The sequence below is a fragment of the Scardinius erythrophthalmus genome (assembly GCF_964197995.2).
Source record: "Scardinius erythrophthalmus genome assembly, chromosome: 17".
Classification (NCBI taxonomy): domain Eukaryota; kingdom Metazoa; phylum Chordata; class Actinopteri; order Cypriniformes; family Leuciscidae; genus Scardinius; species Scardinius erythrophthalmus.
The window spans coordinates 13690497-13834675 of NC_138237.1; the positions used below are offsets into that span (position 1 = coordinate 13690497).

General features: G+C 38.3%; 3 protein-coding genes across 8 annotated transcripts; 2 read left to right on the forward strand and 1 right to left on the reverse strand.

The window, feature by feature from the left end:
- Positions 1-1381: 1381 nt before the first annotated feature.
- On the reverse strand, positions 1382-90605 carry sfswap (splicing factor SWAP). 6 transcript variants are annotated; one of them, XM_081391602.1, is made up of 19 exons: positions 90267-90591; positions 89015-89156; positions 88370-88533; positions 83034-83165; positions 80657-80736; positions 78655-78880; positions 78159-78262; positions 74854-75004; positions 66493-66766; positions 66235-66408; positions 66013-66106; positions 45368-45452; positions 44184-44420; positions 38157-38341; positions 16736-17043; positions 11879-12025; positions 8675-8839; positions 6814-6886; positions 1382-2051 (listed from the first exon to the last, which is right to left on the reverse strand). In XM_081391602.1, the coding sequence occupies exons 3-19, from the start codon at positions 88404-88406 to the stop codon at positions 1986-1988; spliced, it is 2538 nt and encodes an 845-aa protein (XP_081247728.1). In that variant the 5' UTR covers positions 88407-88533; positions 89015-89156; positions 90267-90591; the 3' UTR covers positions 1382-1985. The 6 variants fall into 6 exon arrangements, with proteins under 6 accessions (XP_081247728.1, XP_081247727.1, XP_081247724.1 ...); XM_081391601.1 differs by having other exon boundaries at positions 1387-2051; positions 89015-90605; XM_081391598.1 differs by lacking the exon at positions 89015-89156 and having other exon boundaries at positions 1387-2051; positions 90267-90602.
- A 15486-nt stretch (positions 90606-106091) lies between these two features.
- LOC308706052 (macrophage mannose receptor 1-like) lies at positions 106092-117372 on the forward strand (the record flags this gene model as incomplete). Its single annotated transcript, XM_081391438.1, has 10 exons — positions 106092-106137; positions 106243-106269; positions 106508-106894; positions 106997-107344; positions 107420-107794; positions 107865-108242; positions 110306-110677; positions 110766-111110; positions 116268-116633; positions 116945-117372. Exons 2-10 carry the CDS (start codon positions 106245-106247, stop codon positions 117370-117372), a joined length of 3024 nt encoding a protein of 1007 aa, XP_081247564.1. The 5' UTR covers positions 106092-106137; positions 106243-106244.
- Positions 117373-119718: 2346 nt separating this feature from the next.
- LOC308706053 (C-type mannose receptor 2-like) lies at positions 119719-130364 on the forward strand (the record flags this gene model as incomplete). The annotated part of the gene is made up of 11 exons (XM_081391439.1): positions 119719-119758; positions 121696-121998; positions 122177-122518; positions 122591-122965; positions 123047-123424; positions 123790-124080; positions 124253-124597; positions 125202-125567; positions 125906-126289; positions 126641-126717; positions 130041-130364. 11 exons carry the CDS (start codon positions 119719-119721, stop codon positions 130362-130364), a joined length of 3225 nt encoding a protein of 1074 aa, XP_081247565.1.
- Positions 130365-144179: the final 13815 nt, after the last annotated feature.

Below are 144179 nucleotides of genomic sequence, written 5' to 3' on the forward strand. Positions count from 1 at the left end.
AGGATCGTGTAACAATGCTTAAAAAAGTAACAAATGAGCAAAACCTCTTAATTTTTTTTTACAAACATCTGACTGGTAGTGAGTGATTGTTTTGCATATATACCCAGACAACTGTGTAATGAGAAGACTAATGCAGGGTCTATTATTAAGTGTAGTTCAAAGCTGCCCTTTTCAAAAGCACATGGCATTACAATTATTATGATTTGTGCAATTATGGAACATTAAGCATCAATTTACTAAAGGGAACATTCTATTATATAAATGCAAATAAAAAAGACAGTGGCCATTTGCACTAAGTGCAAATAGCAATAGATGCCAAGTGCAAATAGCAACTAGATTCAATTCACACAGTGAAAGTAGCATATTTTCTTAACGATATATGAAGAGTTCAGATGCAAAAGCCTCTAAGTGCCATCTGAAATTTTCTTCTAGAATGATCATTTTTATCAAGCTCGTATATTTAAGTTCAGCAATTTCACTTAATTGGCAATGAAAATTACCTATTAATTGTCATTTAAGTGATACTTGATAAAAATGATTATTCTAGAAGAAAATTTCAGATGGCCCTGAACTCTTCATATGCCATTTACACTAGGTGAAAATGGCAGCATTTTTCTTAACAATATGCCATTTACACTAGTCACAAGTGAAAATAGCGATAGATTCTATTTACACTAAAAATAGCAGTATTTTTAGTAGTTTGATGCTATTTATAATAGTGGCAGATAATATTTGCAACTCAGTATTGTAAATAGCCACTCCGTATAAAAAATGACGAGTAAATTAAGTGCCCTGATTAGACTCTGCAGGACAGAGTGAACAATGAAAACCCAGATGATCAATAAAATGCACTCCAGATGGACATTTCACATTTATTCTTTGGCACAAAACACTTCCTCTGTGCCCATTTCCCCAAGAAAACGCCACTTCAATCTCAGACTCAACATGATCTGAACATGGGAAAGCATTGAGTTCTCCATGTCGAGAGAGTTTGGGAGTGAGCGTAAATATGGGTTTGGATGGGACTGATCTGCTCCAGGGATCTCTTACCAGTGCAATTTGCTCTCTTGCAGGACCAAATGAGACTCGTCGCATCACCTCTGCGGGCTGAACTGCCATGAGATTAAAGGCTCACTTAAAATAGACCATGATTCCCACCATTTGCTCATGCTCTCTCATTCCTGGGGGGGTGCCACTCATACGTATACGGACCCTTCAGCAGAACATGGGGTCTAATTATCATGCGGAGTGCATGTTGGGATGCAGTACATGCGCCGACGGTCGAAAGGCCAAAGCTCTCAGGTGCAGGAAATGAAAAACAGACGGAGCAGGACGCGAACATGACGAGATGTCGCTCGAGGAAAGTAAAGCAACCACACTCGCGTTGGATAATTCATACTTTATTGAGGGTTTTACAAAGTAGCTTCAAAATTAGGCCCGTACAAACTTAGAAATGAAAACCCGAAGGCCACATATTAAAAAAAAAAAAAACAAACAGAAGCAAGAAAGCCGACGACTTCATATCGGAAGGAGCTCAGACAGAGAGAGGAAAAAAGGAGATAGGTGAGAAAATAAACAGTATTATCCTTCACAGAAGGATATAACTATGTCCCTCTGCAAGACACAATATTACAAAGGAAAAAGCTCAGTCATCAGAACGTAATTTAAATTTGTTTTTAGTTGCATCCAAGGAAATACTTCTTTCTTGTTGTTGCCTTACAGCTAAAACACACACCGAGGCTCCACCATCTGCTGCTGGTATTGTGTCTTTCTACACCTGCATCTTCAAAATAAAGAAGATCTCCATGCCTAATGCTTATCTGGAGGCGAAATAAAAACATCTAACTAAAGCAAGGTCCAAACCAGGCATACATAAAGGGATAAAAGCGCCCAGCATTGTGCAGCTTATCAGGCGAACAGCAGTCCAGTAGTCGCCCTGCCGTGCGAGATGTAGACTGATCCTGCCTGGATGTTGTGGAATTCTCTCAGGAGGAGTTCGGCTGAAGGCCTTTGGAGGCAGCAAGCATTGCTCGCACTTTCGCCATGAGGTCCTACAAGAAACAAGAAATTGAGAAAACGTTCACTATTCGCAAGGGAGAGTTTGCGAGAGAAACTAATCATAGCATAAACACAAGACAAGAAAACAGAAACATGAATTCCTAAGCTTGCAGACAACTTTGCGCAATTTGAAATTCAGATTGGCTTTTGGCTTTGTATGTATGAGAATCCTACGTGCTAAATATGGATACGGATGTCTAGTGGCGTTCTATAGAGAAGAAGGCCATTGGCAAACTGGATTCCTGCTCTTCAAATGCCTCTCTTCATTCAACGTGGCTCAGGTTACGTTACCCAAGGCTTTTTGCATGCTGAGAGTCCATAGGGAGAATGTGACACCAGAGATGTGCCGTGGCTTGGCACTTGAATAAACATTTGCTTAATAAATATGCACATTAACTAGTGTCAGTGATTTCATACGAATGGAATTAACATCAAAGAAAAAACACTAAAAGGAATAATAGAAGTTAAGCTCAATAATGTTGGTTACCACAAAAATATCCCTCGTTTGAAAATGGAAGTGAATGGGGCCAATTTCTAGACGGTTTAAATGCAGTAATGCAAGTGAGGCTTATAATTTTTATAAAAGCACTTACTGTACATTAATTCTTCTATTAGAACCTGTATTGAGCTGTCAAGTAGTTCTTACTTTTTACGGTTGTTTTAGGGTTTTAGGTGACATGACAAAGAAATTGTAAAATGAAATATAGAATAGGTTAATAAGCAAATTATTCACACTGAAATAATGTTTTTTTGTGTGTGTGTTAAAGAAAAGGGTCAAATGGGAATAATTTTTGTGGTAATCAACATCATGCCAAAAATGCCCAGAGATTGAGCTCACCTGTACTGAACCCGAAATATTCCTATAAAATGTAACATTACGCGTAAGAACATCAGTTAATAAGATACAGTTTTCTGGCAATTACGCCTTTCTCTGCCAGCATACATTTACTTCAAGGTTCTTTACTTCAGCATAACTTGCCATTATATATCAAATCAGTCAAATGATCTTTCCAAACACATGGCTGAATTGCACGGTTGTCATAGGAGCAAGGTTTGCTCATTGACGTTTGCAGAATTAAAGACACCGCTGCCTTCCACCCCCTCATCCAGTCGAAGGAAAGTTATTAACCCTGAATTTCCAATAAAGCCCCTGTAGAATTAATCATTAAACAAACAAGTGGTCAAGAAAAGCACAAACACCACAGGCAAGGACCAATGTGCCTCTGGAGAGAAGGGTTTGCTTTTGTCCTTCACAGGGTAAAATCATTATGAAAGTCATTTTGGGGGAGTGAAAACAGATTTACATGGATCGCATTAAATAGTGTACAGAGGCTGACGACTGTGATCAAAACGGACAAAATCAAGGTCTGGGTTGGAGATGTGCACCACACAGCAGGATTGTGTGAATAGAATTTAAAATGCCTTTTCAATTGCCAGTTCAATTATTGAATACGAAATAAGTTATCAAACAGGATATAGAAGTACGATTAAAATGTCAATTTAAGGAAGTACAAATAAAAACTTAAAATCTTGAAAAGAAATTAATATAAATGTTTTTTTTTATTTTGCTAGAAAAGCAAAGTCTGTCAGGATACACGTTCTATAGACATCTATCTATCTATCTATCTATCTATCTATCTATCTATCTATCTATCTATCTATCTATCTATCTATCTATCTATCTATCTATCTATCTATCTATCTATCTATCTATCTATCTATCTATCTATCTATCTATCTATCTATCTATCTATCTATCTATCTATCTAGGCTAATTTCATTCAAATTCCAACTCATGATTATAAAGGGAGGCAAATCTTAATTTTGCTTAATGCTGGTCTAGATAGGCATGCAAGCAGCAATTTCACCACAAAATGTGTATTGTTATAATATCGAATTGCATGACAACAAAACACATAAACCAGTACTCGAACGCATGTACATGCAAAAAAAAAAAAAAAAAGGAGGAACCAGTAAAAATATGTCTCTCTTGATCATAGTGTGTTGATCCAGTACATTAGAGTGACAGGACTAAGCTGGGATAAAAGGCTCTCTGAGCTTCCAGCTGACCCGAGCAGATTACTGCAATGAAAGAAGGATAACTTCAGTATGATTAGAGCTCATTATGAGACCACAGCTGGCTGAAGTGTGAGGATATCTGAGAATATGGAACTCAACTCTCGCACAATGGAAATATTTGCATTGTTGCTTTCTGACTTAAAACGACCAAACAAGAGCTAGTTGTAATTGTGACTGAGAACTGCTTTTTGCAGTTGGTTTCTCTGTAGCTATTTGGGTCCAGACCTCAAAGCAATTTGAGAGATAACCCACATTCGTACCTGCATTTTCAGAGTCCAGAGAATCGCCCCACTTCGAGTTCAAAGAGGTGGCAGTTCAATCACAGGCCCAGGCCATTTAAAAGCAATTTTGAAATCTCACACTCAATATCACTCTGAACTCACTCCAATTTTTTTCTTCTTTTTTTAAAAACAATGGTCTGTCTGAGCCAATACCCTTGTGGGCAGCACTCTGACATATAATGCAACTGTTCCTCCGGTTGACCTGAGTTCGACTCCTGGCTTGAGGTCTCCATGCCGTCCTGTCTGATCTGCATACTGTCCTATTCAGTAAAGGCATGAAAAGACTTCAACATTCTGACTCAGTCAGTTAGTACAAGATGTCTTTTCCCCCCCAGAGTCACAGTGTTTTATCTTACGCACAACAACAGTAATGCACTCAATAACCTGCCAGGGTGCATTTTGCAAACCATAAACGCCTCCAGATCAAACCATCAGTCACCTGCCACCCTTAACATGCCACCCATGCTAATCAGTGGAAAATAAGAAAATAATGTTAAGGATGGAGGAGGACAGCACAGAGCACAAGAAAAGAAAAAGAGACTATTCTGTTCCTTAGGGAGAACCATAAACCAGCCTCCCTTGTTGTTCGGCTGACAGGCACACAGAGGGTTCGTAAAAAACCCAGGGGAGTGGTGCTAAGATCGAGAACGCGCTTCCCCAGCCTTTAATGTTACAGCTTTTCATTTGCCGGTTGTAAAAATCCCCACCATTCTCCAGCGGGGCGTCTCATGAGAGCACTTCTTCCTCTATCAATAGTCAGGATGTGCATGTCAGAGCTGGAACATTCTCCTCTGGAGGATCCGATCATAGATTCGTGAGGTAGGGCTGCAGGCAAAGGATCAAACTGAGTTGAGCTGAAACCTGCTTCCCTACCACAGGATCTACGGGTGGTCTGTGCGACCCGGAGCTTTCATTGCCTGGGCTAGAGGGGGCAACTGGGGACGGAGGGACTTCCTCACGCAACTGAAATGTAAGCATGCACAGGCCTGCAGAAGTTCCTGCCGGTAGTTATTTGTCAAGGTGAACCATGCTTCTATTGATTCGAGCAGCAGTTGCTGGTTTTAATAAGAGCCGACTCGTTTTTGCAAGAAGTTGCCCCCTGGAAGTCCTGCCCCAGTTCTGAGGTGTCAGAATTGATTTCGTATGCCGGGAGAAAAGGGAAGTGAATCAGGTTTCCAAAAGATCTGAAACCATGTCAAGACCGTAGACTTTTTTAGAACAGAGAGGGCTAAAATAAAAAGACTATGCAGCTGACTTCTTTTAGTTGAGGATCAGATGGTTGCGAGTGAAATGCAGTGCACATTGTTTATCTTTTTATGCATTTCTCACATCCTTTTCTCTTTGACACAACTGACTTTCTTTACATACAGTAGCCACCTTTTGTCTGCTCTGTATAACAATAAGCAAAGAGAAGGAAAGAGAGCGCACTCTGCGTTTCATCCTTACTGCACAAGGCCAGAGATCATAACAGAGCTGCAGATTGACGGCTGCATTGAATCAAAATGCGATAGCGACAAGCTCCCTTTCTCTACACATACTCGCACCTACATACCCACGCCTGGTGACAGGGTCATGCAACCAAATCAACGTATTTCTCAGTTTCAGCACGTAAGGCTCAGCAAACACAGACCACTGAGAGCGTCGGGCTCTAAATTACATATATTAAAGCCTTAGTAAGCGTCTAAGGGTTTCATCAGCTCTGCTACACAATTTCAGTCTGTTTTCCCCTTAGGCGCTGAATTATACTGAGAGAGGTAGCGAAACTTTTTTTTTTTAGTTTATTACAGTGTTTGCAAGCCAACACTGTATTGATATTCCTCAAGCATTCTGGTCAGAGGTTTATTCTAAATCCACAACCCTACAAATTAATTCAGCCCGAAACTTGCTTAACGTACAAATTGCAATCAAGCTTTTAGTCAAAAAATCAGTCCGAGAGGGCGTTCACATGAATGTGTTCTTTCAATAAAACCCAAGATGCTGCGGAATGGAAAAAGAATCTAGGGTGTTGAGACACATTCTTAAAAATAACTTTTTTATTTTAACTTTCAGTGTGGTGAGATGCTGAAAAAGTGCTCAGCAAGATAAGACACAATGGTCAATCTTGACCATCCAGAAAAAACAAAAAAACGTCCATGTTATTTGGTCAAAAAGTAGTCCTGATAAATCTCCTATATCCTATATTATAAAAAGGAAAGAATCTTATATAAATTAAAAAAATTCCGTCTTAACAAATATCTCTGTGATGGTATTTCTAATATTGATGTATGCAATTGTGAGTGAATTGAAGTGGCATATCGTGTAATTAATTAAATTACATATTTTAATCAATTAAAAGCCCTAGTTTACACAAAAGTGTTGTTGTTATATGAAAATTTATAATTTCTTAATGACATACCTGAGTGATTTTGGTTTGCACTGAAGAGACAATAGTGGAGGACACTTGCTTGTCTTTCTCCTGAGAGCCATCCCTGTTTAACAAACAAAAGTAAAGCTTTATTTATATAGCACCTTTTAAAAAGTGTTTACAAAGTGTTTCACAGAAGAGTAATACATGTGTGCATTCACAGAAAAGAAAATAATAGAATTCATTGGGGCCGAAATGACTACAGGGCTGACTCATACATTTTTAGCCGTGTTTTTAATACAACCAACAAGTCAATATTGGATGTTCGTGGCATATTTATTCAACAATGCATCAGCATTCAGAATTCTTTTGTAAGTGTTTAAAGGGTTAGTTCACCCAAAAATCAAAGTTCTGTCAGTAATTACTCACCCTCATGTTGTTCCAACCCCGTAAGACTTTCGTTCATCTTCGGAACACAAATTAAGATATTTTTGATGAAATCTGAGAGCTGGATCACTCCTTCATAGGCTGTTAGGTAATCGATATCTGCCATCCGACAAGATGAATACTTGAAAACACAAGAATACTTTTTGTGCGCAAAAACAAAAATAACGACTTTACTCAACTATTAATTGTTTTTCTGTGTGGGCCTCTGAGTGAGTTCACGTAGTGTAACAGCGCAGCGCTTCTGGGTTGTACGTCAGAACATAGGCTCACTATTGGCCAGAATCACACGCATGACCAGCGTCGGCCAATAGTGAGCCAGCGTTCTGACGAACAACCCAGAAGCGCTGCGCTGTTACACTACGTGAACTCACTCAGAGGCCCACACAGAAGAAAATTAATAGTTGAATAAAGTCGCTTGATAAACTTAAGGTTAAGCCACTGTAGTCACGAATGAATCTCTTTACTAACTTTTCTGGGATGGCAGATATCGATTACCTAGCAGCCTATGAAAGAGTGAACCAGCTCTCAGATTTCATCAAAAACATCTTAATTTGTGCTCCGAAGATGAACAAAAGTCTTACAGGGTTGGAACAACATGAGGGTGAGTAATTACTGACAGAATTTTCATTTTTGGGTGAACTAACCCTTTAATAGACCTCTTTGGTAACCCAGGAAAAACGCTACAACAAAAGTAAAAAAGAAAGAGACAGTGAGACGGTGACAAAGACAGAAAGACAGAGATCTGCCAATTGGCCAGGATTGTGAAAAACACCGCAATACAGTATTCATGATGACTGGTGAGTATGTAACCACCACAGACATATCAGGCTGAAACTGAGCGACCAGAAGAAGGTCATGAAATATTTACCCAACGCCGGAAGAGACACAACAACTGCACAAATGAAACAAAGTTTAGAGAGAGAGACGCACAGAGGGAGGTAAAAGAAGAAGCAGCAAAAAACAACTGAAGGCCGAGGGAGTTTAAAGCAACTTTTTTGATGAAACTTGAGAAGTTGTGAGGAAAGTCAGTCCCTGTATCCAATAACCCTGTGCAGTGTGTTCTCCACAGTTTTTGAATCAAAACCTATCCATAATGTAGAAAATCTATGGCGTTCCTCGCGCAATTCATACAGATTATGCTGTCAAACCATTTAATTAAAATGTCATAATGCCTGATTTTGAGTGTCTGAGACTTTCATGCTTCGTTCAACAATTACTCAAGTTGTCAAGTCACACCTAAAACCATAATATCTTTCAAATCAAAAAGCTAGAGTGCAGACCGTCTTTGTGTCTCACACACAGTGCTCCTGGCAAAGCTTAAATTAATATTGCAACAAAGTGGGAAAAAATATGGTTGAAATCTATGATTCTGACTGAAGCAGACTGAGCTTCAGAGAGTGGGTGACTCTCTTGCGAGGTTCATGTTGACTGATTATTAACTAAAGGAACTGATTGTGCCCTTTACCTGGACCTCCCCAAGCTGGAGGCGGGGCTTGTGGCAGGGGAGGGGCTTGCAGAGACTCTGGCCACGGTTCCGCTTCTGTCAGGGGATGCCGAGGGCGAAACGGAGGAACCCTTAAAACGGTGTGATGACTTTGAACTCTTCCTCTTCTTCTTTTCATGAGGCGATCTGTAAACGAGATATATTGAAGTAATAGATCAACCCAAAACGTGCACATTCAAATTTGTTGAATTATGTTTGGTTACACCTCTGTGTATGAAACGTATTATATAAATAAACTTGCCTTGCTTTGCCTTGCCTTTCTAACACAAAGTTATGGCTTCAGAAGATTTGGAATATTGCACACAAGATATATGGACTACTTTTATGCTGCTTTTTTTCTTTTCATGCTCCACAGAGGACAGAAAGTCATATGGGTTTAAAACAACAATAAATAAATAAAACAAAATAGTGTCACTTTTCATGAGCTATTCCTTTAAGTTCATATGATAGAACTTTTTTCTTGCAGCTCTGGGGACGGTGCAGTGAAGTGAGAGTCACTGTGTGACAGGAGGTAACACTGTGGCACAATGTGGAGTCTTAAAACATCCACATGTCCCTTTACAGAGACCCCTGCTGATTCACCACTGAATCAGCGAGGGGACTCAAATAGGCCATCCGCACATACTCTCTCTCCAGAGAGAAAAGACCAAATCAAGGGGCCTTTATCTCCAAGGCTGTCCTTTATGAATATTTTATTTGAATACATTGGGTATGTCCTTTAGGGGGAAAAATACATTTCTAAAGGAGCACTAGACTTTAGTTAATGGACATAGTGACCTCTAATTATATGTGGCAATGTACCAAAATGACAAGATCTGTTTGGAGAGTGGACACAAGGTTAAAAATGCACCCCTGCAGACGTGCCAAGAATTCCACAATACTGTATTGTGACTAATTGAATCAATACAGGAAAACGGATCTAAGTTAATCTAAAATAAACGAAAACACATAATACCTCTCTCACTTACTGTATCTGAATGGCAAGGTTAAGATCACCTATTAGTTTATTGTACAAGGGAGCAGTATGGAGTACAACAGTGACTTCTAGAAGTATTTTTCTGCTTTATTTTTCTCCAAAACGTTTGAAAATAATTAAGATATAAATAAAGCCATTCAGCTCTGACTCTGAGATGTTGATGAAATATTTTATAAATATTAATTTCATGCAATTTTAATCTAATTCTACGTTTTGAATTAATTGCAGGGAATGACCACATCATACTTATTTTTAACGTTGTGATAATGCAATAATGATACGAAATGAGCCTCAGTAAACCCTGGAAAACACAATCTAAGCCATAAATAAAAATCATAAAAAAAAACAAAGGTACAATACTGTGAACTTAACATCTTTATGAAGGAACAAACTACTCATTTCATAAACAGTGGCAAATGCTAATCATAATTGATGGTGTTATATATATTCTATTATTTGAATCGAATCATTGTACTTTATGTGTGTATATTTACAGTACAATAATCAGATATATTAAATGCATAGGATTAGGATTTTTCTAGCTTGTGAATCTCTCTTCAAAATCATGGGTAGTCCAGTTCTTTACAAGGAACTAGGCTAGAAATACCTTTCTTTTCTGCAGTTAAAATCTCAGTCACTAGTGCTTAACCTCAGAGCTTGTGGCTGGTCTGTCTTGAAAGGTTTACATATTTTGCTAACAATATACGATTCTACAAAGAAAATAAATTATATTACACTTCCGTACCCCAACTGTTATGTTATATTTCCAAGACAACAGCAGCTGCTGCTGGGCCAAAGGCAGGCACTCAGAGACTCAAATGTCCTCTGCTTGCATGTACAGTAAAGTGAGGTTTAACATCCAAGATGCTTCTATCATCACTCTAACAAAACCAAACCTCACTGAAACCCTGCAAGTGATCTAACCATCTATCTCTTATCCTCAATTCCTCTCTCGGTTCAAAAAGGGTCAAGATGCTGAGCTTTTTTATCCCTTTGAAGGGAACGTTTAAAAAGCTTGTCCACGCTTCCTGCATCCTCCACGGCAGCAGAATATGGAGAAACGTCTCAGCTAAGCCATAAAAGTACTGGAGAGAGTGGGCCGCCCAGATAAAGACCAGTGACACAAAAGCCAGTTGAGATCTGAGAAGTCGTCACGACCACCTCTTTCTGCGGTGCTTTAGCGCCTTATAGATGTCGGTAAGAAAATAATGGTGATGTAGAGGAAATGAGAGAGAGGGAAGGGTGATGATAACAGTGTCATGGAGTGTAGTCTCACAGGACTCTTCAATAGAAGGATTACAGCGAATGAAAAAGATCATGCTTGGTGCAGACTGTGGGGAAACACCAGGAAAGCACTTTTTACCAACTGTGAACAGCGGCGCGCATGCTGACAATCAGACAAACTTCTCCTTGTGATGATATACAGCTAGAGCGTTTAAAAGGAGGCCGTATCACAGCTGCCGTTAATACAAACACATGTTATTCCTGCTGTCATTAGATTTTGTATTCACAGCATGTGCCAGTGTAAACAGAGTAAATATTTAGTATCAAAATAATAATAAAACACAGAAAAATTATTTCACACCTGGAGTTGGTGGGATTTTGTAATGTTTTTCAAAGAAGTATCTTATGCTCACCAAGGCTGCATTTATTTGATCAAAAAATACAGTAAAAACAGGAACATTGTGAAATATTACCGTTTTCTATTTTAATATATTTTAAAATGTTATTTATTCCTGTGATGGCAAAGCTGAATTTTTAGCATCATTACTTCAATCTTCAGTGTCATTGTATATCATATATCATGCTGATATGCTGCTCAAGAAACTTTTCTTATTATGTTTATGTTGAAAACGGTTGTGCTGATTAATATTGTCACCATACAATATTTTCAGCATTCTCTGATGAATAGAAAGCACAAAAGAACATTTATTTGAACAGAAATCTTTTGTAACAAATGTAAAAGTCTTTACTGTCACTTTTGATCAATTGAATGCATCTTTGCTGAATAAAAGTAAAATTTTCTTAAAATAAGTAAAAATTATCTTACTGACCCCCAAACTTCTACATAAAAAAACAATATTTGCTTAAATGTCTATAAAATACATTTAAACAAATGCATTACTAAAATGGCAGAGCAGGTAAAAATAAATAAATAAAAAAAAAAACATCTGATGTGCCAGACTCACCTTGATCTAGAGCGCTTTCTGCCAAGCGTTGGGTTGCTGCCAAGGCGGTAGGTGCTTGGACCGTAGCTCTCCTTCTCCCTCTCGTCACGCTTTCTCTCCGAAGAGCGAGCTCGTCGGTCTCTGCGGCCGGGGGAACGAGACTGAGACCTGAGAGAGGAGGAGAGATTAGAAGGAAAAAAAGAGAAGGCAAAGAAAAAACATTGTCAAGTTAGAACTGATTTCTGCTCAAGAAATCATCCCACACATCAGACTCATCGATGCTGTTAAGTTAAGTGACAGATGATGACGGTTCTCTGCTCTCCATTATCTCTTCAAAACCTTTTTGAGAGATGAAGAGAGTTCTAAAAAACAAGTAGTTGAGCTCTTAAAAATAAGTGTGTGAAATAGGTGTGGTGATAAATCACACTTTTATCTTTGACAGTCATAGACTAACAGTAGACATACACAGAAGCAATCACTGTAAACACTGCAAGACACTTAAGAAATGCTGTGGACCACGAAAATGTGGGCAAATATCCAGTGCAAGCCATCTGAGACACATCTCAAATGGCAAATTTTAAATGCCAAAGGTGACGGTAGTTACAATTTACAGCTTACAATGAAGACGCAAGTGGCACATTTATAGTAGATTTCACTGACAGCAAGTAGTGCATTAAGGCATTAAAGAAAATGGACGAGGTTTGAGACGATGAGCAGTACAATGCTTTTCTATACTCTACAAGATGTCAGAGGACAGCACTGAGTCATGTCATTTACAGGACATTCGCTCAGAAGGATCGAAGAAGAAAAGTAGCGTTTGCAAAGTTTAGAACAAGAACCAAATCAAACATGATAATAATATGCTGCTTTGTTTACGGTTCATGGAACAGTGTGTTGTTTTGTATCGCTCGTCTTCGACTACTGACAATACATCACAACTGCACATTGCAATCTAGTGGATTCTTCGATCTCAATTCAAAATCTTCTATATAAATAAAAAAGTGATTAAAAAAAGTTGCATATTAAAAACGCTAATTTAATCACATCATACTTTTAACGTTCAATAACAGTACAAAATGAGCCTCACTGAACCTTGGAAAATTCAATCTAATGTTGACGAACACATTTCTGTAACAAAATGGATAGGCCGTTATTAGCAGGTGTGCGTGGGTTGAAATGTAATCATAAATGTATAGACCCACGCAGAAGGATAATGCGAATTAAAATAAATACCTTGTACTGTATGCGCGCACACACACACACACACACACACACACACACACACACACACACACACACACACACACACACACACACACACACACACACACACACACACACACACACACACACACACACACACACACACACACACACACACACACACACACACACACACACACACACACACTTGAAACTAAGAACATACTGAAAAGTAGAAAAGCAATGAATCCGGAACAGAGAGAAAAAATATATTATATACAGACAGGAAGAAGAAAAACAGACATTAAATCTAATTCTTAATAATCTGCTGCAGGGGTGTCAAAGATATTATTTGATTTAGAGGAAAAAATTCCCGCCCTATAATACATTTGCATCTATTTATTATAATTGTGACCAGGATGAATTTAATTGTTCTATTCTTTTTCCGCTACACTGGACAGATATACTCATTAAGGATAAATGTTAACCTGGTCTCTGGTGTTGATGTGCCGTCTGGAAACAAGAAATGTCAGGTGTCAGGAGGAAGGAAATAAAAATGAGTGAGTAGCTTAAACACTGACACCATTATTATTAGCGCTATCAAAAATTAGAGGCACAACACTGGCCATGTTTGATGTCTGAAAACAGGAGATTTATAATTACTTCTGGCCCTAGTATTACAAATGAAATGTCCATGTTCAGTGTCAGAGTCACTGACTGAGATATGGGCTTCTAATTAATACAAGCACAGACACAACAGGCTCAGGTTTGTGTTAATGTTTGTTTTAAACCACTACAAGTATAAAGCTATCCAAATAAGTGGTTTTCTGATTTCTTTGTAGTGTTATAATTATTGATGAAATAAAGGCTAGATACTTCACTAAATAAGGTAAACCGATGCAAAATTGCTGTAGTCACTATTAAAAAGATAAAATGGTGATTAAAACAGCCATTTTACTGTAATCTTACTAGGAAATTTTGACATTTATGTACAGTACACAAACAATCTAGTTAATGTTACTTTACTTTAATGTTTCTATTTCAATCTTACTGACCCCAAATCTTTGAATGGTAGTGCAAATCCAATATTAAAAAAAAAAAATGAACACACACACACACACACACACACACACACACACACACACACACACACACACACACACACACACACACACACACACACACACACACACACACACACACACACACACACACACACTAGTGCATCCCTAATATGTAATAGAAATACAATTTAAACCAATTACAATTAATTACAATTAAGAATGTAAATATTACAATGATGCCATCACTGTCGATTAATTCTACAAATGCAAGTCAAAGGGTGATTTTCACAATCTATAGAACACATTTTGATTTGAGTCTGTACATTAAGTGCTTTGGCCTGAACTGACTGAAGAAATTATTACTTAAAGTGAATCAGAAGAAAATCAGATCTAGACCTAAAAACATTCTAAAAAAAACCTGCTACAAAGCATTTGAAAACTTGACATGCACTTTAGCTTTTTACCTCAATATTCTCATGCCTACATGACAAATAGTTTATTAAATTCCTCTCAAGCTAAAAATAAGCTCAAAAAGAATGGCAATTACTGGCGAAGAGTACAAAAGGTGACGGCTGAACACATTCAATAGTCATTTTCTTTGCTGAAGTGGCGATGCTCACAGACACAGACACACTTGACCAGGACTCAGTCCAAACACGAGCTGACCGGCTGTAAAACAAACACTTATGGTCTAAAGCCCCTCCAACACTTGACAGCAATCAGGGAACAAGGTCAAAACCACAAGGTCACGTGTCTGGCTTGAGAAACGTACGCATCCAGGCCTGCTAATGACATGGTTGTGGAGGGAGATGACAGACAGGGTGAGTGTGGACCAAGGTGTAGTGCCACTAGACGCTTTCATTATCTCAGGTCATCTGAGGATTAATGGGAAAGGGCGACACTGGAAAGCCATGATGGAGCCATACCCGATGAGAAATTAACATGGATGTGGGACGATCTGGATTATAAGTAGATGGGATTGTCATCTTAATGCAGACGCTGCAGTCTGCGCAACAGTGCGAAGCCTATGAAGTAAGCGGATGAACTGCAGTTCAATAACAGAGGAATAAGAAAACCATCAGGGATAGAAAGATTTCTCATACAGCTCTTAGCTGGAGAACATGGCTTAGGCCAAGGCGATATCTACAGAGAACCACAGGGGCTCAGCCAAACTAGATTAGTAGTCTAAGAAGAGCTTCTGCCCAAAACCATCTCAATCTCTCACTTGCACAGACACAAGATTTATTCTAAAAAAAATAAAAATAAAATTATATTGAGAGAGAGAGAGAGAGAGAGAGAGAGAGAGAGAGAGAGAGAGAGAGAGAGAGAGAGAGAGAGAGAGAGAGAGATGGAGAGAGAGAGAGAGAGAGAGAGAGGGAGAGAGGGAGGTAGGCCATTCCTTATCTGGTATTAGAGGAAGTGGTTTTACTCCTTCCAATTATTTCAACTAGGCGGTTGATCTGAGTTATAGCAACACTTTTTAACCTTGTTTGGCAAGTTTGAATGGAAATATAACCAAGGAAAAGAGCCAGAAAACTTTTTACAGCGTCTAAGTGATTTAAATCCTGGGGCCGAAATGATTTAATCTCCAGAAATTAAATTATGGCATGTCAGGACGGTCGTGATGAGGGGATTGTAATTACTTGAACTTCAGCATTGGATAATGACAAATCAGTCTTGATTTCCATCAAAGAGGACAAAAAATGAGGGAGGCTGAACAAAATTTTAGAGGTGGGCTACAAAACTTTTGACAAGCCACTCTCCCCATATGTTTTTATTATTTACAGATGCAGGAAAAAGTATGTGAACCCTTGGCTTTACCTTTGATTTCTACATATACTGGTCATTTGTTTTTAGACAAAATCCCTCCTAAATTCTTCCTGAATTCCTATCTGAAAATCTGATCTGCAATTACAGGAATCGTTTGGTGAACACAGAGACCCTAAATGTAGTGATAGTTCACCCAAAAATGAAAATTATGTACATTTAGTCAAACAATATTTACTCATCCTCATATTATTCCAAACCAGTATGACTTTATCTTCTGATGAACATAAAAGAAGATATATTGAGAAATGTCTCAGTGTTTTTCTCTGTGGCCATAAAATGGAAGTCAATGGTAATCAAAACAGCTTGGTTGGTAAGTTTTATTCAAAAAAAAAAAAAGAGTCAAGTTTGGAACAACATGAGGGTGAATAAATGATACCAGAATTAAACATTTTGGTACGTTCAATAAAAATGTCTCATGGTTTGTGTTTTATTTGTTTAAGCAGACTGTGTTTGTCTATAGTTGTGACAAGATCAGATCACATTTAAGGGCCAATTTATGCAGAAACCCACAGTAAACACCAGGGTTCACATACCTTTTCCTGTATTTCTAAGTTTAATAAGTGAAATTTTCAATAATTCATTCCAACTTTTAAGCCCTAAAACCACATTTTACATTTAACTTAAAAGGCCAATTAGATTAACACATTTTTGGATGGATAAAAAGGCAGTTTAAAAACATAATTACATTTCAGTAAATGTGGCCAAAGGCATTGCAATTAGCAAGCACTTTTTAACAGTTTAAATCGTTCCTGGAAACATGTTACAACTCTAGAGCGTATACCTGGATCTCCTGAAGGAGCGGTAGGCACTGGGCAAAGAGTGCTTGGTTTTGGATTTGGATCTGGAGCGTGAACGGGACCTGGACCGAGACCTTCTCTTGTGTTTCTTCTTCCTCTTGTCCCGTTCTCGATCCCTATCCCGGTCCCTTTCGGGCCCACGAGAGGAAGACGAGGCAGAAGAGGTGGTCACATGTGGAGCAGGGGTGTTAGCGCTCCTCGATAGTGCGTTTTCCAGGGGCTGATAGTCAAAGCCTGGTATACGAGAAGCATGTTGAGGGATACCGCTCATGGGAAGGGTCGACACCAATGCCTGTAGAGACACAACAAAGGAAGAGGGATTAGACAAACGAGACCTGAAGCGCAACCGAGACAGGCACATGAAAGAAAACTGACATTTTAATGAGCAAAATCCAATCAGACTGCTTTCTATGAACAAAAATATGGCACATATGAGATGAAAGGTGGTCCCACTGGCTTTCTAAATTTGCGCATCTGCCCCAATCAATAGAGCCACAACTGGCTTTGAGTGGTCTCGGGGACCATATCCAATTTAGAAAGGTTTTCGCCATCAGTGTATGTCTCCATGTGAAAGGAAGCAGTGTTAGTATGTATGTGGACGGCTCCCTAGAGCAGTGCCTGAGTCTAATAGCTACTCTTCACTCCTTCCACCCCAGAAATAGCACTAATTAAAAATACTGGGTGTTTTGCAGTATATTAAGGGCCTGAAAGAAACATAATTGGCCATTCTCTTCAATCATAATAACTTTAATATGTGTCTGTCTGGTTAAATGTGATCTCTTCTGCTGTTGGATTCACATCAGAAATGGAATTTCATCAATCAATGTTGAAGCTCAAGCCTTCGAAACCACATCTGCGGGTCTCGGTTCATCACACGCAAGGAAATAAAAAGTCTATTTTATCACAAGGCAGAAAAGACGAGAGACGACAGCATGTGCTGTGCTCAGTCAAGTCAGGCTCAAAATTTAAAGGGCTACAGGTCATAAAAAACAGCTCTGGAGCACTGAACCAGGACGCAATATCATCCTAAAGTATTTTTAAATGTGCCCCAATTAATCTCGAAATAGTGTTCTTCTCTTTCTATCTTGGATGGGAAGGTCTCTTATGTAAAAGATAGCGCTGCTCAGGGCAAAAGGGTGTTGAAGTAGGTGGTGTAGATGGGAGATTACAAAGTGTATTCAATTTGATAACTCTCTAGCTGGAGTTACATAATGGGACGCAGGGTTGGGTTTGATTTTAAGGGTTGACATTTGGCTAGATAATGCCCAAAGCGAGTGCCTGGTTTCTCATGTCTGGTTTCAAGAGATAGGGACAATATGCCCTCTGAAATATCATGCTTGCTAGAGTCCACGTAATCAGACGTGTATATTTTTACATTTAATGAAGAAAATTTGGTTGCTAGAGCATTGCTATGCAGTTGCTAGGGCAAAGGAGGAAAGCCTCAAGTCTCTATGATATTGGTTATTGGCTTGGGTGCCACCTCCAATGTTCGACTATTTTATTGTCTAACATGTTTCTTATTTCTTAGAAAAATAATAGCACAACATGCCATATGATGTGAGCACAAACTTCATAAGACAAGTTGCATAGGACCACTTAAGAAGTTTAACAATTAGGGAGGGTCAGGGGTTTGTTGAAATCCATAGCTCAAGGTATGAGCGATAGTGATGCCTTCCTTATTAAGTACCACTAATACACACTCAGGAAGAGGAGCAGAGAATGCCAGGTCAGCAAAGTTAGAGAGCTTAGTCATTGCACATGTTAATAAGGGGAAAGTGCTCATCTAAATCCCTACAGTACGAAAACCAGCTGCTGTTCAGCTATTGGAACTCAATTAGTCCAAGTGAAAGTGAGAGAGCAAAAAAGATTGAGTGGCAAAGGCAAACAGCAAGGTCTATCACTTTCATTTCTTTCTTAAATGTTTTTATTTAGGTGCTTCACACACAAACATGGTACAAAATCACAAACCCATATATACATATTCTCTATATATGTACATACGTATATGTATGTATAAGACATTCTATCAGAGGACATAATAGAAGCTTCTCAGGGGTTGTGACAAGTAAATGGAATGAGGTGGTACCTAGAAAAACAGAAGAACAAATTTACAGTCATTAAAACCCTGTGCTAAAATCATCTGCTCTGACTGCAGTGAGAAGTGCGCAGCATATTTAATCCATCTGTTCCTCATACTTGCCTAGAAAAACAAACGCAAGTGGGGTAAATTGCCGCTATTCAGTTCACATTCTTTAAAGACACTGCCAGAAACCGAAGTTTTGACCACAGTAGTTTTTCTTTAGCGCTTTTAAAACCATTTCTACTGGATCACAAGTGTTCAGACTGACAGCTGGGAGAAAAGTCATAGAGGAAGTGCCTCGTGTGGTAGTGTGCAATTACAGCCAGCAGCCATTTTTTTGAATATATGTTTCACAGTAAGCATACACTCCAGGTCACAAAAGGCAGGTAAGCATCATCAGAGGAGAGTCAGTAGATCTATCTTCCTAAACTTTTGACATGATCACCTCAATCATACAGATTTTCCCCAAAGACAATATGCACAAGGCATATTTGGCATGTGTTATGAGAGCCATTTAAATGAATGAGCAGTGGCACAACACTCTGGATAGTCAACCTCTCTCTCTCCTTCTCTCCTATAGCCAGCAAAAGTTCAGACACCCTTTTTCATTCAAATAATGACACCTAGAATGAGTCTCTTTGATCTTCGCCAGTTTACTTCGCTCTCCCGGGACTCCTCGGATACTGAGGCACAGCGACTCTGGCAAAGACGTCGAGCTGACACTCGGTACTACGCTAATTAGCTTGGGCTTCCTGGAATGAACCATTATTTATGATTCGCTTTAGCTGCTCTAAACGAAAGGCTATTGTTATTCTAATTTTCTAAGGAGCAGCTGGTGATTTTGGAGTTTAGGACAATTGCTCCAAAGGCACTTCAGGGAAAGGGGAGAAGAGTTTATTTACGATTTCTCTCTGCACACAATATGTCACATCTAATGGGAGTCTAAAAAGCTATTATCTTCGTAATTACGAAAGAATGGTCTTCATATTTAATTCCAGAATTTTCTTTGCCACCAAGGAAAAAGATTTTCCTCAAAAACACAAATTCAGCATTTTGATATGCATGAACTCTAAACGATGGTAGTAAATGTTTGAAGCATTTTAAACATTGTTTATAACCTGCAACTCCACTAAAAGGATTGTTGTGGTGGTCTTAGGGACCATGAGAAAGCTTTAATCTCAACATTCGTTTAGAGCATTAGGACACTTTCCTCTCACGGGATCTCTGATTGAGGTCAGCTAATGATGAAAGGATTTTAAAGATTCTGAAAGCCGCCGTGCACACGGTTGAGTACCTGCCAAATCGCTTGACATCCACTGGACAGTGAAAATGCAAAACAAAGTAAATGCTGCTGGGAGAATGATTTGATGATTTGTAGATTTATGAGAGTTGGAAGGGGAGAGAAGTAGTAAGCAATTGAAAGAAAGCGGTAAAGCTATTGGATCATGTTGGATGGCAAATGAGGGATTATAGGAAAAAAAATGACTGAGAGGCCAGTTCAGAGTAAATTCCCTTAGTCCGTGCAAACAATGCAAGCTGGTCCCAATTTTGGATTCAATCATCTGAGTGATGCAGCATCCTGTCTTTAATAACAGAGATGCATGGACAAGTATGTGAACCCTTTGGATTTAACTGGATTTTTGAAGTCATAATAATAGGCAAACACAGTCTGCTTAAACAAATAACACACAAATAAACAAACAAAGGAACATTTTTGTGAACACAGTTCACATTGCAGGGAGAAAAACCTATGTGAACACCTACAGAAGGCTAATGACTTCACAGGAGTCAGCTAACCTTGAGTTCAATTAATATGTCAATATCGGAGGTCAGTCGCCCTGTCCTTAAAAGGGAATTTGGGGTTTTCTAATCACTAAAAGCACTGCCTTATGTGAACCATACCACAGCCAAAAGAATGCTGCGAACATCTAAGATTGAGAACTGTTGACCTAAATAAATCTGAAAGGGGTCTCTAAAAGCCTTGTTGTTGACCAGTCTTGGGTAAGACAAATTTTCTTTCAAAAATAACACTAGCAAATTTGCAAAACAGCACCTGGATGTTCCACCGCTTGCTGTGCAAAATATTCAGTGAATAGATAAAACTCAAGTTGAGTTAGTAAAAAAAAAAAAAACCACTGTGGGGAGAAAAAAGGCACAGCACAGCAGTGGAGGGGCCATCATGGATTTGGGCTGCTTTTATGCATCAGGGTCTGAACAGCTTGCTATCATCAATGGAAAAATTAATTCCCAAGTTTATCAGGACATATTGTAAGAGAATGTAAGGTCATCTGACCGCCAACTGAAGCCCAAAGCACAGGAGTAAAACAGAAAGCCTTCAACAGAAGATTATTGACCACAACCTGATTGAGATGCTTGAATGTGTCCTTCAAGAGAGCGTTTTATACAAGACATTAAAAGAATACTGCTGAACTGAAAATTAGTAAAAAGCTATTGAAATATTGCTCGACATTTGTGCACATTTCATCATCAATTGCAAGATGTTGCTTTCAAACGAGGATCAACATGTTATTAAATCTAATGGTTTGAATACCTTTTCCACCCTGTGCTGTAAACAGTGTGCTCAATAAAGACACAAAAATATATATCATCGCTTGTGAGTTATATGTAAGAGAATGTGTTTGTCTATTGAATATAATTCCTATTTATGCAGATATCCAGATAAATGTGAAAGGCGCACATACTGTATTACCACCAGTAACTGTATGACATGAAGTCTTCATCCTAAATAATAATAAGGTTTTAAAAGTGAGTGATAACAAGTTACTAATTCCCACCGAATATGGATATACTGAACATCTGCGCTTTAAATGGAAATGGCTGCATTTCAACAAGTTTCAACAAATGGCTGAATTCAGTCCTGTCTTCTGATCAATACTGGTGGATGAGCAGTGAATGACGGATGTGTTCACATTAATCAAGTAAACAATGAATAATCTAAAAACTGGCTAGTCATTATGAATGTCAATCTATGAATGTTTCAGTGCTGGTGGAGCTCTTATCTTCAGAGGGTTAGAAATACCGCTTTTAAGTCCAAATAATTGGCTTGTTTTTCTGCAGTATGCCAATATGATGAATGGACATCTGTCAGAAGCTGCCTGCCTGGTAGAAGAATACAAGAATGGCAACACAAGGGGTTCTTTGTGAACCCTATGACATTGCTGAAAAGCTAATTTGTAAAACTCCACCTGGTGACTTGTTGCAATTACATGAAATTATATGGACGAAAACTAAATTATCAGCCATTTTAAAACGAACCAAACTAACACAAAAAATTGTTTTTAAAGGGATGGTTATTACAATAATGAAAATTCTGTCCTCATTTATTCCTTCATGTCGTTCCAAACCTGTACGACTGTCTTCTGTGTAACACAAAAAAAGATGTTTGAATAAGTGTTTTTGTCCATACAATTAAAATCAATGAGGTCCAAAGAGGGGTGAAATTAGTAATTACATTTTTATGATAACTATATACCACAATATACCTATTTTTGCTGGAAATAAGATCGTTACGATGACAAAATTCTACATTGAAATTTCACAATTCTCAATACCAATTTTGATACAACAGCAAACACTAATACTAGCCTAAGTAAAATGTTCTCAAGCTTATTAAAGGCAAATAAACAGTAAGTAATAAAATATGAACAAATAAACTAATTACAAGCAAAAGGACAAATAATTACAATAGAACAAAGACAAAAATGAAATAAAGAGTGCTTTCAATTTTTCAGGTAGATCTGTCTAACTGAAGAAATACCACAGAAACCTAATGAATGGATCCAATATATTTATCAGATTTCCCAACTGTTCAGGTGAAACATAACTGACTGTGCTGTTTATGTGAATACTTGCAAAGATAAACATTTTAAAATTACTTTGTGTGTATTTTACAGTCTAAAGGCCGGCCGGATATACCTCAGGCTAAATTGAAGAACAAACTGATGTGAAGTCATTTCGAACAAAATCAGGCCAAAACGAACTTCGTTTGCAGTTAGTTTTGGCAGTTCAAAACAGCTTTCCGGAAAAGTTAGCTATGGCTGGTAAACACCTTTGTACAACCATAGATCCGTGGCGATTCTGTAATAGGTAGGTGTGCTCCACGTGAAAGAGGTTCTGCCTTCTTTCACGTGGAAATCTTTTCTGGTTCATTTGGCCTGTTCAGTCCGTCGAGGTCAGATGTGGTCCAAAGAATAAATAAAGTCCTACAGGCTTGGAACGATATGAGGGAGAAAATTAAGACAATTTTCATTTTTGAAAGAAACACTCCTCTTCTGCCATTGGTCAGAACAAACAGATAGCCCGCCCCAAAAATCACACCATTGGTTGACTCCTTGTTGCCGTGTTGGGCTGGTTGGGATTCTCAAACAAACAAAGCTATGTTTTGAAAGCACCACAAGCACGCAGTCTATAAATGGCTTATTGATTTCTCTGCCTATAAAGCTGGGATAGGAGGGAAAACTGAAAACAACTAATTGAGCAACAGCCTACAAATTTTCTGATTGTCAACCAAGCTAAGAGTTTACACCAACAGCTTCAGAAATCTTTATATCAGCCATGATACACACTACACGCTTCAGTAACACACCTTCAATCCTAGCATTCTCGTTTTGCACGGACAAAAGAGAGGTGCGACAGCACTGAGTCTCACCTCTGCACCCCTGCTTTTGTCACTAATCAGAAGAGAGTTTCCTCTTGAGTACCGACTGTCTTGTTAAAGCAGTACCTGTCGGAAACACCTCTCTCATGAGAGCGTTTTGTTTTTTTAAAGAACAGCTCAGATACAAAGAGACCAATCAATTAAATGGTAAATCTCACATCAGAGGAAGAGAAGCGCCACAGCCCTGGGGCAGAAGTGTGTGCAACTGGGAGTGTGAACATGCTCAAATACACAGACGCACACTAAGGGCACATCAAACGGGTCCTGACAGCTTCACATCCAGGTTAAAAACTTTCACACAAGAAAGAGAGTGCAAATGTGACGTTAGGGAGGACCTTAGTCTTAGTGTCAGTGTAAAATATATTAAGATGATCAGTTATCTTAAATTGTAATATTATTTCACAATATTACTGCTTTAACTGTGTTTATGATCAAATATATGCAGCCTTGGTGAACATAAGATACTTCTATTAAAACATATATATATAAAAAAATTACCAACCTCAAACTTTTGCACGACAGTGTAATTTATTAGATTAGAGTCAAATACAAAAAAATAGATATTTTAATAACAAATACTAAATATTAGTTAATATTAATGATGCAATATTTATATACAAGAGAACCCATAAAGGTATTTCAAATGCAAGAAAACCTGTAAGGTTGCATTATGCACATGAATTAAAGGAAAAATAGTATGTTTTTTTTCCTCCAAAAATTTACATTAACCTAGATTACTAAATGCTGTAAAATTTTGTTTTCTATATCTCACCACGGACACCAAGTTGACTTCTGTTTTCTATATTTCACCACGGGCACCAAGTTAAAAACCCTCACGCCAAGCACACAACCTGCTCTTCAAAGGGAAAAGGCAGCAATGCTGAAAATAAAACCAATTGGAATCTTAAAATAAAGACAAGAAACACATAATAAGGGAGGTGGGAACTGGCCTGGTTTCTATTTCAGCCGTTGTGAGATCTGCAGTGGCTTCTGGGCATTGTTCTTTCTTAAACAGTGACAGTTTTCGGTTGACTCAAACGGCACGCACAGAACGAAAAGCGAATACACTAAATCAAAAGTGAAGGTCAACAAGGTGGTCACCTAGTCACATCTGATGTTCTTCTCCTTCAAAAAGAACGGAAAGATACGCCATCCTGTAAGCGCCTCTATTCCAGTGTGTTCTATTTAATAATGAAAGGTCAATAATAAGAAACAGGATTAAAGTAAAAGCCACAGCAATAAAGCAGTCAACCTAAGACTGATGACACAAGGGTCGCTGGAGATTTGGCAGTCCACCATGAACAATTTACGGTGCGTTCGACAAAGAAAGACGGCAGAACGACCAGCTGGCACAAAGATTTTCTGCAAGCTGGAACATTTCCTAATTAATCCGAATACACTCAAGGTGAAAAATATGGCTTTAATGATTACATGCCACCTGTTTATTTATTCACCCAGAATAATTCTCGAAATCATACTGAGTGAAAACCTGAGACACATCTAAATTTTCCTGTCCAGTGAGCCAGGAGGTGGAAATTTTAAGACTGCATAGTAAATATATAGTTTTCCAGATAAACAAATACAAAAGCATTGACACATGCAAACACAAACGCAGCCATGCTGATATTGCTATTGAGTCTTAAGAGCTCAGTGTTAAAATGCCAGCACACCAGGGACTGACGCAACCTCTCTTTGACATCATCTGCACATGCACAATTTGAGCCCTTCAATGAACTATACCAGAATGGGAGAAAGAGAAAAAGTGAGTAGAAACGCTATAAAAATTAGCATTTACTCATCGTCAATCCAAAAGCCGCATGATTTCCTTTCTTCAGTGGAGAGGTATTTAGCAGAATGCCTGAGCTACTCTTTCCCATACACTGGAAGTGGATGGGGACCAAAGGTGCAGAAAAAATAACACAAAAGTATCATAAAAGTAGTCCATGGGACTCTTCTGCTATATTCTGAGTCTTTTGAAGACATTGTATAAACAACAGATAGAAATTTACTTTGTTACGTCTCATTAAAAATCTTATATTGAAAAGCAGCAATGGTCACCATTCACTTTCATTCTATAGAAACAGAACCTTGTGTTCCATTTTTTAAATATGTAAAAAAAAAAAATAATCTAACCTTTTTCCACTATAAAAAGCCTTTTGTGCAATGGAAAGGTTCCATGAATGTAAAAAGTTCTTTATGGAATCATTAAATGGAGTGTATAACTCCTTTTTTGAGTCAAACAAGTTTAAAAAGGGGATGTAAATGATGAAAGGCTTTTCAGTTATGGGTAAACTATCCCTTTAAAAAGAAGTTTCTCGCTTTTGAATGACATTTGGGATTTGTGACAAACGGTCCACTGGTAAAAAACAAGGTCTCTGCCGAGGTAAAAATTCTTCTTTTTGCTGAGAGCTAATCCGTAGCCAATTTACTCCATTTAGGTCAGGATAAAAGTTATAGTGGGCTCTTTAATCTTTGCCATGGATTTATGTATAAACTAATTAGAGCGAGCACAGGCACAGTTGCAGAGAGCCTCAACAGTTTCAGATCGCCTCAGTTCCTCTGGGTCTATCGATTCCATCCCCTTTTTAATTCTGTCTTGTGACTATGAGCAGGGAAAAGGATGGCTCCAGTAAATTATTTGCCTTAACTGAAAAAAGGCTCTCCATTTCATAGTAGGTTTTTACGTCCGCCACGGTCTGTTTTTATTAGTCGCCGGTCTATATTACATTTTGACTTCTCAAAAAAGTCACGCAATAAAAAAAACCAAAAAAGTGTTAAGTTATAATTTTTTTTTTAAGAATGCTGCAGTATAATTAGAGTTATTCTTATTTTTGTAAATCATTTTATTTAATTTCCAACTCAAACCAACATGGCTTCACAAGATCGTCACAGGCAATAGACCCATTTCACATCTCCAGGGTTCTCAGAAGCGGGAGTCGTCATACTTGGGTAAACATCTATAGTGCTGAATGGAAACTACAACAAATATAATTTTTGTGTTACCATTTGCTCCAATAGCAAAATAAAAATCCATAGCGTTTATTTGACTTTCCAAAAAAGTAAAAAATAGAACGATTGATTACAGTGGTCAGAAGAGAGAAAGATGTCACACCCTTAAAAAACTCACACACAGAAGCGTTAACTAGTTTTCTGAAATGTAATCCCAAAATGATACAGTATAACTAGGGCTGTTAATGTATGCAATTTTCTTTTTTTTTCAGTTTAATGCATTAAACAGTTTAATCAAATGCAGCATCCATTTTTTTTCCCCATCATCTTTTAACAAGCGTTACATATATGATCACGCTCTTATTCATGCAAATGCTTTTAAACCATTCAAGCATGACAAGACACAAAAGAGAACCAAGTGCAGTACAGAAGCACTGTCTGTGAATCTCCTGTCTGTGTGTGTGTGCACACACATATATTATACAAACACAAACTTTTATGTTAGATGCGATTAATCGATTTGACAGTACATATATATATATATATATATATATATATATATATATATATATATATATATATATATATATATATATATATATATATATATATATATATATATATATATATATATAACTTGCTAGATTTACAATTTAAACGCATAATCACATTCTGTGAAAAGGGTCCATTGGCCATCCACTAAGCCACGGGTCCAATAGCAATCAAATAAAATTTTTGCAATGTGCTGCTGTTGCTGCTGGTCAAGCAAATGTTTGTGCTTTGTTTCTGTTTGATATAATTGTAAATATATCTAATAAATACTGATATTGTGGCCTATAACTCCTCCCCGAACTCCCCGCTGCTCTGTATCTTGCTCTCTCATTGGCTGTCGGTCATCGCCGATGTAGTTTTCAGTCAGAACACTTTCACACAGCAGGATTTTGAATCGCCGACAGGTCCAGATATTTAGCATGCCAAATATCTCACGGGCGTCGGCGACTCGTCGGTGATTCTCTCAGATCACGTCTTTGCTCATTCACCCTGCGTGATTGTCACTCGCGTGAACGAGCACCGATTTGCCTGTGATTTCGGGCATTTGTCGGCAATTTCTCAAAACCTGTCGGCGAGCCAAAATCGGGGCTAAAATCGTGCAGTCTGAACTCAGCATTATAGCAACTGCCCACTTCAGAAGAAAACCAGAGAGCCACAGTGAAGGTTAGTTAGTTCTAGTCAGGATTATGGTCTTTTTAGTCCATCAATCAATGCTAAACTAACACATGGCTGTGGGTGTTAAGTGGGGGATTACACTGCGGACGAACTATTTGTTTAAAGGAAAAGAGCACAGAGGCGTGAGGTTGCACACGGACACTACATAGAGCAACTACAGGATTAGCTGTCCTGATACCCCTCTCATAGTGACAGACAGATCCATAAGCACAAATCTCTGTCTTGTTCTAGATTGGATGCTTTTTTTGCCAGTAAACATGCCAATGTCTGACACTGGAACAGTGGTCAGAGGACGCTTACTCCAAACCATATGTTTCCTTCCTGAAGATGTACTGCTATTGGCAGAACATTCAATGGCAGTGAAGCATAGAAAAGCACTGCACTGATTTAGCAGTTTTTCCAAAGTGCTAATTTGGAGTATTTTGTTCTTGTCTGAAGGGAAAACCCCAAATGGACTGTTTTTTGGACTACTATACACAGAAACTGTTGCAACAGGATTACAAAAATAATGGCAGAACATCCAATGGTTTACACTTGTCACATAGCAAGTGGGACAAAAGTTGCCAAGTTCTGTACCATTCAGATGAAGTAAAAATATTTAAAAAATTAAAAATAAAATCTAGAATTTTAAAAATGGCTGAACACTACCAGAGGGTTAAATTAGCAAGATTTAAAATAATGAATGAGGAATGAAGTGAATAAAATACAATAACTAAAAAATAAATAATAATAAAAAACTATTTTAACGGATTCTTTTGATGTACATGACGTGACATGCTCTCTTTGTTTTGATTTTCAAACCCTCTGGCTAGAACTCTCAGAAACTTTTTCTGCTTTTCTTGTTGCACAGAAGGTGCGTTTCTGTAAAACTGCAAATAGCAGCTGAGCAATGCAGACACAGGTGCTCCTCTTTGTCTAGTGTTTTTCTTTTTTCCAGTCCTCTTCTGAGGGCTGCCATGTTCTTTCTACGACGCTTCCTAAAGACGCAAGCTGACTCACAGGTTCGGTCTTTCGTCTTATTTTATATCTTGAACACAGAATTGCTAAGGTTGATATCATAATTCTTTCATGAAGGCAGTGCTTAAAGGCAGCCTCCAGACTCAACATGGGTCTCAAAATCTAGTTGTCTGTTTCTAAAAACATGTTTAGTGGACTAACGACACTTGAGACTTTATTCCTTGAGAACTGCATATCATCAGTCACAACATGGAATTCACTATATAGCAAATTGTAAACAAGCAAACAAGCGAGCGTCAGTGCAGAACCAAACTTTTTTGACAGTTTCAAGCATGTAGGCTTGTGTCGTTGTTGTCACCTAGCCTAGAATTGCTTATATAATTTTTTTAGGCATGTAAAAAACAAAAAAATATAGCTGCGAGCAGCAACTGCAGGCCCAAGCCGGTGGCACCGCCACCCTGGTGCCTTTAGTTACACTAAAGCCACCAGGGTGGCGGTGTCACCGGCTTGGGCCCTCCATCGCTATATATATATATTATATATATATATTTTGTTACACATATATACATATATATATATATATATATATATATATATATATATATATATATACACACACACACACACACACACACACACATATATATATGGTGTGCGTCCACGGTGAGGAACGGGCATAGAAGAGCGGACGTTTTTTAGTTCATTCCTACTTCCATTGGAATTCATTGAAAACGCTTGCTCTGCACCATTATCCATGTCAGTGCGGTCAAAAGCATTTTGAAAGTGACACACTTCCTGCTGCCACTTGGTGGCGCTATACAATAGTTACATACAAGTGATCGGCCTCTTACCACGAATACACTGCTGAAGTTTCATCAAGATCAGTTAATGTATGCAGAAGTTATATTACTTCGTGTTTCTCTTTTCTCGTCATAAATTCGTTTCCTCGCCACGGCCAAACCGTTCGAGATATCAAAAATCCGTCCGCAATGTAGCATCCTCAATGTCTTGACTTCATGCTGACCGAGTTTGGAGGCGATTGGATGAATTCTCTAGGATGAGTACATCAAATTCCACAGCATGCGTTTTTCAAACAACCCATAATAGCCGACTTCCTGTTGGGCGGAGCTAATAACTTAGAGTGCGGAAGTTGTTCGGCCCGATGAGATCTATATGTGTACCGAGTTTCATATTAATTCATGCAAGCGTGTTTGATATATGGACCAAGTTTTCAGACCGTGTCCAAGGGGGCGCTGTTGAGCCCCCCTGCCACGCCCGGGTACCAGCTTCAGCCCGGCTCTGGTGACCGTGGGTTCTGACCTGTGTGAAAAGTTTCAAGAGTTTTTGAGCACGTTAAGGGCCCCAAAAGCCCCTGAAATCTTGAAAAACAAAGATTAAATGGAATAGACAAATCCCCCCCCCCCACAGACACACAGAGAGAGAGAGAAAATTCTCCAGAAAATCCACATTCAAACCAAAATATCTGACTTCCTGTAGGTCTGAGGTTATGACTGTAAATTAGAAAGTTGTCCGGCTTGATGAGAACAATACACCTACCAAGTTTTGTGATTCTAGGAAAAACTAAGCCCCCATTTCTGACTAAAGGTGGCGCTACTGAGCCATTCCACCACGCCCGTTTCTGAAACTTTGCACATGTCTACTGGATAATAAATGTGATGTGTCTGTCGAGTTTCATGCATTTTCAAGCATGTGAAGAGTCTCAAAAGCATCCAAAAAGAATATTATAGTTTGATGCGTTGCCACAGCAACAGTATCTAAGATATCAATAATCCTTTCACAGGTCTACATCTGCCGTGTGTCTACATTTTACACATAAAGTTTGAAGCAAATCGGGTAAAAATAAGAGTGATTTCAAAGCATTTTGAAAGTGACACACTTCCTGTTGCCAGTTGGTGGTGCTATAACTTTGACTCACAAATGTCACATCCATGTGATCAGCCTCTTACAACGAACACACTGCTGAAGTTGAAGTTATAACACACTTCCTGTGTCCCATTATTCGCCATAAATTAGTTTCCTCGCCTCGGCCAAACCGTTCGAGATATCAAAAATCTGTTCGCAAGAATTCATCCTCAATGTCTTGACTTCATTCACACCGAGTTTGGTGGCAATCGGATGAATTACCTAGGAGGAGTATTTCACATTCCATTGTATGCGTTTTCCAAACAACGTATAATAACCGACTTCCTGTTGGGCTTTTGTAAAACTTAGAGCACGAAAGTTGTTCGGCCCGATGAGATCTATATGTGTACTGAGTTTCATATTATTACATGCAAGCGTGTTTGATATATGGACAAAGATTTCGGACCCCATTCGAGGGGGCGCTCTCGAAACCCCCTGCCACGCCCGGGTACCAGCTTCAGTCCGGCCCTGATGTGTGTGCCTGATGGGTGTATATATATATATATATATATATATAGGCTACACCACTATTTTATAATATTTCTAATCATGCTTGTCTAGACAACATTCTATGTCTGAATTCTGTGGTTAAAGAATAGCATTTTGGATAGGGGCTAACCTAAAATGGTAAAAGAAAAGAAACGACAACAAATGTTCCTGAATATTGAATTTTCCATTTTCGAAAAGTAGTCTGTCATTTTCATTCAGCTGTACAGAAGCTAAAACATTATCAATCACTTCACTCGAGCAAATGCAAACGCAAACAACACAGCAGACTATTTGTCAAAACCGACGCCATCAGGAGAAAACAGTTTCAAATCACAGCGTGTCTGAAGCCTTGAATAAAATCGCACAATGATCATGAACAAACATGAATATTGACATTCATCACAACATCATGGTGGTCACAGCAAAAAAAAAAAAAAAAAAAATGCATGTTGAGCTTTAGGCGCTCACGAACTAAATGCATGTTTGAATGTCCTAAACTTGTTCCCTCTCACTCTCCCATCCTAATTCAATAAATGTCTTTGGCTGCTTTGATTCCAATCATTAAGAGAAGTAAATAAGAGAACAATTGCATAAAATGCTGAAACTGGACAACCGTATCCCTGTATCAGCTTTTATCGATTCAGATACACATATTTTCACTAATTCCAACCAAAGCTTTGGACAGACTGAGAAACAGTTGCATATAAACTGCGCTTAGGCAGTTGTTCTTTGTCCATTATTTATGCTCAACTAACTAACTAATCAATTTTAGTTTCCATTTTGTATTATACTTATTTACTTTCTGATGAAGCTTATTCAATTATTAATAAACTATTATTCAAAAACCAATATTAACAGGAGTGTATGTGTGAGAAAGAACAATTAAAAGTCTTGGAACGTGACTTCCTTGATTAGTTAAAAGGTAATAAAAATAAAAGTAGTCATTTATTATTATTAATTATTATTTAAAAGAATCATTAAAAATATAATAATAATAATCATCTTTATTATTTTATCTAGCTAACTAATTTTAATTAATATTAGTTTCCATTATGCATGATACTTGCTTATTTTCTGATTTACATACATACACATTTTTTTCCAGTTCAATATCCTGTCTCATATATTAGTAATGAGGGGGGAAATGAATGTTAAATTAAAAAATAATAATAAAATAAAAATAAAAATGGGAAATAAACTGGATAAAATGATAATAAAAATATATACAAATTATACAAATAAAGAATACAAAAATGATATAAAATAAAACAGAATGAGCTGAATAATTGAAAAAAAGAAATAAAACCACTGCAGAAATATTTAAGAAGTTGCTGATGGAAGCAGAGAGACTCTGCTAGGCTTCACTGTGGTGTGCCACCTGGATGCACAGATGACTGTCCACATTTCCCGTTTCAACTTGGCATTTTCTGAGAGAGACCTGCCAAACAGCATTTAGTGCGATGAAAGGTTGTAGCTAAACATCAAACAATTAGCAGGGTCTTATTTCCACTATAAAGCGCTCCTGCCAGTCACACTAAATCTAACCTCCTAACCCCTGCGACAGCAGTGCAGATCAAGGCTATTTTATTTTCTCTGTTTTCTGTGATCTTGTGGCACGACCGTGTTCGCCAGCAAACAAGAGATGAACTGCTACAAATACGAGCTCTGCCAGAAGCACTCTACACTGTCTCCAGAAGAAACAGAAAACTCTTATTGATCAAACAGGGCTGTAGTCACGGCCAGCTGGGATGAAACGAGACGGCTGTTGGTTCAACAACGCAAAAATGTATGCCCACCCTAGCCCCTGTAGAGTTCTGTGTAAACGCAGCTATTTGCAGTTATTAAAAGAATATACAGACATTGTAGCACGTCCTTGGTTTAGTGAAAGCAAGGGAACATGACCTGATGCATGCTGAATTGGCTAGATTTGATTTTTGTTGCCATAGCAATCAGTAAATCACCGAAGGCTGTATATCTGGATGGTGAGAGCTGCAAGCACAGAGGGAGCTCTGTGCAGTCTCTCAGTTGTGCTGTTTTCTCATCTAAGAAACCTGCGGAAAGATCCAGAAAGGAATTACAAAACTTGTTTCTATTTTGCATAACATACCTATTTTCAAAATTGATTAGTCAATGGAACGTCTGAGCAACTAGTTAACTAATCAGTCTCAAGGAAACATTATAATTACACTGGTTCCAGTTCACGTTCACGCTGTGATGTTTCATAAAAATAAAAACCCTATTTTCAACAGTGACATGAAATATTGAAAATGAAACAAAATTGGCAAAAAGTTTTTAGATTTTTTACTTTGAGCAATGCAGTAATAAATGCATTATTAATGTCTTAAATGAATTTAATTTAATTAATACATTTAATAAAAAAAAAAGTTGTTGGAGCCTCCATATTATTGAATTGACAGTCCAACTGAATATAAAATAATTTGAATAGTTTTTCCAAACAAAGGCTAATTTAAAACAAGCATTTTAAATTTTCAACCCAGTGCCAAAGAATTTTCCCTTTCTGCCAAGACTCTTCACTTCGGTGCATCACTACTTATCACTAAAAAGGTAAAGGAAGAAAAGATCGATGCTGGCAACTGGCTCCATCAGAGATCACAGCTGGTATTAAGCTTAAATCGACTGAAATCATTATCACTCCTGAATCACCGGGAAAAAAAAATGGAAAAAGATAACGGTGAGGCAATGCTGAGGATGATACAGCAGTCATGAGCGATGACCAATCGCACAGATTTGCATTGAAGACGCAGCAAAAATCCTTGGAGGCATTAAGTCAGTTCAACAGTCTAGTCAGCAGATAAAGGGAGAACACATCCATATTTACAGGCAGGCAAATACGCCTGCATAAACATAAATCAGGCCTTTAGGACAATAACAATACAATAATAAACACAACACAGCTCTTGGACTTCAGGCATTTAGACAGGAACAACATCACACCCTGTCCGAACCAAGAACAATGCAAAGTTTCCAGCAACAAGCAATTTGTCTTTTCACACTAAATGCTAAACTACTGCACATGACGTGACACAGCCACAACCAATCAGAAGATATTTGATGTTTAATGTACAGTTGTGAGGAGCAGGAGTTTGGACCAATGAGATTTCACAGTGATAAATGGCTACCAGAAAAAAAAGAAAAGAAAAAAAAGGAAGATCAGGACAGGATTTGTCCACCAATTTGTGACAGGATTTGTTCACACTTTTTTAAAAGCTGATTTTCTGGACCAAATGTTCAAACAGCAAACAACAAAAATCACAGAACAGAAAAAAATATATTAAATTATTCAGAGATAAATAGAATATATATATTTTTTGTTTATATTGTTTCTTGTTTGGACTGCAAAAAAAACTAAATAGATTCACAGATTTAGGACAAAGATTCAGGCAAAATATGCTGTGGACAGCTGGTTAGGACAAAAAAAAGATATAGACGCAAGAGAAAGTTTTTAGCACGTCACTTTCTTGCATTGTGCCTGAGTAGCCAGACTGTCTGTGTTTCTTTCCTGAGGGTGAATGACAGAACTGCTGTAAGCTATTCGAAGGTGCATCTAAAATCAGGCCTTGGGTAAAGCAAAGTAATAAGTTGGAAACTAAATAAGAAGTCTCGCTCAAGTAATTGGGTGTCCAAGAAGAAGAAGAAGGGACATTCATAATGAATTAGATGTAGGGAACGTACGAGCAGTGTTGTGTATATGTGAGCGAGAGACTCAGGTAAAAGCCCAGAGGAAGCAGTCCTGCATCCACCAGCTGCTTCTTCTGATTTCACGCTTCATTGGCCTCATTAATGTGGAGCTGAACCGCACGCCTGTGGAGACAATCGGCGAGATTAGTCTTTACCACATTCCTACTCTCTCACTTTTCCTAACAGTGTCTCTCCACAATGCCTTTCTCGTTCTCTCTCCGTGGACACAACAGTACAAACTTTCTGGAGGAGAAACTGTGTTTGCAGCCTGCGGAGAAGATCAGGGGAAATATGAGCTGCACACAGGCAGCGTCGGCCATTACAGCGAGAGTTGGAGGAAGATCATGGTTACGAACTCAAAAACACCTGCTGAAAAAACACTCTAAGCAGACAGCGTACACAATATTCAGAGAAACACAGCCACAGCGTCAAGTCCCAAATAATTGTGTCCTTAAAGGAATATGTCATGCAAAAATGTTAAAGTTGTCAATTATGTCTCAACAAACCTATATGGCTTTCTTTCTTCTGCTGAACATAAAAATATATATTTTAAAAAACGTTCATGCTGCTCAAACTACAAATAGAGACTAGGTAGCTATCAAGATGCAAAAAAGCATCATAACGTAAGTATCATAACATTGGGCTGTGCGACTCATGCGTTTGTAATAGGTCATTATTCGTCCCAGAATGTTTTATGGTGATGTTATGGTGCTTTAGGAGCTGTATCAAGCTTTAAAATATCTTCTTTTATGTTCAACAGAAGAAAGGAAGTCATATGAGTTGAGTACATGATGACAATTTTCTATTTTGTGTGAACTTTACCTATTTAGTATTTTATATTATAAAATGAAATGTGTTCTGGTGTACACTGCCGATTAAAAAATTGGACACTAAGATAACTTTGTTTTTTTGGTAAAAACGGTAATATTAAATATTTGTACAATTTAAACTATTTTCTATTTTAATACATTTTAAAATGTAATTTCATTCCTGTGATGGCAAAGCTGAATTTTCAGCATCATTACTCCAGTCTTCAGTGTCACATGATCTTTAGAAATCATTATAATATGCTGATTCGGAGCTCAATTAACAAGTCTCATTTATACATGTTGAAATGTGGAAACCGTGATACCTTTTTCAGAGTTCTTTGATGAACAGAAAGTTAAAAAGAACAGCATTTATTCGTAATATAAACATAATAAATTATTTTTGATCAATTTAATGCATCCTTGCTGAATACAAGTATTAATTTCTTTCCAAAAAGATCTTACTGAGCCTACATTTTTGAAAAGCAGGTTACATAATTGGTGAAGTAAAGAAGACATTTTGATAATTTTAGTCAAAACTTCGATGGAAAATGACATTCAGGAATCATCAGGGCTGACATGAGATAAACGCATACAAACAGACGTTTTTCCTGGGAGACACCGGCTTTGTCTGCACAACTAATGAGGAACTCCTACTCCTTCCTCAAATCCATAAAAATACAGCTGGGACAGAATTAACAACATATATACATTCTAATTTAATCTCATTTGTTCTGTCAACACGCAAAGTTACATTTGACCCCCAGAGAATGCTGAAAAACTGGTTGTCAGGAAACATTGTGCAGTTATGAGCATTTCTTCAAGACAAGATTGATGGATCAATAAACTATGTTGCTTTTCTTTACAGGGGGACTTGACTAAACAAACCGTGAGGAAACCAAAGCAGCGTTATTGAGCAGAAGTCCTGATGTGATGCTGACTGATGAAATAAAAACACTCAGATCTTCAACCGTGATAGCACGGTGCATGATTCTGAAGCGCAGAGCAAGAACATCGACATTTTTGTCTGGGCAAGCATGTCAAGCAATGCAATGAAAGCGAAAACGATGAGTGGTCAGCTCTTTTCAAGCGTAAGCACTATAGTTAGCAAGAAATTCGTTCTTTATGGTAAAACAGCAGTTGTTTTACCATGAACAGCAGAAGTCAAAGATCAATGCCAACCTGGTGGATGTAGAATGTTCTACACATTAGGAATACGCAGGACTAAACCATACTGCTGCGGCTAGTCAACATGGGAAAGACTAGTCATTTACATTTGTTTTTATTTCTGCACATTCATGTTTTGCTTTATATTTTTAACAAATGCGAAAATACTGGCTAAAGTTTTGTGTAGGCAATATATAAAACTGGAATATATCAATTAAGCTGGCTTATTCGCTTGTTATACTACCAGTTATGAGGGATAATACCATTTTATACAATTTTAAAACATGAATGAAACTCAACCGGTTCCATGTCAATATCCTAACAAATAGGATACCCTTAAAGGGTTAGTTCACCCAAAAATATATATATATTTTTTTTTTTTACATCTGTTCGTCATATAAATTAAATCCATTCCTCATATAAGTCTCTTAAGTCTCTTGAGAATATTTGGACTAAACCACTCGAGTCATATGGATTTGTTTTAAAATCTCTTTATGAACTTTTTGAAGCGAAAAGTGGTAGTTGCGTAGAGTGTCAATGGAAGGACAGAAATATCTCAGATTTCTTTTAAAATCTCTTCATTTGTGTTTCGAAGATGAACAAAAGTCTTACGGATTTGACCATTCTTTCATTTTTAGGTGAACTAACCCTTTAAAAAATATATAGTTGTTGGTACACATTAAGCTTTTCTTTCGTGATTTTGCCACCTGTCATGTGTACAGATTATTTTTATGCAGGAGAAGTGCATTCAAATACGGACGTACAAGAGGTAACAAACAACAATACCTTGACTTGCTAACTTAATTTGGTTAACTTTTATTTGAGGAATTCTGTTTATGATATTGAGTTTGCAATAAATATGCCTACACTGGCTAACAGTGATTAAATGAATGCAAGCACAGGTGCATGTACAACCTATTTTTCAGTGCCATTCAGTATGGGATTTGACTGTTTGATTCATAGATTAAGTAGTCTATTTTTAAAAGGATTGCTTATACAGACTGTGTGTTCTGGGGGTTTGTTAGACTAGTCTGTTACAACAGGTCCGTTTAAATGTTAATGAAATTAGTCTCAACTACATACTTCCAATTCAGTGCATATTGCTCTGAAAAAAGATAACTAGTTTTATTCGCATCAAAAAAATATTATTTAGCATCACCAAGTCAACCTAAATACATTCATTTATACCAATAAAACACATTTTTATGGGTTCAATCAGGTAAAATAGCTCTTCAAAGTAACAATTGTAGGTGACCACAGTGTAGTGCTGGAATTCAGAGGCTGTCTAGGTATATGTGGAGGTAGATGGGCAATGCTGGAAAACACACACACACATGCTGGAAAACACACACACACACACACACACACACACACACACACACGCACACGCACACGCACACACACACGCACACGCACACGCACACACAAACCTCAGACGCAGCAGCAGTTTCCTCGGTACCCTTGAGTTCAGCCTCCGGCCCTCGCAGGGTCTGCAGGAAGAGGGCGGCTTTCCTCTTGCGCTCAGCCTGAAGCTGCCGCTCTTTTGACTCTTTGGAGGCCTGGGCCAGTTTCTCTCTCGCTGCTGCTGCTAACCGGTCCTCCAGCTTCTGTTTGGCTGGAAGAGAAAAGGGAAGAGAGGTCAGACACAAACAAACATTTGTCTTGATACACACCATATGCTCTAAAAACTAAAAGCATGTGCGAGTGAGCTTGCATGCAAAGGTGCAGTGAGTACGCAAACGCAAAGTATTTCTAGATCAGGTCACTCGTGACTTACATGGTTTTGTAAGCCCGCGTGCCTCATAAAATCTGCATAGAGCTTAAAAAGCTACAAGATAACGATGCGTCACATTTTAATGTTTCGCATTTAACTCGATAAAAATAACATTCACTCTCTGCTTAGGTGTTAAAGGCTTCCTGGCTACTGATTGTATAATAGTCGACAGTGTCTCAATTTATCTAGTTCAAGTAGGCAGTGTACTCATGTATAATTTTTCTAGTTTTGTTCATGGGAACAGCGATAACAAAAGAAAAAGAGGAGAAAAAAAACAAGTCATTATATTATACAAGAACAAGTAGAGGGCCCTGTCAGCATTCGCACTAAAAATAGGTCCCCTGCCACGAACAATCACAAACAACTCCGGAACAAACACAACTGGAGAGAGAACAGAGGCATCTCCATTACGTCATTTTGAGAAAATAATACTAAGTGTTGCAGCGAGAGACAGAGTTAGAAACGGAATTTGTGAGAGATGTTCCTTAATCAGTGAAGCTCAAAATCACAAGTTATTCGCACCGCCCTGAAACGATCTTGCAGCCTTGACGTCCTGTTATGATTTAACCTAGTCTTCTATTAATGCACGGCACTGTGCCATCTCCTTAATGAGGGAGCTTAGAGACAAACCACAATGAAATGATGAGCAGAGACTATTAAACAATTTCAGATGTGTTCTGGAAAAAAAAAAAGAAAGAATTGTACATATTAATTGTACAATATTACAATATAAGTCTTTAGCTGATTTAGTGAGAACCAGATCAGACCAATTTATGAACTAATCATTTAAATCGATTTTGCTATCTGAACCACCAAATTCATTGAAAAGATCTGATATGGCACGTTCACAAATTGGACACTGACACTTCTATCATGAGATCTAGAGCAGATCTCCATAATTCAGTGAAAAATACATTTCAACCTGTAAATATATATATATATATATAATTATTATTATTATTTTTAATATTATATTTTTAATTTGTTCTGAATAATATATAAAGTTCTATAGTTGTATATAGTTGGAAAAGATAATACATGATTTAAAAAAACTATTGACTAAGACTAAAACAAAAATAAAGAAATAATAGAAATAATAACAAAACTGTCAAAAGCACATAACAAAATTACTCAAACTTAAACTAAATGATAATAATAATAACAAAAAAAGATAGAATGTAAATAAAATACACTCACCTAAAGGATTATTAGGAACACCTGTTCAATTTCTCATTAATGCAATTATCTAATCAACCTATCACATGGCAGTTGCTTCAATGCATTTAGGGGTGTGGTCCTGGTCAAGACAATCTCTTGAGCTCCAAACTGAATGTCAGAATGGGAAAGAAAGGTGATTTAAGCAATTTTGAGCGTGGCATGGTTGTTGGTGCCAGACGGGCCGGTCTGAGTATTTCACAATCTGCTCAGTTACTGGGATTTTCACGCACAACCATTTCTAGGGTTTACAAAGAATGGTGTGAAAAGGGAAAAACATCCAGTATGCGGCAGTCCTGTGGGCGAAAATGCGGGCGAAAATGCCTTGTTGATGCTAGAGGTCAGAGGAGAATGGGCCGACTGATTCAAGCTGATAGAAGAGCAACTTTGACTGAAATAACCACTCGTTACAACCGAGGTATGCAGCAAAGCATTTGTGAAGCCACAACACGCACAACCTTGAGGCGGATGGGCTACAACAGCAGAAGACCCCACCGAGTACCACTCATCTCCACTACAAATAGGAAAAAGAGGCTACAATTTGCACGAACTCACCAAAATTGGACAGTTAAAGACTGGAAAAATGTTGCCTGGTCTGATGAGTCTCGATTTCTGTTGAGACATTCAGATGGTAGAGTCAGAATTTGGCGTAAACAGAATGAGAACATGGATCCATCATGCCTTGTTACCACTGTGCAGGCTGGTGGTGGTGGTGTAATGGTGTGGGGGATGTTTTCTTGGCACACTTTAGGCCTCTTAGTGCCAATTGGGCATCGTTTAAATACCACGGCCTACCTGAGCATTGTTTCTGACCATGTCCATCCCTTTATGACCACCATGTACCCATCCTCTGATGGCTACTTCCAGCAGGATAATGCACCATGTCACAAAGCTCGAATCATTTCAAATTGGTTTCTTGAACATGACAATGAGTTCACTGTACTAAAATGGCCCCCACAGTCACCAGATCTCAACCCAATAGAGCATCTTTGGGATGTGGTGGAACGGGAGCTTCGTGCCCTGGATGTGCATCCCACAAATCTCCATCAACTGCAAGATGCTATCCTATCAATATGGGCCAACATTTCTAAAGAATGCTTTCAGCACCTTGTTGAATCAATGCCACGTAGAATTAAGGCAGTTCTGAAGACGAAAGGGGGTCAAACACAGTATTAGTATGGTGTTCCTAATAATCCTTCAGGTGAGTGTAAATCCCTTTTTGTGTTCCACTTGAGAAAGAAATTGGTGAGTAAATACTGACTCTTTTCCTTCAGAGGTGATCTATTCCACAAGGTATCACTTAAATTGTACAGAAATGTACCGAATTAAAAATGATGAGCCATTTTGGCACATTTTGTACGTATAGTTTTTGTAACAGTAGTTCTTATAACAAGATTTGCATTTGAAGTTGCAAACAAATCATCCCATGTAGTTTATTTGTTTTTATATAACTAATCATTCTATCGTTTCTGAGCGCTTGTGCTCGTCCCTAGATAAAAGACTGCAATAACTTTACATGTGTGACAAGCACTTTCAATGCAACCCCAGCACTTAACACCTGCAATTTTCTTGCGGCATTTCTCAAAGCAACGACTGAAGTAATTGTCTGCTTTTTCCTGCAAATGTCCTTCTCTCGCATATTTTATCATCTACACACTTCAGAAGTCAATGAGCAATTGAGGCTGCGAATAACACTGACAAAATCCAATAAGGCTACCTTTTGAAACTACAATTTGTAACATAAACAGGTAAGCTTCTGAGGGAAACACAAGGGGTGTAAATACTTTGCCTCTCAGCTTTCACAACACACAACCGCAAAAGAGACAGCAGAGAGTCGACCCAATAAAACTCTCACTCATGATCACACAAACTCACTCCATTCAGTAAATAAACTAAAGGTAATAGACGGACACATGAAAACAGACTGAGTGCGTGCTGAATTGTGCATCTGTGATTCTTTAACAGCTCATCAATACAGATTATGTTCCTCCAGTCCGGATGGGTCGATAGTCATGCAACCTAAGCTAGTTTGCCACTGAGCGAGGCCTTCTTTGCTGCAGTGCCATTTATTTCACTTCCCCCGCGCAGTAAACTTCCTCTGGGCATCTGGTCTTATTACTGTAATTACCCCTGCGTTCCAGGAGCATTACTACTCAGCGTTTGGACGGAGAGTCTGCCATGTGCTGTCCGGTGTCATTGATAAGGTTTAAACAAATTAATTTTTAATGAGGAACAAGAAAACCAATGCAAAGCCTACATGTTAGAACAAAATGTGTATCTCTTGTTAAAGGAATAGTTCAAACTAAAATGAACCTCTATCATCATTTACTCACCTTCATTGTCGTTCCAAACTCATTTGACTTGCTGTCTTCCATAGAACATAAAATATTGAACAATATACTGTCTCGACCCTTTTCCATTTAATAAGAGTAAATTAGTACTGGGGCTGTAGACCTCAAACTTGTTTGAATGGATATGGATGGCAAATGGCATGATTGTCTATGAATTCTAACTTAAATTTGAGTCCCAAATTATATCATAATATATCAAATCAGATGTGTTTATTGGCAGCAATAAATGCAGCTTTGGTGAGCATAAGAGACTTGACTGCAAACACAAGGTGTATTCTGTTTTTAGCCTAAAACACATTTTCAATCTCTCATGCACACCTGCATGTCTCATTTCCTGTGAAGACACTGTCGGTATCTTTGATTGAGAGGTGTCCTGCTTGTTTTACATGTGTGAAACTCTCCCTCTTAATTATGGGAGACAGTAACTGCCGCTGGTGGGCATGGTCCATATGGACAGATCTATTACATTACAGCCCTGGCCTTCGCCGAAATAACTGAATGCGCTGCCAGTCATGGTGATGTGACAGCGATCAGATCATCTCACTATGTAAAGTCTCTGAGGGTCAAAAGAACAAAGAAGTCAGAGAAGTGGAGCGAAATCTGGTAACTCTTGGCTGAATGCGATCATGATAAACTACTGTTTGTTTCGCAATATTTTATTATCTTGTTACAGTAAAATATGTTTGGCTTCTAAGCTTCTGGCCATTGAGAAATTACATTCGAGCTGCAACAATTACAGTGAAGGAAATCAGCAGAGTTATTTTTGTAATACTCCACAAACTGACTCATCTCTTCTGTTTGAACAATTTTTATGAACATTATAAAAGAACAGCCTTGAAAAAGCAAACAAGGGCTTATTTCAATTAGGAATTACTTATGAAACTTCTGAACTTCAGACTTTCAAGCTCGAAAATGGCAAAAAGAGCACAATTGAAATAATTAAAATAATTTATTTATAATATTAAAATATTATCCTCCTTTTTTTTCTTTACTTACTTGTTCCTTCCTGCCTGCCTGCCTTTATTTCTTGTCTTCCTTTCCTCCTGCCATGTTCTAAATCTACATTTTCCCTCTTCCTTTCCTTAATTTCTTCCTATCTCTTCCTTCTTCATTCTTAGTTATTTCTTCCTTCCTTTTTCCTTATTTCCCTCTTCTAGTATGTTTCTTCTTCCTTCACTTTATCTTTGCTTCCCTCTTACAATCCTTCATGCTTTCTTCCTTGATACTTTCTTCTTTCCCTCTTCCTGTTCCTCATTTTCTCTTTCTTTTTCCTGTTCTTTGTTTCCTACTCCTTCCTGTCCTTCATTCATTCTTCCTTCCAACATTATTTCCCTCTTCCTGTTCTTCATTCTTTCTTCCTTCCTACCTTCCTTAAATCTTCCAGTTTCTTGATCCTAACAACCCTTTTCCCATCCTTGATTTGTCCATCCTTTTCAATTTCCTGTCTTACCTTTTTTCTTTCATTCCTATCTTCCTTCCAACATTCCTTCCCTCTTCCCGTTTTATATTCTATCTTCCTTCCAACATTCCTTCCCTCATCCCGTTTTACGTTCTGTCTTCCTTCCAACATTCCTTCCCTCTTCCCTTTTTACGCTCTATCTTTTCTGTCTTCCTTCCAACATTCCTTCCCTCTTCCCGTTTTACGCTCTATCTTTTCTGTCTTCCTTCCAACATTCCTTCCCTCTTCCCGTTTTACGCTCTCTTTTCTGTCTTCCTTCCAACATTCCTTCCCTCTTCCCGTTTTACGCTCTCTTTTCTGTCTTCCTTCCAAAATTCCTTCCCTCTTCCCGTTTTACGCTCTCTTTTCTGTCTTCCTTCCAAAATTCCTTCCCTCTTCCCGTTTTATCTTCCTTCCTTCCTTCCTTCCTTCCTTCCTTCCTTCCTTCCTTCCTTCCTTCCTTCCTTCCTTCCTTCCTTCCTTCCTTCCTTCCTTCCTTCCTTCCTTCCTTCCTTCCTTCCTTCCTTCCTTCCTTCCTTCCTTCCTTCCTTCCTTCCTTCCTTCCTTCCTTCCTTCCTTTCAGAGTTCCACTGAGTTTGGATCAACATGTGTGTGTAAATGCTGACAGAAAGTTAATTTTTGGATGAACTAAAATTTAAAGTAAAAAATCTTGATTTACCTTGTTTGGCCTCTTGCTCTTCCAAGGACAGTCCAGGTTTCTTCTCCTCAGCCAATGGAGGCTGAGGCGGCTCTCTGGCTGCCTCAACCAATCCTATGGCCAACTCTACTCCCTCTTGCACCTCCCCCTTCATCCCATCCTCATCAGAGTCGTCGTCCAGCCGCACACGATTCTTCTCCAGAGGTAAAAGGTCGTTTTCTTTTGACTTTATGGCAAAGCAGATAGGTGCAAAAGACGCTGGGCAGTGGGTGATAATAGACACGTTTTATTCAGTAAATGTCTTTAACCTTCCTCACTTAGCACAAGTCTACTGCACAATTACTGTAATTACGGTCAAACACATGACATGATCATTAAGTCCAATAGCTCCTCTAAATGAACATCAGTGGAGACAGAGGGGTCAGTATTTTTTAATGCTAAGTGAAATAACCTGAGCTAGGGCTGCACGAATAATCGCAATTTACATGCAATCGCATGTTTTGAAATCGCAAAGCCTGCGATTGTTTTTTATGCGCAGCTTGTCATTGATGTACGGCTCTGTAAGCGCTGTTCCATCTGAAAGTACTGCGAGTTTGAGTCACTTATAATGTGCATTTGAAAAAACAACACACGTCAAACATCTTTCCAACCATGAGAAGCATTTATGAACCTCTTGTCCAACAAAAGACAAAATTTAATAACATGCTTTTACATCAGAATCACTTCATAAATGACAGTTGAGCATCCTTCTGTGAAATGATGTGGCTTCTTACACAGTACAAGGCAGTCGTGTGTTTATTAGTCATGTTTAATCAATCAAAGCGTTTCAATCTTCTGTCTTCTACAGCGATGATGCCTGATAGGGATTTCCTGGAATAATGTGCTTTATCGAACTTTAGCGGTGGGGCATATTTGACGTGTCTGCGTGAGAGCGCCCTCTGGCTTTCAGATGGAGAAGCATTTACTACCGATCAACCGTGCTGCACTGACAAACTGCGCATAAAATAATCGCAGCCTTTGCCAAATTGCGTGCGGTTTCATTGCGATTAATCGTGCAGCCCTAGCCTGAGTAATTAAAAGATGGAGAGACATGGGACGGTGTTGTAACATAGCTGCATGAGGACATTCTGAAATGTCAATGTGGATGACAAGGATGTTCTGAGGTCAGGTCTCGAGCTCGATCATGGAACGCAGAGCTGCCTTACCTTTAAGGAGCTTGCCATCATTCTGCTGCTTGTCAGAAGAGCAGTCCGCTGTGCTGTCCCCTCCACTGTTGTAAAGCAAGGAACCCTGTGAAGCCGGGACAACAGGAACAGAGACAGAGACAGAGAAGAGAGACACAAAGTTACTTTACTTTGCAGACACAGCTCAAGGATGAAAATCCTGAGCTCTCAATTTTTAGATAAAGGCTCTTTCAAAAGCGTGACAGCATTTTAAAGGACTTTCTTTGTACAGAACATGTGGTAATTCTGAGCCAGTAACTCCTTAAATGTACTGTTTCACAGGTGAAGATGGGGATGAACAGGGGGAAACAGAAAGAGTTCAGGCTACAGAAAGATTTGGAAGTCTTTCCCTTCCTTGCTTTTGTTTTGTCTTTCCTTCCTTACCCTTTCACATTCTTTGCTGCCTTGCTTCCAGACAATTTACATTCATTCCTGCCTTCCTTTGATATTTTACAGTCTTTCCTGCTTTGTCATTTTACACTTCTTTCTACCTGCCATCCTTCATTCCATTTTACCCTTCTTTCTTCCTGCAATCTTTCCTTCCTTCCTTTTATTTTGCCTTTCTTCTTCCTGCCATCCTTATTTCCATTTTAACCTTCCTTTCTTCTTTCCTACCATCCTTCCTTTCATTTTACCAGTATTTCTTACTGCCATCCTTCCATCAACTTTACCCTTCTTTCTTCCTGCCATTCTTTCTCCCATTTTAACCTTCATTCTTCCTGTCATTCATCCATTCATCCATCCATCCATCCATCCATCCATCCATCCATCCATCCATCCATCCATCCATCCATCCATCCATCCATCCATCCATCCATCCATCCATCCATCCATCCATCCATCCATCCATCCATCCATCCATCCACCCACCCATCCATCCATCCATCCATCCATCCAATAAGAGAAAAAAATCTTTCTTCACTTCCAGTTCAACATGCAGAAACAAATACAAGTATGCCTTGTTTGGAAACAATAATTATTTTTGCAACTATGATGTATGCCTCAGAAATTTCATTACGTCACCTTTAAACAATGAAGAGAAGAAAGAAGAGCATTTCCCACTTGCTATATGGATTTTTGCCTGAGCTCTATTAGGATGAGATTCAGGGTTTGAGAATCACTCTGGAAGCAACGCTGATGGACGAGTATAATCTCAGCAACGTTCTACAGCAGAGGGAAAGTACGACAAGCTCCTTCACGGTCGTGTGCCGTGAGAGCAATGCAAGCATGATGCTCTCGTTTATCAACCATCTGCCAGCAGACTGCATGCTCAAAATGTCTAATTCCACCTCAATACACATGGAAGTCTGGACTCCACACTGTTTTATGGTGAAAAACTCCACACTTTAATGAGGTACAGTGTTCCCACACTAATGAGTTGTTGTTTTCCTCTTACTGACCCAAATCTTTGTTTTATTCTTTGAGTCAGCGCAAGAGTAAAAAATTAATATTCTACACTGTTGAATATTCTACCGAATATTCAACATAAATAATATTCTAATGAATATTCTACCACTGTACGGTAATAGGTATTGACACAAATAATAAAGAGAATCACACATGCTGTGATAATCCCATGTAATCTCGCTGCCGGGTTTTTTATGTAACAAGAAAAAAAAAAAAAAACGTGAGAGGACAAAAGAGAGAGATTCTAAAAGTTTAGTGTCCCTAATGGAAGTTTTCAATATTTTACAGCTCTATTAAGAAGTGTCTGTAGATCCTCACTGTAGCCCTGGGTAAGATGAAGGGTCAGGGGGACATTAAACCCAGTTAAGAATCTATCACCCACAGATGAAAGACACAATGAAGGAATTAAAGTGGGAGATTGGATCTGTGACCAGACACTCGATAAAAAAGTGAAGAGAGACACTGTGTGGGAAAGAGAGACACTGTGTGGGGAGAGAGAATGTTTCAGAGTAGCCTGTACTCCAACTTAGTGCTGAGAAACAAGAACCAGTTTCAAGAACCTTATTCAGATACATTTAAGAAAAAAAAAATAAAAAATCGCCATTACACAAAATAATCACACATTTATTTTTAATGAATTAAACCAGATGAGCCTCAATTCTCACTGCTTTCTAATTAATAATAAAATTAAAACAAATGAGCCTCAAACCTCACTGCTTACTGCTTAATAATAATTTTAATAAATAATAATATATAATTTATTAATAATAATAATAATAATAATAATAACAATTATTATAAAAAACAGCAATGTATATAAAAATAACAACAACAACAACAATTAATACATGTATACAAAATAGAGGGGGCTATTATATGGTTCAATATATTCAGTATTAATTATGTCATGGTTTTTCAAAAGTCGAAAAAAGATTTGTTAGTGGAGCCGTTTAGGAGCCAGAAACGTTAAGCAGAATTGGAAGCAAAATCATTAAATTCCTTAAAATTCCCATCACTACTCCTACCTAGAGGAAAAAAAACTGATCTGAATTACAAGCACTCTCTTGAGCTGTGTATTTGTTTCCGCCTGTTTGCTCGGCTCGAAAAACGTGAACTTCAGTGTGCTGTGGTTTCCAGAGAATCCTTCGGTAGAGACCTCTGTTGTCAACTTATATCACCAAATTAATATCAAATGAACATTAATAACAAATCAAGAGCTGTTGTATAGACTCCCCCTCAGAGCAACATTTCCTAGATTTTCTTAAACACGTTCTCCCCTGCAGAGATGGTGCCATACTGAATGTCTTCATTCTCTCATATAAAGGCAATAATCCCTTAATCCTGTTTATGGGTAAAGTCAGCAGAAGAAATGCATGCTGATGGACCATGGCATGTGGAAGTAGCTCTACAAAAGCAAACCACGGATGAGCAATGTGCCTACAGAAGAGTTAGAATGCTGTAATTCAGAGTAAAATGACAGGTGTCTCTCCTGAAGGATTACAAAGAGATTCTGATGCTATAGGAAACATAACTGCCATCATCTCTAAGAAAATATGATATACGCATAATTAAATACACTCTAAAGTTGATCTTGTTAAATCAGAGTATTCACTAACAAAATTTCTCTCTTCACACAATGTACCAAATCTCAGAATATTTTCAGATTTCTGAGTTCACATTTCCGCCCCAATCCCCTGACATCACATTGTATTAATTGGTTCCGAACAGCGGTGCGGTTGCGCCATCAACACAGTTCCACCATGAATACTAGCGACAGCTGTTTAGCTCGGTTGCTAAGTAACAACTTGGGAGGAGAAGGAATAAAAACAGGAATATATTGTTCACTTGACTTTTTTTTTTTGAGACACATGTTTTTGTCTATTTGGTACAGGACTGAAACCTACATACGCTATGTTGAATAAACAAGTAATAAAAACTCAGTGAGTGTTTTAGCGCAATTTTTTGACGTCATGGGATCACAACACTAAGAGATAGTAAATCTTTTCCTGGATTTTTTTTGTGCGTTCCCGAGATTAGACCTTCCTTAACATAATGCCGAAAACCCGAAGTCTCTAGGTGGTCTGGTTGAGGAGTAGATAGAAGTGCAAGATTGGTGCGCACAGACAGAACAGAAATCATGAGTTAACAATCGCAATTTTGTCCGGTGGAAAATTGCGCAAAAAATCTGAAGGATGACATGCAATTTGATTGTTTAACTTTCTCAATAAAGTTGTTAAACAATAGAAAAGGATAACCTTTTTTTTTACATCGTGATAAGTGAACAAACAAAACTAAGAAGACTTAGTTGCAAGAAGGTGTAGTTTTTTTTTTAAAAACAAATCCCTTTTGTTAACCTTTCAAAGAACATTTTAAAGAAAATATGACACTTTAAAAAACCGGGGATAAAGCTGTAAATGACTTATTAACAACAAGCAAATATAACAAAAGATAAAAACACACCAAAATGCTGTTTAACACCTTTCTTTGTAACATTAGGTATGCCGCTATTAAAACTGCAAGAAAACAATGTTAATAAATGTTTAAGCAACAGTTCTTATTTGAAGATGCTCCGATATTTCAACTGACTGCATTACATTTCAATTCATATCTTAAGCTGAAAAATGAGAACAAACATGATAGAATTATGTGTTAAAACATAAAAGTTATGCCAATTTACATGTTGTAAGAAAATGTGCCTTTGCAAAAGCAAATGGTTGTCTTGCCTACATGCTTATTGCATTTGTCTTGCATCCAAGATGCAAAGAATACAAGTTGCCCACCTAAGGCATTTTCTTCAGAGACGAGCATCACTTGGGTAAATTAAACCAGAATGTTTTCTAAGATGCATCTTCAAGACTTTCTCAGTGCGGTTTCTCACATCCTAACTTAGAAAGTAACTTTCATGCAAATCAAACTGAACTTTGACATCAAACAGACAGAAAACTCCAACGTAAAAATGTCTTACTGCAAGTACAATGTTTTCTGAGCAGTGGCAAAACTGCTTTCGTAACAACTTGTAAAGATTCACTAAAAGTTCAGGTGGCAGAGAATGCAGAAAGTGAAAACAAAAACAGAGTTTTTAGACAACAAAAGTAGGTTTCTTATCTGAAAAGTCAAAAGTAGAACCAAAGTGCTCTCCAGATAGAGGAAGACAACAAAATCAAGAGACAGAGGAGAACATCAACAGTAATATCCTGCTTTAAAGAAACTGGTGACTCTTTTAGAGATGCTGCCCCTGTTCCTTTAGTTAATCAGTCTAAATGAGCTGCTGCAGGTCTTGTGTTGTGAACAGTTTGATTATTTCCACTAATAAAGCCATCAATGCAGTGGCCTGAGGACGGCTGGGTTATCTGACGAATCCACTGCCGACATGACACAGCAGGGCACTACTACAACACTGGATAAAAAAAAGGGCACAAAACAAATTGGAATAAAAAGAGACAGCAGGGTGAGTTGAGGGAGGAGAGGTGCAATCCAGGTTCATTTCCGCAGAGGAAAACACAATGGAAGGAAGCAAACAAAGAAAGCAGGGTGACTGGTGTTTCACCTCTTCAAAGGTGAGCTGAAGTACTGCAGACTGAGCAAAGAAAAACAGGCGCAACTCAAGAACAATGCCTTCCGAGCTGCAAGCACAGAGCTAATTGAGGTATAAAAATGCGTGTTGATATGTTAAGGATGACAATTAAAAGGATGGCTAGTAGCTGAAGAGAGAGAGAGATAAGGGAGAGAATGAGAAAGAGAAAGATATCTCTCAATTTGTATGTTAAAACAAACTAAAAACATGTATACATGCATTTCCAATGGAGCTGTATGGGCTAGACTTAAGGCAAAAATGTTAAGCTCATATTTTTGCTAAAACCCTTCTAGTCAAAATCTGCTAAGGGGTAATTAATGGAACAACAGTGTTAAAAAAGTGATTTTTCACTATTATTTACAACAAGATCAGCATTTTCATGGGTTTAAATAAAAGATTTTTGTTCTAAGAGACAATAAAAACAACTTTGTGCATCCAAACCACTTAAAAAATAACTTGATTTTCAAACATCAATGAATGTGACATTTTGACAAGCCAAACATGTCATTCTCTGAGTAATATGCATTTTATTTAAGCCACGAAATAAACTTCCGTAAAATGAGTATAATTAACTACACAAAAAGCATTTAGAACATCTCCAGCCCATTTTATAATTACCCAAAAATCAAACAGTTCACCCCTTATGTTCGTTATTACGCATTTCAAAACATTAGGCTGGCGGTCGGTTGAAATATCAGAACTAAAAACATCTACATAACACACTCCTTGGCATCAATCACTTCACTGAATACAAGCTGGCTAAGAAATAAATAACTATTACCTTACGGTCCATCTGTTTTTAAATCCACATCATTTTAATATCACGACATCGATGTCTGACAAAAAATAATGTGCACAAAACATGGTAGTATTTATGAGAAGCAGAGCTAAAAGAGAATAACAATCCAATTGAAAAACTTTACCGGGTTTGTGAACATCGTTCAAAGCGTTTTGACAAACTTTTTTTTTTTTTTTCAACAAACTACGCATTCTGATTCTGACATTCCTGATTTTAATATTTTCAATAATTTTCTATTCTTTACTGATCTTTCTTTTTCATCATTTTGGCAATAGATGAACTGTTAAATGAGTGATCTTGAGATGAGTCCCTGTAGTCTTCCAATTTGAATCTGGTGAAATATATATTATAAACTTGACAGGTGATTTTTTTATAAAAAGTTTGATTAAGATTAAGGCAATTTTCAAAGTTTGATAAAGTGACTACAGTTGTATGAGGATGGTCAAAACAAAGCTGAAAGACTGGATATGCACAGCTAAGATTAGCACTTCCATTGCTCTCATGTTAACACATCATATTTAAAGTATTGTGGACAAACTAGAAACAACAGGCATTTTTAGCAATGTCTTGCCTCATAAAAATAACTACAAATGAAAATATAAGAAAAACTGTAACTTTACAATAAGGTTCAATTTGTTAACATTAGTGAATTCATTATGTACAAAGAAACTAACAGGAAACTACTTTTATAGCATTTGTCAACCAATGTTAATATCAATGTAAAGCACAAGTTGTATAAATTAAAATTCGACAAAGTTTTTTGAATAAAAATGATTAACAATGAACAATACTGTGTTTATGAATTAACATTAACCTAGATTAATAAATGCTGTAAAAAAAGTATTTTAAGCATTTACATAAGTATAAAGTTTTTAAAAAGCTAGTTGTTCATTGTGACCCATTTATCGTTTTTACAAACTGAGAGATAACTTTCTTTTGAAATAATGGAATGTTCATACTGTAAGACTGTTATCACCAAGACTTTGATTAAATACACAGGATAATTTTCTTTACAACTAAAAGAGACATAATAAACGAGGTTACTGCATACAAAATGCTAGGATTGGTGGAGAGACTAATTACAGATATAATCTATAATTGATGAAGCAGACAGTCAAAGATTCAGCTCATAGGCTTAAAAAAGAGGTATGGGTTTTTAAATATGCCTGCTTAATCACCACAAAAGTGAACAGGAAGGAGCTGCTGTTTGTTCTTACACCGTCGCTAATGGCCAGCCAGATGCAGTAATTACAGACTGTGCTTTTAAAGTAGGTATGAGAGAGAATACGGGAGTATTAGGGTTTGAAAAAAAGCAGATACCCAGGCACCTCGGTTGGTCCTTAAGTGAACTTATGCGAGAGCCACAGCCAGGAGTGGAGGTGAAGAGATCACGTTGTATGTGAGAAAGTTGTGAGGAGTGACAATAAATTAATGTGAAAAGTCTGACAATGTCCATCCAACAATGCATTTTAACACATATTTGAGCTTCTGTGGTGTACGTCAGAACGTAGGCTCACTATTGGCCGGCGCTGGTCATGTGTGTGATGCGTGTGACGTACAACACAGAAGCACTGCGCTGTTACACTACGTGAACTCATTCAAGAGGCCCACATAGAAGAAAATGAATAGTTGAATAAAGTCGTTATTTCTGGGTTTTTTTGCGCACAAAAAGTATTCTCGTCGCTTGATAAACTAATGGTTGAGCCACTGTAGTGACTTGGACTAGGGCTGTCACTTTACGTTCGAAAATCGATTGCACAAATCGATCGGACCAACCAACACAAGTTTCGAAAACGAAAATAGGGAATCGATTTTAACGGTCTTTTCTCGGAACGCGTCCAGCTCGTCACGATACGCCCGCAGCGAACGCGCATCACACAGCAACTCTGACAAACACACATTATACTTCTGCGTAATGTTTCTATTTTTATTACAAAAAATGTGATTTCTGCCGGTATTCAGACAGTCACATGCATACAGATACAGATTCAGGCTACGGTCAACAATCGTAGGCAACATTTGTTTGACTTTCTAACCGTAAACACAGGCATGTTGAAGACTGCAGTAGTTTTCATTGATGTTATGGCAGTCCACTCTGCTTATTGTTTTTCGAGAATGTTTATTGCTTATTGCTTTTCGCCCTCTTTACGTTCGTCCTAATGCCTGTTAGTTGTCCGTGGATTTGCCCATATTTGGCGTTTAAAATGTAAACGTCTTTAGACATGGAAAATCGATTTTACAATCGATTCAATAAACACGTCTCAAAAATCGAACAGGATTTTTTCACAAAAGTGACAGCCCTAACTTGGACTATTTTAAACATTGTCTTTTCTAACTTTTCTGGGCCGGCAAGTTTCAATAACATAGAAGCCTATGGAGGAGTGAGACAGCTCTCAGATTTCATCAAAAATATCTTAATTTGTGTTCCGAAGAATAACGATAGTCTTACGGGGTATTACTGACAGACTTTTCATTTTTGGGTTAACTAACCCTTTAAATTATAATATTTCACAAAGATTGCTGTTTTTTTTAGTTTAGTTTTTTACATTTTTGATAAAATAAATGCCGCCTGGGTGAACTTAAACTCAAACTTTTTAAAAAGTACTGTACATATACAAAAACATGCCAAATAACCAATTAAACCTGACAACTATGGTATTAATTTAATTATTTAGCTCAAATAATTCAATATATGAGTATAATCTAGCTAATCCACTAGCATTCTTAAGCAAATAGACCAGCATATGCCTTTACCAATAAGTAAATTGGCTCTTTTACATTAAAGGAATACCTTCCTTTTTATAAAAAAGAAAAAGAAGGACATCCTTCTACGAGTGGTCAGTCTCCTCCTCCTCCTCATACTGTCTGTAGTCTATATTCAAGAGCCTGTGGATTTTATTCACTTCTTCAAGTATTTTAAGTCACCAAAAACCAAAGGGAAGCAGTAGCCTTGGATGTACATAAAAAGAGAGAGGGACACAGGATCAAAAATGATTTAGCTGTGGAAAAAGTGCCCTAGAGGGGTCTGTAAAATGGCATGCTGCTAAAAATGTGCAGACAGCCTTTAAGCGTTGCTGTCATAGCTGAGATACTGGTGCTCAGAGGCACTTCTCAAAGTCACTGACATGAGTAGCACATATCCGTCTGCCAAAATAAAACATGAAGAGATTATTACAGCCACCTTCTTTTAACCTCCTCCAGGTCTTAGTAACACCCCTAATCATCGAAATATATTCTTTTGATTAAACAACAAACAAGTCTAATTCAAAAAGATTTTTATATTAATGCAATTTTCAGCATGATATATTTGGTAGATATTTTGAAATGCGTACGCAAGACATGCAAATGTATTTCCCTTACTATGGCCCTCAAAAGCCACAACAAAGATAATTCCTGTCTTTCACTTTTCATGTTTTTAAAGCAGTCTGCTGGATATGAAAGGGAATGCCGAAACCATGCCAGAGGGTAGAAAAACTAAACACTTCTAAAAACGAGAGCTTTAATTTACTAAGTCTAGGAAAAAACATGAAATATTGGTAGAGGCAAGAGCTGGGAGAAAGAGAGCAGAGTGGAAAAATAAAAATGTTTGTATAATTTATTTAAAAAAATATCTCGGATTTCATGTTAAGAGTAGTGCCGGTTAAACCTCAACAGGGTGATCAGGATCCCAAAGCAAAGTGGAGCGGTCTAGTAAGACCTTGAAGTTTATTTTGTGATAATGGCAGTTCATTATTCTTGTTCATGACTACAATGATATTATAAATAAATAATATAAAAACCAAATTAATAAATAAAAAGAACATGAAATATAGATCTGCACTTCGGATTCTAACTGGGTAACTTTGGAATACTCATAAACTACTTTCAACATACTTCAATTTGGGACACACTAATTCTAATTTCAAATACTATTTAGGACAGATAGTATGTGAATTTGGGTGCAGCAATTCAAACTGTGCAGAGCAGGTGGGTTGGGAACCTCTGCTCTAGAGAGCAGTGTAATGAGAAAAAGATATGCTCTGTTGCAGAAGAAACCTCTGTGTAGTTCAGAAATCCTTCTAATGTACAAAAATAGTTACTCAGAGTAGAGGGTGGAAATGTAGTATTGTGGAGAAAAAGAAGAACATTTTGATCAAATTTTTAATAACATGTTTGTGGGGAAAAGGAAAATAAAATGAATGTATATAGTTGTTTATGGCATAGATATGCACTTTTATGACAAATAAAATATCAAACCAGTCCTTGCTATTGCATGCATCAAACAAAGAGTGTGTGGGGGGGGATGGGGGGCTTCAAATTAAAGCTCAGTTACACAGAGGTCTGGAACGGCAGGGAAATGTTTCCACTTCTCATTAAAAGCAGCAAAAAGACCGACCATTTCATTTAAACATGAGAGTGTGCCAAAACCTCAGAGCTGGAACCGCTGGCGGTGCAGCATTATGTCTTATGGAGAAACTCAAAGGCAGCAGCACAAAAACATTTTTGATGATTTATGAAGTTGAGGGACCAGCCAAAAGCCTTGATTATAACACAGGGAAATATTAACAAGGACCTCCCCAAAGCAAGCAAAAATTTAAATCCCACTAAGGTTCCTAGAATGCCACACAAGAACAAAATTTAGTTGATTTCATTCAAATTAACTTAAGAGGAGAAACTTGAGTAGTTGTATGGTTAAACTGAAAAATCTAATAATTAGACCATTAAAGGTGAAGTAAGTAACTTTTTTATCTTAACCGAACAGCTTCAGAGTCATTGGAATGGTTATATGACTGTTTTCGGGTTAAAGCAACTTTGGGCCGGCGGGCCGCATCAGGAAGTATCGCGTGATATCAGGTCTCGCGATGTAACAAACTGCTTTACGGTACTGCACACATATACTATCTGAACATTTATATGCTAGCCTTCTGTGTATTATACATACCTCAGTGGACATGACTCCGTGCGTTCGCCGGGTTCTTTGAAAACAAATGCACATGACCAGCGGGAGAAGATGGGACGAGCCAACGAGTTTTGACGACAGTGTTGTCAAATATCTATTCCGAAGCTGTAGGGGAAGCTCTATAGAGAAACCCGCGAGCAAAAGGCGAGAAAACAGCGAAGAAATCGGCAAAGCTGCATAATGCAGCTTTAATAAAACCAGAAAAACAACAACTTTATGCTTTCAATGATCTGGAACTCACCAGACACAGTTTACTGCCATACTAGACTTGTTTTAATGGAACTGACATGTAAATCTTGTATGAGAAAGGTCTGATGAGGAGAAATAAAAAAAGGACAATGGACCCTGAGACAACCATTACCATGTTTTAAAAGACCTTATTAAACAAGAATACATGTTCTTCAAAGAGAACACTTCAAGAATTGTGATGATGGCTAAAGCAGACGGTTTTAAATACGAGACTGGGTCGCAATTACAAGAATCGGGACTTTCATAACCTGCCAGCTTTAAGGTCAAACTTCTTACCTGACCTTAAAAATAATTCAAAGCCCCTGAACCATCCAGGAAAATACATTATCCTCTAAAAGTCAATCCACAGCAGACTCTGAGAGTCTCCAGACACAATTCTGCCATGTAAAAGCTTTATACAGCACAAGTTCCCTCATATATATAAAAAAGAAATACGAAGAGGGAAAAACACGTGAAATGTGGTTACATATAGCTGACTTAGAACATCAGACTTTGCTGAGATGGAGAAATCTGAACCAAATGTCATTTGCTTTGAAGAAGATCCCAGAAGATCAAGTTTAAATGCTGGCTGAGACCGACGAATTTACAGGGCTGCTGAACTTTGCGAATCACGCCAAATGCCCTCTGTGGATCCTGAATTAGTGACAAAAAAGGAACATAAAATTGGATAACTTTTATTCACCCATAAGAAGAAAAAAGGCTTCCTGGCAGTTGGTAGGACATGGGTTTTAATGAGGGATTAGTTAGTGAAATATGACTGTCCAAATAAACTACTAACGTGTAGTGTGACGCTCAAAGCAACTGGTTGTGGGATGGCGTCCTTGAGGTATGCATGCAAAAATGTTACAAGAATAAATTGATTTTCACAGGCTTGGGGGTTCCTCTGTCCTTCCTCTGAACCTCCGAATTTCTATCCTGACCGTGCAAATAAAAATCCTCCAAACTGACTTGAATTAAAGAGCAGTTAAGTGTGCATGAATGCAGATGCACTGTAAACTCACGCCATCTTACAATGCTTAGACGTGGTTCAGTTTTTCTATAAGTTTTCTTCTAATGACATGATAAAACGCACAATTTAAGATATTAAACTACTCAAGAATAAAAAACAATTCAGTGTGCAAAATTTTTCTTGACAACAGCCTCGATTTGAGAAAATTTACTGTCCATAAAACTTACCGGGGCATGAAACTGTATTTTGCTGCCATTACATTACATAAATAAATATATCAAATCAAGAGAAAGAAAAGTGTAGTTCTCAGAAGATCTCTAGCATTATTTGTTTGCTTATGCCACTTGAGTTAATACTTAGTTGATCATTTTAAGAGTGATTTAAAGGGATAGTTCAACCAAAAAAGAAAATTTTCATCATTTACTCACCCATATGTTGTTAAAAACTTATATAAAACTTTTTTTGTGAATGACATGAGAGATTTTGAAAAATGTTTGGGTCCAAACAACATTGAGCCACATTTACTTTGATTGCATGGACAAAAAAAGAAGACATTTTTTCAAAATATTCTGTATTCCACAGAAGAAAGTAGGTCATACTGCTTTGGAACGACATGAGAGTGATTAAATGATGACAAAACTTTCATTTTTGAGTGAACTATCCATTTAAGCATCCAAAAGAATCCAAATACTTCTTGGGGCCACTGTATATAACTTGATCTACCCAGTTAATTTGGGGAATGCATGGTGAATTTTATGCACCCAAAGCAAAGCCAAAGCTTTAAGAGTTTGGGAAGCGTTCAGCACATGCGGCAGCTGGAATGATTGCCACCCAGCTGGAAGTACAATTAAGAGTGGAAGACATTCAAAATGAATAAACAAAAAAATTGCACAGCTTACAATACAAAAAGTAAGGAAAAAGTGAGGAAATTAGCTAAAGCCGTAGCCTAGCTCTGTCTCTGGAGACGATATTACAGGCAGGGCAAGCAAATAACAACAGATCCTGCTGTGAACACGGCACTGATGAGTTGATTGTGACAGTGGAACATTTCATCTAATTTTCTCACCAAAACACTTTCTTCCTCTGTTTGTCTTCAATGTTATAAGCTCCAATTTTCTTTCATTTCTTATTACTCCCTAACTCTATATTTGAGAGTTGTAGGCTGTAGATCTAACATTTCTTCTGACACAGTGATGAAAACAAAGCTTATTTTGGGCATAAATAACCTTTAGCATACATGGAAACTTTCCATTGCATAAAAGTTTCTTTGTAGTGAAAAAAACCTCTGATTATTATTCACACCATTATTCACAAGAAAAAATTACTCTTTTAAGAACTGTTCACAAAAAGAATCTTCATATTTAAGAGTGTACCAGCTATGCTAACTCTACAGGAAACAATTCAAGACAATATTCAAAAAATTTTTTTGAAACTACAGTATATGTAAAACAGCCCCTACGGCTAAACATTCCTGACCATAGACAATAGGGCTGAACGATACATCGTTTTAGCATCAATATCGCGATGTGTGAATCTGCGATAGTCACATCGCAGAATGCAATGTAAAATATAGGGATCAGAGTTGATATGTGATCCATACGGACAAGGCACCAGCTTTGAAACGCAAATGATTCTCGGATTAATTGCAAGGTTTAACCATCATAGAGTGAAAGTCTATCATTTGCCTGTGTTTAGGTCCAGTCAGTTTAAACATTCAAGCGATTTTAAACCATTTAAGTGCAAGAAAACGCGAAAGAGAACTCAATTCAGAACTCGCGTGCTGTTTTCTGTGCGCACACAGAGCCGTGCAGACAGAACGCGAACACCAAATTCCGTTCTTTTACCATCTATTTGTGCTTGAATGGACACACACATGCAAAGCTATGTCAAAATCTCGGCGAGTATCCTCATAATAAACACAGTCGCTTCTGGCTTATGTAAATGTATTATATTGGATCTGTACTTTGGCTCTTAAAATCACTTCTGTAGCTTAAATTTAATTTAAATGTAATCTATACAGTGAAGACTATGCAGTCCTATTTTACATTTGACTATCTTTATATTATTATTAACTTATATTATTAAATTAATTATTAACATATTATTTTATCATTTCTATAATTAAATACTGTTAGAATTACCTGAAAAACATAGACATAAACACAAACTGAAGCACTGTTTATTTCATTTGTATTTATCTATGCTTGTAATTTGTTACTCTCCTACAAAATCAACCCAATCATACTAGAATGATTAATTCTTTCCAAATAGATCTATCCATATGGTGAAACTGTTTTCATATCACAATAAATATTGGAGAAAAACAAAATATCTAAATGTCTAAATGTGCAGCCCTATAGGCAACCAATAATGCAGCCTTATGGGCAACCAATAAAACTGGTTTGAAGACTGGTTAGAACAAGGGCTGTCAATCAATTTAAAAAAAAATGTAATTAATTACATACACCTGATTAATTAATCATATTAAATCAGGCTTTAATTGCACCAACGGTGGAAAAAATAAAATAATCACAATTTAAGTATGGATCAGGGGGTTTGATTAATAGTGCATTTTTAAAAACGTGTTACTTAATAATTAATCATATTAAATTAACACATTCCATTTAAATCCCAAGCAAGAATGAAAAGTACAACCTCTACCGATGAGAGAATTGACCAAACTAGAAGATCTACCCTCAAAAACACACAGTCCAAATTAGCAGAGATGACTATGACATGGAAGCTAAATAAGGATTTGATTTCATCTGAGCTCCCGTAGTCTCTGCTTAGCCTTGGATGAAAGCAGTGCATCACACACAGAGCCTGATCCTCACATTTCTGACCAAAACAAATACCGACAGAGACACACAGCCAAAGCTCGCAGCCGACGGTCTCATTAAGGGAAGGAGGATCTTCGGTCATGATCACACACTGTGGAAAATCAGCAGCTACAGACTCAACTCAATGTGTGTAAACTTAAGAGTGACATATGAAAACAAATCAACACTTAATATGAATTTGTTAAAACCATCAGAAAAAAAAACACCTTAAACTATGCAAATTACATTCCACATTGTGATTGAACAGACAGTAAAAGTTTGCTAATATACAGTATATGCAAGTACGTCTTACATTCCATCCATTTTTCTATTCCATTGTGTCGTGCTTCATCTAGCCGTTTCTAAACAAATAACCTTTTTATGTATGTACGCCCAATGAATTCAAGGTATAGCGAATATTAATTAGATCATGCAGAAGTTGCTTGGCAACCTTCCATGGGAGTCCAGTCAAGTAACTTAATAAATATTCATGAACGATACCTTTACAATAAAAGGATTCCTTAATTCGCACATACTTAGAGGTGTAGTAAGCGTATTTTAAGAAACACTGTTGATATCTGAAATCAAACAAACACACCCCTCCCTTCATTGCTCCACCCCCAAAATGCAAGGGCACGCATTGCAAGAGTGGATATCTCTTTATCATAGCTAAAGTGAAGCAAAATAAGGCTTTGCGAAAAATAAAACGAAGATGATAAATGACAAGAAAGAACAAAAAATTAACATACAGTACACAAGAGTATATACAAGCAAGAGTTCAATGTTTGTAACCAGCAGCACACCAGCTCCAGACGTTGTTATAATTACATTATAACAACAAAAGCGACCTCAGTGCCCGTTTTCAGGCTTTCCCGCTTACATTGCTGGAAAGCTTTTCTAATTTGAATGTGGGTCCTAAAGCTCTTGCCTGGTCATAACTAGGGCTGCAAAATTCTGGGAATTTTCAAAGATGGAAACTTTCCATGGGAATTAATGGGAATTTAAGGGAATTAACAGGAATTTATGGGAATAAACGGGAATAAACTGGGAATTTTCAAAGTTGAAGGTTGGCACTTATAGGGAACTTAAATATAGTTGAGGAAAGTATATTTTAGCATAATCTTAACTAAAACCAACAGATGCCATGAATATCCATGCCATTCCTCAATCACATGCACATAGCACACTGCTTACTGCATGGCTATTGAGACCACACCCCCTACTGGCACTGTGCATGCCTCCATCACATGTACAGCATGTACAGAAGCCCAAAGCACAAGACTATTGAAGGCACACATTTGAGCCTGTGGACTAAACAAAGTGAAGTAAGTTTTGATGATATTATGGGGAACTATATTTATTAAATGTTTAAATTGCAAATATCACATACAAATGTATTCATCTAGTAGATAGCAAGCTGATAAGTTAGATACTAAATAAGCTAGCATAGCTTTATTAACCACATAAGTAGAGCTGGGCGGAATGACGGTATATATCGTTACCGCGGAAGAAAATGTCAACCGTAACAGATTTTTTTTTATTCTGTGTATATACCGCAACATATAAATAAGTTAGTGTGGTTAACTCACGTACAGCGTGCGTGAGACTGAGACACTGATATTTGTCAAAGAAACATGAAGAAAGACCAAGAGGATCCACAAAAGGAATTACGTTTTCAAAATTAATTTAAAAATTATAATTAAAAATTAATGATATTTTCGGGGGGGAAGATGCAGAAGTCAACTAGAGCAGTGCAGCACACTGAAAGTTTAGAGAGACGCACATGCTCGCAACGGGGCTTACTTGACAACAAGTTCATATATCAATATTCTAACAAATAGAAATAACCTTAAATAATGCATCTATCTGTCTCTTATGTGTACAGTTACTTTCAGAGTGGACGTGCAAGCGGTTGCCGTGGTAATGAATATTTCCAAAATTCCCCAGCTTAACTTCCCATGGAAATTTACCGGAAACTTTCCAGAAATTTACCGGAAATGTTCCGCCCCTTTGCAACCCTAGTCATAACCCTTCTATTTCCAGTGATATTCCTCTGACCTCTTTTGTAATGTCTCTCAACCATCTCTCTTTATACAGTCTTGCTCACTGTCTCTCCTCCTCCATCACGAATGTATACGCCCCCTACTGCTGATTGGCTACAAGTGTGTTGTGCTGCTCTGTCCAATCCACTTTCAACAGCGTTTCTTAAGGGGGTCGCACACCGAACGCGCAGCTCAGCGCCACGTTTTTTAAATTCGAACACATTATTCTCTATGAGAGTACACACCGGCGGCGCCCAGCAACGGCTCAGGACCGTGTTAAAAATCCTGCCGCGCCACAGAGCGCCATTTAAATAGTTTTATATTAAATTTACATTTATGTGTCTCAAATCGTAGTTAATGTATATATGGACTTAACCCTGTGCTGCAATATACATTTAGTTTTATATTTATTTACAGAAATCAGAAAATTGCTGATGTTATCGGATTTTCAGGTGACAGTTGTCCTAGACGTGGCGCGGTGAGGGGCTGAGCTGCATGTCCGGTGTGTAACCCCCTTTAGAATCACTTACTGCATCTTTATGGCTTCCTTTAACCCAGAAATGTAGTCCTTTTGGACAAACATTCAGATGAACACATTAACATTATGGTCTTTAAAACCATTTGACTGTGCTCCTTACATTTACATTTATGCATTTGGCAGACTGTTTTATCTAAAGCAACTAACAGTGCATTCAAAGTTTTCATTTCATTACTTCCATGCTTTCCCTGGGAATCAAAACCTCAGTCATGCTCTACTGTTTGAGCTACCGATCACAAGTGCTTCTGAACCAAACTGTAAACAGATCCCTATTACTACAACTGAAAACAGACTATTATTGTTAAGGAGATATATTGGGAATTTAGATCACTTCAATGTTCAACAGCACAAGTGCAATATCAATGTAAAGCAGAGAATGGGAAAATTGGCCTTAGATTCACTTACGGAGACCAGAAGTAAATAATCGCTTAAAGCATGCATGCGTTCCATTCAAAACCATGAAGAATCCCGCCTCATTTCTACAATAAACATTACGCCAGTCTATCACTTGCTTTCAAAATTTGTATTAGCCAGTGTCATGCGTTGGAGAATTACAGAGAGGCCACTCTGAGCACTTACAGGCAGATGTATCCATAAAAGCCCTCTTATTCTAATTCAATTCACTGGAACGTTCTTTATATTCAATAATGCGCAGCTGCAGTTAAGTCTATCTTGCCTCTCGATGCATTAAGAATGACCAGTGAGTTAATTATCAGTAATGACAGGGAAAACAACAAGTAGTCTTGGCATAATGGATTTAAAGCATCGCACACACCATTAGAGGCAAAATACACATGAAAACAAATAATAAAGAAAAGAAAATTTGGCCAAAAAATTAATAATCAAGGACGGAATTACGAGCCCTTATTATTTCTGTCCTTCTTGACATCTTTTTCAAATCACCATGACTAATTGACTGGTAAACATATCAAGATGGATTTACCTGAAGACACTCAGCTGAAGTGTGTAATTTCTGCGGCAAATGGATTTGCAAAAATAATTTGGCAAAAAAATATATATATATATATATATAAAAAAAAAAAAATCAAAAAAATAGTTCTGGCCCAAAATAATACCACTGATTGAGTGTATAGTTTAGTTCTCTGCACATGAAACAGGGATAAGAGAGATTATTTTAAGATTGAACATTTTAGTTTTAATGATAAATCAATGAGTGCTTCAATATTAATAATTTAACTGATTAAGATTCATGTTTTATTGGATAATGATTGGATAAAACATGAATTATGAGGAAAATTCTAATAAATTCCCAGGTATTTTTTTATTTAAATTCTAGTTAAAAATGGACAACTTATCATTGTTTTTAATGATAACTGACTGCATTTTTGAACATTAAGTCCAATTAAACAGATAAAGGGATAGGAGAGACTATATTAATATTGAAATAACTACACACTTCAGCTAATGAATGCATTATTAATTCAATGTTTAACTGATTAAGCTTATTAAGTTTTATTAGCTTTAAACAATTATTGACGTAATTAAATAATTAATATAATTAATATTAGTATAATTAAATTAAATGTTCATACTAAAATACTTTCTGAATACATTATGCAATATTTGGAAAATATAAAGTATTTTGATTTAAATTCTAGTTAAAAATGGACAACTAATCATTAAATTTAAAGTGCCACATTATGCTTTTTCAAATATTACCTTTCATGCAGTGTGTAATATAACTGTTTGTGAAGGTAAAATGTCTGCAAAGTTTTACAGATCAAAGCACATGACAAAAAAAGTTATTGTCTCCTTAAAAAAGAATCAATGCTGAACTGCTGAAATGAGTCATCAGCAATTCCAGTCTTACTTCCTCTTACATACCTTTGAAACAATGTAACAAATGTGCATAATGCCAGCTTATGGTCTACATTGGTCTTTGCGAATGATGTCTACTTTGACCCACCCTCAAACACTGTTGCTGTAGCTGAGGCCTGGAAGAGTTTGGTTCGTGTTGTCAAGAAGACGCTGTGAATCTAATTTGCATGCACTTCAAAAGGCTGAGCTCTAGAATTGACACCGAAAAACTGACACCATCGTTTGTATCACTCTGTATCAAGAGATGAGAAAACCTCAGAAGCAGAAATTTTGTTTCCAACATGCGCTAGACCAATCACAAAAGACAGGGCCGTCTAACCAATCAGAGCAGAGTAGGCTTGCGGTAAGTTGTGGTTTAGAGCGAACAAACCGTTTTCAGACTCTTTGAGAAATGAGGTGATGTTGCAAAGTATATTATGAAAAAACTTAAGTGCTTTTTTTTTTTACTTGAAATTGGATGCATGTAAATCTATTGTAGGAGACTCCAAAACAAAATTAGGATCCTTTAAAGTAGCATTATAGGGGCAATTTAAAAGATAATTGCCTGAATATTCTAGAAAATCAAGTCAAATTAAACCGATTCAGCTAAAAGAATGTTCTTCAACAAATTATTAGCAACCTCTAATATATCTGCTCTGAAAAACAGCTGCTCAATCTCCTTCCACAGTATGCCAGTGTTAAACTAGAGCAAGGATCAAAGTAAACTGTTTCTGTATTGACTGCATGAAACCCTCTATTGTTTACTAATTGCCCTTATATTACACCCTTTACACTGTCCTGAACTGCCTTATTGAATTACCATTAAACTGAATTGTATTATAGTATTGTATTGCAGTGTTTCTACATTACTAAAGAGGACCATAAGGTGCTAATCTGCCTACTGCACTGACTAATAATTCATCTGCATTAAGATGGGGTTTTTCTTGCATCTATATTACAATTGTTTTATCCTACCGGTACACAAGAAACCATCACTCACAAAAGTTACTGTCTTGAACAGTTGATAAAACACTACATTTCACTCAAAATGCATGTACTGCATTTTTTGCATACTGATGTTTCTTAATATTTCTACTGATGCAAGTCAGCAAATGTCAAATCAAGGCCCTCTCCTTGAAAATGTGAGAAATTAATGAACAGAAATATACAGGGGTGAATAAGCAATGCATAATCCACAGAAATGGCCATGGAGAAGAGCCACCAAGTATTAAAAACCTTGAAGGTTATGAAACATGATTATTTAAGTTGGTAAACATCAATTTCTGAAACCAAATGAGTAGTTATTGAGATGCTAAATATGTCATATTGTGCTATAAACACAGTTTGCTAGTAGGAGCTGTTGCTGTAATAAATGTACCTGCATCTGCTACACAAATACATTTAAATGTAATTAGAAATGAATTTAAAAGAGAGAAAAACTAGCGTGCGAGAAAAGAAAAGGAAAGAGAAATTAAAAAGAAAGATTAAACTACCTCCTGCACACTCAGGCCTTCTTTCTGCATGAAGTAGTGCTTTTTAAACTCGTAATAGGAGTTGTACTGGTGCCAGGACTGCAGGAAGTCAAACCTTTAGGGTGAAGAAGACACACACAGAGAGTGGTTTATAGTTATTACATATTACAGTAATTTAATTGGAGCAGTGAGACCGTCGTATCTGTAGGGATGACTGTAACAAGCAGGAGCATAACTGCTTACCGTGGGTCATTCTTGGCACGCACACTGGTCTCAAATTTCACCCCGTTTCTGGCCACATATTCGGCTAGTTTGTCAATGACAGGTTGGATGTCAGGAGGCGGAGGGATGATGGCTGCAACAGGGGCGGCAGCGGCCACCACCGTCGGGGCGACTGTGGTTTGAGAGGGCCGAGAACTGATGGATGAAAATAAAAATAAAGACACATATAGGATTTTTTAAATACTTCAATATCTACAGAAAGCAAAAACAGACGCTTACCTGGAAACTGGAGGGACGGCAGGAGTAGATTGGGAGAGTGGAGCAGACGCAGGAGCTGACACCGTGACAGGACCTGCAGCAGGGGCTGATGGGATTACAGCTACAGGATCCAACAAAGGTGTGGTGCCAGGGGGAGGAGGAGGACAAGATGCAGGAGGAGCTGACATCATGGCAGGGGGCAGCGAGGTGTAATAGGCGCTGGCGTCAATCCCAGGTGGCGGTGGTGCAAGGCAATATGTACCATCAGGCAACATACAGTAGCCATAGTACATGGCTGTAACATTAGCTGTGTGAAATGCAGAAACACACACACACACACACACACACACACACACACACACACACACACACACACACACACACACACACACACACACACACACACACACACACACACACACACACACACACACACACACACACACACACACACACACACACACACACACACACAGAATTCTTAAATATGATGCACGTAAAATAAGTGTCCCTAAACCTTTGAACGGTAACACACAGTCACAGTAGTTCCACAATTTTTATAAATCATTATTATATCTCTGCCTCATTTTCTCTGCCCCATTTGCAATGTAAAGACGGAGCTTCATTTTGGTGATATTTGTCGAGCCCTGCATTAAACATTAGTCATTAATAGTATTTCTGCTTTGGTTATACGGCAAGGGAAGTACACAGAGGGAACTGCTGATGCAAATTAAGTATTAAAATAATCTACGTTTAGATCACTGTCCGCATAATTAAATTTCTTTTTCAAGCAGAAGATAAAAAGCGAGCGGAAGAGAAAAAAAATCGCATTCGTTTGTTCTGCTCTACCACAAATAATTAGGATCAGACTGTCCTCATGTTGAGATGGCAAGCATGTAAAGACATACAGTTCTTGAAAAACACTTAATAAAGCCTAATTACAGTCAAGCGCTGCTCCTTTCCTTCAGTCAACTGTTACTGTGGCAAAAAAAGAACCATTAAACAAAGCAGTTTAATAAGAATGCAATGCAAACAGAGCCGCGAGTTCAAGCTCCGTTAACAACACAACCAAATCTGTGCTATTAGGCAAATACAGAAAATATCTGTGTGCACATTTTTTAGAGGCTTAAAGCTTTAGTTCACCCAAGAATAAAAATCTGTCATTATTTACTTACCCTCATACAGGTTTAGAACAACATGAGTGCAAGTAAATGAAAAATTGCATTTTTGAGTGAACTATAAGCACAGAGATGGAGGTGTTTAGACTTCATAAAGGTAAAAACATGAACCTGCAGCACTCTGACAATGATACAATTCTAAAAAATAAAAGACATTTTAAAGATAAAGGAATTAAAGCAACACCATCTCATGAGTACTCCTGAAGTCAGGGCTGTTCAGGACCTAGAAGAGACCTGCTCATTTGGACGAGTTTAGCATTCTGTCTGACTGCAGCCACACATCAAAGTGAGCTGAAAGAGGAAGGGGTGAGGGAGGAGAGGGGCGCTTGGAATCTGGACACAACTACATTTACTTCATGACTGACTGTGAATGTTTGAACGTGCATGGGAGTGTGGGGAGAAAGGAGCAAGAGAAACTGAGCACAAGAGTCAAACAGAAAATAGCAGAAAGACCAAGGGAAAGAAAAAAGAAAGAGCAGCAGACGAGATTCTTGAAGAAGAGACGAGAACGAAGGAGAGAGCGAGAGATGTGTGTGGCAAGTGTATCTCCAACATTTTATTTGAGATGTGACTCATAAAATTTAATGAAACAACTTTAAGATCAATATTACAAAACGATACTATAAAACATATTTCATCTCCATTTATATGCTAGACTGTAGTAAGTGGGATGATGCAAAGTCAGCCAGTCATTATTGCAAAATATACCCCTTGAGCAGCACACAGTACGGTAAAAAATGAACTACATATATCATATATATGTTGTCGCTGTCGGGCGGAAACCTGGTATATCCAGATTTCATCATTTTTATTATTATAAATCCTTACTATTGGTTACCCTTTACGTAGGCTAACTAAACTTGTGACTAAATCTTGAATCTCCAGTGGATCCTCAAACTGTCAGTAAAACAGTTTACGTGTGTTCACAAGAGAACCATGACGCATACATGTTGTTGACGTGAGCAGATGTTGTTGGAGATGTTGGAGATTAAAATTTTGTAAATAAAGAGGTAAATTATGTTTTTGTTTTTTCGCAAACAAAGCACTCGTGCTGCTTCATAAAATTGAGTTTAAATCATTGGAGTCACATGGATTAGCGTACTTTAATGATCTCTGGGCTTTCTCGGGCTTGAAAGTGGTAGTTGCGTAGGCTGTCAATGGAGGGATAAAAAATCTCAGATTTCATCAAAAAGATCTTTATTTGTTTTCCGAAGTTGAACAAAAGTCTTATGGGTTTGGAAAGATATGAGGGTGAGTAAATGATGACAGAATTTTCTAACCATTTAATTAGCCTGTGCGTAGCACTTCATCTTTAATAACATGAGATTTTGTCAAAATGACTGAGTGCCCACATAGCTACAGTGAACTTCATAACTCGTAAGTTGATGAAAATGTAACACAATGCATTTAATACCTCAGATGCGGCCGTTCTAATGATGGACAATACACGTAGGTCCTAAATTCTCTGAAATTCACAGGTCAAAATCCTCGTAACTTGATTTGAGCTTGCAAAAAATTATATTTTACTATAATATTTCCAGAAATACACAAGCATATATAAACATTTAAATTATTAAAACAAAAAAAACATGTTTATTGCAATTTGTGTTTGGAACTGGAAGTCACGCATTGATCAAATTTTGGCATTTAAATCAAATAATCATACAAAGACGATTATATAATAATTTTAACAGGCCTATTTCCATCAGAGTATAATAATAATAATAATAATTTGTTACATTTATATAGCGCTTTTCTGGGTACTCAAAGCGCTTAACATGGAAGGGGGAATCTCCTCAACCACCACCAATGTGCAGCATCCACCTGGATGATGCGACGGCAGCCATATTACACCAGAAAGCCCACCACACATCAGCTTACTGGTGTAGAGGAGACAGTGAGGAAGCCAATCAGTATATAGGGATGATTAGGAGGCCATGATGGACAGAGGCCAAGGGGCAAATTTGGCCAGGATGTCGGGGTTACACCTGTACTCTTTCGAAGGACATCCTGGGATTTTTAATGATCACAGAGAGTCAGGACCTCGGTTTAACGTCTCATCCAAAGGACGGTGCTCTTTGACAGTATAGTGTCCCCATCACTACACTGGGGTGTTAGGGGCCACAGGGTGAGCGCCCCCTGCTGGCTTCACTAACACCTCTTCCAGCAGCAACCTGGTTTTCTCAGGAGGTTTCCCATCCAGGTACTAACCAGGCTCAGCCCAGCTTAGCTTCAGTGGGCAACCAGTCTTGGGCTACAGGGTGTTATGGCTGCTGGCATATATCACAACCATATAACTGAATGACATCACTGCCCCATTAAACCACAGCAGAATTCACACATTTCATAACTAATAGGTCCTTCCTCCATCTCAAACTTCATTTTCAATGATGGGATCTAATCGTTTATGACGTCTCCCTGTGGAGATTAAGAGGTAGAGAGCTGTGGAAGATCCAGAGTCAGGCATCTGCTGCTGGATTTGACTCGAGCGCTATTTGAGAAAGATTAGCCTGAAGAATCAACACATAATCCTCAATGCCTGAGGGAACACGTCTCAAACGCAAACAAAATTATGCTTACTCAGGCAAATAAGTCTGAGTGAGTTCTTTTTAATTAATTCTTTTCTGAATCTCACAAGTCACCTCAGAGAGGCCGTAACCCAGAATAATCCTAAGAATTGAACTGAGCATGTAGTGTAATACAGAGGTTAACGGACACGTCCTAACGGGATGAGATGGGATTTGCAAAGAATAAACCGATTCTGACACTTGAAGTGAATAAAAAAAAAACATCAACCGTTTTCAACATTTATAATAGCAAGAAACGATTGAGCAAGTGACATGTGACACTGAAGACTGGAGAAATTATGCTGAAAATTCAGCTTTGCCATCACAGGAATACATTTTAATTTGCATTACATTTTAAATATATTAATCTAGGAAACATTACTGTTTTTACTGTATTTTTAATTAAATAAATAAGACAATAAGAGACATCTTTAAAAAAAAAATCTTACAGAATCCAAACATTTTGAACAGTACTGTATATAAACAGTATTACAGTGAGCGAATTCATTCAAAACCATTTCAACTGATTCAAAGAGAAAGTAATCCGTTTTAGACCAGTGAGTTCATCTGAGACTCATTTGTAAGTGGTTTAATTCATTTCAAAGAACTGACTCAGAAGAGTCATTCAACTGTACGACCACAACCCAGATAAAACAATTCCTTTGCTGTACAGGAAATGATGTCAGAGTAGTTTAGCATGGTGTTCTATACCAACACTATATTAACCTAATTATGCAGTTCCTCCTGACAAGTTCTAACCACCGACACAATGACAATGGTTATCACAGTAAAACCACAAAGAAAAGTACTCTGAACACTAAAAAGACTAATTTTGCAAGACATCATGACTCATGACTATAAAACAGACAACGTAATCTGCTGGGATTGCAGTTTTGGCAGACGCTTAGTCCAGTAACTGAGCAGTTCAAAGGTCACACCTCCCTAATGTCAACATTCTTAATAAACTGCATTAATCATGTGAGCTGAATGGATGTGGAACAACAAGGTCTACTGAACCCTAGTGAAATGAGAGTGTAATTGTTCTAGTGGTGTGAAATGGACAGAATAGCCTGCTCTTTTCAGCAGAAGAGAGATGTCTTACTGGAGTAATGGGGAGGGCGAAACTGGCACAGCCTGTGGTTTGGCGCCAGGGTGACTCACAGGGAATGAGCAGAGCATTCTGGGACAAACGAGCAGAACGGCGTGCGTAACGTAATAAATCTGAAGTCTGCCTAAGCTATGGCCACTGGCCGTAAATAAGGATTCCCAAGAAGGCTTGAGGTCAGCCAGCCGTGCACGTCTCTCAATCCCGCTGAGAGTGCACTTCCATGAGTCTCATGACATCCCACCACCAGTTAACCAAAGGAATCCGTTTTTATAAAAAGTTTTCTCCTTTTGTCGTACCACATGGTTGGAACTTGATAGCAACCAGTTTAAAATAGACCAAGCAGGGGAACTAATTCCAACTTGATTTGAGAAGAAAGGGAACAATGTTAAAACAAACTTCAAATTTAATGCCAAGCATCCCTCAAAGACAAATACACAGCAAACCTCAGACACAAAGCCTTGGAAAAATTACCCTCACATTTGGACAAATATTATAGGATGACTGTGGTTAAGCCTACAGAACCTCTTTGTAATGCTGTTAATCCTAGAAAATACACATTTGCAGTCAAAGTAGCTTTTCTTTTGAGAAACTGGCCCTCTGCATCGCCTTCGGGCACTGTAATCCTGTGGCACTTCCCTCAAGAAACCAGTGGTGCTCTTTCAGTCAAGCTAATTGAGACAAATCAGCAGTCCCAGCTTGAGTGTTTCACCAGCTGAGCGCTAAATTCTCTATTTCCAATAAAAGGCGAATTGCTCGTTCCCCACAGTACCTTAAAACCTTGCGAGTTAGGATGGAAGATTAAACGCCATGGGTCTCTGGAGGACAAAAACTTTCTGTTATTCTCTTTGGTCAAAATAAATCTGCCGGTGCTTGCCGTCATAATATGTCTGTGCAGTTTCTAACGTTTTTTTTAGTACGACCAGGTGAGAGGATAAAGCTCTGGGTATGTAGTTTTCGGTCATAATTGTCCTACTACCTATAATCAGTTCAACATTGGGAACTGCCCAGCCAAATTACGAAGACAAGCAGCAGATTTCATTACACAAGTAATTGTAAGCATAATTATGCCTGATTCCGTGCTGCTACTGTTAAAGGAATAGTTTACCCAAAAATTAATATTCTGTCATCATTTACTCACCCTCAAGTTGATCCTGCATGAAATTCCTTCCTCTGCTGAACAATAAGGGTAACTAAACAGTTGGTGGGCCCCACTGACTTCCATAGTATGGAAACAAAATACTACAGAAGTCAATGGGGTACATCAACTGTTTGGCTTCTAACATTCTTCAAAATATCATCTTTTGTGTTCAGCAGAAGAAAGAATTAATGAACTATCCATTTAACTAAAACCAAAACCAACTAAAACTTCATTAATTGAAATAGAACTGTCATAAATAAATAATAAAAATATATATACACATACATACACACACACACACACACACACACATATATACATATACATATATATATATATATATATATATATATATATATATATATATATACATATACATATATTAAATTTGAGTGAAAATTAGAAATGTTGCCTTGGCAACTAACTAATAAAATAAGTTTAAGTACTAAAAATTACTACTACTACTACTAATAATATTATTAATAATAATAATAATAATAATAATATAAAATAAAATAATTAAAAAGAAATATAAATTGATTTAAATATAAAATAATTAATAATCAATAATAATAATTAATATTAATACAAATGACAAAAGCACATAAAAAATTACTAAAACTAAAAATCTAAAAATGAATGTCTAAAAATTAAAAGCTAATTCAAAATAGTAATCAAAACTACAATCCTATGTAGTAGTACTAAAATAATACTATAAAAATAAAATACACATTCAAATACATTTGATATCATGCTCATTCAGGCACATTCAAAACAAGCTGAGAAAGGTGTTGCTAAATTAATTCATTGCCGTTTTATCAGTAAATCAAACTTCAACTTCACATCTGTCCTCTTGGCAAGAGCAAAAACAAAACAGCTATTTGTTTTTTAATAATTTAAATAGCAAAAACAGATGCAACAAAATGTTCCTTTCCCATTATAATGAGCAATTCTATCCACAATGCACAAATCTCTTATTTGTGTCAGTGCCCTGTTGATTATTATAATAGTAAGTCATAGTTTTGACGTTGCTTGATTGCCGCATAACGGGTTCTACACTGCAAGCAAGTGCTGCAATATCAAGCAAATTCAATATTATTCCAAATGACCACTGATTACTTTTTGGTTTGCTTCTAAAATTGCTTTTTGAGCATCAGGTGCACTCATTTTGGCACCAAGAACAGAAAGCACGCATCTGTGGATCAGACTGCTTAAAAACTCACTCATTAGGAGCAGATGTTATTACTGACAAACTTATAGACCAATTTGAGTGCCTTTGTTTCGCCATTGAAATCACACGCACAACGGACATGTCTGTGATCCACTGCACAACAGCTGCAAAAATCTGAGGATGTAGTGAGAATCAATTCAAGTGGTGAAAGAAAAGCTGCCTTTAAAGTTGTTGAATTAGTTGAACTGACTGAAGATAAGGAGGGCAGTCTGCCTGCTTTAGTACTTCATTTAATGAACTTTGCTCGCATTGGAAGGTCAGCTTCATTGCCATGTTCACTCAAGGATGCCCTGAAAATCGATCATCCTAAAATGAATTCAAGATGTTAATGATTTGCCACAATCTTTAAAGAGCTGGCATTGTAGTCCACTTCCATTAATGGCTCATCTCAAGAAGAAATATGTCTTTTTCATCAGAATGAGTCATGCCAAGTACTACCGACCACATCCAAAAAAGACAAACAGAACTCTATCATGCTGCAGGTTCAGTTTGTGTCAAGCTTTATGGTGCATTGTAAGTCTAAGCACACTGCAAATGTCAAGCCCATTTATGCTCACCATGTGTTAAAACACAAATCAGTTCTTTCAATAGAATAACCAAAATGACTAACAGTATATGAGGCAGATAAATATTTTTATAAAGCGCTTTAGTAAAATGATGACATCAGAATAAAAATATTTATGATTCTGAAGCTGAAAATTACTTAAAACGAATATGCTTGCACTCTGTCACTGACTAGATATATTTAAAATAATGTAAAGGCCACTTTTTACTGGTAACATAAGATATTTTGCCATTATCAGGAACCACAAATATTCCATCATTGCATTATTATACATTAGATAACATTATATATAGTAGTTTAATGTAGTACTGATACTAAAACTTTTTTCCTCACACAGTAATTTTCATTTTGGGTGAACTATACTCAATACAGATTGTCACCATCCACGATGCCTATTGTTGAATTTTGCATTTTTGTATTGCGATATATTGTGACACGATACATTGTTATTCCCCTAGTTATTATTATTAATAATAAATGCATATCATGATTTTGTATTTATTTGAATTAATTGTGAAGCCAAAAGCTCTTGTAACTTCTAAAAAGCTGTTCCTTTTGTTTAACCATATAGATGTTGATGTGGCTTCATACTCACGGTCGGAGCTGTATTCCATCTGTGTTGCTACTGCCGGCGGCTGATGCTCTTCCTCTGCTTTGGCCGCTATCGCCACAGCACCATTATTCTCCTGTTTGGCTTTTCGAACGAGCGCTGCCAACGGGTGATCTGGATCAATGACCTGCAGAGGCTATGACACATGAAAACATGGTCAATGGGCTGTGCGCTACTTTCCTCAATATGTATATATTTCTCACCCAGAAAACGTGTGTAAAGCTGTTTAAACAAAACAGAAAAGATTTTTTTGCGTGTAACCATACAATTGAGTTAAGTCAACAAATCAGGTTATAAACCTAGCCAGTATTTTGTGTTTCCCCTTGGAAGCAATTCACTGGAGCACATTGTTTTGTAGTTATTTCAGGTGGCTCTGTGGCAGATCCTTTCAAAAGTCTTGCAGAGTTTGACTGCATTTAATTATTTTCCTTGTCCACGTGAGACACCGCTCCAATTGTGTATAAGGTAGCCAGTCTAACAAGGTAAGAAAAAGATGTCTAACACTGGGACATCCATATTAACCAAAGATTTCAAGTCTGCACTCGTCTCTCCTCTGTACTTCCTGCCACTGGATGTCACTCCATGCTTTATAGACTTTTGAACGCTGTCATCAGTTCTGCTTGTTGCAGTCCTGCATGAACGGATCCTTTCCCTACCCTGCGAGACTTCTTTTTAGACAAAGTGCTGAACACGCACTTTACTGGAATCCCTTCTGTCCTCTAAGGAAGTGACCTTTTAAGTACTGATCAACAGATGCAGACAGCTTTTTGTCTTCCAGTGCATTTTCAGTCTAGTCTCAAGTTCAACACGTCTGCACCGAACTATGACAACACATCTTAAAAATCCAGTTTGCTTGCCTGTTGCTCACTGAATAACAAACATATATTTTAAGATACAACAGGAGGGTCAGTAAACAATGACAGAATTTTCATTTTTGCCTGAACCATTCCTTCAACACAAGCTTTTTCAGCTGAATCTGCAGTACTACTTTTCACCACTAGAGGTGCTATCTTATAAGTGTGAGCTCTTGAATAGGCTTTATGCCCAGCTGCAGTACTTCCTGAACTTCAGCCAGCTCCTTTGTTTCCTGCCTGCCATTACTGGACAAACTGATTAATCCAGGTGTGTCTGATTATTGTTGTTGCGACTACTGAGGTCAAGCACACCTGGACTAATCAGTGTGTCCAATAATGGCAGACAGGAAACAAAGGAGCTGGCTGAAGTTCAGGAAGTAGTGCAGCTGGGCATAAAGCCCATTCTCATCACATAAGCAGAAATGATTCCTCAAAGGCTCATATTTCAAGCTTCCAATAAACGAGCTCTCTGGGTAAAAGGTTCTAACCTGTGAGTATGAAATTTTTACTATTTTAATATTTCCAAACATACAGACTAAAAAATATGTAAGAGAAAGGACAAAATTATAATAATACATATAAGGTAAAGCTACAAGGCAAAGCTACTGAAGGCAAAAAGTTTGTTGATCTTATGTTTTTATGCCTTACAAAATCTAAACATCTGGTTTGCTGTGATGGATTGAACATTCCTTCCTAGAGCAACCTCTGATGATTTAAATACGTCAAGGAAGTCATTCAGCTGGCTAACATAAATGAGGTCTTGTGGAAATTGTGAGAATGATTTGTGATAGTCTTGGACGCATAATTTTAAATGAGGTGAAAATTATAAACAAACCACCATATGCCATAATTTTTCCAGCAAGTCTGTTTCTGAATTTATAGCTGTCCTGGAATTTCATTACAGCTGTAAAATTTCTTACTAATTAAAAACATAATAAACCTAATAAATGTAGATGTTATAACTTTTAATGTGAATTACATTATATAACATTATGACAACTTCTATATAACTATAATTTCATTACATAAATTTAAATAAATGTAATTACATTGCATAAATGTGATAATAGTAAGCAATATTTATTATTTATTATTTTCAAATGCCCAGCAAACTTAATAATGCTGCTTTCGTGATTAACGATGTACTAAAACAGAAAAGTTTTTCCTTTACATTTTTCGCATACAGACAACGACGTTGTCAAAACGATCCCCGTTCATGCTGAATCCGCAAAAACGACTAAAAACGCTGTAGTATGCTGCCAGGCCAGTAGTTGACAATACCACTTTGTAAAGAAGCACTATCATAGACTAAACATGTAATATGCATGCACATGGTATCACCGTTTTCACAAATTCACAATTTTGTAGTTAACACAGAGACATTAACAGTACCGCTTCAAAATCTTGCACTATAAATCCAATATTCAAAAGTTTGCGTTTTCAGGCCCCCAAAATGCCGCTGTCATGTAAATGAATGGCCAAAACGCATACGTTTTCAGTTTTTAGTTGAATAAGGTGTCGTGTCGTTTTTTTAGTTGAAAACGGCCCCTAAGAATGCATGACTTGTTACCTGAGCTGCTATTAAGTTATCAATCCACCATAACATGTGGGTGGCATTAATCCCATATTCTGGAAGAACCAGAACACACAGGTTGACTAAGCCACAGAAAAACATGACACACCGAGGGATCTCGAGCATAAGACCTGAGATAAATGTTCAACAGTCACTCTTCCTTTAGCAGCAGAAAACTTAGTTTTATAATTTCTGACAAGTCTGGCAGTATTTGACTGTAATAACCATAAGTGAGCTCCTTTAAATAAATTAGACAAGTATTGCAAAAGTTAAAGTTCATGATTGAAAAGCCAACTTATACCATCAAGCAAAGAGCTGAAGACTTCTATTAGGAAACCAAATCAGACAACATCAGTTTATTTTACAAGCTTTTATCTCCAATGACTCTCTGTGCCACTCTCTAAAAATGACAGAGCATCTCAGATTAAACATACAGAATATTAGATGAAGAACTCAAAGCTTAACCATCTGATGAGATATCCTTATTTGAACAAATATATAAAAAGGGAACACTTTGATGTCAGATGCTTTCATATCAGGCCCAGTTCTGCCAAAAAATACAACAACTTAAGAGCAATCTGACACTAATTTTGAAATGTATGGCTTTCAACACTTACCAATTAAATTAGAAAATAATGGTGACCACCTATTTAACTGGGTTAACTGAGTGCAAATAAATGTGTGTAAGCACACTGTGCATAGCAAAGGGCTAAATTGCATGGCATTGCTGTTTTAGTTACGAACACGCATTTTACAATATTTGATACAAGGTGCAAGGTACATAATCAGTCTGAAAATGTCAAAATATATTAATGTAATGTATTAATATTTCTAAGCAGAATTGGATATGTTTGAAGTCATACCTTGATTATTTCCTCCAGACGAGAACACTTCTTTGATGCAAACAAACTCGGGTGCAGGTAGTTTCCATCCCCATCATCATCATCAGAATCATCTGACTTTGATTCTGTTTTAAAAAGGACCAATTGTTTGGGTTGTTAACTGACTTCAGAAATGTCACATTTGTTCAGATCGGTTCAATATTTTAAAAACAATTGACTCTTGTTAATTTTTTTAATATATACAAAATGAGAGAAATGCACCCAGAGAAATGAAATTCATTAATTTAAGTCAATATCAAACTGAATTTGCAACCCATTTCATTTGTATAATAGTGATAAATACTTTTTTGGGGTTGGTTAGTTTTTTTTGGTTTGTTTATAATGATACGCACCAATGAATTGTGGGGGAAAAAAGGACAATGTGTATAAATATAAGGGGTCAGAATTTCTAGATGACTTCAACAAAGGCCTAAAAACAAAGGACAACCTAATAAACTGTAACACATGAAAAACATACGCTGTTGCTGGTCATGCTTGCCCTCTGAGGCCGGTGTGTATCTCCCCTCCTTCATAGCACGTAAAATGTGCTTGTAGTAAGGGTTCAGGTAGTGGTCGAACCGCAGGAAATCAAACTGGGAGTTCCCAGACTGCTTTGCCTTCAGCACAATTTCAAATTGGGCCCCTTGCTTGCATACGAAGTTGGCGGTGCGCTCAATAATAGCATGCGTCTTGGTGGTCGCAGGCTGAAATAAATGGCAAAGAAATGGGGTAAACAAGACTGAAATTCTGAAAAAGCTTATAAGAGAAAAAATACCATTATAAAAAAATATATATAAATAAAGATTAATTAGAAAATTTGTATAGGGAAAAACTAGTAAAGAACATTTATCATCAATGACTTCAGGCGCAAGATTTTCTAGATACTGCAGTTCAACACACAAACAATTGACGTGTGAGTGTGGGCCGGCGCTTCATGAATCTAACCAGGGAGGTCATTAATTCATTTCCAGCTACACACACAGATTTAAAATAGTCACAAATCTTTCAAGCTGCAGACAAAATCATATTCATGTGCTGAACTGATTAATGGCAATGCCATATTTTAAATGACAAATGGTTCCAATAGTGTCAGAGTTGTGAAAATGACACACATCCTTCATTAGAGTGAAGTATGAATATTGCATGAGAACTTTTCAAAGGGCTGTATTTTGGCTCCAATGTCCAGGTAAACAGAGAATCTATTGCTTTCAAAGCCCCAGAGACCAAGAGAGTCAAATAATGACTTGCTAATTTGAAGATAAACAACCCAACGTTTGTCTCCAAAATCGGATTCTTTTGTTGCTTCAAGCTATGTGCTGTACAATAAGCAAGGTAATCAGAGCAGCTGAAGATTAATAATTCACAATGCTCCGTCAAAGAACCTTGCAGACTTTAAACTAATTGGGGTTTTCAAGCCTAAGAAACTGAAGGCTTCCACTTATATTTCAACCTTGAGACGAAAATCACTCCCACCAACAAAGAAAGAGCAGGTTAGGGTTGTTGTTTTCACAACAAGTGGCTCGCTGGATGGTGAAGTATATATGTTGCTATGTTTCCAGTAGGCCTTGGTGGGAAAGTGCTGGCAAATCCTTGGTTTAAGAGGATAAAGGAGGGGCATTAGAGCTTTTATAGAAGAATAATTTGGTTTGATCAACTTTCTTTCAGCTATAAGGACAGTAAAAAAATCATCAGTGATTACATGTGGCTTTGAAACGAGGGATCCTGCAGTTATAAAAGCCCATATTGACGTTAGCATCCCACCATGCGCACAGGTTATACAAAGGAAGATCTTTATAGCTCGAATCAAATCACAATCTTCTGAATAAAAAAAGAACAGAATAAATCTTTATTTGCTAGATAGTCATAAATGGCCTCTTGCCGAGTGCAAAGCTACACATTTTCGGTTTAAGTTAACAGACATCCAACAACAGAAAACCAAATCAAGTACATATTTAATCAAAGTAAGTATGTAGGTAATGGTGATTATAAGTAGGAATGCACAAAATATTGGTTCCATATTGATTATCTGCAAATATTAGACTTTTATTTTACTTTAATTTATCTGCATCGTCATTATAATTATATAAATAATTAAATAAATAATTTTAGTATTTAATAGCCTATATTTTACTGGATATTTCCCCAATTTTAATGTAAAAAATTTATAATTTACCAACTATATGTAATATTTATCAAATCTATACATGAATATCCATTTCATGCTGTACGTTATAACACTGTGATGCCTAAATTCACTTGTTGTAGCATTTAAAATCACTTAAAGTTCATTTTTAAAAACCCTTATTTTAGTTTTTGGTGTTGTATTGTTGAATTTTAATTTATTTAGACATAATAGTACAGAAAAGCCATAGGCCATTTATCTATTAAAGGCCATGACAAGAAAATAATTATTTTGGTCTCAGAATTGCTGAATCCCCAAGTAAACTTTGCAAAATAGGTATGGTTCATAATTTATTTACCAGCTCTACATCTGGAGGGATGAGGAGGCCAGGGGGCGCCACAAACGGCTCCTCACTCTCTTCCTCCGCCTGCTCTTGATCTGAGAGAAGGACAAAGGTGAGGGAAAAACAGAATGAACCCACAAAATCAGATCGACAAGGCAGAAGAAGCACAAAATAATCAGAGGTGCAAGAGGGGGAGGAAAAAACACACAGATGCAACTATGAATCTTCTTTAAGTAAGAACTGGAGGCTCTTTAAGTTTCATTTTGAGTTACTCCAACTTTCTGAGAGACCACAAACCCCGTCATCTCCATTTACCGCTGCTGCCTCCGTGCACTCTTCAACCCTCGGCCTCCATGAATTGGCCAGGACAGGTAAAGACCAAATTAAAATTTTATGCTGAATTCAGTGTGAAAGGAAATGGAGGCTCGAGATGGAAATACATTGCTGGTGCAATAATGTGCAAGAGCCAAAGATATTGTGGGAGATTAATTTAGTTGTTACAAGTGGCACATTAACAAATCAAACAGCCCTTCTAAACCTTTCCAACAAATAGTCAGTTGTCATGTGGGCTTAACGTTTTTACGTTGGTGATTACAAATGACAACCTAGCAATTGAAGCATCTCACATAGTCTCACAAAGCTAGATCTTTGAGTAAACGGCATAAGGTCTGGTCAACAGTGCAGATTATTTTGGCCAAGAGCCACCCGCACAATGAGAACATCAGAACGACATGTAAATGACTGGACACAATTTCTTTTGTTTTTATGTTTAGATCATACCATAATTATTACAAACTGCCATTAAAACAAGATTTCTTTGAACAGAAAACACTGGAGAATTAGCTGAAAATGTACATCAAAAGTACAGGAGATTTTACAGATATAACTCAAAAAAACAAAACAAAAAAATGCTGCTCTGCTCATGGATATCAAGTTATCTTGCTTCTAAATTCCTTAAACAAAAATTCTAATATCTGTCTAATATAAGAAGCCATTAAACTGGCAAATCAACTAAATTATTTAAAGGGATAGTTCACCCAAAAATGAAAATGCTGTCCTCATTTACTCTCCCTCATGTTGTTCCAAACCTGTATGACTTTCCTTCTTCTGCTGAACACAAAAGAAGATATTTTAAAGAAGGTTGGTAATTAAACAGTTGCTGGTCCCCATTGACTTCCATAGTATTTTTTTTTCCTACTATGGAAGTCAATGGGGTCCATCAGTCGTTTGGTTACCGACTTTCTTCAAAATATCTTCTTTTGTGTTCAGCAGAAGAAGGAAAGTCATACAGGTTTGGAACAACATGAGGGTGAGTAAATGAGGACAGTATTTTCATTTTTGGGTGAACTATCCCTTTAACCTTCACAAGGGCTTGTTCTATAAACCCGCACCTAGATGCTCAAAACTTTATTAAGTTAAGAACTCCTCTAGTAATATTCCACTACAATTACAAATAAGGTTTTTTTTTTGTTTTTTTTTTCACTTTAGAATTTCTTGCAACTAGGCACTGGTACCTTGTAAACATGACTTTATTTCCAAGTGAACTGATAAAAAAAAAAAATCCTGTGGGCCCTTATTTTTGGTAGTTGTGTAAAGCCAGCCGATCAGATTACAGCTTGCGACATTGAAAAAGTACTTTCCAATTTTGAGGGCAATATCAAGACGGTAAAGGACTGTGGGCCGCGATGTCTGAGGCTGACAATCGCAAACAATCTTACTCTGATGAGGCGGGGGAAATGCTGTCTGGCTTCCAATTCAGCTCCTACAAAAATGATGAATTCTTCATTGTCACAGTGAGAAAAAGAAATCATTGACACTAGCTGACCATCTGTGTGTGTGTGTGTGTGTGTGTGTGTGTGTGCGAGCGAGCGTAGATAAGGACTGTGCGCCAATAGGCCAAGTGTCTTGTTCTCTACAGAGTACTGTTGCAAGCAGGTATGAATGAGGATTACGAAAGCATCGAAGGTGATTGCGGTTTGTTTTAGAATCTCATTTGTCACCAAATTTCCGCTCGAGACGAGCTTTGAGGACTCAAACTAATTCTAGGCTTCAGTGTTTATAAAGCAATGATGCTAAAACTCTTTAGTGCTGAACCGCTGGGCCTTGCTGGTCATTAACAGTCTTTGCATATCCACTGCTTGCCACGCTCATTTTCTTTAAAAAAACTTTGAGCTTTTCAGTGCCTTGAGGCTCAATAACCAAACTTATTTGACCTAAGGGAAATAGCCTCATTTCATCCCGAAGCATTTAGAAGTTTGTAGGCTAAAGTATGTCTGAGAAGAACAGAAACTTGTCACAGAAACTGAATCTCCTTAGGCAGACTCGAGCAGCAGTTCAAAGTAAGTATGTGGTTTTTGAAGTTGTGTGGTTTCTAGACTTGTACGGATCCCACCTGCTTCTCTGTTGGCCTCCTCTTCCTCAGTGGGCTGGGAGGGGTCGTAGTAGTCCGCACTGTAACGGAAGGCCACTGCGCTGTAGGTGCCTTCATCGGCCAAAGCTTCGCTCAGCCTTTTATACTCCTCCTCTGCAAACGGAACAAAAGGTTCTCATGAACAAAATTCAAGTTAACTTCTGAATTAATTGCAGTGTTCACCACAATTTTACGGCTGATTCACATTGCCTCAAAGTTTGAACATTCTAATGTTGGGACTAAAACACTGATCTAACAATTTATTATTTGACTAGCCTTAATTTAGATAGAAAATAGTTTAGTAAGTTAAACATTTCTATCTTTAGGTGTGCTATCTAATTTTTTAGTTTACATTGTTCAAAGTTGGGTAAGATATTTTTAATGCTTTTGAAAGAAGTCTTTTATGCTCACCAAAGGCTTGAAAACAACTGTTTTCTATAAAAAAATAATATGTAGGCTAATTTGTGATGGCAAAGCTGAATTTTCAGCAGCCATTACTTCAGTGTCAGATGGTTTTTCAGAAATCATTCTAATATGAAACTTTGTTGCTCAAGAAACATTTCTTATCAATGTTGAAAACTGTTGTGCTACTTGATATTTTTGTGAAAACCATGATAGTTTCTTTTCAGGATTTTTTGATGAATAGAAAACAAATTAAAAAAAAAGAACAGCATTTATTTGAAACAGAAATCTTTTGTAACATTATAAAATGTCTTTACTGCGACGTGGCAATAATTTGCAAAAAACTTTCACTCACTTGCATTGTAATTGAAATTGTAAGTTCTTTCATTTTGCTGAACCATTTTATTAAATGTATAATGTTATCGTTTATAATATTTATACATATTAAAAAATGTCATCACTATAATATTTAGGGGCCGTTTACATTACACTTTTTTTTAAACTAAAAACGGAATAATTTTACACGACAACGGCGTTTTGGGGGCCTGAAAACGCAAACTTTTGAAAACTGCTTGTTTTTATAAACTTCAAAAATGCAAATTTGTGAAAACGAAGTCGTCTTGTGCATGCGTATTATATGTTTTTAGGGTCGCATCTTGTGACATCATGTAACGTTTTTGTTTTGTTTCATGTCTTTGGTCCATGTTACGTTCCCTCAACACACAAAGAAACTGATTTGATTCAGGTGATTTAATTAGTGAGACATCGAAAACATTCTGGTTTCACATTCGCCAGGCCTGGAGTTGAGAAAAACTGATCCATAGCCAACTTTATACTGCAAATGCAGCACAGAAACTGTATTGATTCTCATGCATAGCTGAAAGAAAACAAGGTGTGTGCTGATGACAGTGGCAAAGCAACTCTGTTGCTGCATTTAATGTAAAGCCTAAAACACACACTCACCTAAACAAAAGTTAACCTAAAACTGACCTTCTGGAAACACAGTCTACAAAGAAACATATATTCATACCAATCTGCACATCCAAACAGCCACAGTTTCTTCTCATCTTTAACGATTTCACTACAGAATCACAACTACCAAAACTGCAATTGAGCAAAAGGACAGTCCAATATTAAACAATCAAAATGCTTTATTACAGTTTAGGATGTTAATGTAGGTAGATTGATAAAAGTTTAATGAGGTTGGGTCTCCCCGAAGGGCAAACACCATCAGCAAAGGACATCATAATTCACTCCCACTTACTGCGCACCTCGGTTTAAAGATGGTTAAACTGCGAATTGAGCTAAGGAACATCACTTTTGAACCTTGTGATGCACATACCAAGTTATTATAATGTGCTATAATATTAGCTCCACTTGACTCATCAGCATAGCCCGAAGACTAACTAGTTACCAAACAACATTCTGAAAATGTTTACAAACATTCCAACAGAAGTGATAAAAAAAAAAAAAAAAAAAAAAACAGATCGTTCCAGCTTTAAAAAGTGACTTGGAAAATGGCTTATACATACACATACAAAAATATTTCAGTACAGCCGAAGTAATATATAGCTTATTGTTTTCTCATAACACATATTTGATGTGTCTTGTGTTAATCATACCGGTACTGAAAAATATCAGTATATTATATTTCAAATGGTAAAATATCATGACTCATTTTGGTACTTGATACGCTGCTGTTCCGAAGTTCTTCGCTTTATGTCAGTGTTATCCAAACTGATGAGAAGTCGGCTGCTCATCAGATAAAAACGTATATTTGTTAGAGCGAGCTCATGGAGTTCAGCAAGTTTGTGAATCATTTCATTATATTAAAAAAAAACCATCATAATGTAAATAAGAGATTCACTGTGCAGTGTTGTCAGCTTCATCGATTAAAACAGGAGTTTAGGAGCACTGAGATTCAGTGATTGTACTGGGAGCCCTCTTTGCTTGCTTTTTGTATACAATATGCATGCATCATGCTGCTAACTGCCCATTGCAAAGTTTCTGAAATGATTTAAATGCAGGATTAAATCCGAAACTGTGATGATTGACAGTGGTAACTATGGCAACAGACAGAAAACAATCGGTTACTGTATGTCAATATAGATCTGTGCATCAAGTCTTGGAGTGTAGCTAAATGCAAACTAATAGGTCTGCCACTTGTTCTATATGTAATGTGCTACTTTTTGTAGGAAGATTGCATATTTTCAATATTATTCAATAATAGTAATAGTATTTAATAGTAATGTACTTAAATGTAATAGTACTTCAATAATAACAAATACTATTTTAATTGTATCACTCCAGTTTTACTAGTATGGAGCAATGAGAAGTGCTATTATGTTGTTCTTTTATTTATGCTTGAAAACAAGCATCACATTTGTTACTGCAGAGTGTTTTAAGACTGGAGAAACTGGAAGAACTGGAAGAGAGGGCAACTCTCTGAGAAAATGAAGGAAATTAACATTTGAACTCACTCTTGTGCACCATTCGAGATGCAAGTCTCACCTCAGAATCATCCTAATCTACATCTCTTTCCCTCTTCCCCCATTCCTTCTCTCTCAAGCTGAGATCACCAAAATTTACCCAAGAATCTATATGGTTTAATGCGAATAATTATCATTCAGTATTACACATTTGGTATCATTTGAAATGTCTCAGTGCGACTGGTACAAAGGTCTCATTCTCAGTTATACTATGGTATCGGTAACCAGGTATTAAATTTTGGCATCGTACCCAAGCCAAAATTGTGGTATCGAGCCAACCCTGGGTGTTACAATAATGCACTTCATTGAATTAACAATTTAATTGCTGGGTGTAGTCAAGTGACAAACTTGATTTTGAACAACATTCTTGAACATAAACATTTCAGAACAAAAAACCCACACATAAAAACAAAACCAGGAGCCAGTCTGGTGACCTAGTATAACCCAACGAACACTTTCACATTCTGCAACACAACTTATTTTATTTATTCTAAAAAACAAACCATGTAAGTTTAACACTCTTCACACAAACAATCCTAACCAAGTACCTTTCACTTTTCTTGAAACGTAATTAGGGTTGTAACGGTATGAGATTTTCACGGTATGATAATCGTCTCAGAAAATATCACGGTTTCACGGTATACGATATTAAACTCTCATTATTATTATTATAATCATCAGCTACAATGACCCTTAAATGAAAACAGATATGGTTTTTGGTTGAACATGGTGTATGAAAATGCAATTAGATAAAATGTAACAACTTTTGTTTGTCTACACAAGAGAGGTTTACCAAATTAAAACATGGACAAAAAACTATATACAATAGTAATATATTTCAGTCATTATTTCTTCAGGCTAAACCAAACTTTTTTTGACAGGTTGTACTGAACCTATGAGTTTCAGTCAGTGTATTTGATGATTATTCTTTTAAAAAAAATTATAAAAGGCTCATTAAGTGTTCTCTCAGAGTAGCTCTGGATATGTTTATGTGTTCACGTCTTCACATAGTGAGTGAGACAACAGACGCTTTAAAAACCATGAGCATCAAGCGTACTTGAGTGTGTACTAGATCTACTAGACGAAACGGCGCTGCTCATTCATACAGAGACACGCTGAATATAGAATTAAGGGGGTCGCACAGACGCACACCAGTCTTTTTGCGCCGTATATCGCTGTATATCGCACAGCCATATTTTGATGTATTCATCCATCTATCAAATCGCACATTTTACGTGGCATACTTGTACTGTAATTGTTTCCAATTACAATATTCCGGGATTCCCTCTGCATGACAGAAATAATATGGCCTTAAGTTATAAATGGAATTACATTTATCTTCACGGAGGGATGGTGTTCCCGAACATGTTCGACGTGTTTCCTCCATTTGCCGCCACTCTTCGTCCACATCTCTTGCAAACTGGATATCCATCTTCAAGGACAACCCCACGATCGGTTTTCGGATATCCAAAATATTCCCATACTGCAGATTTAAAAAAAAAATTCGGCGGGGGATAGAGATTCGCAGCCTTTGTCTCGGACATTTTCAGCGCTGAACAGGTATGGGTGTAGTCTAAGGAGTCAAGCTGAAAGAAGTTGCATATATGCGGCAGCGCGGGTGAAATCGGGTTTAGTGTTTTTTTTTTATTTTTTTTTAACCGCGGATAAGCAAATGTGTACGATATGATAATCGTACATGTCAATATCGCAATAAACTGCCATACCGGTATACCGTTACAACCCTAAACGTAATACAATCAAAAAGATATTAGAGGAATGCACTTAAAGTCTGACTGCACAGGTCAAAAAGCATGATTTACTGAAGAGTGCTGGTTATCCACTTAGACGAAACAAGCTAGATTAATTATTTCCAACTGAAAAGGTCATCGTTTTTTATTTGTTTGTTTTTTAAGTGCTGCTATAAAATGATCTCTTCATGCTTTTCTACATTTATATATGCATCCCAATGGAAATAAAACTCACAGGGACAAGAAAAACATAAAAGATGTCATGGTTTCAGAACAAGCAGAGGTAACAGAGAAAGTATATAGTTTATAAAGTTAATAAAAAAGCACAAAAAATGCATTTAATTGGGTAAAGTGGGGTCCAAAAGCCTGAAACCGCTAGTGAAAATGCTATTCAGTATTTTTATAACTGAATAGTTTTTTTTTTTTTTTTTTTGCAATGACGTTATCAGCATTTGAGTACATTTTAATAATTTTTTATTATATTTATAAAATAATTATACATACACTACCATACAAAAGTTTGGCAAACGCATTCCTAAACCAGTTGCCACTGACTTAGAAATACAAAAAAGCTGTGTAAAAATAAATCAACACTGCACTGCACTCGAGCTGACATGAACTTTACAGGTTTGAATTATACATAAAAATTGACTGAGCTCTTAGATCGCTGTGCGTTTACCTTGTCTGGCCTCCTCTTCCAGTAGATCGGTGTGCATGGCCAGGTACCTCTCCTCATCACACAGAGCCTCTATCCTGGCCTCCTCCTCAGACAGCTGGTAGTCGTGATTCCACGAGCCTGCGTCATATTCCGAAAGATCATGTAAATGACCACGGCCATCGTACCTGCAATATGAATCATGTGGTTAAAGGTGATAGGAATTTAACATTGGATTACATACAACAAATACTCACCACACTGGAGAACCCTAAAAGTAAAGCCTTTTGTTTGTATATTCACATATATGGTTTTCTTTCAAAATTCTACTTTGCTTACAAGGTTTGCATGAGGAGATGCCTGGGCAGCAAAAGGCAGATGGCCTATATGATGCACTCCATAGGGCATACGGCTCAACAGGTGAGTGCACTTGCATGATAAACTTATTAAATCTATCTAATTCTTCACTAAAACCATAAAAAGACGCAACAGGCGAATAGATAAAAATAAAACGCAAACAACAACTCTCTTCTTACCTTACATGGTTCAACAAACCATTCCAACTTGTACCCTTGTCAGACAACTGAGACTTATTGAGACAACTGCCATCATCATTCCTACATTTACTGCAAAAGAAGTACATCCACACAAGCCCGAGCACATAAATACCTATCCGTAAGAACCCATATGGAGGAAATTTTCCTGCGCTCGCTCCTGTATTCCACTTCTCAGTTCCAGTTTCTTCGGCAAAAGAGAGAAGTGGGCGATGAGGTGGCAATCGGGGCCTGGAGGGACCCCTTAGCCTTAATTGCTGAGGAAATAAGTTCTGCATTACGTGATAGAGAGACACACACATACACATTGGAAACAAGAAACAGATCCATGCAGATTAAGGTGGCTCAATGCAACCCGCTGCGTTTCAACACACTCCTGGCTCATTACCAATTTTCACGTTTTTTTTAAAACGTCTGCAGCTAAACTGGAAAAAGTGTTGAGGAAGAGAGAAAACAGATAAAGAACACAATATTTGACTGACTACTTGTTAAAAGTACTTCCTGCAAAAGAACAACGTTAGACTTATGTGGATCTATGCACAAAGACAGAATTCATATAATAGGAATCCATTCATATATCACATCATATGTGAGAACCACCTTAATGCACGGACTTATTTACAGTAGCAGGCTTATCTTACGTGAATGTGCTGTGATTTTCATTTAATCATATAAATGCAACAAATGTGACCACAGCAAATTCACTAAGTGTTAAGAAGCAGAGACTTCACATGACCAGTACAAAAGGTTCATATTATGTTTCTAATTCAATTATTCTAACCGCCAAATAATTAAATAGATAGTCATTTAGACTTAACTAGTCAATGTGACTTTTATATTTTAAATTATATAATAGAGGGCGCCATGTGAGCAAGGACTCTGCCTCGGATTTCAAATTTCCCCTAACCCTACAGAGAAAAAAACAACATCTTAAACCAGCCTAAGCTGGTTAGCTGGTCTCTCAGATGGTTTTAAAGGCGTCTGGGCACTTTTTTAGCTGGCAGGCTGGGAGACAAGCTGAGAACCAGCTTGGCCAGAAGACCAGCTAATGACTATCTTGGCCATGCTGGAAGACCAGCTTAAACCAGTTAAGACCAGCAAACCATCTTAGACTGGTTTAAAGTTCTTCTTGTTGAATCCATTTGACAGTTCTGTCATTGCATTGAGCTTACAAAAAAATAATCACAATCCAAGCAAGTTATCTTAGATCTGTCATTGTCAAGTTCCTTTTATTCACGTTTGGCCATGTAAACATCACACAATGCCATCAGCTCCTCCTGTGCTGCAAAACAACAATACATCCAAGGTCCCTTTGGAAGACATTAAGTTGGTTAAGTAATGATTCCCATTAGGTTTGTTTAACCGACCTATCGATCATGATGTTCTTGTCCCCCATCCATGGGATAAGGTGTTTGCCCTGCTCGTGGTAGCTGGCCCTCTCATCGTCCCGGAACAGCTTACAGGCGTAGCCGAACACCAGCAGCTCTGCATACTTGCTACTGTCGCTCTGCTCCTTAGCCGCTTTATTACGATCCTTCTTGCTCCCCCCGCGCCGGTACATTCCAGATAATATCCGCTAGACACGCAAAATAAGCGATAGACTTTTAGAAATGTATAACCATTTCTTTAAAGGTGAGAGAAGTGGGATAATATATATCAGCTAGCAATTGCTCCAACACATATCAACACACTGCTGAAACAAATATGGCGTGTTGAAGAACTTTGCGTTTCAGAGTTGCAGATTCGTTAAATTGTGTTTCGTTAAACCGAATGCAGTGCTGCAGTTTTAGTTTGTAAAGACATTTGTATATGATATGTGATTATTTTATAATATTTCAACATGTTTGCTATGCGCTAAGATAGGAAAGATGGATATCATTCCCAATCAAGACGAAAATGTCAACGTTAAAGTGAAAATGAAGGCGCATATTTGACCCACGCTAAACTTAACACGCTAAGCAAAATAAGAGAAACAGTAGGCATCCAACAAAACCAAAAGCAAAATAATGCCCAGGTAACCGTTTTTGAGTCGTTTACTTTATAATTTAATGGGTGTGTTCATGCGCACTGATTTTAGTGCACTTTAAACGAATGCGGTGTAAAATACGGACTTTTTTTTTTTTAAACAAATCCTCAGTCAAAGGAGGTGCTGGACAAACTCAGTTGCTCAAACTAAATTTCATCTGAGTGGTTGTATTTTGTCAACAAATGTTTGGAGATTTCACCAGGACAACAACTTCTCCTTGGTCTTTAGAAATTACTGAAAGCCTATTAATTTAGTACTGAGCATTGATTTCATACATGTCCAATGCAGAGGACACCTAGACCTAAATCATGTTTATCAGGCATTTGGGAGACACAAAAAATGAATAGGTAAAGAAATTATACATCAATATTCCTATGAAATATTAGATATTATTATTAAAATGTTGCCAATTAGTACTTTTGTTATTACACTTCTTTTTTCATTACATGTTGCCCCAAGAACACATTAATATGCAAATTATTGATACATTGTATTGAATGGGAAAACCCATTTATGGCCATTTACCCACATATTGCATAAAATAAAATGGTGTATCGATTCATTCCGTTATAACTTTTTATAACAGTTGAAAATCATCTTTATACAACCTAAAAATTGGTCTGTGAATGAAAAGAAATCCCATTGGTTTTGCCTATACATGTTGTCATTTCATGTGATTTTATTTTCTCACTCCAGAGGACATAGCAGAACATTTTAATAAAATATAAATTGGAAAAAAAATTTTTACAATTTGTTTCTTAGGCTATGCTCTAAATAATGTGATGACATGAAAAGAAATACTACATTAAAAAAATAAAATCTGGGATTCAGGAGGTTATTTCAGTTAGTTACCAAGGCTAGGCATAGGCAACATTTCTCATTTTTATTTAGTTGAAGTTTTTCATCTAATATTTATACATAGTTCTGTCATGAAATTGCTGATTTGTCCTTTCAATGCCTTGGCATTAGTCAAAATACTTCCCAATCCACATAAGCACGGCTGCACTGCATCTGAAAACTATAGGCAGCTAGTTGACTTGTTACTTAAAAACAAAAACTTTAAGTAATTGCAACAAACAAAATGTAAGTTGTATTTACTAAAAAAGTTTGTGTAAAGTTGACAAAAACTCCTTAAATACAACAGTAATAACAACAAGAAAATGTAAGTTGCACTAAATTGTTTGTGTTGACAATTTAAATGTCGCATGGACTAAAGAAATCCTAGTAAAGTCACTATTACATATACATAATGTTATGTTGTATGAATTAAAGAAATCCTGGTAAAGTCACTATTACATATACTTAATGTTATGTTAAATTTACGAACATTTAGTGTGCAATAAACATTTAACGTTAAGGATTTCCGTTGCTTTGTAATTACATTACTTTGCCATACAAGTGTTCAAGAAAACCGTTAAATAATCAGACAACTATTTTTCAGAAACAAATAGCTTTTTATTTGCAATTCAACCAAGTCTTAAACTTATTTTTTTTGTCTTTTTTTTCTTCCAATAAATTCTACAAAGTGCTACAGAACTTGACCCTTATAGAAAGGAATATTTATGACTGGCATGTTTTTTATACATAAAAACAAAAACAATATAAACAGCAGCATTGTACTGGAATGAGAACTAAACATCAATGAATTATTCCACAAGTTTGTTTGCTTGCATCAAGTTCCATTAACACCTTTTGAAGAAACTCAAAGGTATACTTGAGATCAGATGGATAGCTCATCTGAAGTAATTGCTGAAGCAATTTCACTCCTTCAACAAGGATCCCAACATCCAATGGTGGTTGTTCAGGTCGTTCACCTTCGGCTCGGACAATGAAAATACCAGTGACCCATATGCAATACGTTGAGTAAACATTACCTTACAAAGTTGCCAAAACATTGGATATGGTTTGTCTGCCTTTCACAGCTCAGCTCATCTACAATGAAAAACACGTATATTATCTGACATAAACTGACATCTCGAAGTAATAAAACTTTCATTGGCAGTATTTTTCAGGATGGAAACCGATTCAAGCAAATTCAAACCTCAAATTAAGTCTCCAATTTCGTCATCTCCTCAACGTTCGTCTGTCTTTCGTGCTTCTGCATTTGCATACGGTGTGTGCAAAGGGACATCCCATTTTGGTTTTCTTGTATTTGTGCGTTTCACTGAACAATGATTTGTTAACTGAACAAAAACGCCTAAAGTAAAGATGACAAGACGCAGTCTGTTGTTGAAATTACCAAGTAAAATTAATTCTATGCAGTTACTTGTGTTTGTTAAGTAAAGTGAACAAGAAAGTATTTAGTAAAATTTCCTTTAAATGCATCCTCCGATGCAGTATTTTTAAGATTGTGGACACAGCCCATGAATCTTGTACCCTAGCCTAGGGTTTGATCGCCCAGTTGAGCAATTATGAAAACTTTTGTCTATTCCTCCTTTGTCCCAGCGCCACCTGTAGAGATCTGATAAAGGGATTCTACCTTTTTTGCAGCAGCAGCAGCAGCTTGTCCTTTATGTATGCTAAATAAATTCTTGTATTTGCTCAGCAGCGACATAACCCAGCAAGCAATAGCCGCCATTTCACCGTCTAGGTTAATTATATACCCGATATAGTCTGGCTATGAGTAACACACTTCTAGCCAAAATAACCTTGAATTTGGTTACTTGTCGTTATTGCCAAAATAATTTGCCAGATGTATGATTGTGGCAAGGGGGGCGTGGTTCTGTGAGGTCTCTAACAGGAGAGAGAGAAAGGAGATAAGCAAATGACGAACACCTGTATGGGCTGAAATATGTGCCACCAGAAACTGAATTTGAATCATTTATATTTGAATTTGAATTGCTAAACTTGAATAATTGCATTGGAAAACTGAATTTGAATCACATAATTTGAAATTTAATTTATTTGTTTGGAACTGAAGTTCAATACAATTTGGTCCTCACTGAAAATTCAACTCTCTATATATCCTCACATTCAGTTCTCACAATTCAGATTCAGATCACCAAATTCAATTTCAAGTTACTTTGACAGACATCCGGGTAGTTGGAGGATGAAGGAAGAGCAATCGAGCGCAGATCGATATCGATAGAGTTATCCCTTATATATATATCTGCCTGAATCAGCCTGATTCAGGGTGATTTTAGTTTTGCTTTCTCTGGCAGCGCGCAAACAGCTTAAATGCCGTGCCCTTGTGGAAGATAAAATTCGCTCTTCATACCTTTTACAAGTAGAAAACATGAGGATATCAGAAACGAGATCGATGGTCTCTTTCCTGCTCGTGTCCACATCCCTCTCAAAGGGATTGAATTTGGTGATCTGAATCTGAATTGTGAGAACGGAATGTGAGGATATATAGAGAGTTGAATTTTTAGTGAGGATCACAATTTTATTGGACTTCAGTTCCAAACAAATAAATTAAATTTCAAATTATCCAATTCAAATTCAGTTTTTCAATGCAATTATTCAAATTGAACAATACAATTTCAAATTATGTGATTCAAATTCAGTTTTTCAATGCAATTATTCAAGTTTAGCAATTCAAATTCAAATATAATTGATTCAAATTCAGTTTCTGGTGGCACATATTTCAGCCCATACACCTGTGTCTTGTTGCAGTAATTGGCGTGGAGAGCCCGGATATAAGCCGGTGTGGAGGGAGAGAGAAAGGACTGAGGACTCGTACGCCGTCATCAAGTGGAAAGAGTGGCCGACAACATAGTGGAATAAGTCTGAGCTGATCAAGTGGAAAGAGTTGATGACACGCAGAAAGAGTATTGATGTGCGCACCTTTTGTTTTGTTTATTGAGTTTTCACAATAAAACGTACGAGTCCCGTCCGTCACGCCAACTCTGTCTCACTGCCTCATCACACTGGTGCCGAAACCCGGGAAGGACGAAGATCGCTGCTGCCGTCATGCAGTCTCCGCCGCCATCGCCGTTTGTGAACATCATCCATTCGCTCGCGAGTCTTCGCCAGGAACACCATGAAGCACTGCTGGGCATGAGGGTTGACCAGGAGCGACGGTTCCGAGCCCTCGTCAGCCGGAAGACCGCAAGCTGTTCCGGAGCTGGATTGACCCGGAGGTTTTTGCCACTCCACCTGCCCCAGCCCCACCCACTCACGTGCCTCAAAACAAGATGGGACCCCAGGATGATCCAGACTGGTCAGTGCAGCTGATTTCTCTGCTCTCCCGAGAGGCGCAGGTGGCCGCACAGCAACTACCAGTCCAGAACCTCCTGGTCTATGAAGACCTGAAGCACGCCATCCTGCAGCGGGTCGGCCGGAGTCCAGAACAACACCGACAGAGGTTCGGGAGGTTCAGGCCACTCCACCTGCCCCAGCCCTGCCCACTCACGTGCCTTTAAACAAGATGGGACCCCAGGATGATCCAGAGGCTTTCCTGGACCTATTCGAGAGGTCCACTGAGGCCTGTGGGTGGGCACCTGACTGGTCAGTTCAGCTGATTTCTCTGCTCTCCGAAAAGACGCAGGTGGCCGCACAGCATCTACCAGTCCAGAACCTCCTGGTCTATGAAGACCTGAAGCACGCCATCCTTCAGCGGGTCGGCCGGAGTCCAGAACAACACCGACAGAGGTACCGATCGCTGGACCTCGGAGAAACCGGCCGACCCTTCGTAATGGCGCAAAAACTCCGGGACTCCTGCCGCAAATGGCTGATGGCCAGGGGAAGCGACGTCAAAGAGGTCATCGACAAAGTGGTGCTGGAGCAGTTTGTGGCGCGGCTGCCGAGAAAGACCGTGCAGTGGGTCCAGTGCCACTGCCCGACGTCACTGAACCAGGCCATTGAACTGTCGCAGGCCCAGATGGTGGCGTGCCCTGGGGTCGGCAAACCCCTACCAGCAGCTTCTCTCTCTCTCTCTCCCTCTCTTCCCCTGTGTTTTCCACCACTTCTTCCCCTTCTAAACCTGTCCCGCTCCCTAGGTCCCGAGGGGGTTTCACGTCCCGCCCGACAGCTCGATGGAGGAGCGGTGATACTTTACATGTTTTTGTAGACGGTAGTCTAATTTTATTCAGGCCAAGTTAATATATTCATGTTCCTACAAGTACGTAAGTTCCAATGAGAGGTGCAGTCATGCTGCTAAAAGGATGATTTGCACAAATCAAATAAACAATGGAAGAATCAAATAATTGGAAAGCTTTAATAAAAATACAACCTGTACATTTGTGTTTTTAAACATTGTTACCTTGACTTCTGTTTGGGACATGTCAGATTTGTGACAATCAAAACTGTCAAATGTGATTAGTAGCTCAACTTTCAAAAACTTTCAAGCTTCAAATTTCTTAACATCATAACTTTTGAAAATGATATTATCTATCTACATATGTGAACACGTTCACCTAGACATACCTTAATAAAAAAAATGTTGTGTGACTAGTTAGATTGATGACACATTTATTATCTCAGAGCATCAGCGAACTTCAGATATCTCTGACCATTTACACCTCACAAATGGTTGTCCATACTGAATATGAGCGCAATGATTCATAAAAGCTTAGGCTATAGGGGCCTGGAGGGACCCCTTAACCTTAATTGCTGAGGAAATAAGTTCTGCATTACGTGATAGAGAGACACACACATACACATTGGAAACAAGAAACAGATCCATGCAGATTTGTCAGATATCTGTTACAATTGAAACTGCCAACAGCTGTTGGTAGCCAAACTTGTTTTGAAGTGGTTTAACGTTCCTTCAACATCATGATTTTTTGTTATCTACATTTCAATAAAAATGACATATGTGAACACGTTTACATGCCTTAATAAAGAAAATAATAAAATAAAACAATAAAAAATAATGTTGTGTGACTAGTAAGATTCATGACACATTTATTATCTCAGATCATCAGCTAAGATATTTCACCTTACATTTATTTTGTTAGTTAACTTCAGACATCTCTGACAATAAACACCTCACAAATGGTTGTCCATACTGTACATATGAGTGTAGGCTACACATAATGATTCATAAAAGGGTAGGTTAAAGCTGTTTAGCAGTAAGTCATCCATAACTGAAATGGAGAGAGGAAACTTTCACTCAATTCACAATGTTATGAACATATTTAGATATATTTTTAAGATTAAAAGTATTGTATGACCATTTGATTTGTCTTTAAGATTCAGATTGAGAGGGGAAATGTCATGCAGCTGGTTTTTATTATGAACAGAGATAATCAAAGGTTTTCTATGGTTCTGTGCTCCTCACTTTCAGTTTAGCCAGTAAAATGTGAACACACATGATTTGTTTAATTAAACCCTCTAGTAACTTGTTTGTCTGGTTCTGCATTATGTACATCAGATATAGATGGCTGCTTTCTCTTTTAAAAAACATTGTTTTTTATGTTTTTAACACATAATGATTTCATGACAAAAACTCTTTAATTGCTGGTCCGTTTTAGTAAAGCATGCTTAGATACATTTTGCCACTAAGTTCAAGAATGCAGGACACATTCTGAAACATTAAAACTGTTCAAACATTATTAGAAGACTCCAAATTCCAGCCATTATGTGTCATATTTCTTTAGATATCCATAACACACAGACTGATATTTAAATTCATCTTTAGATATAATTGAGCAAACCAGTAACAATTGAAAAGTTAACATTTATAGATATTTTAAGAAGGACATCATACCCGTTGAGAGAGTGTTGGATGGTTGAGCTTCTATTTAGGTTCTAAATAGAACTTAATGTAAAGTACCTTTAAAAAGTCATCTTTTTTAGAGTGTATTTTAAGTTGAATTAAAAAATGTTTTATATATAAAGTATATAAAGCTATTGTAGAAACTGAATGGAAAGCTGTTGAATAGAAAAATTAATTCATATTCTTCAGTTTACAGCATGTATCTCACTGTATATTTCTAATAAGTTAGGTTTATTGATGTTAAGTTCTATATCTATATTTTGTAAATTTCTGTTGAACAAAACCATACTTAGCTAATTTAGGCCACCTAGCAGGTTTCGTGATATAATAGAAAATAGTCCCACCCAGATTTTGCTGTATATAAAGAGCTGCAATAAAACCAAACAGAAACTGGCGAGCAAGACACAGGACTTGAAGTCTTGAGATCCTACCGGTAAACTAAATATTTGACAAAACTGGTGCCTAATTGCTTTTTTAACAAATGCACAAATTATTTTTTCAATTAAACATGCACAATTTTTCTCCACAGCCATGCTTTCACTGGTACTATTCTCAGGTATGGAATATTTTTTGGACAAACCTTTTTACATACTTGTGGCATTAATGTGCTTATTTGATTAGTGATCTAAAAATTGTGCAGAATCCTACATTTTTCTCATTTCATGTGATCATTTTCTTTGTTTAAATATTTAGATTTTGCTTTCCAGGCATTTGGACTCCACTGTGCTATGTGGGGCGAAGTTATATTCAGTGGAAATCTTGTTCTTCTAACAAATTATTAAAAATGTAGCTTGAATAAGTTTTTTTTTTTTTGTAGGAGGAGCCAGACAATTTGTGAACAAGAATATACACATTTTGCTAACCAAAAATGTTTTGTTGACCTTAAAGGTGCCATATGTAACAATTGAGGTAAAAATATCCCAAAAATGAGCTACACACATCAAAAGAATGAGAAGAAATAAGGGCGATGATGTCATTAAAAAAATGTCAAGTTATAGTGCTGCAGAGATATCAACCTTAATTAGCATTAGCATTACTAGCCACGGCCCGACAGGTGTCGTAATACCAGTTTCGGCCATGGGAGGCGGTATACGGGCAACATAACCACCAGCCAAACATGCAATACACGAATAACTCGCACGGCTTGTGGGCGTACTTGAACCTGATGTGGAAAGTACAGCCCACTACTACATTTCAGTTCAGGGAAGAGAGCGGAAGGATGGCTGAAGCCCTTGGCAAGAGACCCCTACCACCACCCGCTGCAGGGAAAAAACCGCGCTCTGAAGCACAAATAAAATCTCAAAAAGCTATCCGCCACACTGGCGGGTGAACGATCATACCAAAATATGACATTTTAAGCGCGCACGCGCTCTTCTGCCTCTAAGAAGAGAGAGAGAGCGAGCCCCGGCCGCGCGCGCGCGCACTCACTCACTATATTCAGAGCGGTCAAGTTTCCCCGTACTTTTTGACAAGCGTCCTTGACAGGGCGGCCAGAGCTTCTTTGCAGCTCAAGTCGGCGGCGGTGTATACAGTTTTAGTAACGCTCTATCTGTTGATGGCGCTGAGGAAAAAGCTCCCGCCACTGGAAGAAGCTGTCGCCGCCCATTTGTGTCCTCCTGCGCACCCATCAAAGCCGTGCAGAACGTCTTCAGCACTCACGGATCGCGCATACTCCGCCGCTGGCCAGGCTGCTTCTGCTTTACACACCCTGGACGCACGAAACGTAACGGAAAACATTGCAAGGTGTAATGAGACCGAATGTTTTTTGGTGACTAATGATAACTTAGCTAGAAGTGGTATTGCTAATGAAAATCAAACTTGATATATGCTGCTAAATTAGCTTCAGGCGGGCAGCGTAACACTCTAAATAGATGTTGTCCCTATTTTAACTTGTATATGTGCAGCTAAGAAGGTAGGGGCGGAGCATAGACCAATTCACTTTCTGGAGGTATACTGCCCCCATCTGGTATGGAATGTGGAGTATGACTTGATTTTTTTTTGCCAGACATGACATATGGCACCTTTAATGTGTTCTTAGAGCATCATTTAATGAAAAAAGAAGTGTAATAAATTGGAGTAATAATTAGCAACATTTTAATAATAATATCTAATATTTCATAGGAATATTGATGTATAATTTATTTCCATATTCACATGCCTGATAAACTTTACTTTTTTGTGGTTTATGAAATATAATTTGAAAAGTAATCCGATTTAAATTATAATTACAATATATTATCATATTTCCATACATGTGCTGCATTTGATCACTAAATGTCAGACATTTTTAAAGACCAAGGAGAAGTTGTTTTCATGGTGAAACCTCCAAACATTTGGTATCTCTGAAAAGCCCTAATTGTGCTCTTTACAGGACACCCAGGTTGTGACATGTATGATGTCAAAGAAATTCACTACAAATTAATGTCCACTCCAGTCTACAGTAGACAAAAGTCTATTTCTGGGTCCCAGGAGGATATTTTTATAACGGTTAAGACAGTAATAGCGCGCGCCTCCGTATCCGAAGATGCACGATCTGGCCAAGCATGTAGGCCTACGTCTCACCCATAGACTGTTCACACCGACACCCAGTTTGAGGCGTCTTAAATTAGTTGCTTACATTTACAAAATGAGCCTATAGCAGACATAAGCCATTTTATTAAAAATAAAGGTCCATGTTTTATAAAATGTCCACGAAACTTAATGAAATGTTTAGTGAAATTAGAAAATATTTAAGAGATCGTTAATTTAGTTGTATAGCCTACATATGTTTTTATATCCACATATTTTGTTCTAATGTCACAAGTAATAATCTCAGGGCTTACTGGATTTTACACTATTCTTTTTGTAGTGTGGTATTGGTGGTGATGATGTACCTATGATGTACTAAACATTGTCACGTGTGGACCTTTCTTCTTCTCACCGTTGTTGATTCCTGATGGTTAAGAGGACAATTACTCGAGTCGCCCCCTGTCGTTTCACAGAATAGTACAACGGCGAGCGCGTCGAGTATGCCTCGTCCGTTTGGGGAGGTGCGCGCGCAGTCTGTAGAGACTCGCGCTGCGGAGCCAGGCGAAAGTATAAAAAAAGGCTTTAGACAGACTAGAGAGAGATGCACATCAACTTAACTTTACTGTTCTTTGCTGACATCAAACTTGGAGAGGAGAGAACACAAGTCTACCTGATTGCTGTTCCCGTAATTCACTCTCATTGTGTTTTTTCTCCCTCTCTTTTCGTGACCAGAAGGATAGTTCCGCCAGAGCCCGTCTACGGAGAGCCTTGGCACTTCCTATTAGCCCCTGCCCCATTGTATCGATCTTGGTTGCAGTTCCATTAGAATTCCACTGGAGGTGATTGCGGGCGAGTGCAGACTGAATGGGAGTCTATGGGGCTAGACGGCTAAATGTGTCTCTTTCACCCGACTCCCGTTGAGAAATCTCAGATTTTATTGTAAGTTTTGCAAGTTCAACATGGGTTATAGGTCGAAAGTTGAATGATTGAGTACTTATTTCTTTTCGATTTCTTACAGGTTGAGTTGTTGTTGCCCATAACACGCTAGCATTCTGCTAATGACGTCAGCATTCTGACGTCATTGACATTTTAAAAGACTTTTTAAACCAAATAAGTGACCCTAAAAAATCTAACACCCAGCAATGTGTAATTTCTTTGCATCTCCTTTCGAATACAACATTCAAATTACTAGACAAAAAATTATATCCTGAGAAAAGTGGATTTTGAGGGTTTTTCGCCATAGACCTCCATTCATTCTGCACTCGCCTGCGAGCGCCCCCGCATGGACAGAGACGTGTTACTGCAGCCAGTCCAGAAACCGGAAATAAGCAGAGAGTGCCAATTCTCTTCCTATTAGACATTCTCTGGTTCCGCCTAATTTTATCATCGATGTTACCAGATAGAGTGGGGAGAGCGGGGCACAAAGTAACGCTTTTTGACTTTCTCAGTTTGTGTAAATCTACTTATGGTTCAGAGTATTTATTTTTTCCCACATTAATTTCCCACATGTCTAGTACAATTTTGTGTTTTTGTTTTATTAATACAGTATATACTTTTTTCTTGATATACCCCGAAAGAATGGAAGTGAAATGTGACAACATGCCCCATAGTAACATTGTAACATGACATATGACAGCTTAAAATGTTATCTGATCTAATAAAAAAAAAAAAAATACAAAACAAACTAAAATATTTTCTAAATAAAATACAATTAATTTTTTTTTCATATAAAATAATGGCAATTTTTAATAATTAAATATAAACTAATTTTTGAGTTTTGACTATACGAACACATGAAAACACAGCTATACAACATAGTTCAAAACAAATAAATAATTAGTCATTTCTGAACATTGACTCTCAGTCTTTATTCACCTTTTTCTCACGTTTTCTAAATAAAATTAATAAAAGTATAGAATATATTAGCATATTTCTAATGGGGCACATTGTAACACAGTGTTACAACATGCCCCCGCCTGCACAACTGGGATTTAAACCCTGCTAGTGTCTTCTGCTAGTTAGCGAAGCATTAAAGAACTATCTCAACTGTTAAATAACATCTTGGAGATTAAAATAATATCAGATTTGTCTTATTTTAAATAAACACAAAAAATAGAGATGAAAATTTAACTTAAGTAAGAAATTTACTTTTGCTATGGTTTAATAAATGTCTATGGATATCTTCCAAAAAAAAAAAAAATGTTGGCGCAATTTTTAGCGCAATTTTCCACCGGACAAAATAGAGATGAAAAATTAACTTAAGTAAGAAATTTACTTTTGCTATGGTTTAATAAATGTCTATGGATATCTTCCAAAAAAAAAAAAAAAAAGTTGGCGCAACTTTTAGCGCCGGTCTCACCCCAAAACGTCACATACTGACGCGTCTTGACCATACGGCAACATACGACGAAAAGGGTACCCCTAAAACGTCCATATGAGACGAAGACATAAGCGCACCAGCAGCGCCTCTTAGCGGTACCCTAACGCATACCTAAACCTACCCATAACCCGAATAGATTATGGACGTTTTAGGGGTACCCTTTTCGTCGTATGTTGCCGTATGGTCAAGACGCGTCTGTATGTGACGTTTGGGGGTGAGACTGTGTTTGTTAACTCATGATTTCTGTTCTGTGCGTCTGTGCGCACCAATCTTGCACTTCTATCTACTCCTCAACCAGACCACCTATACCCCTTTTCCACCAACAAGAACCGGGTGCTGGTTCAGAGCCAGAGCCAAAGCTGGTTCAGAGTTGGTTCGACTGACGAGCTTACTAAGAACCGGTTTGCCTTTCCACCGGCTAGAGAGCCACAACAGAGCCAGATCTTACGTCACTGTATACGTCTCATGTTGCCCAGCAACCGCTAGTGCGGTAGCGCCAAACACAAACACGCCAGGCCAAAGAGTATAGAAGTAACAAGAGGCGAAACTCAATAGAACGTTCCATTGCAACAAACTCACCCATGCGCAGAGCTGCAGCTCCGCCATCTTGGACTGAACGCAACACCGCTGTCATAGGATTGAACTATACCGGTTCAAATTCAAAAGCGGTTAAATTAACTAAAAAGTAGTTTCTAGTTTTTAATATCTCTAGAGCAGACATCCCATGTCTCCCGGAAGATCCGGGAGTCTCCCGCATATTTATAGCGGCTCCCTGATGCCCGCAAATTAGCTAAAATCACCCGGAATCTAGAGCGAGCGAGCAAGAGCGCGCAGCTCCAAACCGTGTAACGTTAGAGCACACGGCAGAAAGGGTGAGGGAGCGAGATATCAACATATCAACCTAAAATGTGGAACACAACTTGTTCAGATTTTTTGCTTTCATTTTCTTGCAGTTCTAGAGTAAAATATATTTTGTAATATATATATATATATATATATATATATATATATATATATATATATATATATATATATTATATAAAATATAAATAATTATATTTTAAAATTTGTACATTTTAATAAACTCAAACTTATATAACTTTTTTCTGTTTCACTTTCATAATTTATTTCACTTCAACAATAATCTGACAAATTAAAACAAGACCAACCATAGTATTAACGTTACAACCATACTAACGTTACAACCATTTAAGTTTGGATAGTGATTTTCATGTTTAAGCGAAAAAAAGGTGACAGTTAAAGGGTTAATTTAGTGATAACAATGAATTAATAAAGCGGTCATTTGCCAGGTTAGGTGTTCATATATCTCTGAAAGTATGCGATTTAAAAAGCCCATTTTGAGTCTTGACAATTTCGACCAAATACATAACGTTAGCAAACTGTTACTGCGGTTATGGGATAGCTTACATTAACGTTACAGCACCTGTTATCGTTGACGTTAGCTCACTTTAAAGTTAATAAAACCTTTTCTACTTTACCTCTCTGGATCTTTGGGGAATCTATGAAATGCTAGTTGATTGGTTGTACACTGGTAGTTGTTGCAGTTGATGGCAGAACACTGTTTTCTTTGTTTGCAATTATTTTCAGACATAATGTTAATGCTGTACAGTAGTTGTGCTACCAGTAAAGCCGTTGGTTCAGTCCAAAATGGCGGCCGCGCTACCGAAGCGCCACCTAGTGGCTGTTGTCAAAACTGCAACGGAGTTTCGCCTCTTGTTACTTCTATACTCTTTGGCCAGGCTTGTTCGAGATGCATCGGCTTCTCGCAGATCGATCGCCGCATGACATCAAAGCACTGCGATAGCGATCTAAAAGCACAAGGAGTCGTGTGCTCTCCAAACACTCCCGCAGCTCCGATCGGTCCTCGCCGCTCCGATGCATCTCGGACAAGCCATCAACAATAACGGACGTTGCAATACTATGGATGCTCATGGGTTTGCAAAAATACATCGGAATCCAACGCGTTCGTGCAGCTCGCCGTAACTTACATAGACGGATATTTTAATCGAGCTGCTATTAGCTCGACTAGCTGCTATTTAAAAATGGCGGTCACAAGTTTCTCTTCAGTCTTGTTGGCCACGGTAACCCCGCCCCCAGCCCCTGACGCAAGCGGTTCTTTCTTGGCTCCGTTCTAGACCCTGCAATGATTTGGTGCTACTTAAGAACCAGTTTTACTGGTTCGGAGCTGGTGCTTTGGCGGTGGAAAAACAAAGAACCGATTTGAAACTAGGCTCTGCCTTGATGGAAAAGGGGTACTAGAGACTTCGGGTTTTCGGCATTATGTTAAGGAAGGTCTAATCTCGGGAACGCACAAAAAAAATCCAGGAAAAGATTTACTATCTCTTAGTGTTGTGATCCCATGAGGTGAGAAAATTGCGCTAAAACACTCACCGAGTTTTTATTACTTGTTTCTCTATATAGTGTTGATATGGCAACTAGTAAATACACAAAGTTTCGTCATCCAAGCATGTGTGCGGAAGTATTTAAAACAAGTGTGTTACAACTAGCCCCGTGTTACGTTGTGCCCCGCGCTCCCCTAATCTTCCATGAGCAAATGCTAGTTTAAATATGGCTACTTTCCTTGAGTACTGGTTTGGCAAGTGAGGGGTGCACCAGAAGGTGTATGTAGCTGTTTGAAATGCATTGAAGTTAACTTGATAACTAAATAAAATGAAATAGACTCTTATTGTATAAAGTATTTTTGGTGTTCTTTTCTGTGTAATGATATTGGATCAACATGTGTCACTGAACTTTAAACATTTAATCACATCATTAAACAAATAAAACAAACAACAAACGACTGATGGGATGTTACAACAAATCATGATTTCACCTCCAGAAAGAATTTATAAGGTGAGGTCTTCCCGGCAACTTTACAATGCATTCCATAAAACCAGTCCATTAAGCAGCATGGACAGCATTCCTGGATAATGGTTTGGTTTTTGTTACACATTGTTTTAGTTTTTTTTTTTTTTTTGTACTATCACTGAACTTTTAAGTGTTATTGACAAAGTTTGTCAAGTGAATGTTGCATGTTGTCCTTTCTACTGTTTGATGAATAGGCTTACTGTGAATTCAGGCATAGGCTCTTTTTTCATGTTCTTCACCTTGATCAAAACATGAGTTGCAGGAATAAATTATTTAGATTATAAATTATTTGAGTTTTTAGGTATTTAGACATTTCAGTTTGTTCTTTTGCTTATTGTTTAAAAATGATAATGAAAAATGCTTTGACACTGTGTGCAGTTTTATCAAACATTAAAATATATTTCCATAGCTTAGTGTTGCAGTGCATCACAGATTTTGTTGATATATTATGTCCACAAACCAACCAAGACATCTGCACTCACAAGTTCAGAAAGATGGAGCAACGGTTGTTTTCAAGCACTAGTTTCATGTAACAACAACATGTGGAAGGTTCTCATAGAGTACATCTATAATGGCTCATAGAGTACATCTATAATGGCTCATAGAGTACATCTATAATGGCACCTATGTGACTCAACAGGTTTCTTTGTGTCGCATGAGTTTATAAAAGTGATTCCACCCATATTTAGCAAACACTATAAATATTAAGACAGTCAGGTAATCTAAAACAGAAGCAGCAAGAGCAAGAGAAAAGAAGAGGCTTCAAATCAAAAGGTAAACTGTCGTCCCGACATTTGAAACAGTAAAGTAATAAATAGAGAAAATAGAACAAATGATTTGATTGATTATTTTATTTATGTGCTTAATATGTTTCCACAGCTATGTTTCCATTGCTTCTGTTATCAGGTAAGACAAAGATTTCCATAAAATATTTTATCATCAAAATCATAAATTGACATTTTTGTACAAGAATGTGGTTTAACATTTTTCTGGCGACTGATAATGCAGTAATTATTATTATTATTATTTTTTTTTACCATTTTGAGAATACAGTTAGAGTACACTATCAGAGAATACAGTCAGAATACAGAATAGAGTACGCTGACCCATTTGGTCCTTGTTTTCTTAAACTGGTCTTTAACAGGTTTTATCACCTTCACCTTGAGTGTTCCTCAGTATGTCTTTGTGAATGAATCCAAGACTTGGGCAGAAGCTCAGAGATACTGTAGAGATAAATACACTGATCTGGCCTCCATTGAGAATGAACAACAGTCGGTCCAGTTATTGGACACAGTGAATGACGATTCCATTGATTTGGCCTGGATTGGACTCTATGATGATCTGAACAGTTGGAACTGGACTCTAGAGGACAGTGATTTCTTCAACGAAGGACGGAAAGACTTCAGGAACTGGTATAACCCAGGGCCAAACAATTATGGAGGACAAAGTTTGTGTGTAGGCTTATATATGTATAGTGGGATATGGTATACATCATACTGCTCCAATACAAGTCCTTTTATCTGCTATGATGGTGAGCAGTTTCATTTAGGACAATGAAAAAATGTGATTATGTTTCATCATTCTGAAATAATCAACTCTCACTAATGCTCATTGATGTACTTAAATGTTTTAGGAAGACAGAATGCCAGTGCTAGTTATGTTTGGGTTTCCCAGTACAAAACCTGGACTGAGGCTCAGAGTTACTGCCGAGAACATCACACAGACCTTGTCAGTATCAGGAATGAGACTGAAAACCAGAAGATCCAGTTTTTATTCCAGAATTATTATTATTATTATTATAATGTTTGGATTGGACTGTACAGAACCAGACTTTGGTCAGATCAGAGCAACTCTTCGTTCAGTAACTGGACGACAGGACAGCCAGATACTGCAGGATCCTGCACTGTAGTCTCATTCAGTGACTCTGGGAAATGGGCAGATGAAAACTGCAATTATGCATTTCCTTTCATTTGCTACAGCGGTGAGTAGAAGTCTGTCCTAATGGCCAGGACTGTCAAAAAATGTTAATGCTATAAATCTGACATTTTCTCTACAGTGTCATCTTTGACATCATCCCACCAGTATCATTTTGTAAATAAATCCAAGACCTGGACTGAAGCTCAGAGACACTGCAGACAGAATTACACTGATCTGGCCACCATTGATAACATGGAGGAAATGAACAGTCTGATTAACACAGTTAATGGGAGTTACAATGGTTCAGCCTGGATTGGACTGTATGATGATGTGAACAGCTGGAGATGGTCATTGGAAAACAATGATTTCTATCAGGAAGGAGAGAGAGATTTCAGGAACTGGTATCATGAACCAGACAACAGTGGGGGGAAAGAACTGTGTGTTTACATGAATTCAGATGGCAAATGGTATGATATATCATGTGACTACACACAGCAATTCGTTTGCTATGATGGTAAGGACTATTTTTTTTTTCTTTTTTTTTCTGTGCGTCTATGAAATGTGTTGTATATTTCAAATCACAGGTAGAGTGAATGCCACACAGAGATACGTTGGAATCTATGACAGGAAAACCTGGTCAGAGGCTCGTAGATACTGCAAAGATCATTACACAGATCTTGCCAATGTGAGAAATCAGACTGAGAACCAGAGGATCCTTGAGACAGCAGGTGGATATGGAGTCTGGATTGGACTGTACAGAAACAGGGTTTGGTCAAACGGTCAGATTACCAAATATGAAGATTGGAGACCACAAATTCCATATTCTTCACAGCAACCAGATAATGGTCAATATGATTATGGCCAATGGTTTTCTCAGCAATGTACTGCAGTATCATTCAGCCATTTAGGCCAATGGACTGATGAGAACTGCTTATCCAGCATGCCTTTCATCTGCTACAACAGTGAGTTTATTTTTTCTCTTTTTTTCCCCCTCCTTTTTACGCCAGTTAATTTAACTTTTAAACCAAAAACTGACTAGACATTACAAAAAGTGGCATTAGAAGTCAATGTATATATATTTACTCTGAATATTTTATTTTTTAATGTATATTATTTATATTATATTTTATAAAGGTTTTGAAACAACTTACCACAAAGGCTAAGCTGAATATTTTAATTTGCACCATGATGCAAAAGCTGTTTTTCCAGTTAATATAATATACATGTAACGGTGTTGGTGGTCGTTGAAGGCACAGGACGAAGATGAAGATAGTGATGTTACATATGACACTGAAGCTTCAAAGCACGTATCGAGTAGGCCTACGCAGCGCAATTTCTCATGAAGGTCCGTGCCGGAGTGTGCACTGTTTTCAGAGAAACACGTGATCAATGAAAAACAAAGCCTCACTTTCTTTGCAGTCACGTGAATGCTTCACTTTGCGTGTCAGAATGTTTGAACCCAGACCACTACTCTACAGGTTTTTGGATGTTTAAGTCCATTTAATTTTTTTATTTAATTTTTTCATTTACCATTTTTATTTTATTTATTAATAAGTCTATAGCCTATGCTACATGATCATATATTCTGCTATATAAACAGCATAGAAACCATAAAGTAATTAGACCACCATTTACTTGCATCAAGCAACTCAACATTTAATTTATTGCCACAATTTAATATGTGAATTATATTATCAGAAAACTGAACATTTAAAGGGTTAGTTCACCCAAAAATGAAAATTCTGTCAGTAATTACTCACCCTCATGTTGTTCCAACCCCGTAAGACCTTCGTTCATCTTCAGAACACAAATGAATATATTTTTGATGAAATCTGAGAGCTGGATCACTCCTCCATAGGCTTCTAAGTGATTGGAACTTGCTGGCCCAAAAAATGTATTAAAGAGATCGTTAATATAGTCCAAGTGACTACAGTGGCTCAATCTTAAGTTTATCAAGCGACGAGAATACTTTTTGTGCGCAAAACAAAACAAAAATAACGACTTTATTCCACTATTCATTTCCTTCTCTCTGGGCCTCGAGTGAGTTCACGTAATGTTTTAGCGCAGCGCTTCTGTGTTGTACGTCACACGCATCACACATGACCAGCGTCGGCCAATAGTGAGCCTACGTGTGACGTACAACCCAGACGCGCTGCGCTGTTACACTACGTGAACTCACTCGAGGCCCAGAGAGAAGGAAATGAATAGTGGAATAAAGTCATTATTTTTGTTTTGTTTTGCGCACAAAAAGTATTCTCGTCACTTGATAAACTTAAGATTGAGCCACTGTAGTCACTTGGACTATATTAACGATCTCTTTAATACATTTTCTGGGCCAGCAAGTTCCAATCACTTAGAAGCCTATGGAGGAGTGATCCAGCTCTCAGATTTCATAAAAAATATATTAATTTGTGTTCCGAAGATGATCGAAGGTCTTACGGAGTTGGAACAACATGAGGGTGAGTAATTACTGACAGAATTTTCATTTTTGGGTGAACTAACCCTTTAACATCGTCAGGTTTTTATTTGTGCTTAAAAGATAAAACAATGGCGCTGCGCACTCGGGTTTATGGCGGCCATAAATTTTACCTGCCACAAAATGGTGCTGTTTTCGACACTCTTGATGCTTCAAATCTTTTCCCGGAACAATCAAGGGAAAGCCTCAGTGCTTCATGAAGCTTCATTTTCCCATCCCTAGATGAAGGTACAACAATGTTTATTTAAACTAATACAGGCACAACCAGAACTAACACAAACGAGAACCGACCAAGGACTGAACAGAACAGGGAGTATAAATACACAGAAGGAAACTAACTAGACGGTAAATTAATCAGGGACAAAGGAGCACAGGAGCAGACAATCAAGCAGACAATCATCACAGGGTGATGACGTGGTGGTGACAATATACATATATATTTTTTTAATTACATTTGGAAAGACCTCCACAATAAAACCATTTTAACAGTTTCATGATATATTGGTGATTGTAAAGAATAGTATTTCTCTGTTTATTTTAAACTTACAGAAACCTGCACGCAATCTTCATGCACCCATCAGTATCACTTTGTAAATGAATCCAAGAACTGGACTGAAGCTCAGAGATACTGCAGACAGAATTACACTGATCTGGCCACCATTGATAACATGGAGGAAATGAACAGGCTCTTTAAAACAGTACGTAAGACTTACTATGGCAAAGCTTGGATTGGTCTCTATGATGATCTGAACAGTTGGAAATGGTCTCTGGATAATGCAACATTAGGAGGATTTAAAAGCTGGTATGTCCAGCAACCAGTGAACTCAGGTGGACAGAGTCTGTGTATGTACATGTCATATTATTGGGGAGTATGGCGTGAAATCTCTTGTTACTATACACTTCCATTTGTTTGCTATGATGGTGAGAACTCCTGTTGACTTTTTAAAGTTTTTAGAACAATATATTTATGATACCATGGATATATTACATACACATATATTCCCCGCAGGAAGAGTGAATGCTAGTACAAGTTACGTGTTTGTTTACCAGTACACAAACTGGACTGAGGCTCAGAGTTACTGCAGAGAACATCACACAGACCTCGTCAGTATCAGGAATGAGACTGAAAACCGCAAACTTCAGTCTTTATTTCAGTATTATTCCTCTTTTTGGATTGGACTGTACAGAACCAGATCTTGGTCAGATCAGAGCAACTCTTCATTCAGTAACTGGAGGACAGGACAGCCAGATAATGCTGGAAACAGTGAATACTGCACTGCAGTGTCATTTAGTGACTCTGGGAACTGGACAGATGAAAACTGCAATACTGCATTACCTTTCATTTGCTACAGTGGTGAGTATTACGTGCACCTCTGTTACAAAATGCACAAGGTTGACTTTTAAGGGTACACCACTCTCTGGCAGACAGACTTGAATTAATTTTGAAATTATTTAGAAATGTTATTCAACATTGCCAGATTATTTTTTTTTTTTTACAAACACTTTACAAAAAGATTCCATTTGTTAACATTAGTTAACTACATTAGTAAACATGAACTAACTATGAAAAATACTTCTAAAGCATTTATTAATCGTAGTTAATGTTAATTTCAACATTTATTAAAAAACATTATTATAAAAAATATTTTTTAATGAACCTGAGCTAGCATTAATGTATTGATCTATGTTAACGTTAGTTACATATAGTCAGTGTTGGGGCTAGTTACTCAAAAAAGTAATATATTACATATTACATATTACTCTCAAAAATAGTAATGCCTTACTTTACTTTATTACTCCCTGGAGAAAGTAACTAGTTATATTACTAGTTATATTACTAGTTACATTTTTTTTCTTAAAGGGACACTTCACCCATTTGCATTAAGCTTTGTATTGTTAGAAACCCAGTCATATATTATAATAAACGTGGATTTTTCATTATTTTTTCCCTGAGATGGGAGAAATAAGGATTTAAGTGTTTTACTTCCTGCTTATTATGACGCAAAAATCATCATTTTGCGTCATAATAAGCAGGAAGTCACATTTCATTGAAAAGTGTAGAGACTACAAACACTAGCTCCTCATTATTCCAGGGGGCGGGACCCGCTTACAGATCAGTGGGTGGGACTTCACTTTCTGAAACTAAAAGCAAAATCCTCCATCTTGTTTGGAAGCTAAGCTAACAGGCACTGTGGAGTCAGCTGTGAAGATATGACAATAGCGGAGGGTAACGTTACTCAATATGATGTAGAAGAAGAGGATTTCGGAAGTCTGATGCTCGAATCAGGTGTTTGTGGCTACCTTTACAAGCCGCATTATAGCGAAGAGCAGCCGAGGCAGAAGACCTGCCTGTCGCGGACGAGAAGCCCAGACAGGCTCGAGCTGGGGGCGGACTGGTGGCGCCGGTGATCTCACTATGCAACTACGAACACAGAGATAGAGTCTGTCTGCTGCAAATAATTTAAACGATGCCAATTTCTCCTGGACGAAATCTCTGAATCAGATGAGGACACGGACGTTTGTGTTGTGAACCATCCTAGTTTCGCACCGCATCTGACTGAACATCCCGGTAACGTTACCATGGAATAATTCACCACTTTGAAAGAAATACAAATGAGGAGTAATTCACTAATGAGTTCGCCAACTAACTAACGTTAGACATTTTGTGTGAAATGAATTTCAAGCTCCGGTGGTAGCTAGCCTTATAGACGGATGAGTGATTCATATGCTGTTCTGGATTAGTGGGAGTGGCTTGCGCAGCTGTGCAATGTGGTGCATTGTGGGAGTTGTTGTCTTTCATACAAATGCGTCCTGAAGTAACTTTCTTTCTTTCCTCGGTCAAGAAGGCATCAAATTCAAAATTTATTTTACATTTCGACTACATATATGACCCACTTTCAATAAAGATCAATGTTCCCATGGGTGAAATGCTCCAACCCTCCTATTACCTTTGGGGTCAATTTGACCCCATTCAGTGTTTAACGTCTCTAAATACATACTTAAAAAAAAAAAAATTGCTTCATATTTAAAGACTTTTCCTAATTTAATGGGGACAACTGGGTAAACATAAAATTAACATGATGATAGGTTTTCAATGTTCTGTACGTACTTTTGTAGCATCGGTGTTCTTTGGGGTCAATTTGACCCCAGGCTCATTTTGCTGTATAAAACCGTATAAAACATATAAGAAATATCAATTTTTTTGTTGTTCACACATTGGTGATTAGGCACAAATCCCACATTTATTTTGGATGATATTGAGGTCATTATAAGTTGAGATTTTATGATCTTCAAAAACCTTCACTCTGCTTTAGGGCCCTAACCTGACATTACCATATAGGCCTACTTGAAGTATTGGGAGAACCACTGCTAGTTCACACGATATAGTGGAGGGGGGAATCATAATTCTCACAAGAAATTAGATATTTCCAGTGCCAATTATATATTTCCAGGGAAGGGAAAACATAATTCTTGCAATAACTTTGATATTTTGTGCCGTGTGGGGGAGGGGAAAACATAATATAGGGGATGAGCAAATGTATGAAAGCTTCCACAGAAGCCTTATAAACCATTTCTCTTTGTGCTTTGTGAGCTCTCTCTTTATGCTCTTTCTCAATTGAAAATTACCTCTTAGCAAAGTTTTTGGGGGTTTTTTTTGGGTTCTATACGGACCTGTTCGCCAGCAAGACACCAGTCGACCCGCCCAAAATGCAGGACGATGCCATAACAGCCATGCCGTCAGTGTTGACCAGTGAGGTCAGGCATGCGATCCAGAACATCCAGAAAGACCGGGCGCCAGGGCTGGACGGAATCGAGGCTGAGCTGCTCAAAGAGGGTGGACCGATGCTTTGGGCAGCATTGGCCAGCCGTTTCAGCCGCTACATGGCGCAGAGAAGAACACCAGATCAATGGAAGACGGCCAAGACAGTGCTGTTGTACAAGAAGGGTGACCGCGAACAGCTGAGGAATTATCGGCCAATCTGGCTCCTGCCGACCGTGTACAAGGTTTTCACCAAGGTGCTGTACAACCAACTAGCCAGGCAGTTGGACGAACAACAGCCACCCGAACAGGCCGGCTTCCGGTCTGGCTACAACACAATGGACCACATCCACGTGCTGAACCAACAGCTCGAATGCTGCCGGAAGTACAAGATGCCCTTGGTACTGGCCTTCGTAGACTACGAGAAAGCCTTCGACAGCATAGAGATCAATGCCGTACTGCTCGCCCTACAACAACAGGGCATCTCCTACGAGTACGTGGACCTTTTGCGGGAGTTGAACAGCGGATGCGCCACCAACATCACCTTGTTCGACCGGACACTTCCCACTTGAATGACAGGGTACAGCTGTGGCCAAATTTGAAATTTTTGCTGCTTCAGTTGTTATGATGTTGATTCACATTTTTCTAGATTATTGTGCAGAGTGATCAGAGGCATTTTACATCATTTCAAAAAGCTTTATCACAAAACCCCAAATTTCACTGTTTTTGTCCTTGGCACCAAATTACCAGCTAACATAATTTTACTAATCATATCATCAGCACATAATTGCTATAAGGAAGGAAGAAGTGCTTCCAATCATTGTGTTCTTCTGTTAGCAATGGTTTCCTCCAAAGAAAGATGGAGGATCATCTTTGCATCAAAATGGCCTCCATTTACCAGATCATCAAGAGCTTCAAGTATAGAGGTTCGGCTGCAGTGAAGAAGGCTTTAGGATGTCCCAGAGTGTCCAGCAAGTACCAGGAACTTCTCCTCCTGAGGAATCAGCTAGGGAATCGTGTCACCACCAGTGCAGCTCAATATTGGCAGCAGGTGGGTGTGAGAGCATCTGCACACACAGCGAGGCCAAGACTTTTGGACAACAACCTGGTGTCAAGAAGGGCAGCAAAGAAGCCACTTCTCTCCAATAAAAACATCAAATATTGGCTGAAATTCTGCAGGAAGTACAAGAATTGGACAGCAGAAGACTGGTGCAAAGTTAATGTATCTGATTAGAACATCTGGAAAATCGATTGTCCAGAGAAGAAAAGGTGAACGCTACCATGAGTCCTGTGTCGTGCCAACAGTGAGGCATCCTGAGACTATCAATGGGAGTGTCATATTGACCCCAAACCCATCCTTGATAAAATATATTGTCTAATATAATAAATAAAAAGCTATTAAAACACCAAAAAATATATATAATTTTAGAATTTTAGATAAATTAGTGACATTTTATAGTAATTTGCTAATTTTGTCCATAGTCGTGCAATAGGTATTCTGGATGTATAAGGGGTGGGGGAGGGGGTGGGGGGTTGGTGGTGTTTTATTTAAAGGGCTATTTAAGTAGTCAACAAAGAAACATAAAGTACCTGACTTAAACCTTTGGGGAAAAAATCAAATTGTGGTGGTTTAAAATGCTGGGGTCAAATTGACCCCAGTGGGTAAAAGATGTTGGTAGATTTGAGGGTAACAGGAGGGTTAATTACTCTATAATTGCCTGAGATGCATCAGATGGAGGGAGAACATACAAAGGAGGAGTGTTCTTTAGGGTCTTTATTACGCCAACAACAGACTGGCACTGTCTAGCACAAATAACTACAAACAACTGTACTTGTACTTGCCGTTGTTGACGCTTCCATTTTTCCCCATCTGTCCCAATAATATCTGTCTGCAGAGCCGCAGAGCTACAGTTTCACCCCAGCAGTTTTACCCGCGCATGCACAGTTTCAGGTTGTAATTCAAGCCCTATAAATAGTCATTTATATGCAAAATTGTCTATAAAACACAACCGGTCTTCCGACCTTTTACTATTTGCGCGAGGGAGAGAGAGCAATACAGCGCTCGTGTTGTTTGAAGGCGGTGAGAGTGAACGGGCTGCGCGCGCGCGTCCGGGGCGCTATATTTTTTTTTCCCAGGATGGTAGGGGAAGACTCATGAATATTCATTAGGGAAGTCATCCCTGATTGGCCTTAACTGCCGCGTGTCGACCAATCGGTGATGGTAAATGATACCTCGTGCCAAACCCAGACCAATCACTGTTCCATTCACGCCCTCCTCCCCTTCCCTTCTGTTCTCTGTGTTGTGTGCCTTGTGTGTGATGAAGGTGCTACTGGCAAATGTAACGCAAGTAACTAGCTCGGGAAAACTGTAATAATATTACTATTTTCAGACGAGTAATGCCTTACACTACTAGTTACTGAAAAAAGTAATATTATTACAGTAACAGTATTACTTTGTAACGCGTTACACCCAACACTGCATATAGTGATGTGACTAACATTAACAAAGATCAATACATTGATGTTAACAAATGTTACTTAATGCAAATATGACATAACTAATGGCACTTTATTGTAAAGTGTTACCAAAGTATGTAAAAATCTATATGTGGATCCTCTTATTTAGTCTACAAACATTCTACAAAAGTTCATTAATTCCAAATCCAAAATGTCCTTACAAGTAATCTTTATGATGCACTTAAAGTAACCTTTTTTACTTTAATCCTTACCCTTTTTTCTCCACCTTGCCAGCATTTGCATCATCCCACCAGTATCACTTTGTGAATGAGTCTAAGACCTGGACTGAAGCTCAGAGACACTGCAGACAGAATTACACTGATCTGGCCACCATTGATTACATGGAGGAAATGAACAGTCTGATTAACACAGTTAATGGGAGTTACAATGGTTCAGCCTGGATTGGACTGTATGATGATGTGAACAGCTGGAGATGGTCATTGGAAGACAATGATTTCTATCAGGAAGGAGAGAGAGATTTCAGGAACTTCTATCATGAACCCAACAATGGAGCGAATGAACTGTGTGTTTACATGGATTATAATGGAAACTGGTTTGATTCATCATGTGAAAGTTATTTCACATTTGTTTGCTACAATGGTAAGACATTACAAGTAAAAAATATGTGTGTGTGTGTATATATATATAGATATATATATATATCTCTTCTTTTGCTTTGAGATTTGTCAAAGGGATTTTCATTCCTGATAGATCTTGAAGTGTTCAATATTTTTCTTCCACATTTAAACCCAAAATTCTTGAGAGAAAAGGGAAATTCTGTTTTTCATTCTTTGATTAGGCTAATTAGTAAGGTTTTTTTGTTTTCAAAATGTATTTTATTATATAGCTATACATTTGACAAATAACAAATAAACTGACTGATTTACATCCACTAAATTGTTTTATCTTAGGTAGAGAAAACGCCTCTCAGAATTATGTTTTGGTATATGAGGAAAGGACCTGGACTGGAGCTCAGAGCTACTGCAGAGAGAAATACACTGACCTGGTCAGTGTGAGAGATGAGACAGAGCGTCAACAGATACTGAACATGACGCGTTATTATTCTGGTTATGGTTATTATTCTGGTTATTATGTATGGGTTGGTCTGCACAGAAACAGGCTGTGGTCAGATCAGAGCAGCTCTTCCTTCACATATTGGCTGCCATATACTCCAGGTGATGTTGCACAACCAGATAATGGTGCAAATGTCCCAGGACAGCAGGGAGCTCAACACTGCACAGCTATGTCTCTAAAATACTTTGGTCAGTGGACGGATGAAGGATGCTTTGCTAGTTTGCCTTTCTTCTGTTACAGTGGTAAGCAAATGTACTTTCTGTAATGAAATAAAATAATAAGCACCAGGGGAAAAAAACAAGCAAATTTATGTTAATATGCCATTGTTATTTGTGTAATTCACAAACTTTTATGCTAATGCTAGCTCTGTCTTCTATTTGCTTTCTGGTGAACATGATGATCATCATATTGACCCATCAATTCAGATGTATATGGTATGTTTGTGGAGATATGTGCGGTTTTCAGTCCAAAATTATTGTTTTTCAACATACATCAACATTACCGGATTGTATTGTTTGTATTCATGCACTACTGACCAGTGTTCTTTTTTTTTTTTTTTACTGATCAGTGATGGGACTGAGAGTGGAACTTAGAAGTGCGGAAAATCTGTCAGAGTCTCAGATTGAAAAGCTTGTGATTATACAGGTGAGGAACGGTTCAAAACACTCATAATGCTTTTAGTTTTTGTTGCACAAAAAGAAACAAAAAACACATGCAAAATAAATACATTTCTTTAGAACAACTTCATAACAACAGCATAATAATAATAATCAAGTGTAGCGTCAGTTCTGGCAGGTCACGTTAGTCAAGCTCACATCAGCTGACTCTCAGCTGATCTACGTCTACCTATAGGAATAAGACGCCATCATTGTATGCATGTATAAGCTCCTTCAGTGTTATCAACAACTATTGCGTTTCTCAGGAGCGAATTACCCTCCTCCGTCCCCAGCTCCTCCTCTTGTTCGGTCAGGATTTGACATTCTGATTCCCCTTTGAATCAGACTAAATTCTCGATTTATAGGTTCTGTTCGGTTTACCCTAAGGGGGGTTATTGCTGCTCTCCCTGCTCTTATCCATACTCGGCTACATGGATGCGCAGGGAGTTCTCGCCCAGAACAGAATCCATACCACCAATCCTTACTGTATGCTAATTGTCAGTTGTATTTGACGATAGTGGTCCTGACAGAAATAATAATAATAATGATTATTATTTACAGATCTTTGTAATATATTTAGCTCAAAAATATCTCACAGAAAATAATCCCATGTTTCAGCTCCAGGAAGAATTGATCAGACGAGGACTTCCCAGCAACTTCACAATGCATTTGAGAAACTATCTTAAAATCAAACCATGAGAGAAAACAACAGAAGTTGTGCACACACACACGAACATGGTTTTAGGGTTTGTGTTCCTGCATTTTGCATGTTCTTTGTCCTATTGATAATAGAAATTTTGAATGTCACATGATTGTCTTGTATTGTATTGTACTCATACTATCACAACTTTTTATATATATATATATCTAATCAAACTAATCAAACATTTTGTGTTATTTTGTGTTGCAATGATTTGATAATTTGGCCCGGGACACTGGGATAGGCTTCATTGATAATAGAAATTTTGAATGTCACACGATTGTCTTGTGGTGTATTAACATTTTTTTAAACAAATATAAAATATGTAAACTGCAGGCTTTTTTTCTTCTTTTTCTTTTTCTTCTTTTTTTCTTTTTCTTTTTTTTTTTACTATAAAATTATTAACACAAAGTAGGTTGCTTGTACTCATACTATTATAACTTTTTTATATATATCTAATCAAACTAATCAAAACATTTTGTGTCATTTTGTGTTGCAATGATTTGTTAATTTGGCCCGGGACACTGGGATAGGCTTCAGCATCCCTGTGACCCTACATAGAACAATCAATTTGGAGAATATGGTTGGATAATTTGTTAATCTGTCTAATCAAATTTACTTGGTAATTTATTAGTCATCAACCAAACATAATGACAAATCTTTTTTATCAGGGATACAGTTGTATTTGTCTTTGTTGTCAGCACAATACAGTACAGTGGAATGATACAGTAACAACATACAGTGGAACAACCACATGAAAACAGACATCTGACGTGACTTACACATCATATGACACAACATTTTGTATATGTTTTTTGATTACATGGTAATGTGATATTATATGATACTATTTACAGGTTTATTGTACACTACAATAAATAATCACACAAAACAATGTCTTCTTTCTTTAGTTATGGACCTCTAAAGTCCACTGGGGTTGATCAAGGAAAAGTTTACAGTAGAAAATAAAAAAATCTTGTCAGTAAGAATAATAGCATCAGTCAGGATTATGACTTTGTGATTTACACAGAGACCAACCAAATGGAGGGCTATTAATAACCAGAGTCTATAGTCTGTAAACTATAAACAAGATTATACTTATTTACATAAGTGTCCTGTAAATTATACAGCTTGCAGACGAAACGCAATAAACACGGTCATGTTATCTCTGTTTGGGAACTCAGCCGTATAAGACAGGTCTGAGAGATAGTTTACAGAAAAACTTTGACAACACACTTTGCTCAGGCATTTCAGAATGACCAAAACAGCGTTTCAGATGCTGAGCAACGACATCGGTCCGCGGCTGGTTGGTCCAGTTATGCCGTCCCACTGCAAAGTCACATTTCTTTTTTGATGTGCATTGAGGAATTTATTCTGTAAATGTTAGGGATGCACTGAAATAATAAATAAATTATTTATTTTAGTGTTCAATGCTCAGGTTTCACTCTCGCTTTAGCAGTCAGTCGCTCAAGACCCATGCGAACGCTCCACTCATGTACCTGCTCATATTCATTAAAGCAAAGTCCACTCAAACAAATGCCAACATTACATTTATTTATACTTGTTTCTGTTTGCAATTGCCCTGCATGGTGTGGTATAGCCGTGCTGTACCCTTTTGTTGAATGATCCACTCCTTGCTGCTCAGCTCACATGCTCTGATAATACCTATAGCTTTAGCTTTATATTACTATGCATTGTTTGAATAATTGGTCAAAAAATAAATCTTTTAAATCTGATTCTGTTGCATAACATTTTAATAATATATTGATATTTAATATGAATGAAGCCTATTTTCTGTTCAATTTTATTGTGTTACTTTCATTAAAAGTGTGGTTTCTTTATTTTATTGGATTGTATTTTTTGAAATTCAGTATGTTTAAAACTACAGAATTTCATTTAAAAAGTCTAATTTTAATACAATTATACAAAAAAGCTAATCTTTTAAAAGCGTTTTCGGTTTGGGTTTTCGGCCAAGATTTTTAATTTCTGTGCATCCCTAGTAAATGTGTTTCTATAATAGTTTATGCGCATGTTTTCTTATAAGATAATAAATCTATTCAACTCAATTGAGCATTTTTTTAATGCACATTTTTACATTCAACATAATTCAGTAATGAAATATATATGATTATTATTGTGAATGAGTTATTGAATCATTTACTCAACCAATTTATTCAAAAACATGAAATCGTTCAGTTGGATCTGGTGCATGTATTTCTGGACTCCCATGCGCATTTGTTAATCTGTGGATCAGGAGATTATGGTACTGTTTTCACTATGAAGGTGAGCTCGGTTAGACATTAAATCACATTAAATCAGGGTCATTACACATACTGTATATGCAGCTTTATCTTTGTTAGAAAATTTGGTTTTGAGTATCTATAGCTAAAAATTTGGTGCATCCTTAAAACTGTTAACTTGTATTGATTAGCACTGATGGAGTCTTATCTATTGTCTGCCGTTTATTTAATCATTGTCTGCTATCTATTCGAATATTCAAGAAGGTCAATTTTGTGCAACCACAGATGCAGAAGTTCCGAATACATGTAAATCACACAGTTTGACGTAGGCAACTGCATGGATAAAAAAATAAATCCTTTTCATTACTGTATAAGATATAACCAGTTTGAACCGGAACGGACCGTCCACTAAGCCTCTTTAACCATTGTTACTGTAGACTCTGATGGAGTACATTTGATAGGGCAGCTTTGTGATCCAAGTTTCATGATGTCATGAGTGTTCAAAGAAATGATCCGCCCCTTCTTTGCAAACCATTATAAATTTTAAGACGGTGACACAATCTGGCCAGAAAACGGACAGAAACCAAGAAAATCAAAAGGTAAGCTTGGCAAAATATAATTAATTGTATTATTATATAAAATAATATTTATTATTATAATTATTGTACTTTTAAATGTATCCATCTACTAGATGCTTTATACAAACCTACATACACATGAGGAATGATTTAAAAACGTTTTTTGTACTATAATATGTATATTGTATAATACGTATATAAATCTTACTTCACAGCTATGTTTCCACTGATTATATTATCTGGTAAGCCAAACATTTTCATAAAGTGTTTCATCATCACAGCTTGCTACTCTAAAATCATGATATGGCTTTTGTTGGGCTTCTTCTGGTAACATTGTTTATTTCCATAGTCTAAAAAATACAGTCTAACACATTCATTATGTTAAATAACATGTTAAATGTGCCTGTTAAACAGGTTTTATCACCTTCACCTTGAGTGTCCCTCAGTATGTCTTTGTGAATGAATCCAAGACTTGGGCAGAAGCTCAGAGATACTGTAGAGATAAATACACTGATCTGGCCTCCATTGAGAATGAACAACAGACGGTCCAGTTATTGGACACAGTGAATGACGATTCCATTGATTTGGCCTGGATTGGACTCTATGATGATCTGAACAGTTGGAACTGGACTCTAGAGGACAGTGATTTCTTCAACAAAGGACGGAAAGACTTCAGGAACTGGTATAACCAAGAAACAAATAATTATGGAGGACAAAGTGTGTGTGTGTATATGTACATGGGGATATGGTATACATATCCCTGCTCCTATGGATTTTATCCTACTGTCTGCTATGATGGTAAGCTGTTCCAATATAATGTCTAAGACAGTAAACAAAAATTGAAAACAACCAAACCACCTCTCTCTAAACTTAATATGATATTAATATCTTTCAGGAAGAGAAAACGCCAGTGATACTTATGTTTACATTTACCAGTCTAAAACCTGGACTGAGGCTCAGAGTTACTGCAGAGAACATCACACAGACCTCGTCAGTATCAGGAATGAGACTGAAAACCAGAAGATCCAGTATTTCTTACGGAATTATTATAATGATTATGTTTGGATTGGACTGTACAGAACCAGATCTTGGTCAGATCAGAGCAACTCTTCATTTACTTACTGGAGCACGTGGCAGCCAGATACTGCAGGATCCTGCACTGTAGTGTCATTTAGTGACTCTGGGAACTGGACAGATGAAAACTGCAATTATGCATTTCCTTTCATTTGCTACAGCGGTGAGTAGAAGTCTGTCCTAATGGCCAATACTGTCAAAAATGTAGTGCTAAAATCTGACATTTTCTCTACAGTGTCATCTTTGACATCATCACGCCAGTATCATTTTGTGAATGAGTCCAAGACCTGGACTGAAGCTCAGAGACACTGCAGACAGAATTACACTGATCTGGCCACCATTGATAACATGGAGGAAATGAACAGTCTGATTAACACAGTTAATGGGAGTTACACTGGTTCAGCCTGGATTGGACTGTATGATGATGTGAACAGCTGGAGATGGTCATTGGAAAACAACGATTTCTATCAGGAAGGAGAGAGAGATTTCAGGAACTTCTATCATCAACCGGACAACTATGGTGGGAAAGAACTGTGTGTTTACATGAATTATGCTGGCAAATGGTATGATATATCATGTGACAACACTGTGCCATTCGTTTGCTATGATGGTAAGGACATTTTTTTTTTTTTTTTTTTTCTGTGAGTATTTCTGTGCGTCTATGAAATGTGTTGTATATTTCAAATCACAGGTAGAGTGAATGCCACACAGAGATACGGTGGAATCTATGACAGGAAAACCTGGTCAGAGGCTCGTAGATACTGCAAAGATCATTACACAGATCTTGCCAATGTGAGAAATCAGACTGAGAACCAGAGGATCCTTGAGACAGCAGGTGGATATGGAGTCTGGATCGGACTGTACAGAAACAGGATTTGGTCAAACGGTCAGATTACCAAATATGAAGATTGGAGACCACAAATTCCATATTCTTCACAGCAACCAGATAATGGTCAATATGATTATGGCCAATGGTTTTCTCAGCAATGTACTGCAGTATCATTCAGCCATTTAGGCCAATGGACTGATGAGAACTGCTTATCCAGCATGCCTTTCATCTGCTACAACAGTGAGTTTATTTTTTCTCTTTTATTTTCTCTTCTTTTTACGCCTTCTTTTAATTTAACTTTTAAACCAAAAATTTAATAGACATTACAAAAAGTGTCATTAGAAGTCAATGTATATATATATACTCTGAATATTTAATTTTTTAATGTATATTATTTATATTATATTTTAGATTTTGAAACAACTTACCACATGAATATTTTAATTTACACCATGCAAAAGCTGTTTTTCCAGTTAATATAATATATATATTTTTAAATTAAATTTGGAAAGACCTCCACAATAAAACCATTTTAATAGTTTCATGATATATTGGTGATTGTAAAGAATAATCAATGTATTTCTCTGTTTATTTTAAACTTACAGGAACCTGCACACAATCTTCATGCACCCATCAGTATCACTTCGTAAATGAATCCAAGACCTGGACTGAAGCTCAGAGATACTGCAGACAGAATTACACTGATCTGGCCACCATTGATAACATGGAGGAAATGAACAGGCTCTATAAAACAGTACGTAGGACTTACTATGGAAAAGCTTGGATTGGACTCTATGATGATCTGAACAGTTGGAAATGGTCTCTGGATAATGCAACATTAATGGGAGGATTTAAAAGCTGGTATGTCCAGCAACCAGTGAACTCAGGTGGACAGAGTCTGTGTGCATACATGTCATATTATTGGGGAGTATGGCGTGAAATCTCTTGTTACTATACACTTCCATTTGTTTGTTATGATGGTGAGAACTCCTGTTGACTTTTTAAAGTTTTTAGAACAATATATTTATGATACCATGGATATATTACATACACATATATTCCCCGCAGGAAGAGTGAATGCTAGAACAAGTTACGTGTTTGTTTACCAGAACACAAACTGGACTGAGGCTCAGAGTTACTGCAGAGAACATCACACAGACCTCGTCAGTATCAGGAATGAGACTGAAAACCGCAAACTTCAGTCTTTATTTCAGTATTATTCCTCTTTTTGGATTGGACTGTACAGAACCAGATCTTGGTCAGATCAGAGCAACTCTTCATTCAGTAACTGGAGGACAGGACAGCCAGATAATGCTGGAAACAGTGAATACTGCACTGCAGTGTCATTTAGTGACTCTGGGAACTGGACAGATGAAAACTGCAATACTGCATTACCTTTCATTTGCTACAGTGGTGAGTGTTACGTGCACCTCTGTTACAAAATGCACAAGGTTGACTTTTAATTGTACACTACTCTCTGGCAGACAGACTTGAATTGATTTAGAAATTATTTAGAAATGTTATTCAACATTGCCCGATTTTTTTTTTTTTTTTACAAACACTTTATAAAAAGATTCCATTTGTTAACATTAGTTAACTACATTAGTAAACATGAACTATAACTATGAAAAATACTTCTAAAGCATTTATTAATTTCAACATTTATTAAAAAACATTATTATAAAAAATATTTTTTAATGAACCTGAGCTAGCATTAATGTATTGATCTATGTTAACGTTAGTTATATAGTGATGTGACTAACATTAACAAAGATCAATACATTGATGTTAACAAATGTTACTTAATGCAAACATGACACAACTAATGGCACTTTATTGTAAAGTGTTACCAAAGTATGTAAAAATCTATATGTGGATCCTCTTATTTAGTCTACAAACATTCTACAAAAGTGAATTAATTCCAAATCCAAAATGCCCTATTACAAGTAATCTTTATGATGCACTTAAAGTAACTTTTTAACTTTAATCCTTACCCTTTTTTTCCCCACCTTGCCAGCATTTGCATCATCCCATCAGTATCATTTTGTGAATGAGTCTAAGACCTGGACTGAAGCTCAGAGACACTGCAGACAGAATTACACTGATCTGGCCACCATTGATAACATGGAGGAAATGAACAGTCTGATTAACACAGTTAATGGGAGTTACAATGGTTCAGCCTGGATTGGACTGTATGATGATGTGAACAGCTGGAGATGGTCATTGGAAAACAATGATTTCTATCAGAAAGGAGAGAGAGATTTCAGGAACTGGTATCATGAACCCAACAATGGAGCAAATGAACTGTGTGTTTACATGGATTATAATGGAAACTGGTTTGATTCATCATGTGAAAGTTATTCTACATTTGTTTGCTACAATGGTAAGACATTACAAGTAAAAAATGTGTGTGTCTGTGTGTATATATATATATATATATATATATATATATATATATATATATATATATATTCTTTTGCTTTGAGATTTGTCAAATAAAGGATTTTCATTCCTGAAAGATCCTGAAGTGTTCAATACTTTTCTTCCACATTTAAACCCAAAATTCTTGAGAGAAAAAGGAAACTTTCAAGATTGTTTTTCATTCTTTGATTAGGCTAATTAGTAATGTTTTTTTTTTTTTTTTCAAAATGTATTTTATTATATAGCTATAAATAACCAATAAATTGACTGATTTACATCCACTAAATTGTTTTATCTTAGGTAGAGAAAACGCCTCTCAGAATTATGTTTTGGTATCTGAGGGAAGGACCTGGGCTGAAGCTCAGAGCTACTGCAGAGAGAAATACACTGACCTGGCCAGTGTGAGAGATGAGACAGAGCGTCAACAGATACTGAACATGACGCGTTATTATTCTGGTTATGTATGGATTGGTCTGCACAGAAACAGGCTGTGGTCAGATCAGAGCAGCTCTTCCTTCACATATTGGCTGCCATATACTCCAGGTGATGTTGCACAACCAGATAATGGTGCAAATGTCCTAGGACAGGAGGGAGCTCAACACTGCACAGCTATGTCTCTAAAATACTTTGGTCAGTGGACGGATGAAGGATGCTTTGCTAGTTTGCCTTTCTTCTGTTACAGTGGTAAGCAAATGTACTTTCTGTAATGAAATAAAATAATAAGAATCAGGGGAAAAATCAAGCAAATTTATAAAAATAAATTGTTGATGTTAATATGCCATTGTTATTTGTGTAATTCACAAACTTTTATGCTAATGCTAGCTCTGTCTTCTATTTGCTTTCTGGTGAACATGATGATCATCATATTGACCCATCAATTCAGATGCATATGGTATGTTTGTGGAGATATGTGCTGTTTTCAGTCCAAAATTTGTGTTTTTCAACATACATCAACATTACCGGATTGTATTGTTTGTATTCATGCACTACTGACCAGTGTTCTTTTTTTGTTTTTTTTTTTTGTTTTTTGATCAGTGATGGGACTGAGAGTGAAACTTACAAGTGCGGAAAATCTGTCAGAGTCTCAGATTGAAGAGCTTGTGACTATACAGGTGAGAAATGAGTATAATTTGCATGAGAAAACACATGCAAAATAAATACATTTCTTTAGAACAACTTCATAACAACAGCATAATAATAATAATCAAGCGTAGCGTCAGTTCTGGCAGGTCACGTTAGTCAAGCTCACATCAGCTGACTCTCAGCTGATCTACGTCTACCTATAGGAATAAGACGCCATCATTGTATGCATGTATAAGCTCCTTCAGTGTTATAAACAGCTATCGTGTTTCTCAGGAGCGAATTACCCTCCTCCATTCCCAGCTCCTCCTCTTGTTCGGTCAGGATTTGACATACTAATTCCCCTTTGAATCAGACTAAATTCTCGAATTACGGGTTCTGTTCTGTTTACCCTAAGGGGGGTTATTGCTAGTTCTTGCCCAGAACAGAACCATACCACCAATCCAAACTGTATGCTAATTGTCAATTGTATTTGACAATAGTGGTCCTGACAGAAAAATAATAATAATAATAATAATAATAATTATTATTATTATTGTTATTATTATTTACAGATCTTTGTAATATATTTAGCTGAAAAATATCTCACAGAAAATAAATCCCATGTTTCAGCTCCAGGAAGAATTGATCAGACGAGGACTTCCCAGCAACTTCACAATGCATTTGAGAAACTATCTTAAAATCAAACCATGAGAGAAAACAACAGAAGTAGTGCACACACACACGAACATGGTTTTAGGGTTTGTGTTCCTGCATTTTGCATGTTCTTTGTCCTATTGATAATAGAAATTTTGAATGTCACATGATTGTCTTGTATTGTATTAACATTTTTTTTTTACAAATATAAGATATATGTAAACTGCAGGCTTTTTTAATTTTTTTTTTTTTTTTTTTTTTTTTTTTACTATAAAATTATTAACACAAAGTAGGTTGCTTGTACTCATACTATTATAACTTTTTTATATATATATCTAATCAAACTAATCAAACATTTTGTGTCATTTTGTGTTGCAATGATTTGTTAATTTGGCCCGGGACACTGGGATAGGCTTCAGCATCCCTGTGACCCTACATAGAACAATCAATTTGGAGAATAGATGGTTGGATGATTTGTTAATCTGTCTGATAAAATTTACTTGGTAATTTATTAGTCATCAACCAAACAAAATGACAAATCTTTTTTATCAGGGATACAGTTGTATTTGTCTTTGTTGTCAGCACAATACAGTACAGTGGAATGATACAGTAACAACATACAGTGGAACAACCACATGAAAACAGACATCTGACGTGACTTACACATCATATGACACAACATTTTGTAAATAATTTTTGATTGCATGGTAATGTGATATTATATGGTACTGCAGGTTTATTGTACACTACAATAAAAAAAAAAAAAAAAGTCTTCTTTCTTTAGTTATGGACCTCTGGGTCCATTGGTCCACTGGGGTTGATCAAGGAAAAGTTTACAGTAGTAGAAAATAAAAAAAATCTTGTCAGTAAGAATAATAGCATCAGTCAGGATTATGACTTTGTGATTTACACAGAGACCAACCAAATGGAGGGCTATTAATAACCAGAGTCTTAAGTCTGTAAAATATAAACAAGATTATACTTATTTTACATAGCTAAGTGTCCTGTGTAAATTGTACAGCTTGCAGACGAAACGCAATAAACATGGTCATGTTATCTCTGTTTGGGAACTCAGCCGTATAAGACAGGTCTGAGAGATAGTTTACAGAAAAATTTTGACAACACACTTTGCTCAGGCATTTCAGAATGACCAAAACAGCGTTTCAGAAGCTGAGCAATGACATCGGTCCGCGGCTGGTTGGTCCAGTTATGCCATTCCACTGCAAAGTCACATTTCTTTTTTGATGTGCATTGAGGAATTTATTCTGTAAATGTTAGGGATGCACCGAAATAATAAATAAATGCTGCCCCGCCCCTCAGTGTTCAGCGCTCAGGTTTCACTCTCGCTTTAGCCGTTATCACTGTGCGTCAGTCGATCAAGACCCATGCGAACGCTCCACTCATGTACCTGCTCATACTCATTGGAAAAGCATAGTCCGCTCAAACAACGTGCCAACATGAAATTTCTATGTAGTAATATATACTTGTGTCTGTTTGCAATTGCCCTACATGGTGTGGTATAGCCGTGCTGTAGGCCCTTTTGTTGAATGATCCACTCCTTGCTACGCTCAGCTCACATGCTCTGATAATACTGGTGGTGGTTGAGGAGATTCCCCCTTCCATATGTGAAGCGCTTTGAGGACCCAGAAATAGCACTATATAAATGTAACAAATTATTATTATTATTATACATAGCTTTAGCTTTATGAAGCCTTTTTTCTGTCCAATTTTATTGTGTTACTTTCATTAAAAGTGTGGTTACTTTATTTTATTGGATTTTCGGCCAAGAGCTGTTAGGTCACGGAACACAAGATCCAGTTGCGAATAAAAGGTAAGGTTTATTTTGTGAAACAGCAAATGATCAAGACAAGACAGGTTGGTGTAGAATAGCAAGTCGGCAGTAGGTCCTTGGCAACGCGGAGACTGCAGTGACTGTATCCAAGTCCAAGTGGACAAAAACATCCGATGAAGACAAGTCGAAAAACAAATCCGGGCAAAAAGTTCGTGACTCAGGCACTGGAGGCAGAAATAGTCCGGTACATCAGAAACTGGATAGAGAACTGCACAGACAGCAAGACAAGGTGAAAACAGTGACAACGATCTGACAATGAACACGACAAACACAAGACTACATATAGGACACATAAACAAGACTCATCTGCTGCTGATCTGATTGCTCATTAGTGCAACTGACGCCGATAAGCAATCACATGAGAACAGTACACACAGAATGAACAGGCGAACCGTGACATGAGCATCCAGAATTTTGGGTTTCGGCCAATAATTTTCATTTCTGTGCATCCCTAGTAAATGTGTTTCTATAATAGTTTATGCACATGTTTTCTTATCAGATAGAAAATCAATTCGATTCAGTTGAGCGCAGTTTTTTAATGCACATTTTTTACATTCAACATAATTCAGTATTGAAATATATGATTACCATTGTGAATGAGTTATTGAATCATTTACTCAACCAATTTATTCAAAAACATGAAATCGTTCAGTTGGATCTGGTGCATGTATTTCTGGAGTTATGAAAACTGGATAGCAGCAGTTCCCACTTTAACACAGCCACCAGATAATGGTCAATATGATTATAGCCAGTGGGGTTTTCAGCAATGTACTGCAGTATCATTCAACCATTCAGGACGATGGACTGATGAGAACTGCTTATCCAGCATGCCATTCAACCTGCACACATTCTTCATGTACCCGTCAGTATCACTTTGTGTCTGAGACTAAGACCTGGACTGAAGCTCAGCGATACTGCAGACAGAATTACACTGATCTGGCCACCATTGATAACATGGAGGAAATGAACAGGCTCTATAAAACAGTATGTAAGACTTACTATGGCTCAGCTTGGTTTGGACTCTATGATGATCTGAACAGTTGGAAATGGTCTCTGGAGAATGCAGCATTAGAAGGAGGATTTAAAAGCTGGTATGTCCAGCAACCAGTGAACTCAGGTGGACAGAGTCTGTGTTACGATGCAGAGCAGGATGCAAGAAGCAGGATCCAAGTGCAACGGTGTTTTTATTAAATTAACTAGAACTTTGACATAAACTCAGACTTCAGAACAGAACAAAGAACATGCAACCTCACAACATCAATAACTCACAATGACTGAACTAACACACAGGGCTCAAATACACAGACAACCAAGCTAAACAAGATAACAAGGGGGTGTGGTAAATAAGAAACACCTGGGAAGACTAATCAACATAACAGGAGAAAGCTAAACATGCAAAGACAGGGGAACACATGACAGACAAGAACAAGACACAAAACCCACACCGTGACATAGCCCCCCCCCATGGGCGGCTCCCGACGCCCATAAAAAACAAAAAGTTCAGGAGGGCGGTGAAGCGGAGGCGGTCTTGGGGGAGGGCCGGAGGGCCAGGCCCGCACTGGGAACCGGGAACAGGATATAGGCAAGGCGGGCCTGGGCCGTGGAGCGTGGGCGACAAGGGTGGAGCAGGACATGCAGACGGCCAGGACAGAGCAGACTGTGCAGACGGCCATGGAGGTGCAGGCTGTGCAGGCAACCAGGGCAGAGACGACCCTTCAGGCGGCCAGGGCGGAGACGAACCTTCAGGCGGCCAGGGCGGAGACGAACCTTCAGGCGGCCAGGGCGGAGACGACCCCTCAGGCGGCCAGGGCGGAGACGACCCCTCAGGTGGCCATGGCGGAGATGATCCTTCGGGTGACCGTGGCCCCTCGAGTGGCCAAGACGGAGTCCTTTGGCCCCCCCCCAAAAAATACTTGGGTAAAGTCCCAGGCTCTGAGCTGGGCGGAACCAGCGGCGAAGAAAACTCTGAGCTGGGCGGAACCAGCGGGGAAGAGGGCTCTGAGCTGGGCGGAACCAGCGGCGAAGAAAACTCTGAGCTGGACGGAACCAGCGGGGAAGAGGGCTCTGAGCTGGGCGGAACCAGCGGGGAAGAAGACTCTGAAGACTCTGAGCTGGACGGAACCAGCGGGGAAGAGGGCTCTGAGCTGGGCGGAACCAGCGGGGAAGAAGACCCTGAAGACTCTGAGCTGGACGGAACCAGCGGGGAAGAGGGCTCGGTGCTGGGCAGCGATGAGGGCTCGGTGCTGGGTAGATCCAGCGGTGAGGGCTCGGTGCTGGGCAGATCCAGCGGTGAGGGCTCGGTGCTGGGCAGGACCAGCGGTGAGGGCTCGGTGCTGGGCAGGACCAGCGGTGAGGGCTCGGTGCTGGGCAGGACCAGCGGTGAGGGCTCGGTGCTGGGCAGGACCAGCGGTGAAGGCTCTGTGCTGGTAAATAAGAAACACCTGGGAAGACTAATCAACATAACAGGAGAAAGCTAAACATGCAAAGACAGGGTAACACATGACAGACAAGAACAAGACACAAAACCCACACCGTGACAGTCTGTGTGTATACATGTCATATTATCGGGGAACATGGACTGAAATGTTTTGCTACTATACACTTCCATTTGTTTGCTATGATGGTGAGAACTGCTATTGGACTGTTAAACAAGTAATTACATCAAATTATTTAAAATACCATGATATATTATGTGTTTAAATTTCTTCACCACAGGAAGAAATCTTCCTGTGAATGCTAGTGCAAGTTATGTGTTGGTTTCCCAGTCTAAAACCTGGACTGAAGCTCAGAGTTACTGCAGAGAATATCACACAGACCTCATCAGTATCAGGAATGAGATTGAAAACTACAGGGTTCAGTCATTATTTTCATATTATTCAAGTGCTTGGATTGGACTGTACAGAACCAGATCTTGGTCAGATCAGAGCAACTCTTCATTCAGTAACTGGAGGACAGGACAGCCAGATAATGCTGGAAACAGTGAATACTGCACTGCAGTGCCATTTAGTGACTCTGGGAGCTGGACAGATGAAAACTGCAATGCAATATTGCATTACCTTTCATTTGCTACAGTGGTGAGTAGACTATTCAGACCCCAGCAGAGTCTCGCCACAGATATTCACTCTCATATCATATGTACATCTGGTAGGAACCTGAAATATGTTAGTTTAACCATCTATGGCATGGGTTAGGGTTAGGGTGGTTCATTATGATTACCACAGATAATGATCTGGAATCCTCCCTTAGTTTGTAAAACAAAACAAAAAGACACATTTATAATAACAGTAACTATTAGACTACATGATAGTAGCAGCATTGTGTAATACTAAACACTGTAAGCCTGTCTATAGGTCTAATGGTGGTTTCCGATAGAATGGGTGAAGGTCTCTGCGCATTACTGTCTTTTCGCTTTGGCAAAGTAATTTAGTTCCAATTAAACTTATCTGACTCCATTTTATCACAACCTCAAATTTAGGTTAGAATGCCAATTGATTATTTTTCATTTATATAATAATTTAGCAGCACATTTCAGTATTCTTTTTAAGTCTTTACTTATATTTTACCCATTCATATACGGAAGCAATGTCGCTTTGAGGTCCTCGAGCCTTCTGTTTAACACGGGTCACACGATCACAAACTCGTCAGTTTTTGGTCACTAAACAGAGGTAATTGGCTATATACCTGAGATGGTCACATCCACACTTACACAATCAAATACACTTTTGGATAGCTCCCATGGTTTTTGTATACGCTTGAATTTAAAGTAACATTTACTTCAGGCAGAGGTATGGCCACTACTACAGATATAAGTCGACCAAAATTACTACTCTTATAATAGCTTTGGATTGGCCTTGCCGTGGTTTTCCACGTACACTTATCTAAAGTAACATTACTGTAAATTAAAACAGAGGTAAGACACACCCAAATTTAGGTTGGTCAAGCAGCATTCTGCTGTCCTAAATGGAAATTCACTTCTACGATCTGAAACGCAAGTATCAAGCGCGAAACGCAAGTAACATTGTGGGCGGGTCTTGGGCACTGTTGCTATTATACCGGCGGGATAAATGACTCTTGCGCCCGACACAAATCTAAAATGGGTTGGTCTGAAGTAGCTTCATTATTCATAGGTGTGGTTTGGGCGTAACGTGAAATAAACCAATCAAAGTGATATCTCACATTCCCTTTAAGAGCATGCACGCTTGTTCAATGGCGGATTCCTATTATAACGGCGGATTTGCCAGGTGCACGCCAGCAGCGGTTCACAGCCGAGGAGCCCGAATTTCTTGTCAGGGCCGTAAAACACAGAGAAGTGACATTGGGGATGGGAGAAACCCACCAAAATTAACTTTGGTTAAACAGGCGTATGATAATTTGGGTAAATGTGTAAGCTAGATGTATGCTTTTATAATAAACTATCTATCTATCTATCTATTGTAATAATGTATGATTTGCAAAAATGAAAACTGCTGCTTCTGTGTAGATGAGAGAATCAAAGTGTATGCGCGTTGTGCACACGCTACATTGATTATGGCCAAGAATGCGCCCTTAAAATAGCATATGAATATCATGCGCAACGCGCCACTGACTTTAGACTAGGTTTTTCTTGGTCAGTGGCGGAATTGTTTTCTAAACCTGCAAAATAGCATCAGGGAACTTTTGCGCCGGAACATGCCTCCTATTTGCGCTGAACCACCCCTGGGAGCGCAAGTGTATTTCCTAGTTTACCGACGTGCATCTGTGGAGGGAAAAGTCCGCTGTGCGCGGGTGCAAAATAGGAATGATATATGCGTCGGTGTACAAAGTCAATTGCGCAGAATTGCAGAAACCTCTTTTCAAATGTAAACATGAGTTCACAGTGGTAATTTGACTAAGGGCGTTTTTCCACTGGGTTCGTTTGCTGCGGTCCGAACCCGAGTGCGCTAGTTCCCGGCGCCCCCCGCAGCGTTGGTCTGGTTTCACACTCAATTAGTTGTATCGAACCCAGGTGCGTTTGCAGTGATCTTACGTCATCGCAAACGCACACGGAAAACGCATGGAGAATACAACTCGACTGAGCATAGCTGTAATTTGTCGGGTTTTTTTGGTGCTATTATGCACAACATAGTGAGAGACAACTACGTTTATGTGCATTACATGGTGTAATTCAGCACATATCCAGGGGACGCCGTGTTTCTGCTGCTCGTAGAAGATTTTTTTGAATGAGGAATGTTTTTTGAATGAGATTTGTATGAATTTGAATGAGGCACCTCACCTCTTCGGTGTCCCACAACGTTCCCCTGCCACTCATTTAAAAAATAAAAACATGACTGTGATAGCCTTTAAGATTGGTCTGATTTCTTCAAGCGTTCGCTATGTTTTTTTTTAATATGCGTATATTCAAACGTTTACTATGTTTACTATGGTAACGGTTAGCGCGCATAGTCTTTTGCATCACAAACAGAAGGCATTCAAACATGAACGCAATTTAAATTATTTTATTTTGGTTGTCTTGTGTGAGGAAACAATGATATCGACAGTGATACGCATGCGCGGGATACTATACTTCCTGAACAAGCGCGCACCCGAGTCCGTGTTGCTTGCACATTAACGCGAACCACACCACGGTTCGGGAGCAACCGAGCTCAGACCACCTCCTCCAGGTAGTCTCGGGTTCATTGGTTCCCTACCTGGGGTCCGCGCCCCCCTAGAGTTCACAGGGGGGGCGCGGGAGCGGATATGTTTTGAGGTGAATTTCAATTACAATTTCGTTATTTCAAATGTATAGGAGCGTTGCGCATGGCAAGCGCGCTCATAATGTAAGAGACACCGGCGAGACCACAACATTGTCCAACATCAAATGGCAAACGTAATGCAAGCGGAACGAAACCGCTCGTTATTGTGTGGTTGAAGGACCGTTTATCAGTTTGGACCAGTGCAGCGCGAGCCGATCGTGATCATGCGACACTGTTACTACACAGCGCTAATAAGAGATCCAGGTTAATAAAGCATTTCAAATCGCCACTGAAGTAATAACATCGCTGCGAGATCTAGTGAGAAACATTCACATTTCTCCGTTATTAACGGATCAAACAGCGCGGACGTGGAAACCTGGAAGAAACAGTGTCCACAGATCAGCAACATTCACCATGGATTTACTGTAGTAACACTAACTGCACCCATGGAAGTTTGACAGGAATAGGCTATAATGCCTTCAAGTAACATTACATTGGTTTTATTTTTACATTATGAATACAATTGCTGCCCTCAAATGTTAATCTGAAATAAAATAAACCTTTGTTTATAACTACTACAATATTACTTCACGAGTTCACATGTTAATGAAATCTGATGTAATATTATGCGTATTTGGCTTGCTGTCCGGGGGGGAGGGCTCCGAGCTCGGAATTCGGCCCGACCCCAGAGTACTCCCCCCTATGAATGTATAGATCATAGGTATCTATGAGCAGACCCATCTGAAAGTGAGGTGATGGGGTGGTGGCGGGATGCTGAGAAATTTGTCATGAGACAGGAGGTAAGGAAAGGCTTTATTTATACTGGCTTCTTCTTGTATTGATTGGATGATTACCTGAACATGCTCCTCCCGAACTTTGTTACATAAAACTTCATTTCACGAGTTCACATGTTAATGAAATCTGATGTAATATTATGCGTATTTGGCTTGCTGTCCGGGGGGAGGGCTCCGAGCTCGGAATTCGGCCCGACCCCAGAGTACTCCCCCCAAAAAGCCAGATGAACGCAGGACAGCGAGCGTAGAATTAATCTCCCCAAAATGTGAAGGGTATGTATTTACCAAGGAACGAGCTTGCCTATTCGACTGGGAAGGCTCTCGCAACGTCCGACGGGAACTTGGATGCTCACGGCATCGGACGGATGAGCCCGTTCTGCAGTTGAACTGACAGCTCGATGACGCAAGAATTATGCGAGCGTGAATTTGAGAACGAGTTTAACCGTTCACCCAGGAGGGCTCTCGCAGCATCCGACGGGAACTTATATGCTCACGGCATCGGACGGGTAAGCCTCGCTAGGTTGAACGGAGGACGCCCGCTGGACTCGGTCAGGAGGGTTCGACCGGCGCTTCGACGGGGCTGGGGCACGGGAATAGACCCCTCGCGGCCCGACGAATGGGGAGCCCACCTAGCGACACGAGCGCGGCCGTCCGCGACGACTAAGACAGGCAGGCTCTCACTGCGATACGAACGGGAGGGCTCGACCGGCGCTTCGGAAGGGGGACTGAGCCCGGCCCACGAGCGGGGAGCCGTCACTGCGTGCGAACGGGGGAGCCTGCAATTGATTGTAAAAATGTTATAATTATTGAAGCGAGTGTAAATACGGCGAGCAAAATAGATTCGGAAAGTGGGTTTGAACTGATATCGGTGCGGAAGGTGACGAAGGATGTGATGTTGCAGGTGATGGAAATGAATGATCTAATTAGTTAGGGCTTGGAGGGCGTTTCTGATGTGGAAGCGGCTGGATCTAATGTAAGTTTTGAAAGCTTCAGATGACCAGCGACCGAGGGTTTGAATTTGTTGATGGGAGAGACCTTTTTGTGCGGCTGTGGTAGCTGCTCCGATACGGAATGAGTGGCTAGAGAAATGATCTGCTGTGACACCGGATTTGATGAGGACTGCTTTAAGGTGCTTTTGGAACCAAAATCTCGTAGCTGGATGATTGGAGTCGTTAGTGAAGAGTGGGTCGAGTGGGGATTTGGACGTGGAACGTTTGTACTGCAGGTAGTTAAAAAGAGCATGGTACGGTTGGATGGGAGTTTGTAAATTGAAAATATAAACGAAGTGACCTTTTTTAGCTCTGTCAGTTTTACTTTGTTTGATGAAAAATGATATGGTTTCATGATCTACGATCTGTAGATCTGAAATTGTAGGATGAATGTTTGGGTCGAATAAGGAAGTGATGGTCAATTCGGAGCAGCGGAGGAAACCGAAGAATGCTAGGATGAACATAGCTTCTAATGTATAGGCGGTGTTGGTGGAGTGGTATCCAAGACGGAGTGATGAAATGCATCTGGTGAGTATATCGATTGTGATTGGTTGTCTGGTGTCTGGGCGAGTGGGGCGGGTTCTTTGGATTCCCTTAATTAGAAGGGACGTTTGGGAGTTATTAATTGCAGGTGCAGGTTTACCGTGGATTAATTTATGGAAGAATTGAATGCCGCTTAGATAGCTTTTTATGGATCCGGCTTGGAGACCTTTAACTGAATTAAGGTGCGATATGAACGAAGTAACTGTTAGAAGAGAGAATTCGGGAAACGGCAGGTTGTGAGAGAGGTGGAATAACTTGAATGATTTCCACGCGGTGTAATATGATTGCAGGGTTCTGGGAGAAACTGCTTGGAGGATGGAATCAATGGACGTGACCAGGAGGGATTTTAGCGGATGATTTATGGGAAGATCAGCTGAGAATAAGGAGGTACTGGGGTTGGAGTGGGGTCTGCTTCTGGTGCCAGCATCCTGAATTTCTGAAAAGAGAAACGGGAGAGAGAGTCATTGATTTGGTTTTGTGCCCCTGAAACGTGTTTTGCAGTTATTAAGAACTGGTCACATGCGGAGATCCAGATAAGGCGTCTGAGGAGTGGCATTAACGCAGGTGAGCGAGAACGACCTTTGTTAATGCAATGAACGGTTGCTTCGTTGTCGCAATGGATTTGGATGCTTTTTGATGACCACTTTTTCCCCCATAGGGAAGCTGCGACAACGATCGGGTAGAGCTCGAAAAGGGCCGAGGAGGCTGAGGACTGGGGTGTGTCTATGAGCTGAGGGGGCCAGGGAGACGCGAACCAGCGTCCTTGGTAATAGCCGCCGAAGCCGGTCGAGGGAGCTGCGTCTGTAAACAATTTGATGTCGAGGGGGAGAGAGATAAAATCGTCGTAAAAAAAAAGTCATCCATAATTTTAGCTCGTTTTTGGACTCGTCAGAAAGGAAGATCCGATCTTCCAGCGCGTGAACGGATGAAGAGAGGGCGAGAAGATGCGCGACAAAGGGGCGGCCCTGAGGAATAATGCGTATAGCATAATTTAGGTGGCCCAGCAGCGAGAGAAGTTCGCGTTTTGAACAATCTGAGCTGTCTGTAAAATTGGATGCGATTAAGATGATACGATCTATTTTTTCCTTAGGCTGTGAGGCCTGGAATTTTACTGAGTCCAAATTGATGCCTAGGAACTCGATGGACGTAGTTGGACCCGATGTTTTCTCCTGGGCTAACGGAATCCCTAGTTCGGCGAAAGCTTTTTGCACTGTGAGGAGGTGAGCCTCGGGGATGGCGTTGTATGGTGAAATTATTAGGAAATCGTCGAGCAGATGGAGAAGATGAGGAATTGCGTAATTATTAGAAAGGATCCAACATATAGCTTCAGAGAGAGTGTCAAAGATTTTCGGGCTGCTTTTGCAGCCGAAAGTTAAGCGCACGGCGAAATAATACTTGTTCCGCCAGTTTACACCGAACAAGTGCCAAGAATCAGGGTGGATTGGCATTACTTTGAAAGCGGAGGAGATATCTACTTTTGCAAGCCATGCGCCTCGTCCAGCTAATTTAATCATGGTTATGGCTTGTTCGATGTCATGGTTGAGAGAATATTCTTCGAGAGGGATGAGACTATTGATGCTCGGATATGGAGAATTATGGGGGGCTGAAAGGTCTATTATCAACCGCTTTTTTTTCCGAGAATTTCCTGGTAGCCACGCCTACAGGGCTGATGCGAAATTTGTCGAACGGGGGAGCCTCGAAAGGGCCTATCATAAACCCGGATTCAATTTCTTTTTTAATTAGTTTATCTACTACTTCAGGCTCCGCTAAGGAGGACTGAAGATTAGCGCAGATAATGTTTTGTGTGGGATGACTTTCTACGCCGGGTTTAAAGCCTTGGTTGAGACCTGTCAGCAAATAATTTGTGAAGTTGACATCTGGGTGGTGTGATAATTCCTTCGCCAGGCGGAAAACATTCACAGGAGTCGAGAGATAGTTTTTTGCATTTTTATTTACAGATTTTTTGACTGGGCAAACCACGCTGGCGTGTGCGCCGCCACAGTAATCACAGACGTGGAGAAAACGACAACGTTGTCTTGGGCATCTCCCTTCATTGAAGTTTCTGCAAACTTGTCTGTCGGGTGCCGTGTATGGTGCTCTAATCGAACAATCTTATCTTGCGGGTCGCGGAACGTAACTTGTGGATTTTATGGCATTCTGCTCTGGGCAGGGAGGGATCGATGGATTGATTTGGGGGCATGCCGTGGTGACATGGCTTGTGGATCTGCAGATTGCGCAGGAGATGTTTCTACACCCGAGAAAGACTCGGTTATGGAGGTCAGTGTCCAACGCTCCCCAATAGGGACACTGATTCCACTGGGAAACGCGGACGGCGCATTTTGCGGAAAACAATTTATGGTAGGTATAGAAATGACTACCCCCATAAGACAACGCGAGCTCCGCTATGATGGCAAGATAATCATTTAGCTCGCGCCGTCTATGGGGGAAAGTCGAGCATATAATTTCTGTATAGCGGCTGAAAGCGATACAGAATTCGGCCAGTGATAATGTGCGTGATGTAACCCGTGAATTATTTTTTAGAGTGACTGAGATTTCGCCACAGTCCACTTGGCGATTGGACTCGACTGGGGGAAACAGGGACAGGAGAGAACCCAAATCTACGTCTGCACCTGCGAGGATTTGGGCTCTGATGTTGTTCGTCACTGGAGGAGGTTCTGCGGCAACTGCATTCGGAGGGGCTGGCTGAGGAGTGGCTGAGAAGAGAGAGAAAGGAGAGCGCACTTGGAGTGGGTTAAAGGGAGGAAAAGTCGGGGCTGTGGCCGATTGCGGAGGCATCCTCGCGCAGAAATCGGCCCCCGGGATATGAGGAGGAGGAATAGGAAGAGCATAGTGAGGAAGGGGAAGGGGAAGGAAATGCGCCGGCGATTGACCAGCTAACGGAGGCATCCTCATGTTAGGGTGAGCACCTGGCGCTTGGGAAGGAGGAAAACTGAAAGAAGTAGAAGGGAAGGCAAACATTTGGGGATCTTGAGTGAAAGTAGAATTGCTGAGATCTGGAGCATGAGGTACCACGGTGGGAGGGGCAGAGGAGAGGAGTTGACCCGGAAAGGTCTGGCGCCCTTCCGCGACTGGATCCGGGGCGCGGCCCAGGCTAGCGGAAGGCCTGCGACGACGTGGCGCGGGGGCGGGGCCCGGCGCTGCGGGTGAGGAAGGTGTAGACGCTGCGGGACGAGCGATCGGGGCCCGGCGGGCCTTGCTCGTCCGAGCCGATGAGTTTGGAGCTGAAACAGAAGGGTGAGAAGATTGTAAGGTGACATATAAATCAAACAACTCTGCTTTTTTCATCCTGCGGGAAAAATTTGCATCTGAATTAATTAAGGCTTGTCTCAGCCCCTTAACTGTCCACTTCCCTATGGGAGGGATGTTTGGGGGCGCTGAAAGGTGGGAAGGCGCAGAGGAAGATGATGAGGAAGAGTCTCGGAGTGTGCGGAGAGGATCTAGAAGGCCGGCGTCCCCTTTTAGAGGAAAGAGGCTCGATGTTGTTAGCTGCTGGAGAGGAAAGTGCCGCTGGATCAGCGGTTTGCGACGGAGACACCTCCGTGATGAACGAATCATCGTCGGAGGGGAAGAGCTCTAACTCGGACATGACGGCACGAAGGCGGAGTCCGATGCTGAGAAATTTGTCATGAGACAGGCGGTAAGGAAAGGCTTTTTTTATACTGGCTTCTTCTTGTATTGATTGGATGATTACCTGAACATGCTCCTGCCAAACTTTGTTACATAAAACTTCATTTTAAATTTTTTCCAAGGAGCTGTTTTGTTTTATATGCTCATAAGAAGAGTGAATTATAGCTCTAGAATTGCTCAAAGTAAAAAAAAAAATCATACTTTATGATGTTAGTTTTAATTAAAAAAAAAGAATAAAAAAAATGAAATCAAGGAAATTTCTCTGGCATTTCTTTCTTTTTGCTGTATCAAAAACGTACCGAACCGAACTGTGCAGGGGGGGGGGGGGGGGTATCCGTTACACAGCGTTCACATTAGCGATTTTTCATGCGAACCGTTCCCCGGTCCGCACTAAACTGCCAGTGTGAAAGCGCCCTTAATCACCATCCCAGACTTAATGGGGACAGAAGTTGATTTACATGGGGGCACACCCACAGCTGTTAACAAGCTACAATGGTGTTGTGGCGAGGGGGTCGTGGTTCTGCGGAGTCTGTAGCGGGAGAGAGAGGAAGGAAGCGAGCGGTGAGTAAGTAGGTTAAGTGCAGACGATGAACACCTGTGTCTGATTTCAGTAATTGGCGTGGAGAGACCGGATATAAACCCGACCGGGAGAGAGAGAGAGAGAGAGAGGGACTGGGACCTCGTGTGTTGCTGCCGACCGAGAGAAAAGCTGACGATTTATATTCTGAATTATTGGCTGTGTTTATGCTGTGTTGTTGCACGGTGAACGCGCTACGTGCGCACCTTTTTGTTTATGTTTTCAACTTGAGTGAATAAACGAGAGTCCCAGTCAACGCCGACCCCTTGTCTTCTTCCTTCCCTACCTATAAAGAACTGAACCTCATCACAGGTGTCCCTTTGTATAGACGTCTTTGCCAGACTGACATTTGCTTAAACCTGGTGTCAGGGCCAGCAGTCCAATCCCTTGCAAAAGTTAGTTACTCGTGCCGTAGAACGTTGTATCAGGGCAAAAAAAAAAAGCTCCACTGGACTCCTCTTAAAGGGGCGGTAGCCCTAAATTCAACCTAAACCCTGAGCTAAACAGAAAATGTTTTTTATTGTTTCCAAATCACAAAAACAGCATTTATAATTCAAATTATATCAATGATCGTTTTCTGTAAACCTCTTTAACATTACTAAGAAACATAACTGAGAAATAATAATCTTTTAATGAAGTTATGTTCGACTACTATTAGCAATAAGCTATTAATGTAGTAATATAACCATTATAAATCAAATATAAGGTTATTCCATATCCCAAATAATATGTACAGTGTTTTGGCTCCTATACCTGGGGTTTTCCAACTTTTTCAGAAGCCAACGCAGCACATGTTTCTTGTTTTCCTTATTGGGCACACCAAGTCAGATCATTGAGTACGTTACTAATCAGTCAATTATTTGATTCACCTGTCTTAAATGAGAGAGATAATAAAAAAACTATGTGGTGCAGATGCGCTTCAATAATGCTTTGCAAGCCCCTGGCTTAGGCTGTGTTCAGGTGAGATTCAGGTGATCTCAGCATGAGAGAGAGAAGGAATGGGGGACTGGGGGGTCAAGGGAAAGAGATGTAGATTAGGATGATGCTTAGATGAGGCTTGTGTCTCGAATGGTGATGCTAAATTTACAAGAGAGAGTTCAAATGTTAATTTCCAGTAAGGTCCTTTGTCTTCTCAGGGAGTGTTCCTCAATCAGACAGCCCGGCATTTTCTAATTTCTCAAGTCTTACAACACTAAACATAATACTGTTGGTAACCAAATGTACCTCCTTTTTTGTGGTTAGAAAATAATGTTTTACTTGAATTAAAAAACATGTAGAACATCTGTTCATAATGTGATTCTGTCTTGTTTAGTTCACAAACTGCTTGATCATACTCTCAGATCATTGATCACTTTTACATTTCCATTTCCCCCACCTGGCCAGCATTAGCATCATCATGCCAGTATCATTTTGTGAATGACTCTAAGACCTGGACTTAAGCTCAGAGATACTGCAGACAGAATTACACTGATCTGGCCACCATTGATAACATGGAGGAAATGAACAGTCTGATTAACACAGTTAATGGGAGTTACAATGGTTCAGCCTGGATTGGACTGTATGATGATGTGAACAGCTGGAGATGGTCATTGGAAGACAACAATTTCTATCAGGAAGGAGAACGAGATTTCAGAAACTTTTATCATGAACCTAACAACTACGATGGGAACGAACTGTGTGTTTCCATAGATCCTAAGGGAAACTGGTTTGATTCATCCTGTGGCAATACTTTTAGATTGGTTTGCTATGATGGTAAGACATTTTATTTATATTCTAAATATTTTTTGTTAGATATATACATAAATCCCTCCCATCGCTTTACTATAAGGGTGCATTAAAGCTCCAATATGTAGGAATTTTGTAATAAAATTTACGAAAATAACTTGCACAGTGTGATATATTTCCTCCAGTTGTGTACTTACAATATCTCAAAAGTCTCCAAAGATTTTTTATTTCAGAGAAATTCCGATTTTAAATAACTGGCCATCCCGGAAAAGAAATGTCGCGCCTCAGTGACGCAATGTCCGCTCTATCCTTTTTTTCCGGTGTGGACCATGTGATAGGATATTCCACCACACCGGATTTTTTTTTTTTTTTTTTTTTTTTTTTTTTTACAACAACTTTATTGAGTTTTTTTACTTATCACAATAAACAATAAAGACGTCTGACAAAGAATAAAAAAAGAATAAAATAAAAAATATGACCCACCACACCGGAATATCGCATGGTCAAATGCGGAAGTGGTGGTTAAAGCGTTATAGCCATAGACTGTATGGTTATAGCTGTTATGGATCACGAACTCTTTGGCGAGTATTGAAGTGCCAACAAAACGAAAGCGTCCATATTCGGATACACGCGGAGTCGCGGACTGTGTGACAAACGGAGGAGTAAAACCCGGATAAATATCGGCCAGGCGTTTTCGAGATGGAGAGAGCTGCGCCACTATCTGGGACTTGACAGAGACTGCTCTCGCGAGTGTATTGTAGACAGGTAAGACATGCAACTGTCAATAATAGCACTTATAAACAAAGTTATATTGCTCTTTGTACTTTGGTAAGGCTTTTTATCACGTGTGGTTACCGAGATTATGGCAGTAGCCTACAATTAAATACAATCGGATATGATGTTAAAAAAAATATATTTAGTCATTACTTGCAAACGTTCGTTCAAATTTACTTTTAGATATTGGTTTGAACACGTTAAACAACACGGCATTAACCATAAAAACGTAAAACTGCACAACA

What these genes read in the sequence shown, in the direction of transcription:
- sfswap (XM_081391597.1), bottom strand. Translation starts at nt 90,460, where the DNA reads ATGTACCGGCGCGGGGGGAGCAAGAAGGATCGTAATAAAGCGGCTAAG. An exon ending in CGTGCCAAGAATGACCCACG is followed by an intron (nt 66,107 to 66,234) that starts GTAAGCAGTTAT and finishes TTCACCCTAAAG; the next exon opens with GTTTGACTTCCTGCAGTCCT. An exon ending in AAGGCCTGAGTGTGCAGGAG is followed by an intron (nt 45,453 to 66,012) that starts GTAGTTTAATCT and finishes CCGGCTTCACAG; the next exon opens with GGTTCCTTGCTTTACAACAG.